The sequence below is a fragment of the Ursus americanus genome, chromosome 10 (assembly GCF_024610735.1).
Source record: "Ursus americanus isolate L20-20 chromosome 10, mUrsAme1.1.p, whole genome shotgun sequence".
NCBI lineage: Eukaryota > Metazoa > Chordata > Mammalia > Carnivora > Ursidae > Ursus > Ursus americanus.
The window spans coordinates 29,027,181-29,171,359 of NC_142136.1; the positions used below are offsets into that span (position 1 = coordinate 29,027,181).

At 38.5% G+C, this 144,179-nt stretch overlaps 1 protein-coding gene across 1 annotated transcript; it reads right to left on the reverse strand.

Moving 5' to 3' along the window:
* Nucleotides 1-538: 538 nt before the first annotated feature.
* SCEL (sciellin) lies at nt 539-104,102 on the reverse strand. The gene is made up of 32 exons (XM_087865060.1): nt 103,888-104,102; nt 88,776-88,837; nt 87,853-87,970; nt 84,997-85,056; nt 81,333-81,401; nt 75,942-76,010; nt 75,088-75,126; nt 73,809-73,889; nt 71,690-71,755; nt 54,096-54,176; nt 51,770-51,835; nt 49,762-49,821; nt 46,008-46,052; nt 44,767-44,826; nt 44,407-44,466; nt 39,719-39,778; nt 39,287-39,346; nt 38,084-38,143; nt 33,973-34,032; nt 33,271-33,330; nt 32,316-32,375; nt 29,962-30,024; nt 26,035-26,094; nt 25,832-25,891; nt 25,637-25,693; nt 17,677-17,739; nt 11,755-11,847; nt 10,981-11,052; nt 8,984-9,058; nt 5,486-5,594; nt 2,927-3,029; nt 539-1,524 (listed from the first exon to the last, which is right to left on the reverse strand). Exons 2-32 carry the CDS (start codon nt 88,816-88,818, stop codon nt 1,508-1,510), a joined length of 2,049 nt encoding a protein of 682 aa, XP_087721186.1. The 5' UTR covers nt 88,819-88,837; nt 103,888-104,102; the 3' UTR covers nt 539-1,507.
* Nucleotides 104,103-144,179: the final 40,077 nt, after the last annotated feature.

Genomic DNA, 144,179 nt, shown 5'->3' on the forward strand with positions numbered 1-144,179 from the left:
CCTAGTTGATGTCAGTTTTTCACAACTACCTTACACTTCCCTAAAATTCTTCCCTCTCTTCAATGTTCTGTATGCTTTCTTTTGAGAAAGTAGTTGCTATGTGCATACAAAATAGTTTGTAAGTTCAATTTCTCACAATACTAGTTCCTCACATAAGATTATTGAATTTTCAATTCCTCAAGAAAAAGCTCTTAAAAATAAAAGCTGTAGAGCACCTGGGTGACTCAGTCAGTTAAGCCACCCACTCTTGATTTCAGCTCAGGTCATGATCTCAGGGTCTTGAGATGGAGCTCTGTGTCGGGCTCTGCCCTGGCCGCGGAGCCTGACGGGGATTCTCTCTCTCTCTCCCTCTGTCCCTCTCCCACTGTGCTTCTCTAAAAAAAAAAAAATAATAATAATAATAATGAAATAAAAGCTATAACTCAAGTAGTTCAAGAATTAAGTTAACCAGCATGGCATAGAATATAATAAATTGTGATCTCCGTAATTGACGACATCAATGTCAGTGACTGTTATTTATAGACACTCCACAAAAAGATTCTGTGTAACTGGCAGTTCATTTTATTTTTATTTCTAAGCTCTCTGTAACTGTAAAGTGCTATGTTATGTGAATAGATGCCACAAGCAAAAGAACATGTCTTTGTAATCTACAACCATTATTTCTCAGAGATTACTCATATACCTGGATTTGGAAATGCATGCAAAGAAAATTTAACAATTTATAATATGTCAACTATACACATCATGTGATTTTACCCATTACCCATAAATCCATGTTTCTGCTTTTAAAACATTCTATAAAAATTATATCTGTGGCAAATTGAAGAATATCATTAAATTGTTTAGATGTACTATTTAGTTCAATATGCTTAACAAACACATATTCGAATAGACTTTTGAAGAGAAAACAACACGTGCTTTAGAATCAGATAATTTGGGGAGCAGAAAGGGACCTTAGAAATCATTTTGTCTAGAAGGGTCAAGTGATTCTCCGAGGTTCATACAACTTTATATGAAACAGCTTTCTACCAAACCTCATAAAAAATTTTCTATCAATATTTCTTTTGAGCATAAAAGAAACATATTTTGCTTTTTTGGCAGTTTGTCAGGATGTCAATAATGTCTGTAAATACAAAGCCTCAGGGAAACAAAGATGAGAAAAAGGAAACTTATCTATAATGGCAGCCACGATGTGCAGCCCACATACGGGGCAGGGATGGATCTAGTAAGGGTTGACACAGCTCACTGCCATCAGAAGCATCATTCCTTTGACATTGGTAACTGGAACCACTTGAATTTTTCATGGCTAAATCTAGCCAGATACCAGATGGTTTCCTTTATGTATATGACCTTATTGAAGGCAATTAGATTATTTATGCACTAGCAGAATTGTTAGTTGTATACAAGAGTTGATCTTCAGTATAAAAGCTTTTCTAGATGACATATTCTTAAAATAAAATTTTAACTTCCTAATGAATGCTTTTCTCTTGATTTCCATGTGCCAGAATTATTGGATCCACTTTGCTGAAATTTTTAAAGAAAATAACAGTTAGAAATATAACTTCAGTACAAACATAAGCCTGTGATTAACAATTTTTAAATAACTATTCATTGACGGGGTAGTGTTGGGTTAAGCATTTTATTTTTTCTTTCCACTGCATTCATCACTATGGCTTTTGGTCAGACACTGTAAGCACAAAGTTACCAATGCCTGGTACTTATATTTATGAGATGCCTGAGAATCATGTCTTTACTATAAAAAATGCAATGCATAGGGAGTGCACCTAGACAGGGAGGAGGACACAAAGACTTCTGAGTCTTTTGGTAATCATATCTCCTAAGCCATGTCCTGGATTTCTAGAAGACTGAAAGTTTTAGAGGGCCACCATGCACACCATGGCCTTTGATATAATACTGGATCATAATAAGACTGCTAAATTAAGAAGAAAAAGGAATATGGGAACTGGCTGGGGAAAGCAGAAAATAGAAAGCAAAGTATGAATATAATTAGGTTTGTTCTTGTAATTGATACTGCAGCCTGATGGAACGTGGGTTTCTGAGTATTTCTCAGAGACTTTTCCTGATGCAGCCTCCCAGTGCCTCATTAATGTCACACATTTGTCGTTAAATTCCATATTTTGGATCCCATGTAAGAATCTCACATGCTTCTCTTTTATTCACCACGCCAGTAAGACCTCAGGGAACGTGCCCTCACGTAGTGCTGTTGACCCGCTATCCAGTATCATCTCGGTTATTCTAGCTAGGTACCATCAAATTAAAAATAAAATGCTGATACTGGCTATTAAAAACTAATCAAGTTTCATAGGATTTTATTTTGCTAACTTAGTGTACATTCTGCATAGCGTTTAGATCAACTTTTAAAGTTTTCACACTGTTTAAAGAAAATGAGTTAAAAGTGTAAATCCTTAGTGTTTTCTTCTCATATCATTTATGCCAATTAAGAGCTCATAAAAATGCTTAGATGCTATATTTAATATAGAATTATATAGAACTAGCTCTAAACTTTCCATTTAAAAATAACATTGAAAATCATTTAGTGTAATAGCCAAATTAGGTACAAAAGTATATTTCAATGCAAATATAAAAGGTCATTCACAGAAATGGACTTCAAACAATTATCTGAGCAAAGATCTTTATTTTTGTTTAGAAAAAATAAAAAAACTTTCCAAAATAAGTGACTTCTTTAAACTTAGTTGTATTATGCCTGGTCTGATAATCAGGAAGACAATAATATATGTTGACTGATTTTATACCTTAAAATACTATGATAGTTTAACTACCTTCAGCTGAACTCTTAACTAAATGTAATTATTAAAATATTTTTTACTTTATTGAAATCCTTCATTTCAATAATATTAAGTGCTCCTTAATATTAGTAAAAGCTCTTAAAGAGCTTAACACTTACCCATGACTTTAGAGTAGCAAGGTTCACAGTGTATTGTCTGTCTATAAATCCAAATACTGTCACCCGCTTGTAAGTTTTCCAAAGGCTGTTTGCATATTTCACACTAAAGAAAAAAACAATATATGAAGTGTATACACATTATATATGAAGTCTAGATTCTCAGTGTAACAGGATAGAAAAGCCCCTTCAATTCATTCAGTACCATCCTACATAACAACACTCAGTTGAAAGAGAACCCACAGGGAAAATGAGAATGTACTTGTCCAGGATCCTAATGTTGAACTTTTCAAATAAATTCTCACAACATCTCTCTACTCTAAAAATGTGCATTTCAGGGCAGATATAGCACTGAAGCTTCTACTTAACTCACAATAGAGTAGATAACAAATTTTCAAAAATTGGTTATGCCTATGACAAGACCACCACTCTATATCTCAAACAAAAACACAAAGCATATTTGTTTACTGAGGGAGAGTTATGCTGTCCAATTACAGTCTCATTGGACAAAACAGACCTCTGATATTACATATGTTTTAGGGAACAGTTTGTTTTGTGTTGTGTTGGTTATGGAGGCAGAAAAGTGTTGACCTGTGTTCTTTGGAAACAAGTTCACTGCCGAATGGCTGACTTTCAAGCATGAGGCCGTCACTGATTGGATGGTTTTCAGAAGTGAGTTCACTGAAGCAAATTATCATTGATCAATTCAATATATTCAAACAAGTCCAGGTGGTTCTCTATTATCATGGCTATAAGAGTAATACATCTTTTCCGAGGAGTGTGGGGGCATTTTTATTCTCAGTCGTATTTTATAATTAAATTGAAAATGGAAATAAATCATCCAAAATATAATAAAGGGAAATTATTGTTATTTACCAAAAGAAATAATCGGGAGAATTCTCTGATTTTAAAAAGTTTTCTGCATAACAACTTTAAATAAAGAGCTGTGGACTTTTATTTTATTGAGCAAATTTTCATAACTAAAAGGAAATTTCATTTTCTCATAATTAAGTAATTGTGCAATTTTCACATTTAATTTTATATGGAATTCTATATATTATGGCCTATATTGGATTTTTTTTCCCAAAATGAGGCATCATATATCTAATTGCTATGTGTCACTGTCTGAAGCTAATTGAAGGAGTAGCAATCAGTTGTCCAAGTGTCACATGTACTTGACTGCATTAGGTAATTTATATCAACCACAGAACATCAGCACAGAAAGGCCCCTTGGATTTAGGCAAATGATTCTTAAATTGGTTGCCCTTAGATCTATCCAAGGAGCTTTTAAAAAATACAAATGCCCAGGGATCATCTTTGAGATTTTTTATTTAATTGGGGCTGGTCCCCAAGCATCCTATTTTTCTCCTAATTGCCCCCAGATGATTATAGTGTATAGCCCGAGTTGAGAACCACTAGTCTGGTTGAGAACCACTACCTCATTTCACAGAGAAGGAAACTGAAGCCAAGCTAATTAGGTGCTGGTCCAAAATGAGCCACAGTTAGTGGAAGTCAGAACCCGTACTCAGGCCTTCAGATTCCCAATTCAGTGCTCAGCCAGTTATACCAACAACTGTCATGTTGACCTACCCAATATTAATGTGAGAAGCAAAAGAAATGGCGTATAACCACAAACTGAAACATTCTACTACGTAAGCTTTACTTTTCTCATATTAAGCCACAGTTAGTTATAACGAATCATGTTCTCAAAAGCAGACTGAGTTTCAACTATTCTTAAGCTTATCAGTCCTAATTTCATGGCTCATGTAAAAAGCTGCTAGTTCTCTTCTCAACAATTTCTTTTTCTTTTTGGATTTCATGATCTTTTTTAAAAAAATATTTTTTTATTATATTATGTTAGTCACCATACAGTACATCCCTAGTTTTTGATGTAAAGTTCCATGATTCATTACTTGCGTACAACACCCAGTGCACCATGCAATACGTGCCCTCCTTAATACCCATCACCAGCCTATCCCATTTCCCCGCCCCCCTCCCCTCTGAAGCCCTCAGTTTGTTTCCCAGAGACCATAGTCTCTCATGGTTCATTCCCCCTTCTGTTTACCCCTCCCTTTCTTCTTCCCTTCCTTCTCCTACCGATCTTCCTACTTCTCATGTTCCATAAATGAGTGAAACCATATGATAATTGTCTTTCTCTGCTTGACTTATTTCACTTAGCATCATCTCCTCCAGTCCCGTCCATGTTGCTGCAAATGTTGAGAAATCATGATCTTTTTTTTATGCAATGCATGATTCATTAAAATGTTGCAAAAACTTTTATAAAGAGAACAAGTGTTTATATTTTTACAGATTTAAATCTCTAGGGTAAGAGTAATAAATGTGTCAGTAATCAACTCTAAGCCTAAAGCCAAGATAGTAATTATAAACCTTTGAGGTTCAGGCCTCAGAACTCTGAGAAATATTTAAGTAGTACATTATTAATGTGGATTAGAGTGTTTCTGAAGGCCTTAACTTCATCTCATGTATTTCATTAAATAATTATTTTTATTCCGGTCATTATGCAGTTTTATATTTCGTTAACTGCAATAAACATATCCTTACCTTGAAGCAAGTAGAATGGCAGCAAATTTGTAATTCATCTAAAATCATTTTTGTTTCTGTGCCCAAAGGTTTCCGGCAATAAGTACACATATCTCTTTCAATGACAGACCTATAGGGATGTAAGCAATTACAAATAAATTTGTCATCATGCAAGAGACGATGTACTCCCCATAAAGTCATGTGGAAATGATATGTTAATTATGTTGATACTTTAGGAAATTGTATGAAAATCAGGGAACATTTGGGACTTACTTATTCTATTGATAGAATTGATTCTTCTAGTTACCTCAAAATGATATCAAAGAATTAACATGAAGGAAATTCTCAAATTATTAATTCATTAGCAATCAAGAGTGCATCTGGGCAGGGCAAAGATGTTCACAGTTCCTAACTGAACTAGGTCATGAGTACCCCTTGAAGCTAGAAGAGGGTTTTGAATTATTAATTTGCATATGTCATAGAAAAATTATACTGTAGATTAATATAAAATTTTAGCTCTCAAAACATTCAATAGGACAAAAATACAAATCCACTCAAAAGTGTTTTGGTAAATTCACAAATGATGGGTCCGTGGTACTCCAGACTCTAGGGTCTAAAGTCCCCAAAATGCTCCCCTATAACAAATCTCTTGGTGTCATCTTAAGACTCAGAATACAGGGCTAGCTTTCATGACAAAATTTATGTTCTCCAACAAGATACAACCCCTCCACAAATTTGATGAGAAAAAGAGAGTTTTGTTATTTATTTTGGAAAAATAATGTTCAATAACTAATGAACCACAGATATGATCAGCAAGTCCAAAAGACCTCGGGTCAGCGCCTTATGAAAGGCCAACAGCTCAGTGATTCTTTTCCTTTGGGAAGGTACTAGGACTGCCTTAAATAGCACCTTGCAAAGTTCACTAGCTTCAGGGTGTTAGCAGGCAGGCTACATACACAATGGGGTGGTAAAATAAAAATAGCCAATATTTATATAGTGCTAATATGCTTTATACAGTCCGTGTGCTTTCAATGCACCTGGCTCGTGTAAACTCATTTATTTTTCACAACATGTTTGAGAAGCAAGTACTATTATTTTTACATCAATTTGCAGGAAAAGAAACTGAGGCACGGAAGGGCAAGAAATTTGCTGTGGTCATGCAGCCAGCTGAGTGGCAGCAGCAGGATCTGAATGAAGGCAGTGTGGCCCCAGAGTCCCTGTGCCACCTAGGCCTGCCCATGAAGACTACCAGGCTCCCCATGGGAAAGTGAACTAGTCATGCCCGGGAGCCTTGCTCCTAGGATCAAGCCCAGGACTAGAAGCAGAGAGGAGGGAAAATGGATGGAAGGAGGAGGTAGGAGAAGAGATTCAAGTAGATGAAACTTGTCTGGTTTTATACTTTCAGTCATTCTAGGAACCTCTTCCTAGTCCTTATATATATCAATACATATTTTCCTCTTTCAATTAACTCTAAAGGTACTTCCTTGTATATTCTGGGCAAATACTTGTCTATGGCTAATTCATATACATACATACATGTGTGCACACACACTTAAATTCCCCATGTAAGACTGTAAGCACTTCAAGAGTAGAACACAGGCACTCTCTATTCTCCTTCCAAAGGCACTGAAGGAGAAGCTGGGAATACAGAGTGAGACCGTCTCTTTCTTTCCATGAGGGTGGCCAAGCGTATGATTCGATGATCACAGCATATTACAGATACATGGAGGGAATTAGGAGAGCATGGCCAACAAAGCAACTATTCCCCGGGGTGGAGTCGGGGAGGCCTTGTTGGAAAAAGTGCCGCATGAGTTAAAGCTTGAAGACAGAGGGGCTTTCAAGGTGAGCTCGGGGAGGCGCAGAGGGGCAGGGGAGAGGAATTCCACGCAGAGTGAACAGGGTGTACCCAAGAGGGTATCTGGAGTGATTAAACACCCATCAATATTCAGCAGGAGCAAGTTCTAAAGGCCCATAAATAATTGTGCAAAGGAATTAGTCTTTATCCTGTAAAGTGGGAAGCCACTTTAAATGGGATTGAAATGCTTAGATAAGAACTCTGGGGATTTAGCTAATTTCACACAACAACCAACAAAAAAGTTGCTTAACTGGTCTTACAGAGAATTGACTTTTGCTCTGATGACTAAGAAACATTTCAAGGACCACTTGAGTAACAGAACTGAAATTCTTCATATTAAGAGCAATACTTTTGTGAAGAATGTTATCCTTCCTTAAGCTAACAACAACGTAAGCCCAGGGACAGTTCTGATGTTGGTGTCGTCCTTATTAAGATCATACTGTTAATCAAAGACCTTTTCCAAAGCATTATGGAAAAAAAAAAGCTCTGCTTTTTTTATTTGTTTTTAGTTATCTAGACAGTATTTGTAATTCTACTGCTTGCATAGATTATTGTATTCCTTGAGGAAATGTGACTTAAAGGGAAGATACTCGGAAGATCGTTGGTACTAGATCTTAGAAAAGGGACAGAAAGAGGATATAATTTTGATGCTTGGCCCATCCGTGTTTTTCTTAGCAAACGAGCATTAGTTTATTTTTTCTGAAAACATTTACTGAGTACCTGTTAGGTGCCAAACACTGCATTACAGGCTGAGGCTGTGCATAAAAATAAGACATGCCCTCACCCTCAATAAATCTTATGTCCAGCCTCGGCTACAAGGAAACGCCATCCGTAAAATGTTGTACATTTGCATTACAGCTGCTTTCCAGTGGTTGGGTTGAAATGATAATTATTTTCATTTAGTCCACTAGAAATCTGCAGGCTATATTCTCATGAGCATCCCCTATGTGCCCCACTGAACATTAAATGGTAAGAAGGGGATCACCAACAGCAAAAGCCTGGCGTCCGTGTACCGGAACTAACTTGATATGCATTGTAACCCCTGTCTTGAGAAGTGAGTGTGGGCCCAGAGCGGGTCCTAGCAGCATATCCACACAGCTGTTTGTAAGGTGAGCTGGCTCTGGAAAACCACAGGGAGGGAGGGTTGAAGGCACAGTCAAGTGATGCAGTGAAGCCTGGACACTAAACATGTGGCATTCACATGGACTCTGGGGCATCAGCAATAGCGGAGGGGCTGGCCTGGGAGGCAGCTGGAAGGCACGGAAAGCTCTATTGGAATCAAGTACATCAAGTACATCAAAATCAAAGAGCAGCAACAGCCAGGAAGCCAAAGAATTAATTCCTGGATGCAGAGGTCGTTGTACGTTGCTCTATTCGTACACACGTATGACAATCACCGTCAGGAGTGCCATCTCTAAGTGCAATGGACAACAAGAATCACATATTTCAATATTATATATATAATAAAAATATATCGAATGTGAATATAAAATATATATGTGGAAATATATATACACATACACACATAGATACGTATACACTAAAATACATAAAATATATATAAAAGTGTATATACACACATATATGTATATATAAGTGTACATACGTACATTTAACTATGTGTGTATGTATACTTTTAGGTGTGAAAATATAGAAAAACTCACCTATCTGAAGTCGAATAAACAGTTTGTATGTATTTTCCAGAGATATTCTCCCGATATCCATCCTTCAGTGATTTACTAGAAACAAACATGTAAGGACATGTGAGAATTGGGCTATTTCCCTAGTCTTACTGCTCACACCTACATGCAGATGACAAAGTACACACACCTCCTCATGTAGCCTTATTCTTCTTCTCTGTGGTGTTACAAACATCATATACTAACATCTTTTTTTTTTTAATATAAGGAAGTGCTAATATACAAATCACCTGCAAGGTGACGTAAGCTGACATATCTACTGAAATAAATAGAGAACAGGGTAGGGAAAAAGGAACAAGTGTGAACGGGAAAAGAAGTTATCCTTTTTCATGAAGTTTATACTTGCCCCTCCCTCATTCATTTACTGAAAGAAAGCCACATGTAATCTAACAGAGAACAGGAAATACACAAAGCATGAGCCAGTGTAAGCACATGCAAACATCACCATTCAGGTAGAGAAGCAGACTCTTGAACTTCTAGAGAAAGCTGTAGAAAAGTTTATTTTTACTTGAAAACATCCGAGAAAAAATAGTCCAGCATGAAAGCAAAAAAAAAAAAAAAAAAAACCAAAAAAAAACCCAAAAACAAACAAAAAAAAACAAAAGAAAGAAAAAAAAAAGAAAGAAAAAGTAATTTTAAGTCCTCTTTGTTCCATTTCTCAGACTGCCCCAGTTTGTAAATGTCAGTCTTTCTAGGAGACAAATGAAATCTGCAAGCGCTAACCAGCTGGCAGCTCTTAATTGCTTCCCAAGTACTTATGCTACCTGGGAGTATATTAAGGCTGGAAGCAATACATTCCCATTATTTCATACAGTGCATGGTAATTCCACAACCTTCACCTGGGATTTTTAAATAGGAAATCTCTCTCTCCCTCCAAATTGCCCATAGGCAGACTGTGTTCAGAAATAGACTCTATTTGGAATACGTAACCCACAACGCTAAGTAAGAGTTCACATACATTTGTGCAGGATACGTATATTATTACTCCCATTTATTGATGAGGAAACTGAGATGTAAAGAAATTAAGTAGCTTTTGCCAAGACCACATGGTGAGTAAATGACACAGATTCAAACCCAAATCTGACGCCAGGACCTCCACACTATACCGCAACGTCAGTGCACAGTTTAGGGAGAATTAGATTCAGCAGAAAAATCAAACTTGAAGCAGCGTTTTATAAGGTAAATTATGTGTGCTTTTGGAAAAGCTTTTTTTGGAAAATTGTCCCATTTCTGACATATAATGAGGTTCCTTGAGTCCTTTCAGGGACCCCTTTCTAGAGATGCTCTCCCTTCTCTGGAATGGGCTCTGGTTAACACATATGTCACGTAGAACTCATTTGTATTCCCCATCAGTATATAACCCCACAGTTAGGCCAATTCTTCTTCTTGTACTCCCTGAAATGGAGTAGGTTGTGAATTAATGACCTTGGTTGACATTTTCCTCAACATCCATCACTCCAAGCAGCAGATTTTTGGGGATATCCATTCTCTGTAATTTAGGCCAGAGTGTATCTACTTAAAGTAATACCCCTTATTTCAGAATAGAGGCAAACAACAATAGATAGAACAAGAGTAGTATATAGCACTATTTAATTTAAGTGGGACCTGAAATTAGCATAGGAATATTCAAGTAATTTTGTGTAATTTTGCATTGTGTATTTTTGTTATAAACATATAGTTATATACGATTATATGAGAACTAACAAATGGTTATCCTATTATGCATACACTTTTTATATTCAAGTATTTGGTTCATCCAATGACTATTTATGATTATTTGCCAACTACTTAATACTGGAAACATTATAAAGAATTACATACCTACAACTTCATATACTCTTATGTGGTCTTCTATTTGAAAAAATCAAGCTTACTCCAAAATAATAGCATCTCTTCTTACACACAGATTATTTCAAAATTAGAATAATTGTAGCAAAATATGTTAAATAAATTTCCAGTACCTGTTCTCCACGTACGTCCTTGTATACACAAAGGTATCCTTTGGTCCTGCATGCCTGGTTTCAGCATTGAAGCTGCAATACAAACCATTTACTTGATGTTTAAAGTTTATTTACAAGGGTAATGAAAACAACAAAGCTATTATCCAATTTAATGCAAAAAAATAGTGCTTATATATTCCTTTTCAATTATAACTTTTGAAATGTAATTGTTAAAGGGGTATTAATCCACTTCTGCAAAATTTCTTTATATCTTCAGATTTTGTTCTTAGCTTCTACTGTCTTAGCCTACTTCCAGAATGCTGCTATGAAAATTGGTTCCTCAGAAAATCTGCCGTAGAGCATGAACATTATTTGGAATATCTGTGTAATACATTTTAGTGTTTGTTTCCCTGGTGTCTCATTCGTATTTCCAGGCCATAACTTTCCCCACAAACCTCCGAAAGTTGACCTTAATGAACTAACATGATCACATCTAATTTAATGACACCTTTAAATCTACCTAAAGAATATCAACACCAATGTCACAAACAGGCTCTTAAAAAAAAATGTAAAATTTTCAGGGAAAAATCACATTTACACTTTCCTATCCAGATATCAAAACTTCCCAGTGACTAAGTTGCTAACTTAATGCCTTTGTGTGAAGCTGTTTACGTATAGCCACTGATAAAATTAGAAATTCATGCATTTCAAAGGAGGGGTCGGGTTATATATAAGATGATTTTTAAAAACAGAAGGAGAACAGTCCTGTCATTTGTTTATAATTGGCTACAGTACCTGAGATTCTTCCCGGCTTCATATGAATGGGCAGGAGTTCCGGCGAGCTGCTTGTTTAAAGCATCAGTGGACCCACTGACTTGGCCATCTAACCTGGGAAAGCAAACACAATTTGGCATTTCTAAGGCCACTTAAAAGTTTTTGTCTTATTAAAACTCTGTTCAGTTAACATTCTTTATATACAGTGAACCTCTTTACGTTTGTCTGGTTTCTGTGCAGATACACAGATAGTACACATGTACTGTTTTACTCTCCACAGCCAACACTGTCTTACCTTTAAGAATAATCTACAGGCATGTGTCATATTATCCAACACTAGGATAGAATTCCTTTTCACCAAGGGCAAAAACCATTTGAAATTGGTTCCAAAAACATTGTCACACCAGCAGTGCCACTGTAGAAAACGGCTCATTTATTTTTTTTTTTAATGATTTTTTATTATATTATGTTAGTCACCATACAGTACATTCCCGGTTTCTGATGTAAGGCTCAATGATTCATTAGTTGCGTATAACACCCAGTGCACCATTCAATACGTGCCCTCCTTACTACCCATCACCGGTCTATCCCATTCCCCCACCCCCCTCCCCTCTGAAGCCCTCAGTTTGTTTCTCATAGTCCATACGGCTCATTTATAATCTATCTGGAGTTTATCACTTTGATGAAATTTATCCAGGGGTTGCTTTTGGGAATTACAGTTCCCATCTTGTTTTTAATGGAAAGCAATATTTTGAAGATTACAGAACCCTGACCTAGATTTCTGCTAACTAAAAAATACCACTATGCTTAACTAAGTGTAGGCATATTTTCTTTTTCCTCCAGAGGAAAATTTTAATGCAGGAATAGTAAAAATTTTAGCCACTTTTCTCCCTCCAGGTCAGTAAACTCTGATATAGAAGAGATGTGAAAACCAAGAGGACAGCTTAGATCTTAATCAAGCCTTATCATTTTTAAACACACTGTTCCTTCCATTCCCAGATAGCTCTTAAAGAAGAGGAAAACATTTGTTCACATATTATCTCACGCATACAGAAACTCATCTTCTAGTTTCAAGACAGATGTTTCACAAAACATACAGCTACATTAAAATGATACTAAGTAATGAGAAAGAATTAACATTAGAAGATTTTCTAATGTGATTATTAGAATATGTCATTCCAGGAATTATAAACCTAGTTAGCAGTTGTTTGGAAATATTTAAATCATATCATATACAATACAAGATCCAATTTTAACAGATCCATAGCTTCAAAGAACAAAGGTTGTCAGTGAGTTTGAAATGTGTTTGCACCATCCTCAGCAGCATAAAATCAAATATCACCAGTTAGCAAAATCAGCAAATAGGAAAGGGAAATAATTTGCGAACTGTTCTGTTATGGACTGAATTGTCTCCCCCCTAAGTTCATATGTTGAAACCCTAACCCTCAATGTGATTTAGGGGCAGAGCCTATAAGAAGGTAAAAAAGGTTAAGTGAGGTCATGGGGGGGACCATAGGACTGTGTCCTTTTAAGAAGAGGAAGTGACATAAGAACTCTGTGTGTGTTTGTGCAAATACAGAGGAGAGGCCATGCAAGGCCACAGTGAGAACGTGGCCATCTGCAAGCCATGGAGAAAGGCCTCAGGAGAAGCCAAACCTGCCAACACCTTGATCTTGGGTTTCTAGCCTCCAGAGTTGTGAGAAAATAAATTTCTGTTGTTTAAGCCACTCGGCCGGTGATATTTTGCTATGGCGGCCCAGGCAGAGTGATAATTCGAGTAGCATTTCCCAGTTGTGTTTATAATGAGACTAATGACTATGCTTTCATGAAGATTTAATTTTTATAATTGTGAACAGAAACCAAATTCTAGTAAACAAATTTGAAATGTGGAATGACAAACTCTTTCATGGATTTTGCTCCAACAGTAGGTTTGGAAGATGATAGATTAAAAAAAAAATGGACCTTTTATTTTGGAGTAATTTTAGATGTATGGAAAAACTGCAAAGACAGTGTGGACAATCTGTGTCTACCCTTCACCCAGCTTCTCCTAATACTATTATCATACATAACCATGGTACGTTTGTCAAAACTGAAGAATCAACATCGATACAATACTATTAACTAAACTACAGACTTTGTTTGTATTTCGTCCGTTTTTCCACCAATGTCCTTTTTCAGTTCCAGAATCAGAACCAGGACAGATCTTCCACAAAACCATCATGTCTCTTTAGTCTCCTAGGGTCTGTGATCATTGCCAAGTTTTTTTGTTTGTTTGTTTTTTTGTTTTGCTCTTCGTGATAGATGTTACATAGGAAATTCTATCTTGATGCCAATAAGTGGTAATGCTATTTTTTTTTATTATTTAGAATGATAGAAATAGTTAGAAAATACTTTGTCAACCAATGAAATCACCTGTAGTGCTTTTTATAAAGCTACTGGGTCCCACATCCAGCTATTCTGATTTAATTAGCTTGAATTACAGCCTGGGCACTGGGATTCTTTTAAGCCTCTTCAGTGGGTCTCATGTGCAAGTTAAGGTTGAGAACCACCACCTTACAGGTTGGGCAGCCTAACATCTTACCCAAAAGAGCACTGGTTCTCAGGTACGATCCCTGGGCCAGCAGGTGGATGTGACATACACTAAAGTTTGGGAACTGGTGCAATCAAGGAACATTTGCTCAAGTATTTGTCTCAGATGCCTTGAATAATCCTCATAAAGGAGAACTCATGACTCAACAATGTTCGTTGTTCAACAGTATTATGGTTAAGAAGCTATTCTTCATTAAAACAAATTGTTGAATTATAACTTCCAATTAATAGTCATAGTTTTGTCTTAATTAAATAACAAAATATAAACTATAAAATATAAACTCAAACACTGTGGAAGAGCTTACAGAATTCCTAATGGAATTCCTCTTGAGAAAATATTTCCTGCATTGGAAATTCACCTTGAAAATTTACCTATCTAGAACCCTCATACTTGCCAGAGAGAGTATAAAATTGTACAGCTGATCTGAAAAACAGTCTGGCAGTTCCCTAGATGGTTAAACATAGAGTTACTACACAATCCAGCAATTTCACTCCTAGGTATAAACCCAAGAGAAATGGGCCAAAAACAAAAACAAAAAAGAAGAGAAATGAAAACACATCCCAAACAAAAAGTTATATAGATGGCATTGTTCACAACAGTTAAATACAATCCAAAAGTCAAAAACAATTTAAATGCCCATCAACTGACGAATGAACAAAATGCTGTTTAGCCATATAATGGAATAAATACTACTTGGGAATAAAAAGAAATAAAATGCTGATACATGCTATGATATGGATGAACCTTGAAAACATTATACAAAGTGAAAGAAACCAGTCAGAAAGGACCACATATCGTATGATTCCATTTATATGAAATGTTCAGTATAAGCAATTCATAGAGACAGAAAATAGATTAGCAGTCGCCTAGGACGAGGGGCTGGGGAGAAAATGATGTCTGACTGCTAATGGTATGGGGTTTCTTTTTGAGGTGATAAATATTTTCTAAAATGGATTGTGGTGATGGTTGCCCAACTGCATGAATATACTGAGTAGAAACATACATTCACTTGGACATCCAATCACTATACAAAGTGAGTGCATTCCTAAAGTGAATCAAGTCTCAGTTTAGCAGATTGGCCCCGGACGCTTATTCAGATTTCCATCGTCTTACTAACTTCACCTTAGCAGCCTGACATTAAACATCTTAAAACAATTTCAATGGATAGACATCGAAACCCTTGCAAACTTTATAAATCTTTTTGCGTAAAGAATAAAATCTTATTAAGAGCTTGCCATTTTGTATATGTGGTATATTTACTTCTATAAAATGTTAAGTTCTTAAGCTCTTGTAAAATTTTCAAATTTTAGATATTTTTTAAAAAGTACTCTACTGTAAAAAAAATGAGAGAACTTGCTACCAGAACACTTGGGTTCATCCCACCTCTCTAAATTACTAACCTTCCACACTTAGTCAAGTCTCTTATTGTCTGCGAATTTTCTCAATTTTCTTTCTGTTCAAGATTAACCCATTCACCAGTTTGACAGTCCTTTTTGCAGCCAGAATCCATGGGCACAAAAGTTGGGCCCAGCGATTTCTTTCCACTCTTTTCCAGGTGAAAATTTTTATATAGTTGTTCTGTCAGTGCCAGGGTGGTGGTGACATTTTCCATTTAATTTTTAATAGCAGAACCACGAGAAATCATACATATACAGGATTATGGTAGAACTGAAGGGGAATAAACACCACCTGAAAGCAGAACTCAGGGATCAACAGTCTTGTAGTGGTGGTACTTAAGGCCTCACCGAATGTGCTGATTCCCTTCTCCCTGGGGAAAGAGTGGGTGTATTTGTGAATGTTTATGTCATCGTTGGATTATGCCAGGCAGGAGACACAGATGAAATTGCAGGAAGGGGAAGGAGACTGTGTGCACCTTATTGTCAACCATGGTGCTTTCCATCTACACGCTGTCTTCAATGCAGATGGCCAAGCCCACACTGCCTTGCTTTAGAAGGCCAGACAGACCTTGGAAAGCTAGAGTAAGCTCCAGGTATGAGGAGGCAGCAAAGAATCTTGGTTATCAAACAGATACAGAGAAGAGAATAAGGAAGCCAACAGGCAGAAGGAAGAGTGGGAGAAAAATAGGGAGGATCCAAAATTCAGGGAGTAGCTGAGCTACAGTAATGACAAAAAACTAGGGTTAATGTTCAGGGATTCCTGATGGAATGTTCTCTGGCCAAGAGGGAACAACCTTCCAGTTCAGGCTTCTGTGAAGCCTGGCCATGCTACAATTCCTGCTCTTAAATTTCCATAAAATTTCATTTCTTCATTAATCCTTCCAATAAAACCCATTTTGTGGAAAAGCCACACTGAAATTGGAGCATCTCTCAAATCATATTAAATGAGAAGTTCCTTAATCATACATAATCATTTACTTGTAATTTTTTTTTACCTTGATCACTTAGAGATAATACTTGAATTATCTGGAAGACTGGTTAACTATTCCCAAAATAGTGGAGGTTTTTCTAAGATAAACAGATCCTATTGAAAATTTACCTTCCCTCGTTTTATCAAAGGCTTTTGTGTGATCACAGGAAGAGAAGGCAGAAGATGATTTAGGGAATTAAGGGAACAGAAAGAAACTACCCATTAGATGCAAGTCTTCTGTAGACTTTATGGGGAAAAAGTGACCTGGATCTCTTCCTGCTTTTCCACTCTCCACACACAATATTGACAATATCATTTCACTGCATAAAAAGAATTTTAATAGAAAAGACAACTGCACCTTATGAAGGTAAAAAATAGGAACCTACTGGTTTTGGGTCTCCCATATTGGGGGGGGGGGCAGATTGCAAAACATGGAAAAAAAATTTAATTCTTTCTTAGACAGTCTGTAACAACAATGAAGTATAGCTTCTATAAGCTATACTCTCCTTGTAAAAAAAGAACTAAAGTACAACTGTTTTAATGCCGTTTTACTCTGTGGTGTAAAGAAATTTCAAAACTAGGTCCTGTCTTGTAGCTGTGATGAATTTGTGCATTCTTTTAGCACTAGGTATCCAAGGAAGAGAGTCCCAGAGTGCTTTCTGCACCACTGAAAAACTACCAAGCAACAATAAGTAAAAATAAATCTTCACAGCCCAAGTGCAGAGCTTTGAATTTCCATGATGCCTTTTACATGAAGCAGTTGAATAGAAGGCCCTTTGTCAGAAATTCCAACAGAATTTGAACTTTGTTAACGTTTTTCCATATGAACTATTAAGTACCCTGTATACTGATTTTTATATTTCAGTAGTATTTATATCTAAATACCATAATACAATTCAACTCCTCAGCAAATCTTCTAAGGTTATATAATTTACATAGGCATATATGGGATTGATAACAAAAATGTAAAGTATAATAAGTCTTACCTTCCATTTTTATTTTTAGGCACATTAGAATTTACTTCAATTACATTTTTCGGGTCTTGGTCTCTATAGGAGAAAAAAATATAATTAATATGTATAATATAAATATGTATAAATATAATATATATACATATATATTATATGGGACACTGGAAATCGGACAGGGAGCTATTTGATCTATGCAACTCAAATCTAAGAGAATGGATTATGTGTGAGAGAGAAATAACTAAATTTTCAGAAGTTCTAAGAAATCTGGCCTGAAAATAAACAACCGATTTATAGTCCCATTCAGTTAACATTTAATGATTACTAACTTTGTGTCACAGAGTACTATGTGTTTTCGCATGGATGATTTTATTCAGATCTCACAAAATCTTGCAGGACAGCATCTGGGGCTCAGGAAGGCTAAGTGAATTTTCCAAGGTCAATTAACTAATTTGTAAAAGAGTCAAGATTTGAGGCCAAGCCACCTGCCCATCTGAAATCAATTCTTGGATATTTAATTAGAGACTTCATTCCAGCTTTGTAGATCACCGAAACAGGAAACCCAAAATTTGAATAAACAATTCATAATGCGGAGGATAAATGGGACAATTAGATTCTTGAATCTTGAGCTGCATTAATGATTTGATACACTTCGATGATACACAATGTCCTCTGGTATGTTATTCATACATTAGTTATTTATATATTTGGTCGTAACACTGGTGGTTCTTGATTTTTTTTTTCCCCATGAGTTTGGAAAAACCTTTGTCATAAACCTGATTGATTGGGAGCCTTGTTTAGGAGTCAAAACAATGAAGTCATCTCTTCCCTTATTTCCTTGGGCTAATCAACCTTCCTAATCTTCCTTTTGTAAACTAGACTAATCATATCTAATTTCATAACGTTGTGGTGAGAATGAATGAGCTAATGTAAATAAAATTCATGGCACAATGCCCCCAGTAATGTGTGAGCTGAATAAGCATGAGTAAATGATAATTACTAGGAGTTCAGTGACATAGCAGTAGGCACTGTTAATTCCAATATTTTGATGGACAACCTTTTCATTTTTATTTCTGCTCTAATTTTTTTCACCTTTAGAATTAGCTCTAGTTTTCATAAATCGCCCTTCTCGTGATTGTGAATAGTAGATTTAAGTAAGGTTATTATACATGGAATCCGAGTATGGACTCTTACTCAAGAAATTGATATTGATAAAGATGAAAAATACTATAAAATGTTACTGTAGTGTAACAAGATTTAATACTCTTTTTATATAACATCCAAACCATTAATACTTGATAAATCTGCAAATTAGGCAGCTTTTCATAGTCACACTTAAACTTCACATTTAAAATACTAGCTGCATAATTTTGAAAATGTAGAAATTAGTTAGATTATTTTTTAATGTGAGTTATAGTCGGGAAAATATTCTAATTAATACATGTAAAAAGCACAAGATTTCAGAAGTAGCTCCGAAGTGTCATAATCATCTGATTCTGCAGTCTGAATTATGTAAAATTCAGAACTGACTCCCTCAACGTAACTGTTAGAACTATGTAAGGAAACCTCCCAGATCACATTGTTCAAATTTAGAAATGGAGACAGAAGGGTTTTGCTGAACCCATAATGGTCCTTCGCTAATTATTAGGGCTCCCTTCTTGGCCTCGGGGGCCGCTGTACTATTTTAAAGACCTGGCATTATGTGGTCCTCCTTTTATCATTTTAAAATAATACTTTACTAAATACTTGGGGATAATGAAATGAAATGAAGAGATGTATCATGATGTTACATAATCCAGTTTCCTATGAGTGCCAGCTGAGATGGTTGGCAGTAGTAAAGAGTGAGAGATCACCAGAACTGTGAATCTTGGGGGAATTAGAATTTTGTCCTAGCAAGTGATTCTCCTTCCACTGCTAACCTAGGATGAATTGAGTGCCATTTTTTAAGGACACTGGTAGTTTTCACTACAACTTGAGAGTAGAGTCTCATTACCATGGCCTTACATGGCCTTGTACATAGAAGCTGCTCCAAACGAATTTGGGAAATTAAGTTTAGATTCTCTTTTTCTACTTCTCCAGGAGAAATCTTTAACAACCTTACCTAGCTCTGGGGAAAGATATTAAAGAGGCCTCCAAGGGGAAGACATTAGACCCTGAACCTTTAAGGCAGTCAGCTCTCCCCATATCTAGGCTCACAGTGTGCACCATGACCTTGTAGAAAAAGATAGTAAAGTTAGTGATGGATATTCCATCTCTATTGGTGTCAGTCATCCAGAACTTGCCTTACTTCACCCCTGAATTACATATATTTCTTTTTTTATGCAGCTCTCAACTCTGGTTTTTTTCCTGTTTTGGGACATTGTTATGGGTCAAATTGTGTTCCCCCACCAAATTCATATGTTGAAGTCCTAATGCTAGTATGGTCAGAATGTGACTTTATTTAGAGATAGGGTCTTCACACAGGTCATCAACTTCAAATGAGGTCATTGGGGTGGACCCTACTCCAATTCGACTGGTATTTTATAAGAAGAGGAAATTTGGATGAACATACACACAGATGAAAGACTGTGAGGATACAGATGAAAGCAACCCTCTACAAGCCAAGGAGAGAAACCTCGGAATAGATTCTTCTTTCTCAATCTTCAGAAGAACCTAACCCTCCAGACATCTTATTCTTAGACTTCTAGCCTCTGGCACTGTGAGAAAATAAATTTCTATTTTAAGCCATTCATTCTGTGGTACTTGTTATGACAGCCCTAGAAAACTAATAGAGATCTGCTTCTGCCCTCACAACAAATCACATTTACTTTGTTAGTCTGATCCTGGACATCCTCACTTCTGCTGGTACTTTCCGTTTGATCCTGGCTGCTGTAGATACTGGATCTTTGCATATCCTCCCACCCTTGTCTCAGGACCCAAGCCTTTCTGGATCCCAGTTATCGTGAGGGAGAGCAGGAATGAGTTTGGACCTGAGGAAGAATAAGAAGCCAGAATCTAACAAATCCAATAACCACAAGTAGGTAACTCAAAATTGGAACGTATGCATGCCTTCAAAGAAGCACACCCCCAAAGCGATGTGACTATGAATCATCAACTAAGCCATAGAAACTAAGTGGTTTCTTAGAATTTTTGGTGTTTTTATTAAACAGCATCACATATCAAGTTTGATAGAGTGGATTATAAGATTTTATGATGAATAATCTATGCTAATATTTAAAGCAAAATGAAAAGTTCCAGATTATGAAAAGCACAAAATGCATATCTGCTTTGGTTGTTCGCCCTGATTGATGTCATCAGCTAGATCTGAAGATCCCAAAAAGGAAGTTCAGATTGCCCATAAACTTCCCAAGTTGAAGGATATAAAAATAAATGTTCACACTTTAATTAAGAATACATCTATTGCATCATGTCTTTTACACTGTGGCGGAAAATGAAACACTGTGAGCCAAAGTGTGACAAGTAGATTTTTATAGAAGCCCAGCTCCATGCAGAAGGGTGGAGCAAAGGCTTGATTCCGAATCCTCCCACGGCAATTGCACTGGAAGGAAGACCTTATAACTGTGCACATTTATGAGCAGTTGGAATTAGCTCCAAGGAAAATTCTCTACAGACACAGTGAGAAATGCTAAAAAGAAATTTTAACCTTTGCAACTAAAAGTGTTTTTTTAAATGTAGATTTCAAAATTGGGGGGAGGGGAATGAGTCATCTGTTATGTAGAATCATAGCACAACTTTTGAATACAAGCCATTTATCCTTGCTATAGTAATGTAATTTATTTTCCACTGTCCCACTAAGGAATATAAAACTCTCTTACAGAGCAGATTAAGAAAAAAATAGGTATTACTATGTCTGCTATTATACAACTTTTCTCAAGATAAGCTCTGCTTATCTTACTTTACTATGTCTGCTATTATACAACTTTTCTCAAGATAAGCTCTGCTTATCTTACTTTACTATGTCTGCTATTATACAACTCACTCACCACTGCTCTTCCTCTCTCACGAGGGCGTGGGAGGTATTTATTAAAAGCTGCAATATGTTTCTCTCTCTACAGCTTACTTAAATTGCTTTTGTAGAGTATCAAACACATTTGCAAAATTAAGAGCGTCCATATAAAAAATTTACTATGGCACTTCTTTTGTGCCAAGAACTAAATCTCAGGCATTAAGCTTTAGTTCAAAAGGAATATTTGGCTCTCTGAAAGGAGTATAGACTACAGTGAGATAACTGGGATAATTCTTCAGCGCTGTTGACATGGCAAAATGGGCCCAGCTTTATATATCTTTATAGCTCTTTTCAATTAGAGAGTCTTAAATATTTTATATTAAAGAAATTAACAGGTCCATAGAGAAATTGGACAATGTAGTTATTTTAAATATAAGATGTGACCAAGAATTTTAGTGGCTCTAATTCACCATGGTTGATTGAGATTATGTCATGAGCAAGAGATAGTCATTGGCTTAAGCAAGCATACCAGTCATAAGATATCAGACTCCTTCAGTCTGGTTTCACTCCTGGGGGGCTCAGAATGTTAGAGCTGAAAAGCAATAAACTTTACGTAGCTGGATGATCAAAGGTCCTTGATGAGTTTGAGATTTTAGCCTTTGATTCACAAAGTATTTGCTAAGCAAGCACCTAATATAGGCCAGGCATTATGTTCTGCATTGTAAATAAAGAAGTGAACAAGACAGATCCAAGCCTTACCCTCAAACATCTTGTAGTTGGGGAGAGATGATTAAATAATAATTCCCTCTAGCAGACAAATGCTATGGGACAGGAAAGTCAGAGAGCTTGAGAATGTCTAGAAGAAGTACCTGATGCAGACATGGTGGGTCCAGGGGGCCTTGCAGAGCTAAGTAAGAGATACCTATTTTTAGACCTAAGAGATAAGTAGAAGTTATTGATGCAATACAGATGAAAGATGGGTGGGGTTTGCTTGTGAAGGGAGCATCAGGGGAGGCAGGGGTGGGAAAGCCTATGGAGGCAAGATAAGGTAGGCTCACGTTAAGGACTATGGTCATTGTCCAATGGCAATGGGAAGCCACCAGAAGACTTAAACAGAACGATGTGGTCAGATTTGTGTTTTAGGAAGATCACTCTATAGTGTGGCCAATGGATGGAAGAGCAGAAGGTCAGAGTGGCAGCAGAGGGATCAATTAGGAGACCGAATTATAATCCTGTTACAGTAATATCAGGGAAGATGAAGTGTCTTAGTTCCTGAGATAGAAGCATCCAAAGTGACCAACTGATTATGTGGGGAATGAAGCACTGGAAAGAGTCAAGGTTACCCCTACCCTCAGCTTTCTTTCTTGAGCAGAAATATGAGAAATCTGCATCAGGAAGATAGGAAGAACCTCTTCTCTTGTTGGAATACTAAAACTTAGAGGTATATGTCTTAGCTAAAAGGAAGCCCTTAAAATTATGGAAGTATAATAACACAAATAGTTCAGAATTTTTTTCTACTTCAGATGAAGGATGCCTTTTCTAACTGTAAAGGCCTAAGTGGCACTAACTGCTTTTCAATCTTTATTTGGGAGCAGCTGTTTATAGGCTGCAGATAATTGAATGTTTTCCTTTTATGTTGGTTCGTGAAAATGCAAAGCTGTCACTGCTAAAATCCATGCAGGTTCTCCCTGAATAAACGAAAATTCTGTGCACATCTGCATTTGTTCAGGTGGTTGTGTTCCTAGAAGGAGCTCGGGGACACCTGCTTACATTCTGATCGATGACCAAAGTTTATTCTGCCTCTAACTGTGAATGAAGTATACAGCTGCTGGAAATATCAGCAAAGTCACATAAAAAGGATTCTGATTCACTGCTGTTCTACTATTAAATAATCGGTGCCCCTGTCACATTGAATTGGCTGTAAAAGTGCCTGTGGCTGTTATTCCTCTGGGAGAACCTTTAAAAAGCCCCCTCTTTCCCCCCCCCCCCATTAAAATCAAGTGGGCAGGGGAGATACATTATAGTTACAGGTGGCTGAGCCAATTGAATGAAGTCACTTTTTTCAAATCAGCAGCTTTTCTGTTTGTCTGTTCTGCTCTAATTCTTGAACAACCTGGCTGATTATCATTAAAGCTGGTGTCACTCCTAAAGAACAGTCAGACATTGCTTAGGTTAGATTCGTGGATCAAGCTGCCTTCTGAAAGCAACATGATGGCCAATATTTTTACATTTCCTTTTTTTAGGAATCTCATCCAGATAAGGAAAATGTCTTCTTTCTATAGAAATTGTTTTAGAAGTTGCTGAAATACAAACTATCTTTTTATGAAATTAGTGTCTTCTAATAAACAAAAGGCAAAAAAAAAAACAAAAACGCTTACGAGAAAGTTGCCATCATCTATCAACAGAGCACATTTGCCAGAGGGAGGGAGGGAAGGAAAGTGAGAAAAAGGGGAAAGTGTGTGTGTGTGTGTGTGTGTGTGTGTGTGTGTGTGTGTGTGTGTGTGTGTATGTGTGTGTGTGTGAGATAGAGAGAGAGACAGCGACAGAGACAGAAGTACATTTTGTGGAATCAGCCACAGAGGGAAGAGCTGGCTACGTAACCACTGTCAGTGATCCCGTGTGTGGTCAGTAAACCTAACCACTTCCAACACGGTGGGGAACCTTCTACTACTGCTACAATGGAAAGAAAAATCTGTCCCCACCAAAACCACTATGAAGAAATGGTTTTACTTCACAAAGATATTTCCATACAATTCTCAGTGGCAGCGTTGACAGCAAAAGTCTGCTGTTATTTCAACTATCAGGAAACCTCTAGGAGACAACTACTTTCTTTCCTCCCTGTCACTTTAGTGGTAATTTTCTAGAATAAATGTTTCTAATTGTAATCCTTTGGCTGCAGGGTGGGAGGGGGACTTAGAAGGGAAGAGACTGTGGGGAGTATGAAGGGTAGAAAGAAAAGGGGAGTGTGAACTGTTTTAGCCACAGATTTTGTCTTTTTCTTCTGGATAGTGAGTGACATCAGAAGGGCTTGAGTTTGATCTGGGATGTGTTTTCTTTCTTAATAAGGTCATTAATGTCTTTGAGCTATAGTTTCCTCTTCTATAAAACAGGGTGCCTGAATATATTACTCATGGGGTAGTTGTAAGGATGAAATGTATAGAGATTGCCAGTCACACAAGAGGTGCTGGATAAATGCTACTCTTGGCAGGGATGGCTCTTCAAGAGCCTTTGCATCCCCCTGCTCCAAAGACCCCAACAACACAGTGATAAAAACATACAAACAGAAACAGCAAAATCATGCACTAATATAGACAATATCTAGGAGATATAAGAGCTGGGCCAATGAGTGTACTACACGGTCTTCTTTCTTCCAGCAGGTCCACAACACTTTCCCATATGTTAACTTGCTTTCTTGATCTTAGACTATTGAGACTATGGTTCTCAGCTCTATGTTTATCATGATAAACAATCTGAATTCTAATAAATGCACTCTGGTGCATTATCTATTATTATCTTGTTGTTTATTAATAAAGCCCTTTAGGTGAAAGGTATCACATAAAGATAGAAAATCACAAGATATTTGCAGAACTCAAAATGCAAGTTCACGGATAAAATCTGCTGTAATATTTTGTGAGCCCCCACCAGCTGTGGATCTGTGATTTTTGAGGACCCTAAATATCCTTTCTGATTCTCTATAGTCGTCTATATAAGCCACCAGTTTGGTTCAATTTCTCAAAATACTTTTTCTTCCTATTTGACTGCACTCAGTTTTCATTTCAGCCCTAACACTCTATTTGCTACAGACAACGAACATTGAATTACTGCAAATAAAAAGTACAGAACAGAGTCAATAGTGCAGTTGATTCCTGAAGAGGGCAACATGTTTCCTTGCTGACAGGAGACACATGAGTTATGATTGTGCCTTCATTTGAACAGTAAAGAAAAAGAAAAGGCTTCTTTGAGAGAGAAGGAAACAAAATTCCTAACTAGAACCTTGAGACCACTTCCAGATAGCTAGGCAAAGTCATTTACCGTTCAGGGTTGCTGAGAGCTGAAGATTTCACTTTAATGAGATTGTCCAAGCCTTCACTGTTTGAAAGAGAAAAAAAAAAGTTCAGAGTAGGGATAAGGTTTTTGGTTGGGCGAGGTCGATAAAGCAACATTATAAATCCACTGCAGCCAGGGGCAACAGATGAAAACACAAAATGACTGCTTTTATCTGATTACCTCTGACTGCTTCTGGTCACTGCAGGGCTCACTTTGATGAAGTTATCCAGATCCTGGTTTCTTTAAATAGAAAAATAAAAGGAGAGCAGGTTATGGATAAAGTTCTTTTGGCAGGAGCATTCAGGTTACAAATCAGCTTGAAATAATGATAAAACAAAACGTTCTTCCTAACCAAAGCACAGAAATGAATACAGTTCTATTACCTCCGGTTGTTGGTGAGAGTTTCAGGATTCACTCTGATGAGCTTATCAAGATCTTGATTTCTTTAAGTGGAAAAAAACAAATTAAAGCAGCTTGTGTTAGAGATAATGCGGGTCAAGTTGGTTGAAATTAGAAGAAAGGATAAGCTATCTTATCCCTTAGTATGATATATACTAGTTTGGCATAGAACAGCCTTGAAATAAGTTTTCTAGCTAATGTAGGAGGGACAAATGATGCTGGATTAGAAGAGAAGCTGCTCTGACTTAACACACGTCATAGCCAGAGCACAACCACGAGGGCACACTGGCAGGCGTTCACAGCAAACATCTGGTGATTAACAACTTTGCAGTGTTTTAACATTAGAAAGATACACGCTGATTTTAATGTCCTTTTCCTTGTTATTTTTAAGATCATATTCACCAACTGAAGATTCTTTTTTAATAAGCTCTAAAATTGGGATTATACTTCCTAAGGCTTGGCATGGAGAATTCCAGCAATCCATTAAATTGGTGACTTTTCCTTCCTTTACAATAACTAAAAAGCTGAACTGAATGCAGCTGTTCATGGTCAAATGACTTACAGACTCTGAGGACTGCCCAGTTCCTACTGGAAGCCCCACCAGTTTCTTTTCTCAATCATGAACAGTATTTCTTCCCACATAGTTAGCTCCCATTCACTGCCTCCGTGTAATACCTTGTTTTAAGGGCTAGCAAGTGATGATTTTTTGAAGTGTTCTTTTAAACCCCTTTTTAATATTTATTCAGAGAAGTAAAATAGCCCGTCATGGCAAGAAATTGCAGGACTGAGAACACCTGCTTTTCAGTTCCATCTTGGACAACAACCTGCCTGTCTCCCCTTCTTGCCCCCCGCCCCCAGCAGTCCTTTTTCCTTATAGAAAAATAAGAGACATTTTACCTGTCATAAAGATTGAAACAAGGTTAAGAACTGAGCGGGAGCCATTTAGAGCTTCATCACCAAAACGTTCCAAGAAAAGTTCTGCATTTCCCTCCCCCAACCCTAATATTTCCATCGAATGTGCTTCCCAGCTCCTGGCTTCACTCTGTCTCTTCTTTCCATCGTCATTCGCAGATCTTCATGGTAGACAGAAAGCCGCTAACTGAATTTTCACTGTTTTGAATTATCTCCAATAATAGTATTTGCAATTAAAGATAATCAATTGGAGTCTACAAATACTATTAAAGGAATGATTAACATATGACAGCTATCCAAAATATAATTTCCTTGCATGAACTGATATAAAGTTCAACCGTGCCTAAGAGACAATAATCTCTAACGTGATGTTATTATACACCTTAAACTAATGTAACACTATGTTAGCTACACTGGAATTAAAATAAAGTAAAATAAAGTGAGGTTAATTTCATATATTAGAAGAAAAAGTACAAAGAATAAAACTTTGTAGAGGAGATAATATATTCAAAGGCCACAGTCTTTTAACATATAAATTAATCACAATATTTCTTAGTGTAACTACATGTAATATTCGTGTACCAGCATAATTAGAGTGAGCTGTACACACAACCATGAGAACTTTCATTTTCACTGTTCTGATGAGCACAGAAAATCTGATTTATCCAACAGCCTAGAACAGTGATATTCAAATTACTGTTTCATAAAGCCCATTAAGAAATACATTTTGTATCATAGCCCAATGCTCTCTTTTCAGATAGACATACACAAGCAAACACAAATTTCATTAAATAATACCTTTACTACAGAAGAACTTTCATATTTTCCACTGTAATTAATTTTATTTAATTGGGAAAAATGCTGATTGCCTCTCACTACATTAATTACAAGACCCTTTAATGGGTTTTGACCCACAGTTTGGGAAATCCTAGCTTAGAAAATATGGAAATGTATGCTATGTTCTACCACTACTCCTAAAAAGACAGCACGGTGTTTTTAACCAAACAAAGATCTCGGTGTCAGTTCTGAATTGCCTTGATTGATAGCATCATGCAGTTTATCTCAATGAATTGAAAATAGCAAAATTATAGACTTTTTTTTTTTAGGCCCTGGATCCCTGCACACACAGGAATCTTACATCTAAAGTTTCTCCAGGAAAAATGTAACATTCTTCCTACTCAAGTGACTGCTTTCATTTGTTTGGCCTTAAGGGTGTAGTAAAGAGATATATTTGAATATATTTAGCTGTTATTACCTCCATGTAGTTGAAGAGGTGTAAAGTGTTACAGTCATTTGCACATTTGTGCCATTGTCACATATGAAGCCATATTTCAAAGGACCCTGCAGAGCAGTAAAGGACACTTCCTGGCTGTCGCATGGCAAGAACAACAATCCTAGCTTTATAAGCCTCCACTATTTCTGGAGGTGCTGAATTAACTTTGATTTATTATAAGATCAAAGTTTGTGTGCTGTGATTTCAAGACCAGGAGTTGGTCTGGGAATTAGTAGAACTCACAGGAAACTATGAAATTTTTGCCCCTGGCCTCAATATTTTCATCTGTAAAGTGAGGAGACTGGACCATTTCTAAGAATCTACCTATCCCTAACAACTTGTACTCCTAGGAAGCTATGAATATGAACTTGACTGCCTGTCATATTTATTAAATTAACTATTCAATGTCTCTTTTTCTTTTTAAAGGCAATGTCCTGACAATGCATTCTATATTCAGCAAGCAGAACATGAGGGTTCCGAAATGTAATATATTAAATTGACAACCTATTATTCTCTTGGAGTAACATCTCTGTGCCCCCAGTACATAATTAGCTTTAATCTATGATAATTGCCTGCTGTTAATAAGATTGAGTATGTCTACTGAATTCTCTTTCTGGCATCCCTGGCCTATAATTATACCTAATGTGCAACTAATGATACCTAGTTGTAAGCTTCAAACCCAGTAGGTGCTCAGTAATTATTCACTGCCTAGCCGATCACAGAACTACTACCAGCCTTCCACCACTTTTCTCTGTGATCCTGGTCAGATCACTTAACCTTTGTGAGTCTGTTTCCTCTTTTGGAAATGGAATAGGTTTGACTGGGACAATGGTTTTCAAAATTGTTCAAACTAATGGGGCTGGGAGTTCTCTGAGGATCCCTCCTTCATCTCTAAATTTTTGCACTTTTATATGTACCAACTAAACTCAATAAGGGAAATCATGAGACCACTGTAAATATATATATATATATATATATATATATATATATATATATATATATATATATATATAAAATTATATATTTAAGAGATTATATATAAGGTTATATATATGAGATTATATATATATATGTATATATATATAAAAGAGATTATATATAATAAAGGAGTAGTATGTAACAGTATAAAAATCCTCATATAACCAGAGACAAGTGTGAGTTTTATCATCTTGCAGATACTACCTAAAGAAATAATAACTTTTAGGTCTATATCTTTGCTGGGAGCATCAAACCATCTAAGAAACAATATACCTCATAAAATTTCCACTGATTACCGGAAAACACTCTTTAAAAATGAAGTACATGTTATTGCTGATGATGAATCTAATAAGGTGTTCTAGGTCTTTTTAAAAAATTAACTATTAGGAATACATTTTCATCAGTTCCAGAGACAAAGATATTAACATCAATACTACAAAGAAAAAATAAAACAAATATAGCACATGTTCCCACCCCAATCACTCCTTTCAGTTGCTTTACTTGAGGCCAAAAGAAGTGAATTCACCACCATATTATTTTCTCCAGTGACCGCTCTTTCTTGCCAGTAACAAATAGAAAGTTATTTCCAGAAACATAAAAATTGTGAAGGCTTTTCAAGATCTATATTCAGTTTGCCCACAGAATGACTGTAAATCAGATATATTCAGATTGTAAATCATTTATATTCAAATTGTGCTTAAAGAGGAAAAAAACAAAACAGAAAAAACACATAACGCCTTTCTCTTACCTAGCCATGTTTTTGACAGCTTTGGGGCTTACATTAATAAGTTCATCAAGACCTTCTTTCCTGCTAAAACAAAATAAAAGTTCAAATTTCACTGAAAATCTGCAAATTTTATGACTGACATTTTTTCTTTTGACACATGTGGATCATACAACAGGATCCTAGATCAAAAGTAATGTTTACCAAGTTTCTACTTTACAAAGTTTTTAAAAATCTTCAAAACAACCTACTGAGGTAGATATTACCATCCTCTCCTTAGAAATAAGAAACTGAGCTTCATGGAAGTTAAGGCTCTCTTTGGGGGCAAGTAGGAAGAAGTGACAGAGGATGAACCAGGTTTGGAACCATAGCAACAGGACCCCAACTCTCATGCTCCTTCTCACTACCATCCTCCCTCTATGTTCACGGTAATTCCTTGTATCTGCACCATGTTTTTCACCATCATCACAGTAATCCTGAGAGAGGTACCTTGGAGTTACTCTGTCACGCTTTTCTTGACCTTTGGCCCCAGATATAATGAGTCTTAACCCCTCCAGAAGACAGAAATATGTTCAACATCACACGAAAATATTCTGGTCAAGTATAAGAATGCTATGTCACCAAATTTCTCAAATCATTTAAAAACTAACCCGTGTTTGTGAAGGAGTAGGAAGTCAATATTCTTTGGTTTATTCAATTTTATGAACTAACGATTTATTAATGATAAATTTACAGTAATGACCTGGTTATGCTGTGATTGTGTCAAAATGGATTTCTCAAGTAGTAATTATACAGAATTTGCTTCATTATTGTAATGAAATAAATTGAAACAATGAAAAAAGAAGAGTCTATCCAGCATCATTACACATCAACAAATCAATTTGTTCTCATTTTTTTCATGTCCCCTTTTAGAAAGCCCTTAGCCAAATGATTAATCTTATTTTTTGGCAAAAATTGGAGACTTGCTCTGGAGTCTTCAATAATCTTGAAAAGTCTACCTTGTGTTTGCTGAGGGAATGTGTTTGGATCCTTAAACAATGATGCAAGTTGCAATAGCTGGTAAAATAAATTAAAATCAATAATAATCTGTACATTTGTTCAACTTCAATATTACATTAAGAAATTATTGTTAACTTAAAACTTAATCAGGGATGCCTGGGTGGCTCAGTCAGTTAAGTGTCTGCCTTCAGCTTAGGTCGTGATCCCAAGGTCCTGGGATCGAGTCCTGCATCAGGCTCCTTGCTCAGCAGACAGCCTGCTTCTCCCTCTGCCTGCTGCACCTCCCCTCCCCTGCCCCCACTTGTACTTGGTGCTCTCTCGCTCTCTCTCTGTCACACAAATAAATAAAACCTTTAAAAAAAAACTTCACCATTACTTGAATTCTTTTTGGCCCTATGTAAAAGCAGGTGGCTATGAATTCATATCTTACACAATTAAGTATATATGAGAATTTAATTTAGTTTTATTCTTGTTTCTTTCAAGACCTCAAATTTAAATTGCTCTTAGGCTTTTTGTTTTCCGTATCATATTTTGTAGTAAAATTAGCATTTGGGATGTTTTGGGAACAAGAGAAAAACATAAAATTGTTTATCATTTCCATGTATACCTTGCTTCCCTCCCCTCCAAAAAATAACAAAATGAATAGCAAACAAACAAGACAACAAAACCTGGGACTTTTAAAAAACAGAGTTCTTTCCCGATTCCAAGGTATGCGGGTAATATATATAATGTGAACGTGTAACATTGAGGCTACTCTAAGATATTAATTAAATCACTTCAGAATTGCACTTCATGCAAGGCTAAATCAGAACAAGGAAGACTTTTGGGTTTCATGAATTGCTTTTATTCTAAACACCCAAATAGACAATCATAGTTCTAAAGAGACATTTCTATTATCACAATGGGCTCTCATACCAGCACTAACCCTAAAGGCCTAAGCAAGTTGCCTAATTTGGTATACATTATTATTGGACATTATGTTATATATCCTGATGATAAAAAGGCCAGAAAGTTTTGTATCACTTAAGGAATCTTTAGAATTAACTTGTAAACTAATTTTATCATGTCCATATCCTTTCAGGTAAACTATTGCATTCTATTATGTTGAACTATTATGCTGAAATAGAATTATGTTGAAATCCCAAGCATGGAACACAAATCCCAGATTGATAAGAGATATTATAAGAAATTCTTTTTCCTCCATTAAAGCCCATAGACCGGGAGCCCTGAGCAAGGACATCAACACTAGGTTTATGACACACAAAAGCTGTTGGATTTTGGGTCCTGTCACTGGTTGTCTCAATTCTAGAACAATGAATTACATTTTTTTAAGTTAAATAGAAAAAACCAGACAGATCGAAGAGTTCCATGAACCTCACCTTTGGTTAGTTCCGTTTGTTTCAGGAGACACTTTGATGAGACTGTCAAGACTTTGGCCCCTTTAAAGTGTGGAAGAAACGATCAGATCAGTGGTTGATTTATATCATGTGATTGCAAATATTAAAACCAAGAAACATTTTTTGTTATAAAAATATTTTGTTATAAAATATTTATGAATACAGAGACCACCTCAAAGGATTGAAGTTTTCCAGTGCTATGAATATATATTTTTGGACCTAACTACTGCTGCATAAAAAAAATAAACAATAACCAACTGTTTTAGAAAATTCATGATGTGCCAGACACTGTTCAAGCGATTTTCATGATTTATATAAGTGAATCCTCACATCAATCATTCAATATAGGAAGTATTATGATCCATTTTCTCAAAGGGAAAAACTGAGACACAGAAAGATTAAGTGAAAGCAAAGTAATCTAACTCAAGAGCTCTTGCTCTTTCCATGATACCAACCATTGTACTGGCACTTAGTAATTGCATTAGCATTGAAGTGACTAGACAGCTCTTGGCCCAATTTCCTTACTGTGAGGACAAGGAAACTGAAGCCCAAATAGGGGAAGTGGCCAATTGCATTTTGCACAGTTAGTGAGGGCAGAGCCAAGGCCTAGACCCACATCTATGGTCTTCCATCTAGTTCTCTTTCCCCACTCCTATGCCATCCTCTGCTTGAGAAGAATAAACAAATCAATGAACATAAGTGTCTTGTCCATTCTTGGAAATCAACTGTACATCTTATTAATCAAAGTTTATCTCCATTTTATTAAGAATTAGTTGACCCAAATCTTCAACATTTTAGATATGAGGTCGTGGAGGTCACAAGACTTTTCTTGAACTATTATTGAGTTCAGTGCCAGTCTGCTAAAATGTTAATTTAATTATGTTTTTAAGCATTGGTATGTGTAAAACAAAAAACCCAGAAGCATATTAAATCTTACCCTTGCATAGTTTTTCCTGTTCTTGGAACCACTTTGATGAGGTTATCAAGATCTTTGGAACTTAAAAACAAAAAACCAAAAATGGTAAGTAAAAATGGAATTAAATCAACTAAGTATTTAAAAGATATATGTGCTCAAGATGAATTTTACTATTAAGTTTTGAGAAAAATCAATACTAATCTTTGTCCTTAATTTTAAAAGTACAAATTTTGACCTCCATACAAATCATCAATATATGGCTCAGATTCCTATTTACCCTCAAAATAAAACCAGAACATTAGGTCAATACTGAGCTTTTAAAAAATCAATCGGCAACTATGTAATGATATGCCAAAAACTTTCACCTGCCCCCCACAAGTATTCCATCTAACATGGTAGCTGTTACTAAACTATATTTTGTTAATAATTTCCCTGTATAGTGCCTTCTTGCTTTAAAGGGATTTTGTAGCCGTTATTTCACTCGATCCTTACAACAACCAAGTGACAAAGGTAGACCAGGCAGTGATAAACGATCCTCATTTTATAACTAAAGGAGCCTCAGCTCAGAGTGTTCAAGGGACTTGCTCGAAGACACCCAGCTGGGGAGTAATGGATTTCAGGCGTTGTGATTCCAACCCAAAGATTTTTCCCACATCGCTTCTCTGATGAGTGCCACAAATTGATGCAGGTGGGGAAGGAAGAAAGATAAGACATAATCTTCACCCTGCGTTACTTCTGTTTACTTCAGGAGTCACTTTGATGAGATTGTCAAGGCTCTGGCCCCTTTAAAACAGTGAAGAAAAATGATGAGGTTAATGATAGATTAACACCAAATGAATAACGCTATTTATTAAAACTCAGAAACAGGCTAAACACTGAGATCATGCCAAAGAATGGAAGATTGTTAAAAGTGACTATGCAGAAGTACGTAGGGATTTATACATCTCCGAGACTCAGTGAGACAATATTTTAATCTTGGAGCCTTTAGGCCAGTTGCAAACACTGTCCTGGGACTCTTTCTCTATTATGATTCATTTAATGCTATGCTCTTAACCTTTGCCAGGTGCACTGAACATTTTGTCACAGTCTATATACACATCTCAAGGAACATTCCAGAAAGCACATCCTCTTAATATCAAGCTCCAGGCTGTGGGAATTTAAAATCAGCTTTGGAGAATCCATATTTTATAAAATTAACATTCATTAGCAGGTTTTCTATTCACAACACTGGATTAAGATTAATATACCAATCTGTTGAGGTCCATGTTATACAACCTGGTATCTGTGTCTGGTACTTATAACTATGTGTTCAAACTACAGATTTTGACTAGTTCTGTTGGCAACAAATAAAAAGAAGATTAAAATCTATAGAGTTCTGAAATGTAAGCTATATTTACTATAATATTTACTACAATAAAAAATGTATTTACTATAACAAAAAACTCCATGTAGTCACTCAAAACATGTCAGTATTTTGTTGTTACCCTTTAATATTTCTGTTTCTGATCTTAATGGAATTTTGCTTTTCTTATTGTTTCTATGTGTTTTCCGCATACCCAGCACAAGCCAATGCCCCTCTGATTGACAGAGGATGCCACATGGGTAAAGGACACCCACAGAAGGTACACCCTGCTTCTCCATGCCCTGTGGCCCTACTAAGATTGTATTACAAAGTCTCTGAGGTTGCATCTATACAACATCAAAGATACAGATATTTGGAAGCAACCAGATGTTGACCCAAGTTTTTACTTGTATCCAGATGTCTGAGAATGTATATACCCAGGCTAAAAGCAGCAATTAAAAAAAAAGGGGGGGGGACCTTTACCATGCAAATTGAAACAATTAACCCAACAGAAGCAACTACTCTATCCCGGAATATCCCTCATTGATTTTTTTTTTTTTTTACCTCTTGTTGATTTTTGCCTAAATGAAATATGTGAGATTTGAATGCCAGAGTCTGAGAAAAAAAATTCCCAGAATTCTATTTCCAGATTGGAGTACTTAGAAAGGATAAATAAATAACAACAGTAAGCATTGTAACCTCTCCCTTGTAATACTTGATTCTGGAGTTCTCTTTGCTTATATTGCCAAGAACTTGATCTCTTTAAACATATTAAATAAAGCACACATAAGTGAAATGTTATTTAAATCTCATAGTAAATAAAATCAATAAAGCAGAGTGTGCTAATTAATGTATTTAAAATAATATTTTGCGCTAAACTGTGAATTAATGCCTCATATACATCCTCAGTATTCTTTCATTCTTTCAATCTACAAATAGTTATGGAAACCTATGAATAATACAGACATAGGCTTTGCCCTCATAAGTCTTCCATTCTAACTTGGGAAGAGGCAGGCAACATACAATCAAACATATGAACGAATGTTGCAATTCCAGATAACAATATATGCTCTGAGGAAAAGAAGGAGTGCCTGGGGTTGGAGGAGGGGTTGGTCACAATTATAGTCAATAGTCAGAAATGACAAGATGGGGGTAAAGCAGTCCCAAAGTGGGAATAGCATATGCAGAACTTGTAAGGCAGGAATGAGCCAGGAATAGAAAAAAAGATTAATTTGGCTGGACTGTATTGAACAAGTAAGAGACCATTGCTGAGGGTTAGAATTGTATTCTACCTGAAATGGAAAAACATTGTAATTTTTTAATAAGAGAGGGAACATGATCTAGTCTTACTTTTAAAAGATCTACAGAACTTAATTACGTGTAGCGAAAGAAAAAGACAATTATTGTCCCTAAAAGCTCTCAGGAAGCACACACACACACACGCACACACACACACACACACACACACACACACTATGCATACTCCCAAACATGACATGGATGTACACACGTAAACATCCATGTACATATGAACTCATATACATACCAAAGCATACAGATATATTTATGCTTATGTCATGCAAGCACATGTGCACTTTTATGCAACCACACACAGGACATTTGCGAAAACATGCACACACTCATAAAACATTTATTTGCATGTATACACATGTGCACACATAGACATGCACACACACACCAACATATGAAAAACAATAGGTGATGATTTAAACTACTCTTTCAAATAAAAATTAGAAAGGAAAACGGATTTTTCTTGGCAAATCAAAGTAAATGAAATATTTGAACAGTACCTATATCATAAAAGAATATAATTCACCTGAATATTATTGCTAACAATTACTTGTATCTACTGTGTGCCAGGCATGATAGTGTTATGATCCCTATTTTGTGGATGAGTCAACTGAACCATGAGGACACAGCTAGCAAGTGACCAAGCCAAAATTTGAACGCAGAATTTGGGCTTCCTGCACTGGTTACTTTCCTGGACCACCCAAGAAGCCAAGGAAATCCATGCTTTCTTCTCAGTCTATTAGATACAAATACAAGTCTCAAACTCCCTGGGTCACTGGGCCTCTGACCATGTCATGCTGCTGAGAACAGAACAGCCTGACAGTGTGCGCACCAGCTTTTCAGCTAGCTGAGTCCTTGCTCTGCTGACTGGGCCTGCAGGCATCAGTGACACATTTTAGAATCAACTAATAATATCATGTACTGAGTTAACTGAATGGAAAGAAGTTCAGAGGAAACCACATGGAATTATTTGGTGCACTGTTTTCAGCAACATACCAACAAGCTCAATTTCAAATATATTCCATCTGCTTTTTAAAAAGTAAAAAGCAGAAGGACGTAAGCTTTCCAGATTTACTTGACAGCTCATGGGTAGTAGAAGTCTTTTAATGAAGTACACTTTGTTAAGCTCTTCATCCTTAAATATACACTACACTATGGAGACACATACGCACTACACACAAATACACCAGACATGCACGCCTCATTCCCACATGAACACATCCACATCCATCCATCCACACACACGACTTACGTACATCCACATCCATGCACTTACATATATTTGCACTGTGTGAATACACACATACACTTAAATATATACACACATTTTGACGGTTAATTTCGTATGTTAACTTGACTGGGCCACAGAATGCCTACTTTTGGCCAAGCATTATTCTGGGTATGTCTGTGAGGGTGTTTTGGGGTGAGATTAACATTTAAACCTATAGACTGAGTAAGGCAGACGGTCCTCCTGAACATAGTGGGCTACAACCGGTCAGCTGAGGATTGGAGTAGAGCAAAAAGGCTAAGTTAGAAGGGAGTCTGCCTGCCTGACTGCTTGACCTAAGACATCTTCTCCTGGTGTTGGACATTAAACCATCAGCTCTCCTGATCCTTAGGCATTTGGATTTGGATAGGAACTTCATCGCTGGCTCTCCTAGGTATCCAGCTTGCAAACTACAAATCTTGGGACTTTTCCGCTTCTGTAAGAGCATGAGCCAATTCCTTATAATTAATCTCCTTCTCTCTCTATATATATACATATCCTATTGTTTCAGTTTCTCTGGAAAACCCTGATCGGTACACATACATACTCTTATACCCAAACCTTTATACATACACACTATTTATATATACACAAATACATAAATACAAACACACACTATTTACACACACACACACACACACACACACACACACACAGAAATCATTTAACTCAGTAGAGAAACTCAAATTCCCATTTAATTTCTCAAAATCTACCTGATAGTAAACTTTACCCAAAAAATAAAAATGCAAAAGATCACTTCTGAGTATGACTTGTATAAAACTGCTTAATATGATATGTTTGGGGGAAAAGAGAACTTAGTTTGAATTTCAATTTACCTTCCCGAATACAAACACTCAGGATTCTAGTGTGCTTATAAATGCCAAATGGAAGGGGGGAAGCTTTAAATGTCTTACCTCTTGATATTTTTATTTGTTTCAGGATTCACTTTAATAAATCCATCGAGGTCTTGTTTTCTTTGAATAAAGAAATGAGTTTTAACGAATGTTATTAAGTAAAACACTAATCAAGTGAACAATGGAGAAGGAATGTGAGTCAGATAAAGTTCTGTACTGGATCCAGAGAGAATATAAATTTCTAGTCAACAAATCAGATATAATTGCCTATTCTGTTTTTAAATAATAAGAACAATGTTAATAATAATAATAATAATATTTTAAAATAAGAATATATGTCTTCATATAAAGTCAACCATTTCCCCAATCCAAGCTTTTTAAAAATATAATTAGGTTATGACAAATTACAAAGAGCAAGAAAAAAATACCTTACATGGTAGGAAAATTTACTCATTTCTTGGGGAGACACATGTCACCCTCATTAAAATGCACTGAGTAGTATCAAAAGGGCATAATCTGAACCCCCAAAAAGGGAATACTGTAGAGGCTGGCAGAAGTATCGTGACTTCATGCTGCTGCCACATTGACAGAGCCCTGAAGTGGAGAAAAAGTGGTGGAATTCCTTACTCCCAGTGGATATATCCTCCCTTGGGCTGCCTTCTGAGACCAACATCATTATAGAAGCTGATTTATAAGAGTTTTCACCAAGCCTCACTTTTGGCTATCTTTGTTCTTTTAGAGATCCACCTTGGAAATGTCAAGACCATGAATTCTTGGGATGCCTGGATGGCTTAGTTGGTTAAGCAGCTGCCTTCGGCTCAGGTCATGGTCTCAGGGTCCTTGGATAGAGCCCCACATCGGGCTCCCCACTCAGCAGGGAGTCTGCTTCTCCCTCTCCTTCTGTCCCTCCCCACCGGTCATGCTCTTTCTCGCTCACACACTGTCTCTCAAATAACTAAAATCTTAAAAAAAAAAAAAAAAAAGGCCATGCATTCTTTAGATACAAAGAAACTCATTTCAGTAACTCATGCATAAAACAAATCCAAGCCCAAAATCTGGGATAAAACTGGGATAGCAACTTACTATCAAACACAAGGACAGTTCTTAAAAAAATAAGTGATTTTATTAGGAACAAGAAGGGAAGGTCATGTGGCCCACTGTTATTGTCTAACTCTATGCTAATAAAATATGGTTATGAAGTTAAAATGCCAAATCATTTTATCTTATTGTTACTTATAAAATTCAGACACTAATAATTCTTACCCAGTGGCATTTTCACTTCCTTTGGGCTTTGCTTTGATAAGATTATCAAGGTCTTCTCCTCTTTAAAGAAAAGTTTAGATCAGTTTCAAAGTATTCCCATAGTATTACACATAAATAGACATTCCATATTATTGATGATTAATTAAAAGCTTTTGGAGAAAATTATTATACAGGAACTATATTAATTTTATTATAAAAATTGCTTATCAATAACATAGTTAAATTAATCTCTGGGATTTTATATTAGCCAAATGTAAATTTAGTTAGAATCCGTCATGGAGCCTCAGAAGTGAAAATCAGAGTGGTAGGGATCAGACACAGAAGACGGAAGGCAAACTCAAAGATGTGACCCCCTCAATGTCACTGCGAAGATCAGACAGTGAAATTTGGGAGAAAAAAACCAAGATTCAGAAACATCAAAACAATTCTCACCCTCTCCTAGTCTTATCCGTCCTGGCATTCACCTCGATAGTCGTTTCGAGATCGTGGCTTCTTTGGGAATAAAAAACAAAAACAAAAACATGAAAACCTTGTGTTACTTAGGTTACATTCAGTTTTCTCTGAAATCTGTATAAACAAGAATATCCCTGAAAGGATATCAGATGTTTCCAGGCCAAATGGCCAGAAAAACTGGGATGTAATTATCCTCAACTGAGCGCTGTTAATTTCCCCAGCAGTACTTGGTTTAAATCAGTTTAGAAGAACTTCCCAGCATACCTCTCACTTTGCGATTTTGTCCTTTATATTTCTTAATTTAAATATAAAACTTGGCTCATGTTTTAACTGTTTAAGAAAATACAGAATAAGAGATTATGTAGCAGATTTCCTGCACTTACTTCAATGTAACTCAAACATGTGGTCCTATGGAAACAGCATTCATCATATTCCTTTGCTTACTCTCTGATAGGCCTATAAAGTGCAACAGCTCATCTGTGACCGAGGAAAGCATAACACTCCCATTTCTAACGAGGTGTGAAAACTAACTTGAAAAAAGAGAGCCCCAGCAAGGTAGGGCCTTTACTTACCCTTTCTCATTTTTTTTTTTTAATTTATTTATTTGACGGAGATAGAGACAGCTAGCGAGAGAGGGAACACAAGCAGGGGGAGTGGGAGAGGAAGAAGCAGGCTCATAGCAGAGGAGCCTGATGTGGGGCTCGATCCCATAACGCCGGGATCATGCCCTGAGCCGAAGGCAGACGCCCAACCGCTGTGCCACCCAGGTGCCCCACCCTTTCTCATTTTTGTCAGTCCTTTGATTAATAAGACTTCCAAGGCCTTGGTTTCTTCATAATATTGGAGCAGGGAGGACAGCAAAGAAACAAAAAGAGAGGAGAGAGAGTAATTCAATCTTTTATGGCAACAGCCAATTTCTCACTACAAGAGTAAGATGTTATCAGTACCTAAAGCCTCAGAAGTCTTCAGAAATGTTTAATACAAGTGACTCTTCTCTTGCAAAATGCTGAAGAGATATGCCAACTATTCTAATAGTAAGGTCCCAGTCATTACTCAGCTGTGATTAAATCATTTAATGGAACAATTTTTTTTAATTTTTATTTATTCGACAGAGAGAGAGAGAGCCAGAGAGAGAGGGAACACAAGCAGGGGGAGCGGGAGAGGAAGAAGCAGGCTCCCAGCAGAGCAGGGAGCCTGATGCGGGGCTCGATCCCAGGGCTCCCGGACCATGCCCGGAGCCGAAGGCAGACACTCAACAACTAAGCCACCCAGGCGCCCCTAATGGAATAATTTTTAATAAAATAATAAACATTCCTGCTATTTAGAACTGTGTTGCAGTGTTGACGGTTTATAAAATGTTATTACCTTCAGGTTACTTTTATTACTATGCATCATAGCACTAGAGCCCAGTATCAGTATAAGGAGATCTGGGTTCAAATCCTAGTTCTGACTTTAATGTGGGTTGTGACCATGTTCTTTCACTTCTCTGAACCAAGTTTCCTCACTATAAGTGAATTAGACTATGCCATCTTAAGGTCATTTTTTACTCTGATATTTTATCCTTCATATTCTCAAAAGACCTAATGATCAAAGAGCCTGACCTATGGATTGCAGCCAAGTTATTGTAAACTATTTTTTTTATTTTTAAAGTAAATTTAATTGTTTTATTTTGATATTTATTTATTTATTTATTTTAGATAGAGAGCATGCATTCATGCAAGTGGGGGGGCAGAGAGAAAGGGAGAGAATCTCAAGCAGACTCCCTGCTGAGCGTGGAGCCCAATGTTGGGGCTCCATCTCATCTCATGACCCTGAGATCATGACCTGAGCCAAAACTAAGAGTCCCACACTCAACCAACTGAGCCACCCAGGTGCCCCAGTAAATTTAATGTTTTTAATTGAAATAGAGCTGAGGGGTGCCTGGGTGGCTCAGTTGGTTAAGTGTCTACCTTTGGCTCAGGTCATGATTCCAGGGTGGGGATCGAGCCCCACATCAGGCTCCCTGCTGAGCAGGGAGCCTTTTTCTCCCCCTCCCTCTGCCTGCCGCTCCCCTTGCTTGTGCTTTCTCTCTCCTCTCTGTCAGATAAATAAATAAAATCTTTGAAATAGAGTTGACACATAATGTTCACATTAGTTGCAGGTGTACAACATAGTGATTCGACAACTTTATATGTGATACAATGTTCACTACAAGTGTAGCTACCATCTGTCACCATATAATGCTATTTTAATTTTAGTACCATTGACTATATTCCATACACTGTACCTTTTATCCTCGTGACTTACTCATTCCATAACTAGAAGCCTGTTTCTCCATTTCCCTTCACCCATGTTCGTCCCTACACCACCCTCCCCTCTGGCAACCATCAGTTGGTTCTCTGTATTTATGTGCCTATTTCTGCTTTTTCTTTGTTTGTTTGTTTAGGTTTCATGTATAAGTGAAATCATATGGTATTTGTCTTTCTCTGTCTGACTTATTTCACTTAGCATAACTCCCTCTAGGTCCCTCCATGTTGTCATAAATGGCAAGATCTCATTCTTTTTTATGGCTAAGTAATATTCCTCTGTGTGTGTGTGTATGTGTGTGTGTGTGTGTAGATAAAAATACACATCCCATTTTCTTTATCATTAAACCATTTTAAAAGTAAAAGTTCCCTTCAGGTCTCAGTTTGTGCTTTCCTTGTCCTTTCAGGGATGGTTGGTGGGAAGCTGACTTTAATACATTTGTTGATATACTGCCTTCTTTAAACATGAAAATCATTCATATCAGGGGTGGAAATCAGATGGTCAACATTTTAAATATAAACCCTTCGGAGATTTAGACATGTCATTTTTAGCAAAAAGTTCAAGGTTCTGAAGTACACTTGGAAAAGCAGAAATCACTCTAGAGGACTCCAGTGCTTTATATAAATTGACACAAACAATAAGCCTTTTCCATGCAAATAGTTTAAAGCTATTAGGGAACATCAAAGTTAATCCCTCTAAATCCCCCAATTGTCCAGGTGTTGCCCTTTGTCATTTTCATCTGTCTCTGATTTCACTGTGATAGACTATTGATATTTATTTTCTTTTAATATAAGAAAGAAGGAAGAGAGGGAGGGCTGGAAGAAGAGCAAGGGACTACAAACTGACGCTACCCCATCAGTGAGTTCAGGCATTCCCAAATCAGAGAGCCAGTTGCTATCAAATTATCCCACATTACAAATCACATCTCTTTTCTCCTCCTTACTAGCCCAGAAATGATTTACTTGAGATGCTCATCCTAATTTTTCTATTTTCTACCACTTTGGTGGACCCTTCCCAATTTCATTTTTTAAATATCTGAAATCTCATCTTTTCCTATAAGGCTCACATAACCACTCACAGAGAATTGACTGCTTTCCCACTTCATCTGTTCTCCAGGTGGAGAAAAATTTTTACCTATAAAAATACTTGCACATTGACATTATAATAATATTTTGTTAATAAGGACTCAGTATCTGTGAAATTATTATTGCCAATTATTTTCACATTATGATCACATAGACTTTAAGTGTTCTACATCAGAGACAGTTGAGAATGCATCTGCCAAGATTGACTTGGAAGCTAGAATACCATTCTGGGCACAGACTGGCACAGATAAATGGCTTTAAAAGATAATCAAGACAATAGAAATAATTACCATGTTAGGAAGGCAAATCTAATGACTAACCAAATACAAGGTAAACAGCCAATCTGGGGGAAAAACAGTAGTGATCTCCTAAATTCTTATCCTTTGTCATTCTTGACCATTCTGGGATTTTCTTTTCTTTTCTTTTTAGATTTTATTTATTTATCTGTCAGAGAGAGAGAGAGTGAGCACAAGCAGGGGGAGTGGCAGGCAGAGAAGCAGGCTCCCTGGTGCACAAGGAGCCCGACGCAGGGCTTGATCCCAGGATCCTGAGATCATGATCTGAGCTGAAGGCAGACGCTTAATCAACTGAGCTACCCAGGCATCCCTTTTGTGGGATTTTCTTTAATAAAACTGTCAAGAATTCTATTTCTTTCCATATAAAAAATAATATCAGTCACGTAAGTCAATTTTCTAGGACTTCAGTATCAGTCTAGAACTAGAAATCAACCTCTTCAATGCTATCAGTTTAGTTACTAATCATTCACTAATCATTTTTTATGATATAAAATAAGTAAAGGCATGACACTTGACCTGAGATATTTACAAATATATGTGAGATATACATATGAAGTGACTCAATCAAGATTCTAACTGAGAAGTGCCTCGGAGCATTATAAAGACTTCAGTGGGGAGAAACTATGCTCCCAGTGTCAAAATGCCTTAGAGTAAAAATATTTAGTTCATAAACCAGCCTATTGTCCACTACTTGCAACAGCCAGCTAGAGTTCCTCCATTTTTAAATATGAAAGGGAACTTGGAGATCATCTAAGTCATGCTCTTCATTTTATGGGATGAGGAAATGGTGGTCTGCAGAGGTTAAGTGACTTGCCCATCCAGACTGGTGTGGGTGGTAGAGCCAGCACCAAGATATCCACCCATCTCCTGCCCACCCCACCCCCATCCAAGGCCTGTTCTACCAGCCTGCCTGCCCCTTGTCCTGAGCAGGAAGTCACATCCAGGAAATGGCATATAGTCTAGGACTCAATCAAAGAGGTCTGTAAGAGTTAAATCTTACCCTTTGCCATCTTTGTCTGTTTGAGTATTCATAAAAATGAGATTTTCAAGGCTTTTGGCTCTGTAAACACAAAGAAATTCAAATAAAAGCCTACATATTGAAATAAAATTGTGTGGTATCTCAAGAGGTCAGATACAATAAACATTTTTCATGAATTGCTCATTTACTCTTATTGAATAGAAGAGCAGAAATCCTTCTGGGCAATTATGTCTGAGCTAAATGTACAATTCTGAGAGCACTACTCCATCTGCTAGGACATTTCCATGCCAGAGGATACAACTCCCTTCCAGCGAACATCTGAGAGAATAAAGCAAGCAATCTGGGAGATCATATTTTCAGGTTAGGGACAGATGCACTTACCTTTTCTCTGTTTGCTCTGCCTTAGGATTTGTTCTGAAGAGACCATCAAGACCTTGATTTCTTTAAATGCATTGAACAAAAAAAACCTCATCAGTGGTAATAACACATACTTAACTCTATAGAAATACAGTTTATATTTCTATAGATAGACAGGAAATAGAACCTGGGTGGGAAAGATGAGCCATAATTCTTGAAATTGCTTTATTTCAAATAGGTATTTTCATAGACTCAAAATTTAAATTGCAGTGGACCTCAGAGAAAATAAAATAGAAAATACAAACTAGGGATCCACACAGAGCCAACAGGTTCACAATACGTTGTTTGGATTTCACAGAGTGTTTTGTTTTTAATGTGAGCCAATGTTGACAAAGATGGCTATGAGACATCGCAACCTGGATTTTCAAGATATCCTGAAAATGTTCTGCAACACTGGGCTCAAATCCTCACGTGGCAACTGTCAGCAGCTGAGAAACAGCCGGACACTGTGCACAGGGCACTCCCCCATGTTTCATACAGTCGGGCCCCTCCTGCTATGACACCTCCCTGCCCTCAGCAGGCCATGAAGTCTGTGATCCTTGACCTAACACCCTCTGTCTTTATAGATGAAGAAACTGAACAGCAGCACATTTAAATGAGTTGTTGGTAGTCGATCATATGTTCACTGTTGTCAGAACAGGGTATGAACACCACACTTCTGGTCGCTCAAAGCAAGGAGCTCATTCGACATCCGCCTTGTTTCTCTGTCTCTCTGGTCCCTACCCATTTATATGTTAGTAGGCAAAGTAAAAGAGAGATAGCAAAAACTGCACACATGGACCTCAATTATTATAATTTTTGAAGTGTGCAATTATAAATGATTCAAAATTAAGGAGGTAAGGTTAACTAAGATAGTAAGTGGCTTTTGTAAAGTGTAAAACTGAAAGCATTCAGTGACCAAAATAAACTCTGTCCACATACTAATATATTAATATTTCAGGAAGAGAACTGTGATTATTTATATAACTGCCTTACTAAATAGAGTATGAACATCAAAGACACTTTAATATTAGTATCTTTAGATTGTAATAACCATTTATAGTAATGATGAAATGATGATTCCTGCCAGCTTTTTATTCAAGATTTGTAGGTTATTTTTAACTCACCCAGTATGCGGGTTCTCATGCTCAAATATTAAAAAGACATAAGAAGTCACAATATGCAACTCAATAATAAAGCAAAAAATGGATGTTTTCAACTCTTACCTATTCAAGTTTTTGTTCATCTTGATGAGATTATCCAGTTCTTCACTTTTGGAAGAAAAAACAAACAAAAAAATCTCACATCAGTAAAAGCCTGCCCCGAGTCAAAAGGCAGGTCCTCCTTAAACCACTGTTTCTGAGTTTCCTGGAATACAACACATGCCACCAAAATCATGTTTATCCTTCAAGGCTCTCTTCAAATGCCTCCTTCTCTGACACATAGTTCCCAGTCCTCCAACGGAATAGAGTCCTCTACATTTTTGGAAACCTTGGTGCATTTTGGTTTTTTCCATCTCCTTTATGGCACTAGTATTTTGTAACGTAACAACTGCACACTTGTCTCACGTTAATGTCCCTGTGCCTACATCTCTCTCTCTCTCTCTCACACACACACACCACTTAAAATTGAGAACTGTGTTTTACATTGGATCCTCTTCAGTCTCTGATACCATATACTTTAAACAGGAAATATTTAAGACAGGTTTTTAATTGAATCAACAAATATAGGTACATTGACTAATTATAGATTCTATCTTTATATAACGTACCTGCACAAGTAGCTACAGGAAAACACCTGTTCACCGGGAAGTCTGGCTGCTTTCTTAAACTGTGATCCTACGTCATTCCAAGTCTGCTAAATTTGTTATCTTGTGTCTGTATTTGAGAACTGCAACTTTCTGGATGCTTCCCCAGGAGCAACCTGTTTAAGCTAAACCCCTGGGATCCAGAATATCGCTAAGCGTCACCCAAGCACAAGTCTCTCCCCCAAGAAGGCAACCTCAGTGGGCTTCTGGTTCCTGTTTGCTCCTCACAGCATATTCTCTCTTCAATATTTCTGTCAATTCTTCACCCCCATTTCTCTTGCGTTCCTTGTCCAGTTTTTAGATTACAAATCATGGTTTTCCCTTCTTCCTGCTCTAGAATCAACACATTTCCCACACTTTCTCAATGTTCCTCTTTCTTCTGCATCGTCCCTGGTACTGACCAGGAGGCCAGGAGGCCAAGTCACTCAGCTGTTACACATTCAGGGTCTCAGGTCAGGGATACATGGATCCCAACTGAGGCTTCACCACTTAGTAGCTGGTGATTCTGGGTGAGTTACCTAACCTCTTGCCACCTCAATTTTTCCACCGGTCCAGCAAGAATACTAATTGCTCCCACCTGGGAAAAGAACTCATAAACTAATGAGTATAAAGTGTGTCGTGTGATGTCTGGCAAGTCATAAACTCTCAATTAATTTTGGCCATTATAGGAGACAGTTCCCAGTCTACTAAAATTTTCATTTAATAAAGGCTTGCTATGTTTATTTTGTAAACTGCTTTTAGGGACATCAAGACTTTGGCTCAGGCTAGAGAGGTAGAGTTGCTGTGTCATTTATGTGCTTTGAAGATGCCTGGCACAATGCACTACCAGAATAGCTTAGAGACCCTAAAACATGCTAAATTAACAGTCATCACATAGATGAATCCTTTCAAGTAATGTTACATATTCAGCGGTTGGATCGAAGGCTGAGAATATAAATACTGAAATATGAATGCTCCTGACCCTGACAAAAAATTGATTAACATACCAGCTAGTCCCTCGACACAATGCCCCATTGTTGTTTCTTGCCTGAAATTCCACCTTCCAGCTCTGAGGGTATGAATCTGTCTGTGTCTCCAAGGAAAAGAGCAAGCCTAACAATCCTGCAAAACTGTAGTCGCAGACCTTTCTGACTAGTGTGAGTCACAGTGATGTGATTATCAGGATTTGGGGTTGCTCATGTTTATCACACACAAATTGGCAAAAATCATGAGCAGACACTCCGTGGTAAATTAAATAAAATGGAGACAATATTCTGAATAAAGAAGTTGGACTTTTAAAATGACCTTACATTGAGGAAAGCTTTGGATATTAAATTTCACCATTGCCTGTGCAATAAATTAAATGCTCTTAATCAGAATGGAGTGACAGTTCACTTCACAAAGGAGTATCACCAAGAGCAGCTAGGTGAATAGAGCTATTTCTAGTCCCCACAGATGGCCCACAGTAATGGTAGTTGGATATGTTGATCCGACAGACCTCTCCCCTGGACTCTGCCAGAGCAGTAACTTTTCCCTGTGAAGAATATATCTTGTGGAATTTGTGCATCGTGCCTACAGACGGGACAGGACAGTTCTCATCATTTTTGCTGGATTTGTGCCAAACCATAATTTCCCTTCGGCATTGCTCACCCGTCTCTCCTTCAAACACTCCCATCACTCACCAAAAACTGTTCACTCCTTCTTAAAAACAAAATACCACCTCAAAAAAAGTGAATAGATAAAATTAGAGATCAAGACACTTAGTCAAGAGAAAAGGAAATGAGACCTTCAGGAAACTTTCTGGAGTCCCCGTCTGGATACAGAGCTCTCATTAGTTTCTCTTGCACAGAAGAGCTACCTGTCGCTTCTGTTTCTTCTCTTCAGTTCTTTTGACTAAGACTGCAATCCCTAATCACACATAGCCTTGCTGAATTCCACTGAGCGGGGAGAATTTTTGTAGAAATGGGATTTAAACTGTGGAATGTTTATACTCCAGTTTTTCCACTGTTCATCATTCTTTACCATAATTTATTATATAAGCACCTACTTTGCACAAAGCATCATGTCCGACTCTACAAATGATTTATGGTCAATTGGACAAAATATTTGCTCTAAGAGATTAAAGAGATGATAGAGAAGATGAGGTATTTACATAGATACCATGAAATAACAACAAATATGATTAGTTGTTATAACACATAAATAGTGGGGTTCTAACAGCTTAGAGAAACAGAAGTCACATTTCACTGAATCAATCTGGGAAGACTTCACAGAGGAGGTGATATCTGATCTAAATCTTGAAAATAGGTAAGACTTGACTGGATTGATACAGTGGCCTTGAGGCTGGGAAAGGCAGCCACATGGGTGGAATGGCATAAACAAAGGCAAAGTCTGTCTGGAAAGTGTAGGAAGAAAGTGGTTTAATTTGGTATTGCATATAGGGTAAATGTAAGGGTGAAGTCAGAAGTAACTCTGGAATGTTAGGTTAGAGCCAAGTTAACACAGGTCAACTGTAATTGAACAGGTAACGGGGAGGCCATGAAGCAGTTGTTCAAGCAGAATTTAGGAAGAAAGCTCTGGCCATTATGGGTAGTAATGGTTTAGGGGAAGCAAGATTGAGGGGATGCAATTAAATCTGGATAGCTTCTCTAATAACCTATGATGCAGTTGATGGGGGTTTGAACTGGGGTGAGGCCATGTGGGCAAGAGGAGAATTTTAGACATTTTATGCATATATGCCTGATACTACATTGAGGGGAAAGATATGAAAGAATCAAGAATGATTCCAGAAAGGTGAGGTTGGCTGAAGGATAAAACAAAGTAGTTAGGAATTAGCGCATTTGGGAAAGAAAGTAAATATGGCCTAGGACATTCTAAGTGAGGGTTCTGGGAAGACAGATAAGTTGAGATCTGAGCCAGCAACATAAACAAGGTCAAAACCACAGACAGCTGAGGTGATGGAGATGAGTATAATCACCAAAGACAAAGCGAGGAAGAAAAGTATTGGTAAATGTCAGTCTCACCCATTTTTCAGGAACATTTACCTAGAGATACTGATTCTTTCTTCTTTTAAATTATATATAGTAAACAGCATTGGGATTTTATTCATATTTGGAACTTTTAAAGGTACTGATTAAGCTTTTTTGAAACATAAAGAAAAGGAAAACGCAAGCTCAAAAGCTCTGAGCTCTTACCCCTTGTTAGTTTTCTGAAGTGAAGTGGCTACTTTGACAATGTTCTCGAGATCCTGACTCCTTCAAAGGATGAAAAATAAACACCAGTCAATGACAGTAGAGCTATCTTTCAAGTAGCTAGAAATTCTTATGTTTTCAGTAAAGAAAACAATAGTCCATGTGTTCAGGAATTACTGAGTTTAACTGCATAATGAAATAGTTCTGTTGTATCAGCTCACGGGGAGTGTTGGTGGGGGTGTGCGCACGTGCGTGCGTATGCGTGCACACACACACCCACACGCACACATCAGTCATTTCACTGGGCATTGGCTCTGCCATCTAGTGCTCATTGAAATAACTACAGTTTCTCCCAAACACATTGGCTTCTTCCAAGTTCTATACTTAAGAAAGGACACGGAAAAGAAAGCAGAGTTAACTACACAAGTAAACACAGAAGTGTGCTGAGAGGTTTTTCTACCAGAGCCAAAGAGCATTAGGCAACATGTCCAGATGATTAATTCGTCCCTCACATGTGGTGAAAGTATCTGTCTTCTTAGGCTTCCAAAGGGAAAGAAAGTACGTTTTAAACTATAGGGTAGGCAGAAGCACCTGACACAGAGGGTTTGAATCCACACTAATCCCCCTAGATCATGAAAAGGAATAATTGGGAAAATCCTTACTGGTGTCCCTGTACTTAAGACCTGTGTTTCACAAACAATGTCTCATAGAAGGTTAATAGGGTTCCATGAAGAAAGAACTTTGCAGTCAAGTAAATTTGGGAAATACAACCAATGTTTGGAGATTCAGAATGTATATAAACACACTGAAGGTTCTGAGGAGCCCTGTGGTAGAGAACTCTATGTTATTGTGTCTCCTAAATGGATCGGCCATTAAACCCTTCTTTCACAGAACATCCATTGACATCTTGTGGCACATGGGACACAGCTTGGGAAATGCTGAGATACAGTTGCACCTAAGTTACTAAGTACAAGGGAAACATGATTCTCCCCAAAGGTAAGGTATCCGTGTGATGTATGTTTCAAACTGGGACTCTTCTTTCTTTCTTTTTTTTAAGATTTTATTTATTTATTCAACAGAGATAGAGACAGCCAGCAAGAGAGGGAACACAAGCAGGAGGAGTGGGAGAGGAAGAAGCAGACTCATAGCAGAGGAGCCTGATGTGGGGCTCGATCCCATAACACCAGGATCACGCCCTGAGCCGAAGGCAGATGCTTAACCGCTGTGCCACCCAGGCACCCCTAAACTGGGACTTTTCTGAGAGTCAAGGGAGATAGCAAAAAAACTCTAAATGTATGTAAGTTTTGAACTTTGAAAAATCAGTTGGTCATAACGGATAAGATGGTAAATTTAATGATGTTTTTTACCATAATAATTAAAAACTGGTTTATCATATTGATAAACCTGTAGAATAGCATCATCTAAAATTAACTTCAAAAACAGTGTTTTTTCTAGAAAAAAAAATAAAACCAGTATATAACCAAAATACATACTAAACCAGATGGGATGTGCAAGACAACAGCATAAATTAGGGCTGTTATGGGGAAACCTTACCCAAAGATCAATACTTTTTGTGAGCCTTTTCCTGATGATGTGGGTGGAGCTGGATATGGCCTTAGTATATAGCTAATTCTAGCAAAGGTTTTGTAGAACACGTTCAATAAAATGACTATTTCCACCTATCCATTTAAACATCAACACAACTGTATCATAGACCTTGAGACAAGTACTGGGAATAAGGAGGTATTTTCCTTTCTTAAGGGGTTTATTTTATTCTGTTTTCACGTTCAGACAATTTTGGTTGTTTTCTTAATGTAAAGCTTAGAATAGAAATTAAAGGAATAACATTCTGTAAGTAAATATAAAAATATTAATTACCCACCATATTGAAGCCAGCTGGAGAACTGATTTTGTCTATTTTATCATTAATTGTCTTGTATTTTTAAGTATTCTAATAAGGCAAACATTATCATTTCTACAATTACATAGATATAGATAGAGATCATTGTACCTTATATTTCTTTCAGCAGATCTGTTGGTTTCTGTATACACACCTGGTTTAGGTGGACATATCTGCCTATATTTTCGAAGTTAAAGATAATGTTTGTTAGGTAAGAAAACACTTCTCTGTTAAATATAAATTTTCAAGGAAACATTCGTGTTCAAAAAGATCAAAGTGTGTTGGATCAATAGCACTACTTGAGATAATAAACTTTACTTGAGCTCTTTTGGTTGGCTAGAGCTCAACCATTTCTTATTTGAAAATATGGAATCCAATGTAATGATTTTGCAATTTAGCCCATCTCTTTTCATATATTTTTAACCACTAGATATATCTAGAAATATCTGTCCTAAATGTGTTTATGTTCATTTTATTTTAGTCTCCAATCATCAATAAAGCATTTTCATACTTATCTCTTAAGACTCTTTTTTGTTATTAGGCATCAAATGAATGATTTTTTTTTTCTTAAAGACTTATCCCATTTGAACACAATCCAGAAATATATTTGCTCAGCTAAGATGGGAAATATTTTAAATTTCCAATACACCCACCACATTGAGAATGACCACCCTAAGTTAATAGAACAAGCTTATGGTATTAGGTTCTGTCACAATTTATGATATGAGGTTTTTCTCTGTTATTTTCCTAAGTATCTGATTGACCTACTTATATAGTCTTGCTTGTTCTCAAAAAACTATATTCAACTATTTTTTGTCCTCCTGAGGACATGTGTTAATTACATAGGAAACACTTCCCTTTCATATTCTTTCATTAAAATCATCTTGCTGTGATTAAAGTAATCAGGGTTTAAAACATGCAAGTTGTCCTAATTTTATTTTTAAGATCACTAGTAGAAGAAAGAAATTAAAGTAGTAAAAATGTATTAGACCAATTCCCATGAAATTTAGCTTTTTTCTTTTTCTGAGTCTACAAGCTCACTGCTCTAGAGTCACTGATTTTAGACTAGAATTTAGATAATACTAGAGCCAATTTATTTAAGACCCCTAAAAATTCCTATTCAAATTAAGATTTAATTGCTTAATACTATAAAGGGGAAAATAATGTAAGATGAAAAGCTTAAATTATTTTAAGAGTATAATTATAACCATTGCACAAATAAAAAGTTATAAATTTGTTCTATATTTTTCATTAATTCAATGAAGGAGTATTTTCTTGGCTCATTAAAAAGAAAAAAAAATATCTTCTCATCCTAAGGACAAAATTTCAAAGATCCTGCAAAGTTTCACTGAATAGAAATTCAGACCTCAGTTTTTAACTCAATAGTCTGAACACCTAATGCTACACAGCCCTGCTGCCCAGTCAGCATTTTCCAGCTGAAGTTACCCTCTTCCTGAAGAATAGTTCTAGAATTTTCTTTCACGTTGTCAACAAAAATAACCATCAAAATGCAAAAATACAAAAGAATCAAAGATAGGCAATCAAGTGGATCTAACATATTCAGTCTTCAATGAGATATCAATTTTTAAATCTCACAATAATAATGGAAATGTGCAATGTACGTCTTGAAAAAACAGCTCGAGATTATTAAACAGTTTAACAGAAACACACGGGAAATTTTTCAGATCTTTGAATTTGTTTCTAAGTATTAATTATAGTGTCAGGGATTCAAAATGAAAAAGCAAGTCTGTCTTTTTTTCTTGATTCAGAGACAAGTTAATTAGAACATTTTTTTAATTGTAATAGTTTTAAAATAAATTGCAAATTCCTTAGCTAAAACAAGACTAAAGAGCTACCCAAAAGTATTTCTAACGTAAGGAGGGTTTGAGTTGTAACACAAAGTTTTAAGAACATCTCTCATCAGAAAATGTAGCTTTTAATGGGATACTTAACAGGAGTAAATATAAACCAAATGTGTATGTGTGTGTATATATATATATATACACACACACACACACACACACACACATATATAGTTTCTATCTAGATAATACATGTCAAGTACTATATATGCATACATATATATTTATGTATTTATATACACAGGGACAGAAGGAAAGAGATTCCTCATATAATGCTTCCTCATACATAAATTAGAAGAAACCAGAGGACGAACTCTTCCTGGACATGAATACTGTTCGGCTTCTGTCCTGAAGGTGTATTTCCATAAGACAGGACATGGCCATAAGTATTCAAAGGCCAACATAAATATGCATTTGTTTTGGCAATTAGAATTAGAAAAGCTTTACAAGTGCTTCTTCTGTTAATGTGTGCACAAAACATACCCATGCTTTGCACAAAGCAGGTCACAATTCATGTGCTTTCATTTCTTTAACTTCCCTATTCGTGCAAGAGATTCTGGAATTCCAGGTCTCACCTATTCTCCCGTCTCAGCTGGTTAGGAGACGAAACAGAAGAACTGGGCTTTGGAGGTATTGGAGGGTGAACAGTTGGTTCCCTTTAAAACAGAAAACAGCAGTTCATTTCACCATGGAAACATGGCAAATTTTAGCGTCTAATAACCGAATGTAGTTATGGCCTATATGGAAAGAACTCGTGCGTCTTACACCCCCCACCCCCAGCACAAGGTAGCTGAAAGGCCAGAATCTATACAGCACTAAACTTTAGAGGAGTCAAATATTTAAATTACGGGTGTTTTCAAAGTTCATTTAATCAGATTTTTGGAAATCCTATCCTCTTTCATTACAGTTTGAAATATCATGTGTCCTTTTAAAAGCTTAATATTTTGCTAGACTATCTAGCTCAAGCTGTGGCATTTTGGGTCAGCAGCGCGTGAGTATAGTAAATGGTTCTTGGGCATTAACATATGATCTTCTTTAAGAATTATGTCAACCATCAGGCTGCTATGGAAACAGCAAGAAAGGTTTTCAGTTTTACAGACCTCAAGATAACATTGATTTGAAGCTCTTAACTAAATCTGACTTAAATATTGGCAGCACAGGCCAGTTTGCTGCTAGCAAAGCAAGCATATACTGTCAGCCTAAACTTTCCAACCAAGAGCCAAGGCAGCCTCTGAGCCAGTGTGATTTGATAACCTAGGAACTGCAGACAGGCCATTATGTCCCTAATTTGGATGGAGTCAACACCTTACCCAGACATGTCACCCGTCCACCCCCACCACTACCACCCCAGTATCTCCCTATTAAATTCCATACATAGTAAAAGTACACTTGTGACCTAGACTCCAGGTACCCCTCTCGCTTCTGCAGCATGCTAGGTGAGCATGTAGGCTCTGGAATCCAGCTGTCTGAGTTGCCAGCTGTGTGATACTGGGTTAACTTGATTCCATCTCTTCATCTGTAATGACCTTTCTCATAGGATTGCTGGGGTGTTGTCAGGACTGAATTAGACCATGCTTTTATTTAGCATTTATTTGTAGCTTTCTATGTACAAGGTACTCTACAAAGTGGATAATCTGGCTCTATAAGCCCTCCCCCTGTTTTGCTAGGAACCCTCGGGCAGCACCAGGATGTCAGCTGAGGTTTGTGGTCATGGAATTAAAGCTGGCTGCCATCGTTTTCTCTTGCCACATTCAGCTGCTTAGGGAGCAGAAATAGATGACACAGAGAGTTGGATTTAACTCAGTTTATAATTCAGTCAAGTGAGTGCAACAAAGAGAATGATGGCAAAGGAGGGGAAGGGAGATGTGAGGAAGTGATTATAAGGAGGGACTGTGGGATCTGAGATGGACATGGAGGGAACAGAGGATATGAGGGGAGAGGAAATGTGAAAAGTCAGTGGATTGGTGGTTGGTGGGGGCAAGGCTGAGAAACTTCTGGAATCAGAGGACTGGAGAGTGGGCTGAATGAGGTAGACAGAAAGTGGAAGCAGAATGGGAAGATTCTGAAATTTTGAAATTTGTATGGTTACTTACAAGGGCCAGATCTATGGGTGGTTGAGGTAGGGCAAAGGACAAGATCATTGGAGACGAGATCAAGAAAGTGAGAAGTCAGGGTGGGGAAGGATCCTCCACATGGATTTGGAAATCACCAAGCATTATGGCAGGAGACATATGTGGGATGGACAATAAGCCTGGGGCCAGATCTTCAAAGGGTGTGGGTGAGTAATTCCGAGACCTGCAGATGACTGCAATGAGGAAGAGAAGCTCACGATGCCATGATTTCAAGGAAGATGGGAAGTTTTAGGAAAGAGAAAGCTAAAATTGATAAGTAGTAGCGAGGAGGAGCAAACAGGACCTTTCCTCTTCCTCTGGATCCTGTAGAAGCAGAGTCCTCTGGGACAGCCCAACAGAAGTGAGTGCCATTGAGTCAAAGACAAGACTGCAGAGCAGCCAGTTGTGATGATAATACAAGACACCTCCAGGGAGGTACTGGGGAAGGTTAGGCTACTGTTAGGTTGGGTCAGGCTCAGTGGCAGACAGAGCTCTGTGGGACTAGTCCGGGTGACAAGCAATGATCGGACCGGGCTTCTCCTGGGGGATCCATTGGCCATAGGGATGGAGGACATGATGCAATTAGTTCTAAATCTTTCTCAGCAGAGGGTGGTAGTAATTGTCTGGGTGATGGGCAATGGAGAGGTAGAGCAGGGAGCATGGCGAGTCTCCTGGCTCTTGTATGGATGGTGGCACTGAAGCCAAGAGAAGGGCCTGCAGACCGTTCAAGCTCTGCCCGGCTCACAGTACGTGCTCACTCTATGTCTAGTGGGATGGTTGTTGTTACCCCGCATGAACCCAGACTTAGCTGTGCCAAAATGCTTGCACTCCTAACCACCCCACCACCACGTTCTCTGTGCTCTCTGGCCTACCTGCTTCTCCCTTGCCTCTGGATACTTCCTGCTTGCCTTTCAGACTTGGCTTGGGCCTTCCTGTCTCTGGTGGTACCCAACGCTGTGCTGGGTATATCCCTATGTCTCCCCATAGCACACCCTCTTTACCACACTGTTCTAGATTACACATAATTTTCTGTCCCCATACTGGGCCAAAAGCTCCTGAAAGGATAGTTATATCCCAAGTACTAGGACTGTGTATGATCTTGACGCCCAGTAAGATGTGTTGAAAGAGGGAGTGATTCGCTGGATTTCTATTTGGTGAGGAAGGAAATGAGTACTGAAGAGTGGCTTGAAACTTCTAAAATCTATTCAAGGAATGCCTGGGTGGCTCAGTTGGTTAAGCGTCGGCCTTCGGCTCAGGTCATGATCCCAGGGTCCTAGGATGGAATCACACATTGGGCTCCTTGCTCAGCAGGGAGTCTGCTTCTCCCTCCCCCTGCTCATGCCCTCTTTCTTTTTCTCTGACAAATACATATTTAAAATCTTTATAAATAAATAAATAAATAAATAAATAAATAAATAAATAAATAAATAATATCTGTTCAGATTTAGCTGTCCCATTGGAGAACTTCACTGTTAATTCCCTGAATATCTAGTAGGTGCCAGGAGCTCAGATGAATTCTGCTATTACATGATATGCCTGGAAAACAATTTACATAAACGTAGTCTCCTCATTCTGGTTTAGTGTTAGATTCTACAATTAGATATTATTTTATTTGAACTACCATCATCTTCTCTTCTCAAAAAATACCCCTGTTTTGCAGATAATGGGATAGCACAAGTGATAAAGTGTCTTTCGTGTTTCTGGGTGGATTAGTTGATTATATGCTTTTCTTCCAGGGGTAGAGGAAAGGGGAAAGAGGGTAGCCAGTCCTGGCTAATAAGTCTGCACAGGACACTGGATATTTGAGAACAGGCAGAAGAGAGGTAACAAGATGGAAAGGAGGATTACAAAAAGGAGAAATAGGATGGTGCCAAACTTGCTTATGCCAGAATCACACTAATAAAAAGCTACATTTCTTCCATGTTACAAGGCTAAGTCTTCAGAGAGGTGGCTAAATATTGACTAGGGGTATGTGGGAAACAAATATGGATAGAGGAGTAAATCTGGGTACATGGTGTGGCTATGGTTTGGGATTAACCCAGAAAGAAAAGGTGGGTGTTTATTTCTGAGGGTGCTGCATTTAGACCTCTGCTGAGCTGGGGCTAGGCAATGCCACATTGACTTCAATTCACCTCAAAGGAGCTTTCATTTGCATCTCTGTAATGACAGCCACAGATGACAGAACCCAAGGCTGTAGGGGCAATGAGAGAAGTCATTCATGCCATGCCAGGAGCTTGATGGGATGCCAAGCAGGGGGATTAAAATGCAAGAGTGAGGCAGGAAGCTGTGGCCCGGAATGTTTTGAAGAGAAGGAAACAAGAGACATGGATGTGGAATGATCTGTTTGAATACCACTTTGAGATGCAATGTTTAAGCTTGGATAAGTTGACCCCTGGCTCTACCCTCTGTCTTTCCCTCAAGTCCCCAAGACCTTTGCAGGATTGACGCCACCACATTAGTGACTATGACTGTAAAGAATAACTTTCAGGAATAAAAAGGCAGCTTTCACAAGAATGAGAAAACTTGCAGATAATAGCCCAAAGGCCAGAGCTAATAGAAATAACCCTCTGAGAAACAAACTGAGGGCTTCAGGGGGGAGGGGGGTAGGGGAATGGGATAGGCTGGTGATGGGTAGTAAGGAGGGCACGTATTGCATGGTGCACTGGGTGTTATACACAACTAATGAATCATCGAACTTTACATCAAAAACTAGGGATGTACTGTATGGTGACTAACATAATATAATAAAAAAAACATTAAAAAAATGCTGACATTTGCCACCCCCATTAGTTTATCCTATCACTTATCCTAACAATAATGATATTCCTCTTTTATTGAAAAATAAAATATTATGTCATTCATGTGTAAAAAAAAAAAAAAGAAAGAAAGAACCCCATGAAGTGGTTTATGTTACTTCATTTTCACATGCTGCTACAAAGATCACTTCTTTCCGTTATGGCTTTTTTTTTTTTTTAAGATTTTCTTTATTTATTTGACAGAGGGCACACAAGCAGGGGGAGCAGCAGGCAGACGGAGAGGGAGAAATAGGCTCCCCACTGAGCAGGGAGCCCAACACGGGGTGGTGCTCGATCCCAGCACCTTGGAATCTGACCCGAGCTGAAGGCTTAACAACTGAGCCACCCAGGGGCCCCCTCTTATGGCATTTTTGCACAACATGCCTGGCTCTATGAGTTCTGTTTGACTGCCTTTGTGAAGAGCATTTCATTACCACAGCACACGCCCAGGTTGAAACAAGAATAATTGACTCTAACATTTAACTCTGAGTTTGGTTTTCCCTTTCCATCATGCTTAGCCTTTGTTTCCCACACACAGAATTTTTAACAACAAAGACAAAGGAGATGGAACTTACACGTTTTGAGTTTCAGCACCATGCTAACTTCGCCAAGCTCTTACAAATATTATTTTGGTCCATCCACGCATTTATCCCATGGAGTATATTTTTTTCAATGAGTCAAAAAGGTTGAGTAATTTTCCCTGCATCATGGTGCTAGTAAGTAGCTCAGCCAAGGTTTCAACTTAGTTTTTCTGATGTTGAATCTCATGTGCTTCAAACCAATACTCTTCCTGGTATTCCCAGTGAAAATCTAATAATGGTAGGTGGTCCTGCATTGCTTCCTCGTCCAAGGATGGCATCATTAGCTCAATGAGAACTTATACCACAAATGCCCCAAGTATAATACTACAACACATAGCAACGCAGAGCAAAAACGGGCATTCAAAGACTAGAAAAGGCATGGTCCTTACTCCCAAAGAGCTTATTGAATGCAAGGCATATGTTCAAAAGAATGATTCCTGTAATGAAGTCTCACTTCTTGGTGGTCAGGGGTCATTTCAATAAACCATAACACAGCAATAGAGAATGCACTGGACTCAAATTCCAGAGACCTAGGTTCTAGACTAGCTTTGCCACTAACGCAGTTTGACCCCAGAAAGAGGGCTGATTCTCTGAACCTCTGCTTCTTTATCTATAAAAAGAGAAATCCGTCCAGATCCATGGCTGGCAAACTATTACATGACTGTGGGAAGGCAGCATTATTGCAAAGCATCTTCAATTCCACAGAGCCCAAGCACTTGCTGCAGACTAAGCACCTTGCACATTTATATACTGCACTTTCCAAATGTGTGTAGATGCAACTGTGGTTAATACAATTTCAATTAGCTTAATTCATGTCAGCTTTATAAGAAAATATGTCTATATTTTCTGGTCAATAGACACAAAGTGACACAAAATTTTAAGTATTGCTGAATTCATAGCAGCTTTTGGTCCTTAGATATTGTCTCAAAGACATAATAAAAACAGTTCAATTATTATCAGGTGAAGTTGTAAAAATTTTTAGTATTAAAAAGGAGTCTACCCAAAATGGATCATAGACCTATATATAAAATATACAAGTATAAAACTTTTAGGAGAAGAATCTTTCTAACCATGGGTTAGGGAGAGGGTTCTCAGGTATGACACCAACAGGACAATTCACTAAAAAAATAATAACTTGATAAGTTGGACTTCATTAAATTAAAAAGTTTTGCTCTGTAAAATACATTGTTAAGAGAATGAAAATATAAGCCACACTGGGAAAAAATATTTGCAAATCACATATCTGACAAAGGACTTGTAAGCAGTATATAATTTTTTAAAACTCAAAAGTCAACAGTAAGTAAACAAACCACCAAGTGAAAAAAATAGGCCAGTGATTTGAACAGATACTTCACCAGAAAAGATGTACAGATGACAAGTAAGCATACGAGAATATGTTTGACGTCATTAGTCTCCAGGGAAATGCAAATTAAAACCAGGATGAGCTACACAACACACCTATTAGAATGGCTAAAATAATGCTTTTAAAAGCTGACAATACTAAGTAATGTTAAAGAAGTGGGACAACTTGAACTCTCATGCATTGCTGGTGGGGTGCAAAATAGCATAGCCCCCTTACAAACTGGCAGCTTCTTGTAAAGTTACACATATGCCAGCCATATGACCTAGCAATTCCACATGTAGGCATTTATTCAAGAGAAATGATCACACCAAGAAACATGTATGCACAACACCTGGATGTGAATGTGTAAAGCCCACAAAAACAACCCAAATTTCCTTCACCAGGTGAATGGATAAGTAAACTGTGTAGCTCCATATAACAGAATACTATTTAGCAATGAAAAGGAATAAGCTATTGATGCACACAAGAGTGTGGATGAATCCCACATGCATTACGCTAAGTGCAGGAAGCCAGTTTCAAAAGGCTATATATACTGTGTGACTCCATGTACCTAATATGCTGTATATGCCTGACACAGGAAGAAGAAAGATCAGAAGACAAAGAAGTGTCACCAAGTGTGCAGACACTCCTAAGTAAAATGTGGGTCCTTGCACCCCCCACCCACTTTTCCCACTGCCCTCTCCCTAGGCACTTAGAAGCCCAGTTCCTACGGCATAGTATGCTCCTGTCACCCACACTACACAATACCCGGGATGCTCTGTCTTCTTGCTCCAAAGTCATCCCCTATTCATGAAATTCAAGCCACCATACCTCAGCGCATCCCAGTTCTGCCCAGTTCCATCAGGTTAGAAAAATGATTTAGGTAATTGACACTAAGATTTGGGTGACCAGAGACAGCCCCTTTAACCTCTCAGAATTTTCATGCTTTTAGCTGAGGTGCGATTTATAATCTCTAGTTGATAGACCTTCGAACAATACTGCTAAAGGGAGAAATACATTTAAAAAAAACAAAACACCTCCAACTGTTTGCTTTTTATGGTTGGGGCAGAGGGACTTGGCAGGGCGCTTGCCGCTAGGTGTCCTGATTCTCACAGCTTCTTCCTTGCCCCTGCTTCTGAACCTGAAGACCCCCACTTCATCACACTTTGAGGGGTTCCCCCAGCAGCAGGAGAGGCAACAGGGGCTCCAAGGGAGCAAGGCTGGTGGAATCTGGATTGGGGGGAAGCAGGGATGCCTTTGGTGGTTGTTGTTTGACTGTATGAGTTACTTAAAACCAGCTTTGTGAAATAGAAACTGTCTATGTTGACCTCATAGGATTGAAAAAACAACGAACTCGATGCTAAAGGTTAAGCCCTTCTTTGACACATTTTGAATTATCTCTCTCCTCATTCTATTCAAACAACGTTATTCAAAAATAACATTATTCGAAACCTTATTTCAGGTTAACATTTTAATTATTTTGAATGTCTAGAATGGGTATTTCTTTCTTCTCTCTCTCTCTTTTTTTTTTTAGAGAGAGAACACACGTGAGCACATGCATGAGTGGGAGGGGAAGGGGGGGCAAAGGGAGAGAGAGAATCCTAAGTAAGCTTCACATCCAGCCTGGAGCCAAGGTGGGGCTCCGTCTCATGACCCTGAGATCATGACCTGAACCAAGATCAAGAGTCAGACCCTTAACTGACAGTGATCTAGGCGCCCCTACAGTGGGTATTTCTAGGCATTCAGATAAAATTTTAAAATCACTGTACTTTGACATTTTACTAAGAGCCTTAGAATCTTAAGTTTTATAAAACAGATTCTAGTTAATACAAAGATTTTGGTTGAGATAAAAATAAAATATATTGATTTAATTTACCATGACAACAAACTTTGCAGAGTGTTTGGTACCAATAGAGTTAAAAATGTAGCAGTATAATTAGAAAGGTTACATTTTACCATTTATAGTTACAGACAGAAAAATATAACCAGTGCAAAGTTGCCATGGCAACTCACATCTCAATCAGGATTTTCTTTCCTCCTTCAACTCTACCAATCAGCTAAGTGAAAGTGAAAACCACTGAAGAGGAAGAGGTTGAAACAAATATGGATGAGAAATTATAAAAGTATGTAGCAAGCATTTATTGGCAATTTCCTACAGAAATTTCTTAGGTATGTTTCCACTATTTTAATTTTTTCAGAAGTCATATATTTTCTTCTCTGTCTTCAGAAATGATTCCAGAAAAAAAGAAAAACCACACATTGGTGTTTTAGTAGTGGTGGTGGTGGCAGTGGCTTCATTGCTGGTCTTGAATCACCATAATGGGTAACATCATAAATATTCATATTACCTGTTAAGCAACTACCTTAATTTAGCTTCAGTGAGTTCCTTAAATGAACTCCACATGCCATTTAACCACTGAATTTCTAAGTCACCTAAACACATAGTTAGAAGCACTTGAATGTATCATAAACAATACATTTAATGGTTGGTTCTGAAATCAGAAGCAAGTTCAACATCAACTTCCTAGAAATGCTGTGTTCACACTACATTGTGATGTGCCTGAATATTTCTCATGAATGGCACCTATTATCCATGCCCTGGCTCAAACTTGGCAAATGTCATCACTCTTTTGAAGGACTCAAAAATGAGGAAAAGTTCAAGAACTTGCAAACTGAAGACATACACTAGTGATTGCTGACGAATGGTTTTGCATCAAGCTTTCTGATACATCTTAAAGCAGTGGGAAAAAGCAGACTTCACTGGCTCTTACCTAACAATTACCCAAGTGATGACATTTGCATTTCTTTTATATATTTCACAATCTCTAGCACATACTCAGAGCTCAAATCATATAACAGCAAAGCACTAACTCTTAAAAAAGAAACATGATATTCTGAAAAAGTACCTAAACTTATCACAAGTTATAAATAGATATCTACAAATGGATATCTAGACATTTTTCCATATGACATTGAATTTGCAATTACTAGATTTCCTGCTATCACTAAGCAGAACTGATAGAGAATGAATGCAGAGAATGCCTCTTGGACAGAAGTCCCATAGTTCCACACACATAAACAGATACATGGGTATGCATGCATGTGTGCATGCGTGTGCATGAGTGTACACTCACACCATGCTCTCTGGCATTAGAATCTTTGCTCCTTCCCTCCTTTCTTTTTGGAATGGCTCCATCCCCACCTTGTCCTGTACCTGGCTTACTCTTGTTTATCCTACTGTATCTCAAACACATCCTCTATTGGCTCCCTCCCCGTGCCTCCACATACTTTGTGGTTATCGCAACCTTTGTGATTATCATACCCTCAAGGACTTGCTCTCAATTTTGGCCAGTCTTCATGTTTAGCACTCCTGGCTCAAACTGACTCCTTGATACACTTTGACTTCCTTGAAATTGGGACTAGGTCTTACATATCTCTGTATTCTTGGCTTCTAGCAAAGTGCTTTCCTAGCACATAGTCAGAGCTCAGTAATTGTTTTGGAAAGATAGAGAGACAGACACAGTCAGGGGAGAGAGAGAGAGAGGGAGCTATTTAAACAGTCATCATAGCTTAAGTACATAGAATAAAGTCAAACTACAAAAAGACAAATATGATAATGGCTTGAGGGAATTCCATATCTTGTACTTACTAAGACATATTACAATTCATTTATCAATATGTACTTATTAACAAATTACTATGGATAAAGTTGTATGTGTGATTCAAAGAATTATAAGATGATGCCATCTAGTTAATGAGAATACCATGAAAATAAGTAATGTTCTAAGGTAATGGACAATTAATTGCCAAGTGAGAATTGTAGACAGTAAGCTTTTTGAGTTCAGATGATAAAAACAACCCCTTGGGCTGAGGAAGGTGTGTGGTGGAAGTGAGATTCATACTAGACTTCGAAGGATGGGCTGGTTTGGGATGCAGAGCGCAGCCACTTATTCTGCCTCCCCAACTCCCCCCCCCCCCGCCACTGACCTCGTATTCCACTCCAACTTTACCAGGCAACTGCACCAGTTACAGTCTCATTTTCTGGTTCCTCCTTCACCACTTGATGTGTAGACACACATCAAGGTTCAACTTTCGTTCCCTTCTCATTTAATATTTTCTCCACTTCTGAAGATACCATACTTAAATCTCTGGTATCATGCCCAAACCTGGATCTGTGGCACCAACCTCTTCCCTGAACACCTCCCCCATTTCCCACTGTTTGGTAATCACCTCCACAAATATATCTTTTCAGGAACCCAGACTCTACCCACTCAAATCAATGCACAGCCTCTTAAAACCAACTGCGTATTCCACGTTCTGCTCTTGTTTCTTCCCCATTCTGCTCTTGCTTCTTCCTACACTCATGGGTGGCATCACTAGGCTTAAAATCACCCTGGGCTTGAAAACCTAGTATTATATAATTCCTCTCTTCCCCCAAATACCACACCTCTTTTAAGACCTTTTCCCTGAATTCCCTGTTAGAAGCTCTCCCTACCACATCAGAGTTCCCAGAGAATGTTGATGCTTTTCTCATGATCCCACAGCTGATCCTGTATTGTGATTTCTTCTGCATCCATATTATCCAACTTTGGGAGCCATAAAAGACCCCACATTGCTTCTGCCTGTCCCAGTTCTCTGACCCAGGAACGGCCAGCCATGCTGCTGAATGGCATCACCTAGATATGAAGGCCCCTTCTATGAATCTCCCTTTCCTTCAGGAGTTCCTTTGCCCTCTTCCCCTTCTGGGTGGTGGCTCCTGTGCAGTTGTTTTTGGAAAGTCTTATGTTGGGAGTGACTCTCTTCCCAGGCTAACCTATCAAAGCACCTTCCAAATAAGGCTCGGAGTGTGCAACTACCCCCAAGTGGTCATATCTTTTTTTCTCAAATGGCACTCATGTCCCTCACACTCGCTACAATGACCACAGATAGAGAGGTCAATGACAGTTTTAAGTGTGGGTGGCTGGATGTTTATATTATTGTGACACAAGAAAATAGTTTTATTTTAAATGATAGCATAGAGTGCCTCCCAAAGAAAGAAAATATCATCATATTTGGTTACGGGTATGAGATTTTCTGAGAAAAGCCTGGTGCAGCAAAGACAGAACGAAACTGCCCGCATAAATAATTAATAGAAATTTGAGGGGTGGAGGGAAGAGGGGAGAGGAGAAGGAGGGGGTAGGGAGAGAGAAAAAAGAGATGGAAGAAAGAAGGAGTGAGGGGCTACTGAGCAAAATAGCAACAAGATCAAGCCTGTAGAGAAATGCTAGCCAAGAAGAAATAACCAATAACAGGTGTGGCCAAAGAACTAACAGACAGGAATTTCTAATATTATACTTGACCTTGTTTAGTCTGGGCTTCTGCAATGTATTGCTAGCACTGTAACCATCCCACATCTTTATTAAAATCTTGTGCAATTTGGACAAATCTTGTGTGGTATTTGGACAAATCAAAGGGGGAAAGCTACCATCTCCTATACCTGAGTGAGTATGAAGCAGAGAGACTAGAACAGATATGCGTAAGAAGTGATACCTTGAAGAAAAACCAGATGAGAATATGGCCACAAGAATGTAAGTGCCCCCAAAGGGGGAAGAAGACAGGATTCTAAGCAGAGAGGACGTAATATGCTAAGGGTCTACAGAGGGTGGGATATGGTGCGTTTAAAACAGATTACGTGACTAGAACAGACAGCAAAGGGGAGTTATGAGGGATGGAAGCCAGGTAAGGGCAGGCAATCAGTGCTAAGGATTTGGGTCTTTATTCTAAGAAAAATGAAAAGTTATATTTTTACTTAGGAGGTTGATATGTTCCATTTATCCTTTTATAAATATCACTTGGGCAGCTGTGTAGAGAAGAGATTAGGGGACTGGGTATCAGGGTGGATGAAGGGAGAATACCTAGGTAGCCTCTACTGTACTCCAGAAAAGATATGATGATAGAAATGGAGGGAGACATATGGATTCAAGAGGCACTTTGTAGATAAATTGATAAGACTTACTAAATGGATTGGATATTGGTGATTAACAAAAGAAAAGTATAAAAAATAACTTCAAGTTTCAAGTGTCAATGGGCTGAAGGATGGTATTATTAATTGAGATAGAGCACCAGGTTAGTGTGGAAAATTAGGAATTTTATTTGAACATATTAGGTTTGCAAAGCTTTTGAGAAATTTAAGGGAAAGTGTTGAGCCGACAGTTGGCTATTCAAAGTCACTCAGAGGAGAGGTGTGAAGTGGATATAAATGAAGTCAAGAGCACACACGTGGTCACCGAGGCCCTGGGCATGGAGAACCTGTGGAGGGGCAAAATACAGACTGAGAAGAGGGGAGGAAATCTGAGGTTTTAGGAGCATCAACAATTAATGGCTGGTATAGAATGATGAGGTGGCAAAGGAGACTGAAAAAGAATAGGTAGAGGAAGGAAACACCGGACTATGTTTAAGGTGGGGGATGGTGGGGGTACAGGGAGTTTCTCAAAAGATAAGGAGAGAGATTTCCTAAAGGCATGAATAGCCAGTGATGCCTTTTGAAAGGTCAAGTAGTCATAGGGACTGAAATGTCAACAAGAATTTATCAGCAAGGTCATTTGTGACCTTGAGGAGAGCTGTTTCTATGAACTAATTGGTGGTGGGAATCAGAAAATAAAGATGACAAGTATCATCAATTTTTCTGAAAACCGGTTGCAATGGAGAGATAAGGTGCCAGTCGAATGGATTTGTGTAATTAAGCTATTATTATTATTATTTTTTTTTTTTCTTAAGTAGGATCCATGCCCAGCAGGGAGACCAAGGCTGGGCTTGAACTCAGGACCACGAGATCAAGACCTGAGCTGAGATCAGGAGTCAGATGCTTAACCAAATGAGCCACCCAGGAGCCCCCAGGTTATTCTTTTTTTTCTTTGCTGAGAGACAGAGAATGAGTGTGCATGGGGAGGGGGCAGAGGGAGAGGGAGAGAATCCTAAGCAGACTCCACACTGGGTAAAGAGCCTATGTGAGGTTCGATCTCACAAATCTGAGATCGTGACCCCAGCCAAAATCAAGAGTCTGACACTTAACCAACTGAGCCACCCAGGCCCTCCTAGGCTTTTAATTTTTAAGAAGCTATTTTTTAAGATGAAAGGGGTTTGAACATAGAAAGGGGGGAAACCAGTGAAGCAAGGGTTTGATCACAGAGGTAGGAAGAGAGACAGATGACAGTAACAAGGAACAGCAATTATAAAAGTTAAATCTTGATTCAGTCTTAAATAAAATGAAAAGAAATTATAGGTTCTGGGGCATTTGATAAGACTATTTCAGAAGAAATAACCTTGTTGACATAGGTTACTCAAATACTATGCTTGTTGTTTCCCTTCTCAGCAAGAAAAGGAAGAGGAGGTTAGAGAATATTCCTATCCCAGTGACCAAGGAGCTGCCTTAGAAATCATGAAAAGGCGGGTGCCTGGGTGGCACAGCGGTTAAGCGTCTGCCTTCGGCTCAGGGCGTGATTCCGGCGTTATGGGATCGAGCCCCACATCAGGCTCCTCCGCTATGAGCCTGCTTCTTCCTCTCCCACTTCCCTTGCTTGTGTTCCCCCTCTCGCTGGCTGTCTCTCTCTCTGTCAAATAAATAAATAAAATCTTAAAAAAAAAAAAGAAATCACAAAAAGGTTTTATTTAAGTTTCAAACTTTACATGCTATGCCTTGTTACCATGAACCACAGCTTCTCTCTTCATTCTTGTTTTATAAAAAAAAAAAAAAAAAGGCAAGAGGCTTTCAAAGATATTTAACTCTTAACTCCAAAATTCTGTTTGATCACCCAGATCTTAACCTCTCATCATAAGACTAATGTATATTATACACAAAAGGATACCTGTTTTAAGAAATTGCTTCTTTTCTTTAGCTGTAAGATATGGCAATTTTAGAAAATTAGATTTTCTCATTTAATCTCTAGTTGAACTCACCAGCCTTATGTTAATTGTACACAGTATTACATGTAGGTATAGTTATAGATGTAGACACAGAAAGAGATATAGACGTAAACACAGTCCTATACAGTCATTGGTATAGGTATATGTATACATATAAATACAGGTAAAGCTATGATAGCATGGGTTCTTCTGCTGATAAAAGAGCTTGAGATGCTTTGTAAGGCAGCTTACATCATGCCTGTGATAGATTTTAATCCAAACATGATGCCAACACAAGTTTCCAATTCAAACACAATTAAGCTTGAATTTTCCATAGCCTGTAAGAAAGGAACAACTGAGGGATGGTGTGATCCATGGTGTCAAAGGCCATGGAGACGTCAAGGGGGAGAAGAGTTGAAGAAAAGAATTCACTCCGACAATGGGTGGGAAGTCTGGCGGTCTTTTCAAATGTGCTGCACAGACAGGGGTGTGTGAGAGGAAATGAAATCTCTGGGAAAGATCAGGTGATGAGAGAAATGAAGGTTTATAAAATGAAGAACAGGAAGGAGAGCAAAAGTGTCAGTATTAAGGGGAAATTCTCTTGCAGGAGACATGAGCATGGGAAAACAGAGAAGGGGACCAACGTATAAGTGAGGGACGGGGGAAATATGCTTAGCATTGAGCTATTAGCTAGTATTAAAAATCATAGTCCCCCATTTTTATATTTTTTGACCTATTTTCATTTTCTTTGTGTTCTTCTAGGGACAAAGATCTCTTTTTGAATCCTTTTCTTCCTTTTATCATTTAATAATTGCTTCTATTTTTCAGCTTTCACTGAAAAGGCTCTTTTTCAGCCCTAGGAATGCACTGGCATTAAAGGTGAGAAACAGAAGCTGTACTCTGAGCTCTTCCAAAGAAAAGCACTTTAGAAATCAAAGGCATTGCTATATTGTTATTATTCCCTCCTTTCCCTGAAAGCTTGGCATGACATTAGCTCTGATCCTCAAAGAGGAATCTTTTAGTTTAGCCATTATATTAATAATCTGTGCCTCTAAAAAAGGAAAGGGTATCTAAACCGATCAACCTAGTCCAATAATCTTCTCTTTCCTTTAGTTCTGGTGCTATGGACCTGATCCAGGAACCAGAAATAGGAGCATTGAGACTCATTTTATCATCCATGTAAATTACATCCAGCAATGCATAAATTGTAAGGGCATTTAGCCAAGCAATACCAGTTCTGTGCAAACAGAGATGCACAAGCTCAATGGACATTGAAAGCGTGAGATATTAACTCATGAATAATCCTGCTGTATTCTTACACAGTTATATAACCAGTTGCTTATTGTAATGATAATTTACATTAATATTGGAATAATAAATAGAAGATGAACATAAGATTTTAGAAATAAGTAATAAATATTCCTAAGTACCAGTTATTATTTATCAAGACAAAATTGGATGGATCTTAAAATACTCAGGAAACAATAGTAACTAGCAAAACTCCTAGTCAATATTTTCCCCACTTAGGTAGCTCCATGAAGGGTGTCACTCATAGAGACATATCCAAACACTTTCTGAGGGGAAACAAGGTTTTAAATTAGAAACATAATCTATACTTGGCAGTTCATATCATTGGAAGTCACTTATAGATGAAGAGGTTTAAAAATAAAGTTTTTTTTTAAAGTTTTTAAAAGATTTTATTTTTTTATTTGACAGAGAGAGGCAGCGAGAGAGGGAACACAAGCAGGGGGAGTGGGAGAGGGAGAAGCAGGCTTCCCACTGAGCAGGGAGCCCAATGCTGGGGCTCAATCCCAGAACGCTGGGATCATGACCTGAGCCGAAGGCAGACGCTTGACAACGGAGCCACCCAGGCACCCCAAAAAGAAAGTATTTTAACAGAAGGTTGATGTAATTCCAAGCTGAGATTGTTCAACATGTTTAATAATTATACATATACAAATAATATATATATATATATATATATATATAGAGAGAGAGAGAGAGAGAGAGAGAGAGAGAGATGCAACATGTGTGAAAAAAGCAACCTGAGGTCTTTCTGTCTATTGATCAACTGAATTTATTTACATCCTTTTAGAGCCAACCTAAATTGTAATAAAGGACATTTATTTCCAAATATTTCTATTATTTGGAAATAAAAGAGACATTAAAAGCCTACACAACAGATGACAATTTTAGGAAATAAAACAATCTTATGCTAAACAAGCACATGGTTTAATAACTCTCTTTTCCAATTGTTGAATTAGGAAAATAAGTCCCATTGGAACATGGAAATGTTTGGTGAAGATATTCTGGGGGTTGAAGACATAAAAACAATTTTAGATTCACTAAAGCAAAACCAAATCAGAGACTATTTTTCTTTGTGCGTTAGAGATGGCATAAATTATAGGAGTTCTGCACATGTGTCTGCTTCTTTCAAGGTCAGAATGTAGGCTCCATGTTTTGTTCACTGATATCCCAAGATCCTTGAACAATATCTGGCATACAATGATCATATATGAAACCAAATGGTTGCTGTTAACATTCCTAGCATGGATTTTATAGAACAAGGCGACCTCTACATGCTCTGTAATTTTAGTTATAATTATTGAGCTCAACAACAGCAAAAAAATAAAAGTAGAAAATACCCATTTATTCTTTAAAGTTTACAAAGAACTTGCAACTCATATCCCTATCCAGTTGTCTGGGTTCATCACTGCCTGGAAGCGGTGGTGTACCAGGAGCTCACAGTGGAGCCCCATCTGGTGCTTCATTCCGTTCCCTCCTCTGCCACTTGAAGGTTGAACTGTATGCCCCCAAAATTCATATGTTGAAGCCCTAACTCACAGGGCCTCAGATGTGACCTTACTTGGAAAGAGGGTTTTTGCAGATGTAATTAGATGTGTTAGGATGAGGTCATACTGGAGTAGGATGGGCCGCATATCCAATATGACTGGTGTCCTCTTAAGAAGGGCAAATGTGGACATAGACATGCACTCAGGGAGAACATCATGTTAAGATGAAGGGAGAGATCTAGATGATGCTTATGCAGACTCGGGAATACCAAGGGGTGACTGGAAACCACCAAAACCCAGGAGAGAGTGTGGAACAGATTCTCCCTCCCAGCCCTCAGAGGGAACCAACCCTACCATACCTTGATCTTGGACTTCAAGCCTTTGGAACTGTGAGACACATTTTTCTTAAGCCACCCAGTTTGTGGGACTTTGTTACAGCAGCCCTTAGCAAACTAATACAGCTACTTTCTCCTCACACCTTGTCAGATTTCCTACCAGAGGCACTGGTAGCCTGATCTCACTCCTACTGAGCACTGACTTGTTCAGCTGTCAGAATTCACAAGATCTCCTCCAATTTATTCCAAAGCTCCCACAATTATACTTGTCAATATATGATGCATTCTTCCGTTAAGTTACACAGCAATTACATCTGACACATTTCCCTTACCTTCTGCCTGCTCCCGTGCTTGGGGTGGCGCTGTAACCTGGAGGAGGTGGCGGAAACCAGGACTGTCTGTTAAGAAACAACATCAGTTACAAACGTGGCACTTGAAAGACCTGATCCCACTCACATGTCTACCAGGAAGAGCTGAAAATAATTTGACAGTTAAAAGGCATTGAGATGACTTTTCCACAAGCCTTGGAAATAAAATGAAAACTATTTCATTAACTCAACAGGAAGTAACTATACTACAATCTAGCCTCTGCTCCCCAAGTGAGCTCCTTTCCCCATTTTCTTGACACTAAAATGTGGACATTTCTTTAAAAAGAAATATGAAGAGAATCTGGAAAATATTTGTTTAATCTAGCTAGTGGGGTCATGGGTGTTTATCACCCACATACCACTTTTTCTATTTTCTGCATATCTGAAATATTTTATAAGAAAAACCAATCTTATGTTCTACTCTATATTTAGAGTTTTTAGAAAGCTATGTGATTAAAAAAAAAAAAACTCTGGAAGTAAGAGTATCGAAAACGTAAGTGAACACCCCAGTAACGCTAACCTCAATTATGTATTCATATATATGTATGCATATGCATATATACAAACATATCTATATCCAATTAGAAAGATGTCTTCACATTTACCAGCACTTCATTTTAATTGATAAAGATAGCTTAGGGCTCTGTCAGAAAGACTTAGATATGGACGAAAAATGAAGAGGTTTAGAGGAGAGTGACATGTCAGAGGAAAGCCCAGAGAAGGAAAGGCTAGGATAAGGAGGACAGGAGAGCTGGCTTTAAATTCTTGAAGCACGTCTATTTTCTGAGGCAACACAGGACTGAACAAAGAAGAGATGGGCATAAATCAAAGCAGATTTCAACTCAATATAAGTAGTCAATGCTACTCACAAGAGCTAATCCAACGTATATCACAAAAGCAGAGTCTTATTGCTCACTTCAATGATCCTGAATTATGCCTAACCTGTCAGAGGAAAGATTCTTGCAGTGGGTAGGAGATGTGAAATTTGGGTCCAAGACAAAGGTGATCAGATTTTCTGAGACTCCGCAGACACAACCAGAATTCCAACTGCAGGAGCGTTTTGGCAATCAGCCAGTCTATCTACAAACATTGAGCACCTACCCAAACTAGGCACAGTCTTAGGTGCAGGCAAAGAAAATAAAAACATTTTAAAAGCACCGAGGTTCGTGAATACTAACTTTCCATTCAATCATGATTCACGAGCACTGTGTTCTCTCCTACAAGCAAAAATTGCTTCGACCATCACATTCTGTCTCATGAAGAATATTCTGCCATCACAGGTCTAGCTACTCCTCCGTGACTACTAGATAAATAGGAGTCAGCATAGGCAGAGGTGGGAGGCCACCCAGGGGATGTCGAAGGAATCAGTAATCACACAAACACAGACTAATGTCTCGAGATGGGGCCTTTGACTCTGTACTTGGAAGTAGGGTCAACCCAATCTACAGAACAGAGGAGGCTGCAACGATGCAGACAGATTTCAGGAGCACGGCAACATTTGGCCACCCTACAGTCATAATTATTTCAGGGTAAGGCATTCCCTGTAATAGGACTCTACGAAAGGTGTTACCTGAAATAGCTTACCCTTTGCTGAGCTCTGTCATCGAAAACATTACCTAGATATCCAAGACCCCAAGGGACCTGGAGAAAAGACTACATATTTGGGTTTTATTTATTTATTTATTTATTTATTTATTTATTTATTTATTGCAGAAGCAGAGGAAGAGACAATCCACAAGCAGACTCTACACTGAGCAAGCGCAGAGCCCCGCCTGGGGCTGGATCTCACCACCCCGAGATCATGACCTGAGCCGAAATCAAGAGTCAGACACTTAACCAATTGAGCCACCCAGGCGCCCCTAGACTGCACATTTGAAATGGAAATGAGGAGGAAAAGGAACAAAGTTTGAGGGCAGCAGAATCCAGTGGCTCTGGATCCCTGGAAAGGGAGGAGGGAACAAGGGTGAGAGACCAACTTCCGAATGCCGCAGGGGGTCTTGTTGGATGATTTGGTTCCAAAATTAATAAAGGACAGTCCTCTAGAGAATGTCAGCAAGAAGCAGAGGCAACAAGCCCATCGTACCTCTTTCTCTTTACAGGAGTTGTAGCGGAGCTGGGAGCTGGGGTGCTGGCGGCGCTGGCACTGAACGAATCTCCAGGTCGCCTGTCGAATCATAGCCACAAATCACATTCTTGAAACTTTTTTATGCTGTCCCACCTTTGAAAGTTCTTATCTACTCATATTCCCACCTGTTCTGTACCCACCACAAAATGTTTCAATGGACAAAAGAAGAACAGAAAAGAAGTTCTTCCTTAGTTTGCCCATTTTATAAATTGTCTGGCCTTCATCTAAGTAACTAGATCTGAAGGAACTGAATGAAATAATTCATTATATGGCACTGTGTGTCTGAAATCCAGACCAGTGAATTCTGATGTGCTCTGGATTCGTATTATATATATAATCCTGTATATATTGTGACTAACAGAATTACATTGAATTTTTTTTTGCATTAAAAGCATTAGATTATTTAAGAAAACATTTCAAAATCACACCATTTAAAATCTCTATTTAGCATTTATTAATATACATGGATCTTCAAAAAAAAAAATGGAGGTGACCCAGGCCTGTTTCAACTACTGGAGAGGTGTGGTCCAAGGTGAAAATTACTTTATTTGTAAATACAAATTTAAAAACCAATTCTGTTTTCAAAAATCCACCTAGTTTGGCTATTTATAACCACCAGTAGTACATTTCAGAGAAAATGTACTTCTTCTAAATGGATTGCTAGCAAACCTATGATTTCATGACTCAGTTGAACTGTAATGTGATGGGTGTTTTGAAAAACAAGTGAAATGTAGGGCAAGAAAGTTAGTAGCCATAAGAACAGGGGAAAATAAAGGTTTTGGGGGGGAAAATTAAAAATCAAATGGGGGATGGGCATTAAGGAGAGCACTTGTTATGATGAGCCTGGGTGTTGTATGTAAGTGATGAATCACTAAATTCTACTCCTGAATCCAATATGACACGGTATCCTAACTAACTGGAAATTAAATAAAAATTTGGAGAAAGAAAAAAGGAAAAAATAAAAAGAAAGAAAGGAAAGAAGAAAAGAATGACTTAAGTTTAGGTGTTTAGTTAGAGCAGAGGTTGGTAGACTTTTTCTGTTAAAATCCAGATGGTAAATATTTAAAACTTTGTGGACCATTTTCTTATTTCTACTAAACTCTGTCTAAGCGACAGGAGTGCGGCTTTATTATAATGAAACTTTGGCCTGAGGGGCATATACTCTGGTTTTTCTTGATTACATACAAAGAAGTACACTTTATTCTTAAAATGTAACTTCGGTCAGAAAAATACATACGTCTTTGTTGCTTCTGGCGATCTAAACGTGGACATGTTTCTGGTAAAAAGGAAAAAAGGCAAAAGTTTCAGTAGCAACAAAGAATGAATATTTGCACCAATATGCAACTGTCCATGAATTTAGAGTTGTTATTCAAAGTTAGACATTACTTGAGAGAAAGAGAAAGAAAGCATCAATATTTGAAAACACTTGATAAGGTGATTTCATGATCTTTTTGTCTTGTACTAGATTCTAAAGGAAATCATTTTATTCCAGAAAACTCAGTTATGGTTTAAGTTCAATGCTTTCATCTGTTGACTTCAGTAATTTTCTTTAGCAATAAGAATGTAAAATTGGTATTTACATGTATTCATACTCTTGCCACCAGGATAACTTAAAACAAAAACATGAATGTGGTAAGAATGATGGCGTGAAGCCATGAATACTCTCAATTTTTAAGCAAGGTAATAGGGATGCCTGGGTGGCTTAGTTGGTTAAGCATCTGCCTTTGGCTCAGGTCATGATCCCAGAGTCCTGGGATCGAGTCCCACATTGGGCTACTTGCTCAGCAGGGAGCCTGCATCTCCCTCTATCTGCTGCTCCCCCTGCTTGTGCTCTCACTCACTCTCTCTCTCTCTGACAAATAAATAAATAAAATCTTAAAAAAAAAAATTAAGCAAGGCAACAAAGGTTTTCTATTTCTCTAACCATGAGGAGGAATAAAGATATTTACTCCAGAAGTTTTGTGTTAAAAAAAATAGAGGATAAGAATTTACAGAAAGATATCAAGGAGAACAGAAGAATTGTAAGTAAATAAGTTATGCTTAGAAAAATATTGTACTTGGGTCTTTCCCAAAGTCAAAAGATACTGGTACCTATTGGTTAGTCGGTTATCCAAGGTATTGGCCTTATATGTTTTAGTGGCATCATTTCTGTCTGAGATCCTTAATAAAGAAACAAGACACAAGTTTGGATGAACATTTAGATCATTAAAGTCCTTTCAGACCTCTTTCATGAAAGAATAACTCCACAATATAACCTTCCGCTGGTAAAGAGATTTGTTTTCAGCTGTTACATTTTAGGATATTTTGCAATTTAAAAAAGCTACTTAAGATAAAATCCATTTATGAGGCTATTTTGATACAGTTTGGAATTTTTAAGGTTGATGCTCCTCTACTAGCCTCTCTGATTCATGGAACATTAATGCACTATTTTATATTCATTATCATTTAATAATACAGTTGACCCTTCAACCACATGGATTGAAGTGCACAGGTTCACTTACATGAAGATTTTTTCAATAAATACAGTACAGTATTGTAAATGTATTTTCTCTTCTTTATGATTTTCTTAATAACATTTTCTTTTTCCTAGCTTCCTTTATTTTAAGAATTCAGTTATGTATAACATACAAAATATGTGTTAATCAACTGTTTATGGTATTGGTAAGGCTTCCAGTCTATAGTGGGTATTTAAGTTTTCAGGAGTCAAAAGTTCTTTGTGGATTTTCGATTGCACAGGGGTCAGCACCCCTAAACCCTGTGTTGTCAACTGTACATCCAGCTAATGACAGTACTTCCCAAGTCTGTAAACGGCAGCAATGAAAGACAAGTATTTTTTAGATATTTTGTGGCACAGACAATACTATATGTTTACCAAACTAATTTTCTTTTCCTTCTGAGCCACAGGAAGACCACATTTCCCATTCTTTATTGTAGTTAAGTCAGGACCATGTGATTGAGTTCTAGACTAAAGAATGTGGGCAGAAATGTTGTCTGCTACTTCCAGACCCGTCATAAAACCTCTTATGTGATCCTCCGTGCTCTTTCTTCCTCTTCCCACTATGGTTTTATTGTGCATGGGTTGAAGATGGCAGCATCAAAACATGAACTTAGGTCCCTGAGTCACTTCATGGAGCTGACACATCCCCTACTCTTCCAGCCTATCACACTGGACCCTGAAGAGAGTGAACAGTAATCTTCTATTGTGTTAAACCATCATAGATTTGGGGGCAAGAGAGGGAACTTGTTAAAAGAATGGTGACATTCACCCTGGTGAATTACTTTACTTTGACTAACACATTTAGTTAATAGCCTCTACTGGCCATCAGAGGTTTTAATCCCTCAAATCTCAGGTCTCCTCAAGGAGGTCACAACTGGAAAAGGTATATTTGTCCCTTGTGTCAGAAAAGACAAATTAGGAATCCCGTGGTCTCCATGTCAATGGTGGGCTCTCGTGACTGCAGACCCTCCTTCCCTTCCTTCCCTCACCTCAGATAGGAAGGCTCTTTCTAAGACATGGGGCTATCCTCTGGAGCATTCTGCAGGCTTGCACAACACTAGGATGTAGCTAAATTAGGCTCAGGAAAACAAAAGGTCACCAAAACTTTTCTGTTGATCCGACACTATGGGTCTACTATAACTTTCTCTAAACTTTCAATTTTACCATCAGCTTTAGTACATGGCTTTATATAAACTATTCCTGGAAGGATTGGCACTAACTTTTCCTCACTCTAAAAAAAATTAATATGGGGGAAAATGTGACTTAACTGTCATAAGTTTAAAACGATTTCAATTCCTAATGTCATCTTGATATGTGTAACTAAAATATTGGGTAAATAACTCTGATACATTAAAATGCTATGAGTCGGGGCGCCTGGGTGGCGCAGTCGTTAAAGCGTCTGCCTTCGGCTCAGGGCGTGATCCTGGCGATCCGGGATCGAGTCCCACATCAGGCTCTTCCGCTGTGAGCCTGCTTCTTCCTCTCCCACTCCCCCTGCTGTGTTCCCTCTCTCGCTGGCTGTCTCTCTGTCACATAAATAAATAAAATCTTTAAAAAATAAAATAAAATAAAATAAAATGCTATGAGTCAACTCCAAACAAGTTTTTGTTTATAGTACATAATGCCACGAACTGATAACTCCTGAATGCAAAAAGGAAGGAAGATTGAAATCTTCCAAAGCTCCATATGCTCAACAAACCATTCAAAATCCAGGCATTAACTTGTACAGGCTCCTAGAATCCATGTACAAAAAACTCTTGTCTAAGGTGATCATCGGGCCAAGGACTGTAACTATATCCCCTGTGCTAACTGCTACTGAGCCTCTGAGTTTATATTTAAAAGGCTCTGTAGTAAACCACTGTGGGTACCTTAAGTAAGAGGTCAGGTGACCCTAAATCTTGAATCTTAAATGTTCCTTGGAAACTCTACTCAGACTTTATAGCTGTCTATGAGAGCCTAATATGAGATGAAAATAATCTTGGGAAATTGCTACTCTGGTTCACTGAGAACAACAATCTATCTAAAGCAAACAGAACCTTAATATCAAATATTCTCAAGGTTTACATAAAGGCAAGTTCTGATGTTAAAATTAAATGAAGTTAATAAAAATTCTACAGTGTAAGCTTATGTGGGCAATACTGCATATAATAATAAAAGTAGCTACCTACTCTTTGCTGCTTATTGTATACCTTTTCCTCTACTCTTTAAAATATCCGTACAAGGGAGGCATAATTATTTTCATTTTATAGATGAAAAATGGAATCTCAGAGAAGATGAATGGAGTCTTAAGAAGACTTTCTCTTGGCCACCCAGCTAAAGAAGTAGGGTATCTCCAAAGTCTTTCCAGTAGGGCCCAATGTCATACATCTGATTCTGTAGTGTGACTGTTTCAACATTCCTGTATTAGGTCAACACGTCTTCCCACACTTACTATTCTTCACCTGCACTATCTCTTCTATGTCACTAGGGGGATCAGTCTATGAGTAATAATGGAGAAAACTCTGACCCACCATTTCAATACATGTCAATTTCTTATTACTTAGAGAGATTAACTTTGTATTTCTCTTGAAAATTAAGTTTCTGCCAACTGTGATACGAAATAGGTTGTTTTGATAAGTGTCAATCTTGGAGATCAAATATAGTCATTTAGAGGTATAATCAAAAAAACCAAAGGAAAAGTTACACTTCCAAAAGAGAACACTAGAGGTCACCACAACCTAGGTTTCCAAATTAGTCATTAAACCACATTGAGGATTTGGGCCCTATTGCGCGCTACAGCATTAGTATTGACTTATGTTTCTTTAGAACACTTCATACTTTTACCTACATGTATATTTTTTTAAAAGAGAACTCCAAATATAAAGTCAGTACTTTTCTCATATTCATTTAAAAATAAATGCATTATTATGGGGCATCTGGCTGGCTCAGCTGGTAGAGCATGGGACTGGCTCTTCATCTCGGGGTTGTGGGTTCAAGTCCCATGTTGGGTGTGGAGATTACTTAAAAATTAAACCTTTGAAAAATAAAAATTAAAAATTAAACAAATGCATTATTGAAATACATATACACGTGCGTCCTGGATATCATCTTCCTCCTAAAATTATTTCCCGTCTCACATTTGGAGTGGCCAGCATTATGAAAAGTCTGACTCCTGATAGAACTTGCCTTTTTTTCCTGACTCCTCAGTTCTCTCCCTCACATCTATTTCCACACTTAGAGAGATGTGGCATACTGCTGGGACTCAGGACTGCCTGGGGAATGAGCCGACCTAACACGCCACTGAACCTCTGTGTAAATAAAGGAGGTCATCTCTGGCCTCATTTTCTGGGACATGAAATGAAGGATTTGGGCTAGACTGGTGGCTCTGAATTTTGGCTGCACACTAGATTCACATCATAAGCTTTAAAAATGTCTGAGTCCCACCTCAGACTAAGTAAATCAGAATTTTGAGGGTGAGAGGTGGTGGGACCAAGTTATCAGTAAAGTTTAAAAGCTGTCTTAGTGATTCTAATTTGCAGCGGAGGCTGAGAATGACTCATCTAGGCCTGTGAGGTCTGATCTAGCTTATTGCTAATGTTCCAAGGCTCTGTCTTGACTGGTCCAATATAGACCTTCAGATACACAGCCTACAAAGGATTAGGTCTCCTACATATTTACCTTTCTCAAGGCATAATTATCTCACTTTCAGATCCATTCCTAGAAATAGGGTTTCCGTCTTCAATTAATGGTGCAACAGGATAGCCCACAAGGCCAAAATGAATGGGCAGTTATATTGACTCCTCTCTCCACTCAGTGCTGTGGAGATGAGATATTGAATGTATACTTCTACAAACTCATTTTTTTCAAGATTATTAATTATAAGAGAGAAATTAAATCCTTAGGAATACCGGTGCGGATTAGCCTCTATTAAGGGAGACTGGTTTGAAAACCTAGGAATAGTACAGAAGTGTGTACATTTCCTACATGAATTAACACTGGCAAATACTGAATATAGAATATATTAGATACCATACATATCAGCATATCTACTTAAAATGCAGCAAGTGGCATTTTTGTCTACAATAGCAGCATATCTGTGGCTACAGGGAGTGACCTCAACTGTCAACGGCCTCAGATGTTCATTGTCTAAACTCCAACTAAAAATGTTAACTTTGCACTTTATATATGCTTACTAAGTATCTCTATCAAATATGAGATAAAAATGTAATTTATAGCATTTACACTTTAATCTAAATAGGCATTTCTCAGGGTGCCTGGGTAGCTCAGTCAGTTAAGTGTCTGACTCTTGATTTCAGCTCAGCTCTTGATTTCAGGGTTGTGAGTTTAAGCCCTGCATTTGGCTCCACAGTGGGTATGCAGCCTACTTAAAAAAAAAAAAAGACATTTTCCTAATTTTCCCCGTAAAGATGAGCCCTTTTCCTCCATGTAGGAAGGAACAAACAATAGGCACAACACAACGGACTCATTCTATAGGCCATATGGTGGTGACTCTAGTGCCCACAAGAGTAGTTTCACTTACTAAAGTAAAGAGCTTTTATACTATAGTAGATCAAAACTATTTTATTATTAAAACTTAGAGTCTCTATAAAGACAGAAACAGCCATTTTTCCACCAGTGGGATGGAAAACCCAAAAGTTAAAACAAGAACTGACTACTCATATTCACAAAAATAACTAGATTCTCCATTTTAAACTGAACAGATTCCATGTAGTGTCCACCCTACTTAGATTCAAACCAGCTTCTTCAGAATTGTTCTTAACAATCTACTATTAGCAGGGTTTTTAGGAAAATAGCATGTTGAGTCAAGATTTTGTGAATTTTGAAGATGATAATTCAATCTGAATAGCCTTTCTGTCCCTGGGGATAAAATATCATGGTTCAAAACTGACTTTAGCTAACATTTAAATACCTCATGCTTGATTTTTTTTAAAAAGGGATTTCATATATATTTTGCATTCTGCTTACATGGTTCAAAAACACCTTACCTGTCTAAAGTGTCATCAGATCTGTACCGACTAATTGTAGCTTTTGGTTCATCTCTCTCATTTACTTTCCTGTAGCAAAAAATAATTACAGAAAGATCAAATAAATTACCAAAAAAAGTTTATAAAATCTATCATGCCTTTGCTAAAATTTTGGCCTGTTTAGGTAGGAGATGTACATGTTACCAAGGAAAGACAGATTCAGAGTATCTAAATCTTCCAAGGTTTTGACTTGGATAGAATAAATTATGGCAAACCCAAATCCTCCTGCTAATAAAGGAATTCTTCTCTAGGGCCAACTATTTCTAACTACAATGTAACATATTCAAATTGGGGATAAGGATAGGCAAAACAACACGACATGCAAAGTGGTTAATAACTAATATGTGCTCTTATCAATACTGTTGACTTTTACATGATAGGAACTCAATCCCTTAAAATCAGCTATGTTTTGTTTGCAGAATTTTAGTAGCACCGTAAGCCAGCTCAACAGGCTGAATACAAATAGCTTTATCTAAAGTTCAGCACCGTGGACAGGGTTGAAAAAAGAACTTGCTGACCAGGGGAGAGGGAAGAAAGGAAAAGAAGGAAACAGGAAAAGCTAGAAAGAAATGAAGAGAAGAGAGTGTGAGAAGAGAGAAAGGAGAGATAGAGGGAGGAGAGGAGAACAAAGGGGAGATAAGAGGAAGTAAGCGGGCGCCTGGGTGGCACAGCGGTTAAGCGTCTGCCTTCGGCTCAGGGCGTGATCCCGGAGTTCTGGGATCGAGCCCCATGTCAGGCTCTTCCTCTATGAGCCTGCTTCTTCCTCTCCCACTCCCCCTGCTTGTGTTCCCTCTCTCGCTGGCTGTCTCTCTGTCGAATAAATAAATAAAATCTTTAAAAAAAAAAAAGAGGAAGTAAGGAGAAGTGAGACAGAAGGCAAAGAAAGTTGAGGAAGACAGGTAAGCAGAACAAAGGGAAGAGGGAAGAAGACAAGAAAAGAAGGGAAGAGAGGATAGGAGGTTCAATAGTAGGAATCAAGATCATCAAAGCAAATGGGAATATCCTGATCAGGCTGATCAATCAGCAAAAACAGGCTGTTTAATGCCTTTATATAACCCTGTGATTCAGGAAAAGCAAACTCTTTGATGAATTATACCATGATTTACTGTGTTTGCATTTCAAAGCATCATTTGAAGCTGACAGATCAAAGATATTGAATCCAAAAAAGTACTACAACAGTATATGCACTTAAAATTTAATTTTATAGTGTACTTTTATTAAGCAAATATTCGAAGGTAAACAACATGCAATCCACTGTGCTGATGATTGTGAGGAACTCAAGAATAAAAAACTATGGGCTCTACTCACACAGAGCTAGAGAGACAAATTAGATATATACACCCAACGGCAGATAGTGGCCAGGGTCATAAAAGAGGTTCAGGGAAAGGACAAGGAAGTTCTAAGGCAAGAAAGTTTATTTCTAGGTAAAAAGAATCAAAGAGGGCTTCATGGATAAGGTGCAGTCTGAGCTGGGCCTTAGAGGATAAACAGCTGTGAACATTTTCAAATGGAAGCAGAGGGAACAGTGTCTGTTAATACGAGAGAAAAGGAAAGAAAATTGCCTAATGTGATTCCCTAAGTTTCAAAGGAATCTCAGAATGAACTCATGGTCTAGCCCACCATTGTGTTGAATGCATGAATGCAAACAGGCACTGCAGGCCCATCTGACTCCCTTCGGTAAAACAGCCCCTTCTCAGCATCACTTTATGTCTCACTAGCTGGCTTTATTCTTTCTAGCACTTACGGCAACACCACATATTATATTGTGTTTATTTATTTTCACTCTCTCCCCCCTCCACCTTCAACTAGGATGCAGGGTCTGTGGAAGCAGGGACTTTGTTTTGTCCCCAGTCCTCAGGCCGGTGTCTGGGTCACAGTAGGCATCTCTGCAAGTATTTGTGCTGCCAGGCTTATTTGACAGGTTTAAACGATCCGGCAGAAGTTCACAGCGGAAGTTCTTAGTTCATGCCTACTATGAAGCCATTAGCTAGGTGAGAGACTATATTGTTTATCTTCCCTTCCCTTTAGTCTTTTCAGCGTCTGCTCACATGGAGCTTTTTAAACACATTGCCACTTGTGCTGGAAGCACTTCTCTCCTGCTTCATGCCCACCAGCCGCCCCTCCCGACTCAGAAACCCCTCCTCATCCTTCAAACAGCAATGCCAACACCAAAGACCACTTTCTGGGTTAACTCAGGCAGAGTTAGGCTTTCTTGTCTCTACTCCCATGGCACTGTCGCCCACATCTACAATAGCACCTCCATGGTAAATTTTAGTCATGTAGTCTATGGATCCATATTTTCCCAGAATGTAAGGGCTCCCTAAGGTCAAGGGTGATATCTTTTGCATCTTCGTATTCCCAGGACCTAGCGCTATGGCAGCACGTAACAGATGCTCCAAAATGGTGTTAAATGTCCATCAAAGTGGGTACAGCCTCTGTGAAAGGGCAAAAAAGGGCCAAGTGGGCATCCATTTGAACAAGTGCAAGGAGAAAAATCATCTGCATTACCCTTCAAGGAACACGTATTTTGAGACGCTAGTTATGGGTCATGGGGAACACATCTTGGGCTCACACACTTTTGTTACTGAAGATAAAAGTTCAATGTACTGTGTTAGCCAGTATATATGGAGGGGAGTAAGCCAGTAAAATGGAGGGAGCAATTTCCACTGGTGGCTGGACTGAAATGATCAGACTCTCTTTGGTGAGATGAGAGCCATCTGAGAACAAGGCTGTAATCTTCAAAATCATGAAGACCAAGGAGAGGGCAAAGGTAGTCACAGAACAATCAGTCAGATGAACTAAGGCTGGGAACTAGAAAACCAAACAGATAATTTGTGTAGAGGGTTCTAAGCTCAGTACCCTTAGAACAGGTCAAAATTATGAACAGGTTTAAAAGGTTTTAGAAAAATTCATAAATAAAAGTTTCTAAAATATTCAAGTGTCTACTTTTTAAAGTCCATGCCATGAAAGACAATCACTTTCCTTTACTAAATACATCTTGGTGACAGACAGACAGAGGCTACTGGACCAAATGAAACTTGTGTCTGATAAATACTCAGGTTCTTCTGATGGGTGTAGTTGTTTGTGTGTGAGCATAAATGTGTTTTAACAAGAGTATTACCTACTTATTTGATCAGTCTTAGATTATTTACATTATTGTGATTATGAGTTTTCTCTGAATTTTTCTAATTTGCTGTCAGTCTTTTTGCCTCTAAGTATCATTTAATGGTTTTCCACAAACCTAGAAGTTTCTAAAAAGAAGTGTACTGTCCATAAAGCAAGTAAACTCTGGGGCTGTTATTTCTGTATTTTAGCGTTCCTTTTACTAAGGTTCTGTGATATCTTTTCTGGTCACATTTCTGCGGCAGCCCTTTCTTTTTCCTACCCAGAGGGCCACCTCTGTGGGTTGGTTATTCTATATCCCCAAGCTGTGGTTCTGGAAGCATGAGTTGGAGAAGCACAAACTTTGCTATGTGGAAGCTCCTAATGATATCACAGAGTCTTCCAGAATGCCAGGGAAAGCCTGAGGCTAGCCGCAAATATTCAGCCTGTCTTAAACAAGTCTTCTCTCAAAACTATTGTCTTTGTGTTTCTGCTAATGATGTAACTTGTCTGAAACACCCACCTGTCCAAGGCATCATGGGAGTTATGTCGGTTGAGCACCACCCTACCATAATTTTCATCTCTGTAAAGAAAAAACACAAGTAAGTCACATGGAAAGTTACCACAGTATTTGGTAAGCACTAAATAAGGGAGACAGAAAAGAGCCCACCAGTTAGGGCAAGGTTAATTCATTTTATTTCAGGCACAAGAAGACAACCATACATTTATTTTTACCAGTCTTCCCTTAAAAGTGGTGAGACTTTTAAGGTAAAAGTGAACAAGGTGAAAAGGAATAAGTTTGTTAGTACAAATGATCATTATTCTCATATATCCCATGAGATTTCCATTTGATTCAACAATGGAATGAGTGTTACTTTTTTTCTATCAGAGTGTGGGAACATGTATGTGGACATCTACTTTGTGTATGTTATGAGTCCTTATCTGCAGGAAGGCAAAAGCTTTCACAAACATGTCTTAAATTTAATTAAGTCCTTTATACATAGACATTTTCATCTGATGGACTTCATAGTTTTCCTTGACAAAAAAGCAGGAAAATAAGTACCAATATCTATGGTTAAGAAGGTGGATCATTCATAGGAGATTTGGCCCATTTTTGAATCATGAGAACTGTTTAGTCCTTAAAAATAATCCTATGAATTAGGCAAAGAAGACCCTGTCATACCCAATTCACAGAAGAAAAAACTGATCAGAGGTTTTGTGGTTTTCTTAAGAACAAAAAATCAGTGACAGGCATGGATCTAGGACACAGAACTCTTTATTTCAAATCTTCGGTTTTCCTCCCAGTTAACCCTTCATACATAACTGTTCCTACATACATAGACCTTATACATAAAACCCCAAACCATGTCTTTCTTACTTTTTACAGCAGACCTGAAAGTACAGGCAATTTTAGGAAATGTCGAAACATGTATTAGAGCTTTTGGCCTTGAACCAAGTACCTGAAACTTTTTTATGTCAACCCAACCAAACCTGAAATACCACATTGCTCCTGGTTCTGCTCCCCTAATGTTACTCAACGCTCTGGAACTATTTATAATAAAGCTATACAAGAAACTAGTAGATAATTAAAAAGAAAGAGAAACAGTGAAACTGAAACAATTCCAGCAAATTTAACCCTCAAAAATCCCAAGAGAAGTTTTCCATCTCTCTTGGTATACGTTCCCTAAACTTGTGAGAGTGTAGCAGACACCGGACGCATTCTGACCTGAGGAAGAATCATAACACACAGCCCAGACCTGGGCCAGTAGGAGTGGGGGAAGCATCGGAGCCCATTTTCCCTTCATTCGGCAGCTGCGATGCCATCCAAGCTGGCTTCCCTGGGCCTTTATAAAGGAGGCATGCCTGGCATAAAACCATCATTCCTACCAATTATAATTTGTCTTAGACATCTCTATCCTCACCCATCTGTGCAAATATTTGCAACACAGAATTTATGATTCACATTTGACATCACTTTACCTCTATGGAAAAATAAAAGTGCCATATTAGGCTCTAACAGAGTAGTAAATGTGTGTTACTAAGGAAATGATTGTTGTCCAAGAACGTTATCTCAAAAAGTCAATGTGAGTCTTTAAATACCCCTATATTCCCTTAAAATAGTAAGATCTAATAATAGAAATTAATAGACATCTTCGTTTAACAGTTACAAGTATGTTCCTCAAATATCTATATATGGGCAGTTTAGTAGAAAGTTTAGAGTAAGTATCCTATAATGCAGAGCTTTTCATTTTTAGCACTATGACGCTATGGGCTTAATAATTCTGTGTTGTGGGGAGTACCCTGTGCATTGTAGAATGTTTACCAGCATCCATGGCCTCAACCCACTAGATGTCAGGAGTACTCCCTAATTTTGATAACTGAAAATTTCTCCAGATCTTACCAAACATCCCCTGGGGATAAGACCGCCCCTGAATGAGAACCACTGGTATAACAGAAAGACAATGGGTCATGTTAAAATCTCAACTCTATCACCAATAATTAATAGCTATGTGGATTGGACAAGTAACTTAACTTTTCTGAATCTCAGATCCCTCTTCTATAAAATAGTGAATGTAATACCTGCCTTGTGTGATTTCGGAGATTTAAAGGTGTTTTATATGTAAAGTGTGTACCTGTACATAAAAGGGAATCAAAAAACATACACATATGTATATATATATAATTTACACTAAATATATCTGGGCTGGACAAATGTTTATTGTAAATCTATGTTGACAATGAGGCAATACACCTACAATTGTAGTTTTCAGATCTATAACATAGAGCTAGCAGAAGCAATGCTCAAAACAGACAAAACGTTCTTGATGGTAAATATTTTCCCTTGCAAAGTAATACCACATTTAGCACCACCTGATACCTAGAGATATATGACCACTGAGATTAAAATGAGTTGAGAATGTATTGATTTCACTTGCATATATAGAGATTTTAGGTAAATTATTATTAAATTTGTAAATTAGGAATCATACTACTATTTGTTTCAACTGATATGATGAATGTGCATGAGGAGTCTCCCTACCACGGATTAAATATTACCTTTTGGGAAACTGGAAAGTCATGTTCTTTTCAGTTTATCAAATAGACACAAATGTCCATTCTAGTTGTAACAGTGGAAGTCTGCTTTTTCTCCCAGATGACTCACATGCTCTTCGCTATGTGGATAATAAAAATGGTAGCAATATTCTTGAAAATCTGAAAGCCAATGTATGCCTACTAAATCTTACCAAATATTAGGCCATGCAACAAAGTGTTTTAAGGAAAGCACCTGCTTTCCAGATGACCACTAGCTTCCCAGCTAGAGAACGGCTCTCTCTACTCATCCACCCACCCACCCTTCACCCTATCCACACCCTCTTACTTTTCTTCTTCGGGACGTTTCTTTATCCAGCTGTTGTCCTGTAAGAAAGTCCTTCTTTTGTTCACCTCATGAAAACCCTGTTGCCTCAATGTGATCCCCTGAGTGGTACTCTTCATATCTATCAACAGAAAAAACAAAACAAAACTGGGAGATGCAATTGCATGGGGTCAAGTGTGAATTTGTAAACCTGGGTGTCTTGAGAGGCGCATCTGATTGGCCAGCATCCATTTTCTAGGCTGACAAGGTCAGCATTGTTTCGAAATAGGATGTGCTGGTAAGAGAGAACAAATCCCACACCCAGCATCAGAGATAACATATAAAACGGCTCAGGTGCCAAGTGAAACTCCAACACAGCTCATGAGTCCTATGTGGCTCCCGGGAATACAGAACCACAGGCGTCACATAAACCAAACCACGGTTTGGTGGGTTGACCATTTTATTCAAAATGAAATATGCTTCAGAAATATACACAGGGCAAAAAAAAAAGTACACACAAGACTTGTTTTACAAGTACCTAGTCAAGAAGTCCTGGTGCTTTTGATTACAAGTAACTGAATTCTTTAATCTCGGGGGAGTCAGAAGCATAGAATATGTCCCACACACAAAAGAACGTTTTATTAATTAAAAAAAATTTGCATTGCATTTACATGAGTAAAAGCTCTCACACTCTTACTTTTTCCTTAAGCCTAACTTTGGCAATGCTAATTTAGACTGTTGCTTCTAAGCTTTCCATATCTATATAAAAGAATTAAGAGCTATGAGTTGTTTTTCTCAGATTTTTAAGTTTTCTTTTTTTTAATTAATTTATTTTTTGATGTAAAGTTCAATGATTCATTAGTTGTGTATAACACCCAGTGCACCATGCAATACGTGCCCCCCTTATTTTTAAGTTTTCTGAGTAAGGAAAATATTATCTACATTACCATTTCCAGTGGGAGACACTTTTCGCGAGGTAAAATTGGACATGCTGTCTTCCAGTAAGGATCTAAAAGAAAAATAAGGGGGGAAAAACACAACAATGATTCTAAGAATCTACAAGTGACCCTTTCATTGGTAATGACCCTTTTCCAATGACATTAAGATAGTCCCAAGATCTGATATCACGAATACATGACATCAAGTGCCCCCTAAGAACCTGAGAGATCGTCTATTCCAATGTATTTATTATACAGATGTAGAAATTGAGGCCAAGGCAGTTAATGTCCCCTATGTTATATAACAAGCAATTGGCTCAATGAGGCCACCAATTAACTCATTTATTCAATCAATAAATAGGCATTGGGTGCTTATAGTGTGCTTGGCGCTAAGCCAGGGGCCGGAGACAAAAAGATGAGTAAGAGAAATGTCTGGTCAGGTCAATAGGGAGATAGAGACATAGAATTCACAGCACAATATGCAGAGTGCCTCCGGGAAAGCAAAGTGAACTCAGGGCTGCATTATGACTTTGTGAGTCCTAGGCACTTTTGCTTTCATAGGCTTCGTCCTTCACAAACACACACAGACACACACATACACAGGCGCGCGCACACACACACACGCGCGCGTGCTCACACATGCCTACACAGTTAAAAATTGTATTTTATGATTGTTAGTATAAAGATGAAAAGTAATCCAGGCTGGCTTAATTAGCATACATTCATTATTATTATAATATTCATATTTTTTTCTTCTGTTGTTAAAAGGAATTAAAATTAGAACCTTTTTGTAGGCCCCTAAAGGTACCATAGGCTCCAGGCATTGCTCTTTCTGTTTAATGGTTAAGTTGGCCCTGGGTTTCCTTGAATGTGGGATTTTCTATTTTAAAACTGGAAAAGTCCTGAACAAATGGGGATGGCTGGTCCCCTAGGTGGGGTATTATGTTTTTTGCAGAATCCAGCCAACCACACAATGGGTGAAATGATGGACGGACATTAGATCTCAAGCCGGGGGCAAGTCATAGGCCAAGCTTTTTCACGTCAAAGTTCTGTAATTGAGGGGCCCCTAGGTGGTTCAGTAGGTTAAGCATCTGCCTTTGGCTGAAGGGCTCAAGTCATGATCCTGGGGTCGGCCTCCCTGCTCATTGGGGAATCTGCTTCTCCCTCTTCCTCTGCCCCTCCCCCATGCTTGTGCGCATGTACTCTCTCTCAAAAAAATAAATAAAATCCTTAAAAACAAAAGTTCTGTAATTGAACCACATAATCTCTCTGTAAAATGGGCTAATGAAACCTGCCATCATAGGTTTGTGATGATTAAATGAATAATGTACACAAACATCAATCATTAAACTATAGATGCTATTCCAACTTAAGACCATACTATCAGGCAGCTGTTCATAGGTATAACTCAGAGGTTCTAAAGGCCCCTGTCTCTCACCCTCTGATGCAAATGTATACCTTACAATAACTTGCCATAGGACCTGAAGTGGTAAAGACACATTCCTTTGGATCATGTCATCTTTTTTCTTGGGACCTTCTTTTAGAATGTACATACCCCTGGGGCGCCTGGGTGGCACAGCGGTTAAGCGTCTGCCTTCAGCTCAGGGCGTGATCCCGGCGTTATGGGATCGAGCCCCACATCAGGCTCCTCAGCTATGAGCCTGCTTCTTCCTCTCCCACTCCTCCTGCTTGTGTTCCCTCTCTCGCTGGCTGTCTCGGTCTCTGTCGAATAAATAAATAAATAAATCTTTAAAAAAAAAAAAAAGAATGCACATACCCCTACCCTAGAGTAGGTGAGAGTGGAATGTGCTGATGCCCAGACCAGGTCCCCTCTACCCAGCTCATGCTTGGCTCTATGGGCTCATGATTGCTGGTGGGGCTACCTGGTTACACATCCTCCCCACACACTACAACTTACCGCCAATGGCTGAATGACCCAGGGTGAAAGGTGAATCTCTTGCCACAACATAGAGCCAATTCTGCAGGTGATTTATGCTTCAGAGCTCACTATGGGATCAGGCCAAAGCCAGACTGACAGAGAGCATATCCTTGCTCAACCCTTCCCCCTGCCTCTACTTCCTGCTTCCCTTTCTCCTTTCTCCTGAGTGCTTACCCTCAGTAAGTCACAGGCACCCAAATTCCTCTCAGGCACTGCTTCTAGGAACCCAACCTAAGACTAACCACCAATGTAATCAATCATGGCATTATCTTCACAGAGATCAATAGCTGTTCACATCACTAATAGCTGAGAGTCTGAAGGTCTTGGTGAAGTTAGAAAGATCTCCATTTAAAAGATGCTATTTACTGACTCTTAGCTTGAGTGTGTTGTAGTTCGGCTCCCTCATCTATCAAATGAGGCGAAATAGCTGTTTTGAAGATCAAATTAGATGACATTTGTAAAATGTTTAATATTATTGCCCAACACACTGAAAGTACTCAATATTTTTTTTAAGATTTTATTTATTTGAGACAGGGCATGAGCAGGAAGGTGGGCAGAGGGAGAGGGAGAAGCAGACACCCTGCTGAGCAGGGAGGGCCCCCCACCATGTGGGGCTCAATCCCAGGACCCCGGGATCATGACCTGAGCCAAAGGCAGACACTTAACCAACTGAGCACCCAGGCTCCTTGAAAATGCTCAATTTTTAACCTCATGCCTCTATCATCTTGGAAAGCAGAGAACAAAGACATAAGGCAGGTGTGGCTGGGTGTGGGGAGGGGATGGAACAGCCTTAAATTTGGGACACTGGGCATGCAGGGAATGTGGGCAGCCTCTGGCTGGCTGTGTTCGAAGTTCACTAAAATTTGGCAGAAAGAGGTGGAAAAGAGGCATGTGAAGATAAACTTCAATCTCAACTATTTGTTCATTTCCCCTCAGTTTGGCCCAGCTTATCTGGGCTCTTGGCTAACCTTCTGTTTCTCAATGGACTCCAATAAATTCTCTTCCTGAGCTGCAAAAGACCTGGAGAGTTCACAGCTGATTGAACTGAGATTCTGCAGTGGGGTAAACAATGAATGTGTATTTGATGATACATTTGCAAAGACTGCAAATTACATGTAAGACACAGGGCAAGGTAAATGGAGAAAAAGCATTTTTAAAATTGTCTATTTGTCTATCTCTCCCAAAAGACTGAGTGTCCCGGGGGCAAAACCTAAGTCTTTCCCTTCTATATTTCCCCTGCCTAGAGCAGAGTAGATGCTCCTTAAGTGCTTGTTATGAGCTGAATATGTCTCCGCCGAAGTTCAAATGTCAAAGCCCAATATCCAGTACCTCAAGATATGACTGTATTTGGAGACAGAGCCTTTAAAGAAATGATTAAGTTAGAATGAGGCCATTAGGTGGGTCCTCTTCCAACCTGTCTGGTGACCTTATAAGAGGAGGAATTTTGGACACACAAAGAGACACCAGGGTTGTATGTGCACAGAGAAAAGGCCATGTGAGAAAGTGGCCATCTGCAAGCCACGGAGAGAGGCCAGAGGAGAAAGCAAACCTGACAGCACCTTGATCTTGGACTTCCAGCCTCTAGAACTATGAAACAATACACTTCTGTTGTTTAAGTCAACCAGTCTGCGGTATTATGTTATGGTACCCCTAGCAAATAAATAGAGTACTTACAGAAAAAGTGATTTAAATATTCCTAAAATAGTTAGGTTATTTAAAGGGCTCTGTCACACTGTCTCCGACCTGTGCCCTTTGTGTCTTCAACTGTCCTACTGCATGGGGCTGCTACTAATGGCAATACCACCTGCTCTGAGTAAGTGCCCCCCAGGCATTAGATTTTCTTTGCTATTCTACCCATATCCAACCTCAATTCTCCTCCCAAGCAAGGCTCCTGCTGCTCCTTAAATTATGCTGGGTAAGGAGAAGAGTTCAGACAAGAATAATACTTTAGATGATTTTATAGTAATTTATAGTTTATCCCTTTTTGTTTCCACAACAACATTTAACAGTGATATAATTCCACAATAACAATGAATAGACCTAGAGGGTATTATGCTAAGTGAAATAAGTCAGAGAGACAAAGACAAATATCATATGAGTTCACTTATATGTAGAATCTAAAAAAAAAAACAAAACAGAAACAGACTCATAAATACAGAGGACAAACTGGGGTGGGGGGGAGTGGTGGATGGACAAAATAGGTGAAGAGGATTAAGAAGTACAAACTTCCAGCTATAAAATAAATAATAAGTCACTAAGGTGAAAAGTACAGCATAGAGAATATAGTCCATAATATTGTAATAACATTGTATGATGACAGACAGACGGTGACTGCATTTGAGTGGTGAGCACTAATACAAAGAATTGTCAAAATCACTACGTTCTATACCTGTAACTAATATAACATTGTATGACAACTATACTTTGCTTTAAAAAAATTAGAGTGATACAATCCCTACCTTGCAGAGACAGAAGCAAAGACTCAGCTCGAGTAGCTAATGAGTGGCAAAGCAAAGACTCAACCTGAGTCTTTCTAGCTGGAGGCTCATCACTTTTTCCTCTATGCCAGGACTCCCACATCGTTAGCACTTCCTGCAAAGTTGTACAGAGAAAAGCAGGTATCTCTTTACCTTATATTTAGAGAATGGCTCTAATCAGATCCAACATTCTGCTAGTGGGTCTGACATTTTCATGCCTTCCGTGGCTAGGCATTATCCAGAAGTCCTAGTGGAATGGAGTCAAATGAGAAAAGACACCCATGAAGCTCATGGCCCTTACCCTCATTCTCCCCGACAATGACTAGCCTCAGCTGTCCTGTAAACACCTCACTGGCTCCACCCCAGAGTCTCTATAATACTTTCTAGGAAAGTTTCCAACAAACCCACTTGTTTTCTCTAGGACACCCAGTTCTATCTTGTTGCCTCTTCCATGAAAGTCCCCAGGAAGAATTTAGCCTTTTGTGCTTCACCCTCCCTCTTCTCTCAAACTAGGATGCATGCAGAAGGTAGGACAAGCCATCTTGGGACCATGGACTAACCATGAAGACTAAAGTCACATAGTAAGAAGAGCAGAGCAGGAAGTTGAAGGAGCCTGGTGCCTTGCCAGTATCACAAAGCTGCCACAATAGCCCTGGATTATCTAACTCTTGACTTCCCTTGCAAGAAAAAAATAAACTTCCTAGTTTGTTCAGAAGATTGTTTTCCCATATTTTTATTACACAAGCTTAATGCTCTTCCTACCTGTTACGAGGCCATTGTGGAGCAAATAGAAGGTGTAAGTTGTAAAAAGCCCATGGTGGTCTACAAAATATAAGATACCAGTAACTCTTGGGGCGCCTGGTGGATCAATCAGTTAAGTGTCTGCCTTCAACTCAGGTCAGGATTTCAGGGTCCTGGGATTAAGCCCCGCATCCGGCTCCCTGCTCAGGGGAGTCTGCTTCTCCCTGTCCCTCCGCCCACCCCCCGTTTGTGCTCTCTCTCAAATAAATAAATAAAATCTTTAAAAAAAGATATCAGTGACTCTTTTGTTAGTAAAACACTATTTCTTGCAATATGTCTATATGTTCAATGTTCCTAGCAAGAAGGATCACTTGTTGAGCCCCTGCTATTGCTTCAGACTGTGCCACATGCTCTATGAATGTTATTTTATTTAATCCTTCCAAATGAGTACTATTATCTCTAATTATAGGAACCCAAAACTCAGAGAGGTTAAATAACCTGCCCAAGGTCACACAGTAAGTGGCAGAACCAGGAACTGTAATTAGGTCCCTATGACTGCAGTGCCAAGGCTCTTTTGAGTACATGATACCACATGCCACTCCAAGTACCATATGATATAACCAACACCAGACACTCAAGGAAAGGCCCTGGAGTTCTGAAAAATGGAAGATAATGGAAGAGGAGCTGGGAGGAGCAGCAGTAATGAACGGCTGCTCCAACATCTCTGGACAGCTCAGCCTCCAGCCTCACTCCTGTTGCATCTACACTGAAGCCATGAGTGGCCAGGCACTATCCCTGACCAGACTCCTTCCCTGCATCTCTCTCCCTGCTAGAGAACCTGATAATGTTTTATATTCTTTCTTAGCCCCATGCTGTCCATTGACACAAAGTAAATGAGAAAGGAACATGTAATATATTCTATTTTCAGGTGATAATAGTTTAATAAGTATGCAAGAGTTTTGTTCTTATGGAAGTGACTAATATTGTGAGAAAATAAATTTTTCTCATTAAATCTACATGTGTCACTCTTTTTAAAAAAATATTTTATCTATCTATCTATTTATTTGAGAGAGAGTGCATGAGAGCAGGGGCAGGAGGTGGGGGAGGAGGAGAGGGAGAGAGACAAGCAGACTCCATGCTGAGTGCAACTTGATGCATGACCCCAAGATCACAAACCAAACAGAAACCAATAGTTGGTCCCTCAACTGACTGAGCCACCCAGGCGCCCTGCATATGTTCCTCTTACATCTACCACACAATCTCCTTCAGCCCCACCTTCTCCTTTTCCTCCTTCGGACCCAGTGGCCATGTGACTCTAATCATCTCCCCATGTCAGCCCATTTGGTGGCCCAGAACCATTCTTAGAAGCTCCAGCCTAAAACCTCTAAGGTGCAAGCCCCTGTCTCATCCACCTTTCACGCCTCGGAAAGTTTACTGCAATGGAACTCTTTCTGTCTTGCCCAGAATATAAAGCAACATTTTTTATATATGGATATTTCTTGTACTGTTGCTAAAATGGATCAACAACATATGTCTTTGTGAATAACCCTTATTACTAATTAATATTAATTAAATATCCTTTTGTCGAGTGAACCAGAGATAAAAAAATTATTAAATTGATAGTGTCAAAAATATATGCAGCCGAGTTTTAATCTTATGGCATTTTTTTTAAAAATTACTTATTTCAGGTACTGAGATTACCCTGAGTTTCAAACCTACTCAGACATCTTCGTGTCTGTATGTGCCTATAAAGTGTCTAATAATGACACCTTAGTAGCCTCGGTTCAGCCAATTAGACTTATTTCTAAGTGCTGCCCTTCAGTTTCATTCCAATTAAGTTTTTAACTTCTCAGGAGAAAGACTCTAATGTCAGCTTCTCAAAAAGCTGTAACCAGTGCATATGCCTAACAATGGCAGATAACCAGCAACTGTATTTTAAATGTGGAATTTTTATGGGAAAAGATGTGTGAAAGTCTATACTGAACACTACAAAAGACTTCCCTTTAAAGCATCAAATGCATAAGCTGAAAATTCTGATGTGACATCATGACATCAAATCAATAAAGATAGAGGAAAAAAACTTTTCAACTTCTGGCCCATCTTTTGTTTCCTCTTTGTGGCCAAACACCAGAAAAAGCTGGTTTTTACCCCATGCCTACAGCCTACACACAAAGACATCTGTCTTTAGGTTTTAGATGAAATCACTCTTCTTAAGCTCTGAATCACAAAAGCAATCAAGTTTCTTAGTTCTCTTTTGGTGTATCTGAAACTATCAAACATCTCCTATTATTAAATTTGTCCTCTTTTAACTTTTTCTTCATCTCCTTATGGTCTTTCTCAATTTCCTTCAGTGTTTCCTATTTGTAGTAATAGCACTTCCCCAAGAGCCCTTAGGTCTGTTAGGTTAAACCCAATCTCAGTTCCAGCTCCTTCTGTCCCAACTCTAAAAATTTCCTGGACCACCTCCTAACTAAGCTACAGTCTTTTCCTTCACCATTTGGGTCTTCTTGACAAAAAGACTATGGATCTTACTCTTCCCTTCCCAAAAGGACAAAATGACTCTTAGCTTCCCTAACAAGGTCCTTACCACTCTCTGCTACCTTTCTCTTCAGAAAGATCGAGTGAGCAAAGAAACTGGAATGGGGTGTTGCATAGAGGAAAAATAACAGGAAAAGTGAGACAGAAAAGAGGAAAATAGGCTGACAAAATAGATGATGAGAGGAGAAAGGAGTAAAAAAAAACAAGAAAAAATCAATTCTGACTTTTGGTATTTGGGTCATACGATAGTGTTAGCTGTACGGAGCTCCAATTTTATATGTATTATCTCATTTAAGACACACACGCACAAGGCTTTACGGTTGATTCTATTATTATCCTCATTCTACACCTAAGTGAAACTCTGTGATGAATGATTTCAATGAAGTCAGAGTCTTTTTGCAGAAGGTAGGGTAGGAGCTGGAAATGGGGGCAGTGGGTGATATTAGTTGTTTCTGGACGAGGTTTTAGGATGAATAGTTTGCCCGAGGCTACATAGCTGGTGCACAGTTGGGATTCAACCTAGCAACAAAGTTCCTGTCCCCAGAAGCCCAGGAAACAAAAAGGGGCTGGCAAGTGGAAAGTGACAGGCTAAAAGAAAGGGTGAGAAGAATGACATTTCCTCCACTGTGGATCCCTGATGGACCTCAACTGAGAGCGAGATTGGAGTGGGCTTTCTTGGATCATTTTACCCAAGTATCATGAGATCAGCACTGAGTCATAATTGGTTATTTTAATTGCTCCAAAATCTTCCAATTTACCAAGCTTCTAATATACCTGAGTAAACTGATATCTTTATGAAAAAGAACAAATGAGAATACTTGCCTAGGGGACATCATTATAGTGACGGAAAGTATTAAAAAGCTAATGTAGAATAAGGAAATAAATACAGCAAAAAATGGCTAAAAACTAGCATATTTACACTCCCAGGTGACATTCACCTTTGTGTATGAAAGTCTGGAGGGTTTCATGGCCCAATGACAGTGCCATACCCACTAGTCCCTGTTTCCCAGAAATCACTGGTAACTGGGAAAACCCCCTAGAAACTGGAAAAGGATAAATGCCATCAAACTATTTTCTGTAGAAGAGTAAGAGGAGCCTAGTAATTACAAACCAATAAACAGAAGTCTTAGCTTCTGGAAGATAAGTAAAAACAAACCACCAAATGACCAATTACCACCTGAAGGAACATGAAATATTATGTAAGAAGAAAACAAACAGGTCTTCATGAAGTGCAAACATTAACAAGTCCATTTAAATTAATGGATTGTGTTTAGCCTTCACATGCAGTGTAGAAGCAAATCCAATAATTACCAGGCTGGTAAGGACTCATTTAGCCTGCTGCGATGGTTAGAAATTTGCGATTTCTTTAGTCACGCGATCTCACAGTCTGAGCTTAGCAATGAGAAGCTTGTTCACTGGCAGTGAAACAGTTCTGCACATAACGTGAGTGAAATCTTTCAGCCAGCCAGATGTCTACGTGCCACCGGTTTTCTGGTACCCACCATAACATTTTCTGTTTGTTCTATTTTTAGTGTGAGCCCCTCACCAGCTATCTTTTCTGCGGAATGACAGCATTGAGTAGCATGCAGAGTCCTACTCTCTGGGACAATGATCTATTTCACTTATAAAAGACACTGATCAAATACTCACTAATAAAAATCAAACTAAAGTTATCTATCACCTGAGCCCTTCATGGGCTATTTTCAGTTCTGGCTGAAAACATTTGTTAAAGAGTGAAAACCCAAATTTTTAACCATGGACAATGAGCCAAAACCCCATTAGTTACCATAAGTACTTTACCATATTTCATATTCACAACGGCTCTGTCATGAGGTCATTCTTTATTCCAATCTTACACTGTACCATCTTTTTCATTATATCAGTAATACATGCTCAAAAGAAAATGCGAAAAGTCAAAGAAAGCACAAAGAAGAAGAAAAATGAGACACCTTTCATCTGTATCATTATTTTCTTTCAGGATTTTCTTTGCCTATTAGATCCTACTGATCAACATTTTTCAATGTCATTAAAAACAATTAAATGATCATTTCTTCTGCAACTAAAATATATTTCATCTTATGTGCTTATTAATATAATTCTTCTGTTGTTTCCAACAAAACCATATAAAAATCTTTGACCACATCTCTGATTATTTTCTTTGGATGGATCCCTAGAAGTGAAATTACTTGCCAAGGGGTGTAACTTCTAAAATGTTTTTGATCCCTGTTGTCAAATCTCCTTCCTTAAACCCTGTATCATCTTATAATGTACCAGCAGCATATAAATGTCCATACATTCACCAGTATTTAGAATTGTCACTTATAGTAATTTAATAAATGAAAGTGGAATCACTTTACCTCAATTGCATATTTTCATAATTGTATCCATTATTTTATTTATTTTGTGAATTTTCCATTGATTTATATTGTGTTTCTTACTGCTTTCTTATTTTCTTCATATATCAGTAATATTAATTTTTACTTTTCCAATTTTCACTTGCCTTCTAATTTTGATTGCTTTTATCAGCAGCTTTCACTTCTCTAATTGTCTTTCCCCTTATAAATTTTTTCATTCTTGAAAAATTCCTGTAGACCACGCATGAAATTTCTTTCTGACTTCAAAATCCAAGCAATCACCAAGACCTACAACTCTGCTCCTACATATCTTTTACTTCTTTCCATATTCAAGCTACCAATTCAAGTTGCCATAATCTGCCTACTATTTTAATAGCTTCCTAAATAAATTCCTGGTCTCTAGACTTAATCTCTTCTAATCCGTTCTCTGCCAAAGAGTCACCATCTTGCTTAAAACTCCTCAATGGTGCTCCATTTCCGTCAGGCTAAAAGCCAAGTTGTTGACAAGGCTTACGAGTCCACACCCTCCTGCCTCATCTCTCCCCACTCCCCATTCCTCACTCAAGCTCTAGTTTCAGCCACACTAAATCACTCTAATTCCCTGAAGGTTTCATCCATTTTATCACCTTTAGGCTGTTGCTTACTCTACGCACTAGGACCCAAACGGTCTTTGTTCTGAATCTTTCCACACCCCTTACTCTCTTTTCAGGAAAGACTTCTATTCATTCTTCAGGTCACATAACCTCCCAGAAGCTTTCAGTGACACCATTACAACCTGGCCCCACACCTCCCCAGGATGAGTTAAGGGCCCTAGTAAGTGTTCAAATAGCAAAGAGTATCTCTCCATAAAAACATTTACCAAACAGACTGCCTGTTTGTGTGGCTGACTATTCTACTATCCCCAGGGTGTGCACACGTACACACACACACAGAGTAAATTCTGAGAACTGTAAACAAGACTATCTTCTCTTACAGCTGTGTTTCCAGAAACTTATTAAAGTACCTGGCACATAATCAGTTCTAGAGGGATATTTATTAGACAAATGAGATTAATTAAATGTTTACATATGCTTTCTTATAATTTTTTTAAAAAATATTTTATTGTTACATGGAAACTCTAATACATATAGATTTACTTTGGTAATGGTGGAATGAATACCTTTCCTATTAATATGTAATTCTTCCTTTGTCACATATAAAATTCCTACGTATTCTAGAATGCTTCGTGGCTATCTGCTTTGTTCCAGAAACCTGTCTTTAGTTTCTTGCACTGGAAACAAACTTTTTTTTTTTTTAAGATTTTATTTATTTGAGAGAGAGCGTGAGCGAGAGAGCAGAAGCATGGGGAGCAACAGAGGGAGAGGGAGCAGCAGGCTCCCCACTGAGCAAGGAGCCTGATGCAGGGCTCCATCCTAGGACCCAGGGCTCGACCCTAGGACCCTCGGGCCCTAGGACCCGACTGAGCCACCCACGTGCCCTGAAACAAACTTTTAATTACTATCTTTTTATAATACATTTTAATACCAGTGCAAGCACCCCTCATTTATTTCCCTTGTAGAAATTCTATCAACTATTCTCACCCACTTATTTCTTTCAGATAAACTTTAAAATTACTTCCTCTAATTCCAAAATAAATATTTTATTGGAACTTTTGATCAGAATTGCATGAATCCTATCAAATGATTTCAGAATAGCTGACATTTATGATATTCAATCTGTCCATCTAGGGACAATACTCAAAAAGGCTTTTACTCAAGAAATTTTTTGTGTCTTACAGTAAATTTTTGTGGTTTTTTTAAATTGGGTCCCACATTTTTCTCGTGGAGATTTTTTTCTTGATGTTTTACATTTCTTGTGCTACTGTGAAAGAAATAGCAATAAATATAAATGTCATTAAGAATTCTAAATTTTCTTTTTATCTACTGGTGCTGTGAGATATGCATGATCATACAAGTTAGCCTTGGTTCAAAGTAGGATCATGATTCAATCCAAGTCTATCTGGACTCCAGCAGCCTCCCACAGTTTTTTCTATATGAATTCCTTTCAAACTTTTACCTAATGACAAAAGTGAGAACACTGGGAAGGAATGGGGAAAAGGGCAGGGTTGTAGGAGGGCATTTTTCTGCAAAACCTTTTAACTAAAATTAGCTCTCAATACCGTGTGGCATGTGTGCATTTTCTCAAATACCACCAGTCTCCCGGGATGTGTGTGTTCCAGTTTGAAAAGTATGGTCTACAGTTCACTACTTCCCCCAGGAGGTTCCATAAAAGGAGACTTAATCACATTTTAGGCCAGGGAAAATCAGGTCTAGAAATGCAGAATAAATTATTTAGATGCTTAGAGTTCTCAAGTATACAATTACGATGAGGATTCAGCACTGTTGGTTCTCATGTCTAGAAGTAAGCTAGTTGTCATTTAATGGAGAGCCATAAAAGGCACTCTTCCAATTAATAATCACAATAAAAGGTTGACCTGTATCCTTAATAAGTTTAGCAACTGACATAAAAAGCAATCTAATAAATACAGCTGTCATTTGGGAAAGCATCCGTTTGAAGAAGGGCCTCTCCCAAATTCTACAATCACATGGATTTTTACAACGGTAAACTAGAAACACTTAAACATATTTGATAAGACTTGCGATTAAAAAGGAAACTCGGAGAAACTAATGACAGTACACAGAAATTAATACATAAAACCCTTATTTCAAAGTTCTCAGCAAGAGAGAAGGAAATCAGATCAACCAGTGGGAAGCAGATCATATCAGAAGACAAGCTGTGTGGGACAACAAAGATTTCCCTTGGACTGCTGGCCAAGGATTTTATCACTTCCTTCTTGAAGAATGCTTCAAGTTAATGCCTGAATCACAGGGACACTCTCAGTTAAATCATGTTTACTTAGGTTGACTGCTTAGTGAATTACATGCAGTTCATTCCACAGTATGAGATTAGTCATTCAAAACATATACTCTTTGCTTCGTTTACAGAAAAATGACTTTTTTAGGCATATCAGTCAAAATTCCAGTGGTTAGAGAAGACACTGCAGCGACAGAATGGTAGCTGAGGTGAGGATGGGGAGCCACACAACCTCCAAACTCACACCACATTGCCGTCCTGCAGAGCGGCCGGCCACTCCTTGGATTAAAACCCTGGGAATACAATGAATAACAGGACTGACCCCACAAACCACAGACAAAAATGTATCTCATTATGTCACAGTCATACCACACACACAAGTATTACTGGATAAGGAAGTTCTTATCTCCATATCATTTTAGCTCTTTTATAAAGCCAGAGGGAAGCTCATTTATGGCTCCTACATATTCTATGTGAAAGAAATTTGAAAAATCATTGAAAAATTCAGTAAGACGATAGTCAGACTTCTCGTTCTGGTTCTGTTAACCATGTCTTGGCAAGTTGCTCAACACTGATATGTTTTGTTGTCCTCATCTAAAAAACTCACGGGTTAGGGGCGCCTAGGTGGCGCAGTTGTTAAGCATCTGCCTTCGGCTCAGGGCGTGATCCCAGCGTTCTGGGATCAAGCCCCACATCAGGCTTCTCCGCTGGGAGCCTGCTTCTTCCTCTCCCACTCCCCCTGCTGTGTTCCCTCTCTCGCTGGCTGTCTCTCTCTGTCAAATAAATAAATAAAATCTTAAAAAAAAAAAAAACTCACGGGTTAGACTAGATAAGGCTATGCTCCATTGCAATCAGAAATTTATGTCAATTGGATCAAAGATTTATGTGAAGCTAAAATTTTCATAAAAACCCTGGCCTGTTTATCTGCATTCTGTCTAACCTGACATTTAAAATCAACAAATGTTTTGCTAAAATTTTTACTGATAACATATCTCAGTTTTCTCAAACTGATTGTTCCAATAAACACTGGAGTACAAAAATACCAGAAAGACCGTATCTGCTTTGTAAACTGTGAAAGTGAAAGCCAGTTTTAAATTTGCTCCCCTTTCATGAAAAGTAAACTTATAATCCACAAAGGCTGTATTTTAGCTTTCTGGTTACTATAAATGTTTGAAAGCCAGGTTATAAAACTCCTCAGTAAACTTTTGGGAATTGAGCTCGAAATCTCTCTGAGACGCACATGACCTGGTCAGCAATGGGAAGCAATGAGAAGGCTAGAACTTAAGGCAGAGCCAGGTGTGCTGTGAGAGACACCCTTGTGGAGGGCACACAGCTGCTACCTGCAAACTGCGTGTGGCCCCAAGTTTGAGTCCCACAGCTCTGTATCATGAAAGGAAATGGTGGAGAAAAAAACACAAGTCAGACACATCAGCTTTGCTATCAATTATAAAGGAAACCTGATTAGAATAACTTTTCTATTCCTATCAAAGAATCAGTTTCTAAAACCAATTTTTCAGGACTAGGCTATGAATAGAGGTTGAAAATTGCCCCTCATCTACATTAATCAATTCTAAGGTTAGAACTCAGGATATAGCATAGACAAATTGGCCAAACGTACACGAATCCCTGGAGGACGCTACCCTCCCCCCCCAGTTCACCCCACCCCGCTTTATTCCTTGGTACACTCGTGCAAGAAATGTGATTTTTCTCATTTGGGGAAGATGGGGTAGTGGGGTATGGGCTTGGCATCTCCCCCTCGCAGCTCAGTGCTTGCCATGTTTTTAGAAGTCGAAACAAACAAATCTATAAAATAATGGAGTACACCGTAAAAGCATCATCTGTGAAAACAGGGAGGTCCTTTAAAAATGTTTTTATAGCCACTTGCGAAATAGAATTGCCTTGAAGAATTTACTATCCTTATGGGTGATCAGATTCACCAGCTGACAGCTCCCACAAGGAAACTCAAAGAGCCTCTCGTTTCTCTGCTGCCTGTGATTGTGTTAAGCTGCAGGGAAGTTAAAAGGCAATGCCATCTCAAATCACAAGGAGCAGCAGAGCTGTTGACAAGCAGAACAGCCCCTTGGAAGCTGTCGAAATTTCGCTGGAGAAAAGACAAAGTTAATACAGTAAGTTCTCGTTGTGATCATTTGCAAAGAACACAGGGAAAGTTATACAAGTAAAGCAGATATATTTATGTTTGCAAATATCATTCAACTCACCTCTCTTGAGCCAAAAACCAGGACTTTTTGTCTAAACTGCCTGCAGCAATTCCCCAGGTGGATCCCGCAGAAACCAATGTGTATCTGGACTTAAATGAGTGTCGTTTCCACCGCTCCTTGAGTGTGTTAATGAACAGTTCTGAGGCTTCTCCCTCGGTGGCTGAGTCACCCAGGGAGGAGGTGGGTGGTGTGAAAGAGGGTGTCACCTTGTATAAATACCAATTCAATTAAAACAGGCTCACTCATGGACCTACTGTCTCTGTCTGGTGCATTCTTGTTCTAAGTTATGGCCTTGTTATGCCAAAAAGAATGTGCTCCTGTTATCGCCCTTTTAATTGATATCAACAATACACACAACTATATCACTGACAAGGAGGCGTAGTACCCAACCCATTTTGGATTCTCTTAAAAAACAAAACCAAACCTTAAGGTAGGAAGAGTTTTTTTCTATCTACCCGCGGTGGCTGGAAGGCTGGGGCACTGAGGCACAGCACAGGAAGTACATTGATTGTGGGAACCATATCCTTTAGGAGAGAAAAGTCCTTTGATACTCAGATCAGAAAATAAGAAAGGGTGCAAATTCTACACATGGGATATTTTATAAAACCATCAGAAGAAACATGCATTATGAAATATAAGAATTCCGATCCTTTTACTATTTCAATGTAGATAACAACGTGAAAGAGATGCTTGGAACGTCTTTCACATCTGAGGGCGGAAGTAGACTCCAGTGTCAACACCTGCTCTGGGGAGGAAGCAACAACACAGAAACGCCATGCTCGGTGGGGGTCCCCCTTACAGGCTCTGAAATGCACCTCCTATAGTAGCCAGGGAGGCTTTATGAGAAGCTCAGCAAACCTGGAAGATTGCTGAGTGAAGCCAAGTCATTAGAACTTCCTGGGTCATCTTCATTCATCTGTCATACCAACAATTAACCAAATCCTCCCAGTTTCAAGACAGCTCCTGAACACTATAGTCCAGCTGAGCTGTAGTCACAGAAATGACCATAACAACAAGTAGAAAAATGTTAAGACTGGAAGGTACAGGCAATTGTAGTATGCAGTCATTATGCACTGGGACATCACTTCCTTAACGTGCCCTTTTTCTGGGCTGAAGAATTTGAAAATCTAAAATGGAAAATGTTCTTTAAAAGTAACATACATGGGTGCCTGGGTGGCGTAGTCAGTTAAGCATCTGCCTTCGGTTCAGGTCATGATCCCAGGGTCCTGGGATTAAGCCCTGAATCGGGCTCCCTGCTCAACAGGGAGTCTGCTTCTCCCTCTCTCTGCTACTCCCCCTGCCTGTGCTCTCTCTCTCTGTCAAATAAATAAATAAAATCTTTAAAACATTTTAAATTTAAAAAAATAAAAGTAACATATATATACATGTCTCTTCGGTCCTTCTATGGAATTTTATAAATGCAAAATATTTTAGAAATTTGTCCTAAATTTCTGTGATGCCGGTAATTGTTGGTTGGATTGAGGCTGGATATTAATACTAGAGAGGAGAAAGTTGAAAAACCATGTCTGGCTCAATTCAAAAAATAAATTAGGAGTTATATTCAGCGTTATAAAGAAGTTATATTCAGTAAAATATATTAGAAGTTATATTCAGCATGATTCAGCATTCATTTAGCCAAATGAGGGCTAAAGCAGTTTCAGAGCCAACTTGTAGGGACAGGTAGTAACTTACATTATAGAATGTTTAAATGTATGTTTTTGTCCTCATAAACTATAGAACTAGAATAATAAGTTTTTAAATTTTAATGAAGTAAAATATACTGCCCAAGATACATCTTAGGCTTTTGAGCTTCCAAGCAATTATTTCTGCATGTAATTGATGGTTCCTCTTATATAGCAGGAATCCACACCACTAAGCCACACCAGTGTCCTTTCATTTAGAACCAAATCTTTGACTCAAGAAGAAGGGGCTAATTCTAAACACTCAGGCAAAATTTATACCTCCTCCTGGCTGAGCAGCCATTCAGTGAAAAGACTGCTGACAATTAAGAATCTCCAAGTCTGAAGAGGTCAGTCAAGAATGTGTTTGGGTGGGGAGGTGGCCAAATAGGTTTGGTCTTGGTTTCACTCAGGCCTTGAGCATGCTTGGGATACTTGGTCCACCTGCCTCTTTCACTGCGAGTGTCTGAGTTCTCAAGGTCTCTTCAGAACATGAGCTCCTAGACTCGGAGGGCAAATGTTCTATTGCAGGTGCTCAATGCCGATTGCTTGGTGGTGGCTGCCTAGAGGGATATGATGAGGTTTGTAAAGCGTCTTTGGACTTACACAGGAGAGTGCCATAATTTTAATTAACAGTATCTGCCATGCGTCTCAGACAGGGGATTTTTTGCTGAATGTATCTCTTAAAATAGAAGAGTGGTTCTTCTTTTTCTTTTTCCCTTTTTTTTTTTTTAAATCAGTGCTTTTTCGGGGCACCTGAGTGGCTCAGTCGTTAAGCGTCTGTCTTCAGCTTGGGGCGTAATCCTGGCGTTTCGGGATTGAGCCCCGCATTAGGTTCCTCCACTTGGAGCCTGCTTCTTCCTCTCCCACTCCCCCTGCTTGTGTTCCCTCTCTCACTGGCTGTCTCTCTCTCTGTCAAATAAATAAAATCTTTAATAAATAAATAAATAAATAAATAAATAAATAAATAAATAAATAAATAATAAAGCAGTGCTTTTTCTATGTATTATATCCAATGAAACAATCAGCCAAAATGAGCCCTTACTATTACATAATAATGAGAATAGCAAATACATAGTACTGTTTATGTGTCAGGCATTGTTCTAAGTACTTTTCATACATTAATTTAATAATTGTTATTAAATGATTGTCGCCTTCTGCTATGGTCTGAATGTTTGTGTCCCCCTGAAATTCATATGTGGGTATCCTAAGCCCCAAAGAGGGTAGGTAATGTTGGAGCCTTTGGGAGGTTCAGTTTATGAGGGTGGAGCCCTCATGAATGGGATTGGTGTTCTTATAAAAGAGACCTCTCAGAACTTTCTAGTTTCTTCCTTCACATGAGGACACAGTGAGGCTATGAACCAGGAAGAGAAGCCTCACCTAACCATGCTGGTACCTTGATCTCAGACCCCCCAGTCTCCAGAACAGTGAAAATTAAATTTCTGTTGTTTATAAGCTGCCCAGTCTGTGGTATTTTGTTACAGCAGCCTGAGCAGACTAAGATACCTCCTTACCCCAGACAGATTCCAAAAGTGATGTGGAAAATGCAAAAAAAAAAAAAAAAAAAAAAAAAAAGCAAATAAGGGGGTGCCGGGGCGGCTTGGTTGGTTAAGCGTCTGCCTTCAGCTCAGGTTGTGATCTCAGGGTCCTGGGATCGATCAAGCCCCACATCAGGCTCCCTGCTCAGTGGAGAGTCTGTTTCTCCCTCTCTCTCTGACCCTCCTCCTCGCTTGTTCTCTCTCTCTCTGTCCCTCTCTATGTCAATCTCTCTCTCTGTCTCAAATAAATTTTTTTAAAAAAGCAAATGGGACAAATCAGCATCTAGTTCTCTAATCATTACATAGGGACTCCGGGGTGGAAAAATAGAGGGTTCCTCTTTTTTCCTCCCAGATGGAAAAAATGTTATGCGCATGTTAAAACAAAGATGTATCATTAGGATGATAATTACAGAGCCAATTTCTCTTTGGCTGGGAGTAGACAGATGTCAGAATTAATGAATTACTGCCAGCGCTGCAAGAGCTGGTGTGTTGTTTAATACACTCTGCCAGGGCCAGCGTAATGCAGACCAGTGGGGAGCTCAGCAGAGGCTGCACGGGAGCCGGAGGGCCCTTTTCTGTGCAGACCCACTATTCACCACGGGCAAATCACTTAACCCTGAGCCCATGTCCTTCTTGGTGCAGTGGGACTGATGAGACTTCTTTACCAACTGCATAAAGGTAACCATGAAGATGTCAGGGTTTTTTTTAAACCAGGATTCCAAACCTTTGGTCTATAGAAAACATCAGGAAGAACCAGAAGGACTCAGCTCTGAGTCTTTTCTGACTCTTCGTGCTACAAACAGGAATTCCCCTGCCCAAAGAAAACAGCAGAGATTAGGCATGGTTGATGGTGAATCTAATGACGGTGATGAAAATAACAATAACAATAGCAACACCAACAGTTTCAATATGTGCCAATCACTGCTAAGTGCTTTACATGTATTATTTCATTTGATCTTCACAAAAACCCTACACAATAGGAACTGCTGTTGTATCCATGATAGAGATAAGAAAACAAAAGCCTAAGATAAACACAGCTAGGAATCAGATGTGTCTAGAATTCCAATCCAGGCAGACTGACTGCAGAGCCACTGTCTCTCCAAAATGCCAGGAAGGCACAGGGGCACTACTTGATCCATGAGACTGTGGCTAGACCACTGGATGAGCTAAAGTATAGCAGACCTGAGCCCTGACTAATAGGTGACAGAAAAGTACAATGGCTTTTAGCAGGAAACGTATGTCTATATGCCCTTAAATCATCACAGCCCACGTGTGCTGGATTGCAGTATTAGACCAGAGAATGGCCTTGAGTGGCTTCAGAATCCAGGGTCCCTGAATGATAGTGTCAATCTAACACATCGGTTTTCTTTTTTTTTTAATTTAAAGAATATTTACTTATTTAAGACTATTTTTAGAGCAGTTTTAGGTTCATAGCAAAACTGAGAGTCATGTACAGAGAAATCCCATACACCCCTCCCCCTGCACATGCACAGCCTCCTCTCTTATAAACGACCCCCAGCAGACCCGTACATTTGTTAAATGGATCAATCTACACTGACACATCGTTGTCACTCAAAGTCCGTAATTTACATTAGGACATCACTCTTGGGATGAATGTATAAGGACATGTATCTACCATTAGAGTATCATACAGAATAGTTTCACTGCCCTAAAAATCCTCTGTGCTCTGTCTAGCCATCCTTCCCTCCCCACAACTCCTGGCAATGACTGAACTTATTACTGTCTCCAGTTTTGCCTTCCCAAAATGTCATCTTGTTAGACTCATACAGTACGTAGCCCTTTCAGACTGGCTCCTTTCACTTAGTAATATGCATTTAAGGTCCTTCCATGTCTTTTCATCGCTTGATAGCTCATTGCTTGTTAGCTCTTCCACTGTCTATACGATAGTTTATTTATCCATTCTCCTAATGAAAAACATCTTCTTTGTTTCCAGCTTTTGGCAGTTATGAACAAAGTTGTTATAACCATCCACAGGCAGTTTTCTTTTTAAAAAATATTTACACAATATATTTTGAACCAGCCATATATTTACATTTTTCAAAAATTGAAAGTATAGAAAGGAATACGATGAAAAGTCTTCCATTCCCCCCAAACTTTGATCTTCAAAAAAGGGCAGTTATTTAGTTTCTTCTGGGTCCTTCCATAGATATTTATAGATATATAAGCAAATGTAAGACACAGATGTTTCTTCCATTTTTTACACAAATGTTTGCATATAATACTATTCTGAATATTTTTTTTTTGCTTAAAAATTATATCCTGAAAATCTATCCATGATATGTTTTTTGTAGCTGCTTGGCCTTCCATCCTATGCATATGCCATAATCTATTTCGTTAACAGACATTTCCATCATTTCTAAGCTTCTGCTAACAGACAATGTTGCAGTGGGTAACATTGTACATAAATATTTGGCACGTGTATATATCTGTAGGATAAATGCTTATAGATGTAACTGCTGGTTCCAAGAGTTTATACATTTTAATGTTGGTAAATAAATATTAGCAAATTGTCCTCTGTAATGGATTTACCAATTTATCCCTCCTATTCTCATTTGTCTTCTTCAATCATTTGCTCATTTAACAAATATTAAGTACTACTTAATAGCACTTAATTAAGTAAGTGCTTCTAGTACTGTTTCAGTCCAAAGGACAGGAAAATTAATGAGATCCAGTGCTTGCTCTCCAGGAATTCACCATGTTTGGAGAGATGGACATTGAATTAAATAGCTACAATACATCAGGATAAAGTAATACACAGCAATTTTATGGGCATAGTTACATGGTATAGAGACCCCCAGGAATAGAGGCCTGGGGGTTAATGCTGATACTGAATTTTGAAGTTTGTATGAAGGGAAGAAGAGCCATCCATGCACTTTGCCTTCCTAGATTTGCTTCTTAAGGTCTTCCAGACTCCTGCTTATGAATATAGCTCAGGATTTGGCAGTCTGAGGCAGTGTGTGGCATGACTAGTCCAATTAGTGAGGGAAATAGGAGCAGAAATCTAGTTGGGTAAGTAGGACTTGCAGCCAGGTTCTCCTCAACAGTGCCAAAGTCAAGAAAGCCTGCTTCAAAGTTTTGCTACTTTCCTGCTCGTCCCTGCACCCGCCTAAAGCAGCATTTCTGCAGCAGCAATAACAGTTCCTCGAGGTGGTATATGTCTGTCCACATTTTCCCAGTCACATCATCTCCCGTAGACAAATGTGAGCTACACCACAAACCCAGTGCGAGCCTCCTCTTGTAGGCTGAAACAACCAATTCTGCAGGGATTAGAAGGAAGAATTACTCTTCCTTCCACTGAAAAATTTAGAATGGCAAATCAGCTTTTTTTTTTTTTTTTGCCGATCAACTTTTATAACTAAAGTCTTTACTTTTAGATTATTTCATAATTTCACAATCATCATGTCTGATTTTTTTCATTTCACGGTCAGTGCCTCCACTTTATACCAGTCTCTCCATTGTCAACTATCTCATGGTACTACATCACAAGCCCCTAGAGATCAGAAAGCAGGGCTTAAACGTGTCTGTATTCTAAACGTGTAGCACAGTTCCTGACTCATAATAGCACTCACTAATTGTTGACTGAATGAAGGAATAATGATCATAAACAATAAGTGGGCATACCCAAGGGATATTCATCATTTGCCAAAAATCTGGTTTATCTGTCTTATAAGTCTGATTTTCTTATCAGATTTTTCTATCCCTGACTGAACTATAGATTATAATAGGCTAAACTAAAGACTTATAGCATCAGTTCTTCAACTCACTGGTAATACTCATTGTTCTCTTAAAGCAGGAAAAGATTTCTCTGCATTTTATAGAGATTGCTCAAACAATAATTACCATAACTGAACTTATTGCCCGAGGTTGGAACCACCATGACTATTGTCGCCTGTCTTGCTCTCTCCACATCCACATCCAGTAAAATGGTCACTGACCCATCACTGTCAAGTCTACCTCCTGCTTCACTCTAACCTTTCCCTTCTACTTGAATCCCACCACCCAGGCTTCGGTGGGAACCCCATTGTCTTGAGGGAACATCATTTCAATCATTTACTAACTGACCTCTTTGCTGTTCAGGCCTGTCTCCTACTGAGTCACTCAGGCTCTTTCAGGTTGTAAAGACCAGAGATGAGCTCCAGAAATCTAAGTCAACGGGAACACACTAAGAGTGGCCATTAAACAGGGAAGAGCCACAGTACCCCCAAATAATGATGCTCAGAAATCTACAGTTTAATACAGGAAAAAGATTCGACGTAGCAACCTCACTGAAGTAAAGATAGACATCGCAGGTAAAGGCTGTTTCATAGTGAAGGGTCTGAGAAGCAAGCCTCTTGCAAGCTTCAGTTGTTCTCCCTCTGAAAGGGTCTTTGCAGGATCTGCTTTCTCTCCCAGATACAGAACCACTGACTTGTGAATGGATTACCCAAATGGAGTCTCAGCTGGAATTTCTTATACCTTGCTAGTCATCCAGGCATATTCCTGCTATGTGACCAGGACATTTGGGGTCTCACCAGGTACAAATCATCAGTTTTACAGTTAACAAGAAAACAATGCTGACCAGCTGGTACAAACCATCCTGAAACTTTTAGGGCACATGGTTATAAAATAATGCTATTAATTAATACGTTTCAGATAAGTGCTGCACATGCTTATTTCTTATTGTAGTAGAGTGACTCAGGCAAACCCAGGCTTGCTGGAATTAACCCTCACAGCACAGAAGGTTTAGTACAAAGATTCAGGAGGCTGAAAGGAAGACGACATTGTCAGCAGCCTTCTTAGAAATTATACAACATTTCCTGCTGGTTACTTTGCAAAAACAACACTGATTACTTTGGCCCCCAAGAGCAAATCTGTAAACCTCTCCATGACTCTCTTCCCCTCACTCTGATTCTCTTCTTGCTTCTTCTTTCTACTACGGTTACCAGTTTATCATAGTCTCTGCATGTAACCGTTTAAATCCTCTGAGAGAGAACTGCTTTGAGTTGGGGGGAGTTGCCTGGGTTCCTATGGACAGAGCCCTTGCACCAGTCCATCTCCTGGGCTTCTAGGGAACCACAGAGGACAGTTTTGGTCAGACACCTACCCCATCTCAATCATCTGTCACCAACCCCAGCACTGCATGGTTCAAAGCACAGCTCCTCACCACTGCTCGGAAGTGGGCTAAATGCATAGCACACACCAAGTTACTATTTTATCCCCAGTAAGGACACATCACTCATTAATATTATTTTTCCAAAACAGAGGCAATCATATCATTCTCCAGCCTCAAACATGTCATAAGTTCCCATGTCCCATAAAATTCAAACACCTTACATTCATATAGGACTGTGTCCAACATAGCAGCCACTAGCCATCTTTGGCTATTTAAGTTTAAATTAATCAAAATTAAATAAATTTAGAAATTGAGCTCTTCAGTTGGACTGTCTACCTTGCACATACCATATTGGACAGGGCAGATAAGATAAACAGGGAGTCAGTCCTCCTTATTGAAGCCACTTCCAGCTATTCTAGGCTCACCCCCACTACCACTCACCCCCGTGCATCCTAAGCTCTAACCACATCAAAATCCTTGCTGTTGCCCAAACTTCTACGCAGTTTAGGCCTTTAATATTTGTTCTTATGGCATACCTGTGACCTGAAATACCCTTGCCTCTTGTGCACCTGGCAATGTCTTATTCACCTTTAAAGGCCTGACAAACACACAGTCTGCTCTGTGAAGATATTCCTACCATTTCACTTCCCAAACACAGGCAGGTACCCCCCTTTCTCTCTGCACCAAGAGAACTCTGTATGTGTCTCAATTGTAGTACTTACCTATGTTATTTGGTAATCTAGTTGTACTCAGCATACCACATACAATCTAGCCTTTAATAGTGGAGACAATATGGCTAGTACTTAAGACTGGTGCCCCATGGCCTCTGTCAGTGACGAATTGTGTAACCTTGAAATACTCTTGACTCAGTTTCCTCGCCTGTGAAATGAGGATAATAAAATAATACTTTCCACACAGGGTCATAGTGAAGATCAATTGTGTTCCCCTTAACAAGCACTTAGAATGGGGCCTGGAACTTAGGGTGCTACCTAAAAATAAGCTATTAGTAAAATATTAATGCATTTTGTTTATTTACATATAACATATATCTGAGAAGAATAAGAATGTAAGTGCAATTAACAATCCCACTAATCTAGACACATTTATTGTTTCCAATGGTCAAACTCTTTAATGAGCAAGTATAATTCTTTGTCTACAACTAAACATAGGTTTGGGAAGGTGTATGACAATCCTCTCAAGAGTCAGTCCCTGGGGGGCGCCTGGGTGGCTCAGTTGTTAAGCATCTGCTTTCAGCCCAGGGCCTGATCCCAGGGTCCTGGGATCGAGCCCCACATCAGGCTCCCTACTCCACTGGGATCCTGCTTCTTCCTCTCCCACTCCCCCTGCTGTATTCCCTCTCTCGCTGTCTCTCTCTGTGTCAAATAAATAAATAAAATCTTAAAAAAAAAAAAGTCAGTCCCTAGGACTTATTGATAAATTATTGATGGATTTATAAAAGGCTTATCATCCAGGAAACTTTGGTCTTTTGAACCAGAAAGGATTATTTATAAACGATAGAATGAGAAGTGCCTGTGTGTGTTCAGTGTTCACCATAGCATTCCACAATTCCTTCTCTTCGATGGTGGCCTGTTACTGTGCACACTCTCTTCCTTATGATTGGCTGGACACTTCTCTCTTCTCAGTCCCAATCTCTCTTTTCTTCCTCAGTGTTCCCATATCCATCCACCATGGTAGAGTTTCACTGCTCTTTTAAAATCTATTTTCTCTCTCCTCTAATAATTCACTATTAGCTTCCTATTGCTGGTGTAATGGATTACCACAAATCTAGTGGCTTAAAACAATACAACGTATTATCTTACTGTTCTGGAGACCAGCAGCCTACATCAGTTTCATTGGGCTAAAGCCAGTGCTTGGCAAGGTTGCCTCCTTTTGGAGGGTCAAAGAAAAAAATGCATTTCTGCCTTTTTCAGATTCTAGGTGCTGCCTGCTTCCCTTGGTTCCTGATTTCTTCCTTGCCTCATTCCAACCTCTTGCTCCGTCACTATGTTCCCCCCTTCTGACTCTGATCTTCCTCGGTCTCTGTCTCAGAAGGGCACTTGTGATGCCCACCCAGATAATCCAGGATAATCTCCTCATCTCAAAACCCTTAATTTGATCATCTCTGCCAAGTCCCTTTCACCATGCAAGGTGACATATTCCCAGGTTCTGGGGATTAGGATGTGCACATGTTTGGGGAAACATTATTCGGTCTACTGCACCTATCATATTTTTATAATTTCTCAGCATTCTCTCTAGTTTCATCCATTTTTACAATTTAAAAAACTAAACATTTCATTAAGTAAAGTTCAAAATGCATGGAGTTCTTTGATTTAGTAAATAAATTTAAAAAACTATACTCTTAAAAATAGTTGATATCCTTAGGATTGCATCTAAAGTTTTATACTTAAAAATCTTGTGAACATATGTTAGAAACACATGCAATTTTTTAAACATTCTCTCCATTCTACTCATGAGTTATATAAACAATATTAACTTAACAGGCATGTTTTCAGATGGTCACTGGATGGCTGAGTATGGGTTGCAGTGATCATGTGAAAGCTATTCCCAGCTGAATTTTGGGGGAAATATACCTAAGTTGTATATATTATCTATGCTATGCAAACACATGTATATACCTCCATATATATATACCACTATATGCTCATATTTATACATACATAATGCATATTTTTATTTTATTTTATTTTGTGTGTGTGTCACTGGAAAGTTATTTTTATTTAGTAAGTTAGTTACTTATTTTTAATTTCAAGTTTTAATTGAAATTCCAGTTAGTTAACATGTAGTATAATGCATATTTTAAAAATTTTATTTATTTGAGAGAGAGAGAGAGAGAGAGAGAGAGAGAGCACAAGCGGGGGGAGGGGCGGCAGAGGGAGTGGGAGAAGCAGTCTTCCCTCTGAGCAGAAAGTGTGACGTGAGGTTCGATCCCAGGACCCCAGGATCATGATATGAGCCGAAGGCAGATGCTTAACCCACTGAACCACCCAGGAGCACCTGCATATATTATATTTATACACATATCTCATATATTAGATTTATACATATAGCACATATATATTAGATTAAAACATCTACACACACACACACACACACACACACACACACGCGTCAATAGCTCTACCTGTGTTTGTCTTCCCTATCAGAATGTAAGCATCTCCAGGGCTTGAACCCAAGCTTACTTTCCCTCAAACCTGTAATGTCTACACTAGGCCAGACTTAGCCAGTTCTCAGGGGTTGTTTCTTAATTGATTATGTTTGCATTACCACATGACACATGGGAAAATGGAATAGAAGCCACCTGACAAGAAAACAAAAATGAAACCATCAGACCTTCCTTCTGTGTCTTCCTTCTCAGTATCTCAGCCCTCAAAAGATTAGACAAAAGAACTGGGTTCAAATAGTCCCCCTCCTTCATGCTTACTTTCCTGTTGCTATTTTCCTTTACCTCCTACACATTCTGAGTGAATCTCTCAAGCTACTTGGTTTTCCCAAATTGTGCCCTTGCTCCCTCTCCACACGCAATATCTGAGAAGCCCCCACTTCCCACACCTTCAGCCCCTCCCACTCACCTTCTCCACCCAGGACTTTATTCCTTCCACCCACTTGTGTTCCTCCTCACAACTCATCTTTGGATTGTCTCCCATGTCCTTTACTTTGATATAATCAAAGGATAAATTCTCAGAAGAGAGGCCAAGAATTCTAGAAAATTTTTAATTTCCAAACATTATTGTAAACTAATGGATAATGCTTTACTGAGACAAAATTTGTAAAAATCTTAATGACGTCCTTAGGAAAGAGGGATCTGCAAATATTTTGGAATTGATATGCCTTATTATTTGTTTTGATTTTTACAATAGTTCCTCTCCTCATCAAGTCACTTAAAATTATTTAAAAATACTTGGCTTCAATAATTTGGAAGTGGGGTGTGTGTGAGAGAGAGAGGCAGAGAGAGAGAGAAAAAGGAAAGCCTTGAGGTCATTAAGAATACTATAAGGTAATGTGCTTTTTATGTCATGCATCTCATGCTTTTTAAATTTTTGATGTTTTTCATTTTTCTTTCTTTATCTGTTGTTGGTTTGCTTTTTATTTTCCATTTTCTCTTTAATATTCAGTTATTTCAGAAAGAAAAAATTACATATGTTTATACATTCAAATGTCTTCTATGAAAATAAATCTTGATTTTTGCCAGTTCTACTATTAATACCTAAAAAAGAAGAGTAAAGAAGGTGAGAAAATTTAAAACTAACTAACTAACAATCAAATTCCCAAGGCAGGCTAAAAAGTAACCCAACAACTCGATTAAATTCATATTTATATGTTAAAGGCACGATACTGACCCATAATTCCAAAGTTAATGTTTAAAATACGACAGTTACACAAGTGCATCTTACAGAATATTTCTTCCCAATCAGGGAAAATTTCCAAGAAACCATCGAGATCAATTTTCACAAAATTTTCACTAGCGAATAAAATATGACACCCCTTGGCTCTGAGTACAGATAGAGACAAAGGTTGTTCTGAAAGCATCAAGCCGAACACAAATGGTATAACAGCTTTCACTATTAACATAATTGATGCAACTCAGAATCAACTCTCCTTTTTGTTCTTTGTTCTATGGCCAGAGGTCAGCAATCTTTTTCTTAAAGGGCCAGATAATAAATACTTTATTTTAGGCTTTGTGGGTCATATCCCAGAACTCAAGTCTGCTGTTGTAGCAGAAAGCCACTGGAGACCATCTGGTCAAGGAATGAGCATGGGCAGGATGGTCTGAAGGAGCAGGAGCTGGCAGTACTGGGCCAACCTCTGGTCTATGCTAATTGAATCCTACCAGAAAAACAAAACAAAACAAAAAAACCAAAACCATGCCTCCTTCTTCTCCTTCTCCCCATGGGGGCGAATGCTAAATGAGAAAAAGATCATAAACATCTATTGCAAACCTCATTTTCCGGACAAGAATACTGGGGTTCTGAATAGTTGGGTGACTTGCCAAACCTCCAACAACTCCATTTGTGTGGAAGTGAGATTAAAGCCCATTCAAAATTACGGAACATTCCTTGACCACTTACTCTCTCAGGTAAGTTTCAAAGCACTTAAGCCTTCTCTGACGTTATCCTCACAACATCTTTCTAAAGTACGATTATCATCTTCATTTCACGGATGAAGAAACTGAGATTCAGAGAGGTTAAGCAATATGCCTAGGGTTTCACAGCAGGGAAACGGTCCAGAGAAGAGCCAGGGCTTTTCACCCTGCGCTGCTTGCCGCCACTCCTGCTGCTGCTGCTGCTACATGCCCAGCATTCCACTTTCCACTGCGTACTAGTCCATGTCCTCTGGGAAGCCAACACTAGACTCCCCACCGTCACATCAGATCCAAGATGCCATGGTTAGGATTTTCTCCCCCTCAGAAGCACTCCTGTAACCTGACTTGCCTATCCAGTCTAATTGTAATTCTGCAACACAGAAACAGGGAGTGGATCCTGACTTCGCACACCCGTGGCCAACCCCATGGAGAAAGGCTGGGAAATGTGAAGTGTTTGATCTTTGCTTGCACCCAAGGAGACTTGATGAGGAAGTCCACTTCATGCTCCCTCCCTCTCTTAGACTTCTGGAGCAGCTCCAGTGTCCACAGCCTCTGGGAGGCAGAGAAGGCCCCCAGAAAAACTGGATTGGAGTTCACTTTCATTTCACAGCTGAAGTGTGTGACTCTTTTAGAAAGTTGGACCTTCCCAGCACCTAACACTTCCCCACATTAGCATCCGCCCACTACCCTGCTTTGTTTCTCCATAAGCCCTGTAAAACAAGGAGGTGTAGAAAACGTAGGAAGGGGTGAAGACACGTTCAGTGCCCGCTTCTTTTCTGAATAAATGTATTTCCTTACGAAGGTTTGGTGTGTCATACCTAAAGCCTCCACTGTTAGAAGAAAAAGCCATTGCAGGCTAAATGGCAAGCTATGAGCAGAAAAGAAAGATTTCTAAGTTGATGTGTTCATGTTACAGAATCAAATATTATTCTTCACGTAGCTGAAGCATGGATGTAAGCCACTGCTACTTGTCATTTACTTAAGAACTTATGTGGTCTACACACTTATTTTTATCTCAGACTCTAGAAAAAAGCATGTATCAACTGCACTATCCTCAGATTACTGACACCTATAAGCACATATTCCCTCTCTGGCTCTCCTTTCCCAACCAAGCCCCATTTTGCCTCTGTAAAAAGAGATAAGTTCAAATGAAAAAATTAAAAGGGAGCAAACTCCATCTTGCAGCAAGAATAATTCCTAGTGGGTTTCTAATGAAGCTGCTTGAAAAGGTCTATGGTCCTTTACCCTTTCACCCAGATCTTTATTTCTCCAATAGTAAGAAAAAAATCTGGAGTCAAATTGGGTAAAGCGGTCCATAGTAAGACGAGACTGGGATAGCAAAGCAATGGGTCACATCATAAAGCAGCAGCATTAAACACCCTCCTCTCTCTTCCACTCATTCGGCAGAGTCCACACCAGAGAAACAGAGTGGGGCTTCTTTCAAGGCTTCCTGAGTCTCCTGCAAAGATTAGAAGGAATGAAAGCCAACCTAACTCACATAACTGTGATTTGCCCAGACAGCACAGGCAAATCAAGAAATGTTAAAAATTATGTCATCGAAGTCATTTACTGAAGGTAAATAATGAAATAACAACAACAAAAAAATGACCATCGAGAAGACCTTCCTGAGGCACTTCAGATGCCTCTGGACAAATGCCGAACCACAGAAAACATTCTAACGTTGCACCTGAAGTCCCCACTGGCCTGTGAGTGGCTGGGTAGCTTTCTGGGTCTCCCCGGGAAGGTATGCAGCCCGCCCTGTGGGCTCACCCGCCCTTCAAGCCCTATCTGACGAGGCCGAGCAAATACACTCTCAAAAGCAAAGACATTCTTTAGGGATTGTGCAAGGACTTTGGCAGCGGCACCTTCCTCTTGAGGTGTGGCACGAAGAGCAAGTTCCTCAGCCAGGGGCGTAAGATTATTTACAGCTGCTTTAGAGGAAATCAATATTACATTGTCTATATCTACAAATTCACATTTATGTTAAAATGCCTGTAGACTTCTTCTGCTACTGATCTCTTTAACATATTAAAACAGAAATCATGACAGAACAAAACTTAGCCTGGCTAATATTACTTGTAATGAAGCAAGGAAAGAGTGGAACTCATACAGGACATTTTGCATAAATACTATTTCTACTTCTCTCTTTTCTTCCCTCCCTCCATGAGCCCTGGTGAAACAGCTCCTGACATTCTTGCTGCATTCTAACAACCCAGGAAGGAGGAGGACTCTAGTACCCCTTACATCCCAGGAGGATCAGACCCAGACCAGCCCCTCCAGAGGGTTCTTTTTCAATCCTAAAGGGCACTCTGTGTGTAGAGAGATATTAATGTCTTTTAACCATAACCTTGTTTCCACAGGCCACATCAATCATGGGAAAAGTCAAAGGCTTGAGAAGAATTTGGTTCCTGCCCTTACAGTTTTATCTCAAGGGCTCCTACCAGACCCAAACTGACGTCACTATCTTTCTATTTTTGATGTGTGGTTCTGGCTTACTTTGGACAGAATACAATATCAGGTGACAAAGGTGCTGTTACTCTGTTAGCCTGCAAGGGTTTGTAAAACTACTTCTCCCCTGGAGGGGAGGAGTCTCACGCTGAGTGAGAGAATCAGGGAGACTACAGCAGTGAGCTGAGCTGTCACCCTGGGTAAGGGCTGAGTCTCTTGTTCTCAGTGGGAGTCAACTGTCATGGCCTTGTGAATCACTTGTGAACTAGGCATGACCTTCATGAATGCCAGCATTGAGTGGGTGGGGCACTGAAGGATATTTGTTGTTGTTATTTTGGTTTTTGCACTAAGGAAGACTCTCTGACTTGTCCGTGGATAAGGTTAGATGAAATAATAGGCCAGTTCCTGGAGTCCAGAAAGACAAAAACTGAAAGACAAGAGGATGCGGGAAAAAGACGTCATACAAAATGTCTGTGGGATGTTATCAAGACCCTTTGGGACCAGACCAGAGTTACCTCAGGGACAGAAAGCTGCACTGTCTGTGATCATTTCTGTTTGTGAGTGCTGAAGCAAAAATTATTCATGAATGGCAGTTTATAGACTGCCCCTCTCCCCCACCGCTCTTAGAGCATTTGAGAACTTCCCACTCAACATTACTCTCTAATGCCTGTATTTCCCAGGTCCACCTTCAGGAGGAAACTCTTCAGAGCCAAAGAATACCTGCAAGCCATAGGTCCTGCCCAAGACAGAGGAGAAGGAAGTTGATGTGTCTTAAACATTTGTTGCCTGGTAAAGAAGAAAGAGGTCAAAAAGCAAGATGGAAGGGAGAAGGGTTGTGAATTGGAGAGATAATAACTGGGGTTAAGAGAGTGAAACAGGAACGCCTGGTTGGTTCAGTTGTTTAGGGGTCTGCCTTTGGCTCAGGTCATGATCCCAGGGTCCTGGGATTGAGTCCTCCATCGGGGTCCCTGCTTAGTGGGGAGTCTGCTTCTCCCTCTGTCCCTCTGCCTGCCACTCCCCCTGCTTGTGTGCGCGCTCTCTCTCTCTGACAAATAGATAAATAAATAAAATCTTTAAAAAGGAGAGAGAGAGAGTGAGACACTCTGTAGAGTCACTGGGCATGAGGGAAGTACTATCTCAAAAAATCAATTGCCTCTCCTTACTAGCATAAAAGCACTTTGAGCTCATACCACTATCTAGTATTTGACTTCTTTTTTGCACTTTTATGTATTTTGTGTTGTGCCATTATGCATGGATAACCCAGCACTATCCACCTTCCAAGATGTCTTATTCACAAAAGCTAGAAGACTAGGAACTACATTTCTCAGAATCCCTGCCAACAGGGTTTTGTGTTACATTCTGCCTACAAGAGAGACTCACACAAGCTTTGGACAGTGGGAGAGAAGCAGAACCTATAATATTGTTCCTTGCCACTGGCAGGCATGTCATGTGCTTTGGCAAACAGTAGATTTAAGATGCTTCCAGAAGCTTCTGGTATTCCTCCTGTGAATTATTTCATTTCAGTGGTGAACATGTAGCTGAATCATGGTCAGCCATTTCCTGCAATTCCTGCAAATCCTGATTTCCTGAAAGCCATCAGCAGCTTTGTTTAACCTTTATCCTCGAGGCCTTTCTGTTTCCGTAGCAGAAATTTGACTGACACATATTCTTTATAAAGCATAATATACATAGTAGAAATTTAAAAAGAATAACATAAATATTAATTTAATTTTTTTAGTTGATAAGTAGAATTTTTCTTAAACTATTAGTTTGTACTTAATTCTTTTCAATTAATTAGCATGTAATTCAAATGTCTGGTTCTAAAATCATTTTATTTCAATATTTAGCTTTAATAGCTAGAAGAACTAAAAAAAACTCACAAAAATATGTAGATAAAAGTAGAAGACGCACTTCATTAGTTATGCTTACTAAATTACAATATGCAAGAAAATTATGATATGCAGAAAATTATGAAACTTTCTAGAAGGACACTAAATAATACCTAAATAAAAAGGAAACAGATCTTGTGTTCTTGGATAGGAAGGTTTAATGTTAGAAGGACCGTAATTTTTCCCAAAATAATCTACAGACTGAATGAGGTTCTAACCAAAATATCAATAGAACTCTTCATGGAAATTGATGCATTGATTCTAAAACTTACATTGACAAGAGAGAATACCCACGAATTTTCTGAAGAAGGCAGTGGTAGGGTGCAGGACTTATCTTACCAAATATAAAAACTTGTTATAAAGCTGTGGTAATTAATATAGGGTATATAGGGATAGATACATTGATTAATTGATTGGACAAATACCGCAGAGGGAAATTCACACAAATATTTAACCTTGATAGATAACAGAGTTTTATGTATTAAGGCTCCCAATCCATGGTACTTTGTTATGATAGCCCTAGTTAACTAATATGGTCTCTAAGCCAGAATTTCTAATAGTCACTCCGCCTCCGTATTTTCAAGTTTATGAGAGAGTAGAGCAAAGCCTGGAACACACTAACACCTTCTGCAGAATGACTTCTGTGTGGCTGTCCTGGCATCAGTACGGAAAAAGGAAACTGATAAACACTATTAGATTCCAAACTCTCTCAACAAATTTTCTTCTGACCTCATGATTATAAAATCAGATTTCACATGATTGCCACAAATGTATGCACTAACCCTGCATTTTGCTTCTTTTTGGTGATTATCACATACAATCATTTATTATACTGACAACAGCCAACACACATTATTATTAATAGCTAAATAATATTCCTTTATGTCCACAAAATTTATCAAATGGCTGGCATAAAAAGGTTATGGTGCTGTTACTCAAAATGGGTACCAGGGAAATTACATGAATCACAAGACTGGGAGAGACACTGGAATCCATTTGAAAACCACACTTCCCATCAAAGCTAGCCGGCTCCAGGCGGCTACTCTCTCTTCCATTCAAAGCCAAGAGAAACTAACAGAGCAGAACATCAAGGCAGCTAAGCATCGAGGACACACAGTCCCAGGGCACAGCTGCACTCAGAACGAGAGAAGCCATTTTCCAAATAACTGGCACCAAATTTTTGCTGAGGATCTTAGAGCAAATGAACTTTGATTTAATGTAGGTGATCAAAGGTCATTATCCTGAAGATGCAGAGAAAGAGAATCCTTTGCCCTGACTACTACGGGCCCAGATACAAAGCATGACCGATCTGTCAGTGCTCCCTGAGCAGTGTCTCCCATGGCTGCAGAAAGATAGTAAGACTGTGTGTCTTCCCAGAAGTCAGGCCCAGGAGCATGACTGCTCCTTCAAGTTAAAGAACCAGGAAGCTCAAGAAAGAGTAGGTACCACAATGAAAGAACAGTTTAGGAGTTTGCTAATCTGAACTCAGATTCAGGGGCTTGGCCACTGAGAAGAGTCCAGAAAGTCTTCACAGCATTGTAATTGTTGCGGGGTGGTGGGCTGCACAATGCAAAAGGAAACTAGGTAATTCCAATAGGATTTGCCTTAGGAGATCTATGAGAGTTAATTTTAATGATGGCTTAAAGATCATTGAAAGCCAAATAAAATATAATTATTTTCAACCTTTAAAATTTTCCAAATTTATTATAAATCCTAAGAAGCAGGAAAAAAAATGATCAAAACTAGCAATAACAAAAAGCTTTTGTCAATATTTAGGTCAGCTTCTTAAATGATTAATTAATCAATGACTGTGCTGGGTGTGTTCTGAAAGCTTAAAATAACATATAACCTGTTTCTCTAGTTAAGTTTTTTCTAGATTTGAAATTTGCTCTTTTCTAAATTAATAGACTATTTATTAGAGAGGTTTTAGGTTTGCAGAAAAATTGGGTGAAAGTATAGAGATCCTAAATACCCCCTTGACTTTCCCACCTTTCTAGTTTCCTCAATTATTAACCTCTTGCATTAGTATGGTCTAATGGTCTATTCCCGGGATAGGTGCCATTAACAACACATGACAATGATACATGGGTGTCCTTTGAAAGCCCCAGACAGTGTATACACATTTTGCTCTGTAATGAGTCAACACTGATAGATTATTATTAACGTTAGTATTAAAGTCCACAGAATTTCCTGTGCTTCACCTATTCTTTCTTCAAATCCCTGGCAACCACTAATCTTTTTACTATCTCTATAAATTTGCCTCTTCCAAGTGACATATAGTTGGAATCATAATATATAGGTTTTTTTCAAACAGGCTTCTTTCATTTAGCAGTATGAATTTAAGGTGCAACTTGCTATTTTTCTGTAGGGAGTGATGAAAAATAGAAAAGGATAAAGCAAACAGAAGCAATTTTAAAAGAAATACTCTTAGTGCTTTACCATTATTTAGTGCGCACAGGGCACACACACACACACACACACACACACACACACACACACACACACATCCCAGTCATTTAGGGTTTACAATTGACAATATGAATGTGCCAAGTACAGGAACCACAGAACTTTAAAGACTATTTCCACATTCAATGTATAATCTTGGGTCAATAGTAGATGGAAGTCTCACATTGGTGACATTAAAATTTGTTCTCCCATTCAAATACTATTTATGAGGTGGAAAGTGGGGATAGAGAATTTGCAAACAAGTTCTGAAGTCTTTTTTTAGTAGATGTACTGTTGTAGTGGAATGAGGGGAGTGATTCTGAAACAACTGAGATATTTTATAGGATTAATTAAGCAATGAGTAAATGTGTTTATGCTATTGAAAGGCAGAGTTCTCACTAAGGAAGAAGGGACATAGAAATACAGAATGGTAAATGGCAAAAAAGAACCTCAGGATTGGATTGGAATTGGAAGTATTGATGTGGACTCTTAATTTCTAAAATATATCGGAATGTGTATATGCATGTGTTTGTGCACATGGATATGCATATGCATCTGTATGTTTGTATGTCTATATGTATACATATATATACATACTTCCTAACTTTGCATACCGAAAGGGCCAAGAAGCAAAGACCATATCAAAGTAACCATAAGCATACTTATTCCCAAAATTTGGCCTTTAATACTATTCCAACTAAAGGAAAAGAAACAATGCAGTACTTTATGGAGATATGTGGAGCCAAACACTTGAAAATTAATATAAATTTATCTGCACAAAGGCTTGCAATATCAATTAGACTGAGGGTTCAAAGATATAATGTGCTATTCACTAATCACCCACAAGCGAGATTCTCTATAGTACAAGATGAATCAGGAATATATTGTTAGGTCAGAAAGTGGAGAAGTGTTTTAGGGAAAAAAAAAGCAATGGGAGCTTAAAACAAGAACAAGGAACCAACTTGAAAAGGGCCTCTATTGTCAAGTCAAACTGGGGATAATATGAACACCAAAATATTAAGTACAGTAATGACTTGCAAACCACTGAAAAATATGAGCTAATGAGTATGCTATTGATAAAAATAAATAAATAAATAAATAAATAAATAAATAAATAAATAAATAAGTAAGAGAGGAAGGAGGGCTCATGCTTCTAAGGCGGAATGCCAAATGACAGCTAGTTAATGTGGAGGGGGTGCTGGAGTTGAATCATTTGCAGCATTAGAGTAAAGACTAGATCAGGCAAGAATCATCAATGAATGCTAACTAAATCCAGGGAGAAATTTTGCTGAAAATCAGAAACTTGAACTGGACTTACAGTGCCTTATCACAAACTGCCAATTAGTTTCAAGTGAAAAAAAAAAGGTTAATTATACAGGGGAGAAGCGAGGTATCACCTTCACTGGATGATTAATATTAATGTCACCAGTGAGGAGCAGATGGCCATTGTGTGCCTCCAGATGGGATACCTTGAGAAAGACACACATCACCTATGTAGTATGTGGGTGAGAATGTGTAACCTGACTCTAATCATGAGGAAACATCAAACCAATGAGGAATATTCTATTAAAAAGAGGGGAACATTATAGTCTTCAAAAATATTATTGGCACAAAACATAAGGAACAGTTGTAGAAATGTTCCAGATTAAGGATGCAAGATAATTTGTATTAATATGTTCCACGTTAAAGACACATCTGACCCTGGATTGGATTCTAAATTGAAGGGGGAAATGCTGTAAAGAACGTTATTGGGGTAATTGAATAAGGACAATAAGATAAAACTTAGATAAAAACTATTGCACTAATGTTAAATTTATTAAAGTTGATGAGTGAACTATGCTTATAAAAGAGACAATTCTGAGGAAATATACAGTGACATACTTAGAAAAGTGGTACTGGGTTAAAGGGTCACGGTGTATACAATTTAATATTGATAATACAATGCAAAAGGCGTAAAGAGAGGGAGGTAGCAAATATAAGCAAATGAGGTAAAATGTTAACCACACATAAATCTGAGTAAAGGGTATAGAGGTGCTCTTTGTATTATTTTCTTGCAACTTTTTTGTAAGTTTGAAATTATTTTCAAACCCCACAACAACAACATTAAGGAAAACACTATCTAATGAAATAAGTAGTGACAATGAATTTTCTTCTACTGGAATCCCTCATCTGCTATGCATCCTTTAAAATAATGTGCCACGGCATTTCTTTCTCTATGTTACCTTCCCCAAAATCTTTGTCTCAAAACAAAACAAAGCACAACAAAACACTACATGCTCTGTGTCAGCTAGAATCGCATTCAGATTCTAGTAACACAGTGAAAATAGCAGTAGCTTAAACAAAACAGAAATCCATTTCCACCCCAAAACTGAAGGAGAGGCAGTCCAGGGTTCATTCTGCTGTGTCATCAGTGATCAGACTCTCTCTTCCTTTCTTGTCATCCTTTTCTTTTTTTAAGAGAGAGGAAGAATTGGGGGCTGGGGGACCAGAGGGGGAGGGAGAAAGAGAGAATCCCAAGAAGACTCCATGTTGCACAGAGCCCAGTGGGGGTTCAATTTCACAAACCCCTGAGATCATGACCTGATCTGAAATCAAGAGTCAGACACTTAACTGACTGAGCCATCCAGGCACCCCACTTGTCATCCCTTATATATGGCTTCCATCATTAAGGTCACAGCATCCTCCAGTATTGACCCTGGAGCTCCAGCCATCACATCCACAATCCAGCCTGCAAGCCCCAGCCATTTTTCCCCAGGCTAAGGAGACTTCTCAGAAGTCCAATCCCGAACTTCCACTTGCATTATACTAGCCAAAATTTAGTCCCAAGTCTACATCTCCTGCAAGGGAGGATAGAAAATGGAGTCTTTAGCTGGGCATCTTGCCACCTGGTGTAAAATTGGAGTGCTTTTATAAGAAAGGGGGAAAATTTGTATTGGGTAGGCAATTATCAGTCTCTAAATATCATCCTGTTGTGAAATCTGCCATTATTTTGTACATATTCTATTATTACCTGTATCAGACCATATGTTGTTTGTATTTATATCACTATTTTAAACTATTGCACACAATTTTTGGATGTGAAATATCTATGTTGGCTTTTAAATGCCCCAGTGCCTGGGTCAGAGCCAGTCCCACAGTCATTGCTCATGTACGGTTCATGAAATTAAATGAGTTGATAGGCAGCCATCTGAGATATTCAAGATACATATATTTGATACTCCACAGGATTACCCTGCTATTGTGGAGAGAACTTCACGACCCAGTTCTTAAAGTTTTCTGTGGTTTTAAGACTCAAGTGCTGACAAAATTCACTGGTGATTACTGGCCATAGAATACAGAAGATTGTAATCAACTGAAGGTTTTAACAGTAAAATGCAATCCTTTTTCCTTAGTTTTGATGACTTGTGCCTTTATAGGCTCCAAATGCTGGGTGGTCCTTCATTTATTAAATATTTTAAAACATAAATGTTATAAAACATTTATTATTAGATATATTTCTGATCTCATTTAACCAATCAATAAGGAAGAAGGTTTAGAAACAATTTTGTTAGTGTGCTCAAATGAGCAACAGAATAGGAAACAGGAAGCAAGAAATGTTGGATTGCCAAGTGATGTTTCATCTTCTCAAGTATATAAGATGCTGCAGAACCCAATTGATCTTAGAAAAGAGCAAAAGAGGAGGCTTTTTATAAAAATAGTAACTTGAAAAGAATTATCATGCATAGAAAAAAAAAGCCTTTATCACTCATGTAGTCACCAAATATATTGGAGCTTTCACTATGTGTCAGACAATTAGCTAGACATGAAACACAGAATGGCATAAAAGAAAGAAAAAATTCTTAATTTTATGGAGTCTTTAGCCTCAGAGTTCTCCCAGCTAGTAAGTGGTGGAATATGTTTTCAACCTCAAGGTTGTATATTTCCAAAATCCACACCCTTGGCCACTCTATTTTCACATTAAGAATTAACTCTTCTCGGGGACACCTGGGTGGCTCAATCAGTTAAGTGTCTGCCTTTGCCTCAGGTCACGATCCCAGAGTCCTGGGATCAAGCCTCAAGTCAGACTCCTTGCTCAGTGGGGAGTTTGCTTCTCCGTCTCTCTCTGCACCCCCACCTCCGCTCATGCTCTCTTGCCCTTTCTCTATCTCTCTCTCGAATAAATTAAAAAAAACAAAACAAAAAAGAATTAACTCTTCTCAAAAACCTCTATCTTAAATTTTGGGTCTACAGTCAAGTGATAGCTGAAGATCCTAATATGTTGCCTTTATTACTTATTTCCATTAAAAAGTGGAGCTACTGATAGTGGATAAGAGAACTAAAACAATTTTTTTAAGTGGAGTAAAATGTTCATTGATATTTTATTTTTATAGTCTCACTTCACTGAGTTCTATATAAATGAGTTGCCAAAATTTTGCATTGTTCAGATTGATTTACAGTTGTCTCAGCATAACAACCAACATTCCAAACTGCAAAGCAATAGTTTGGGTAATATTTTTCTTGTTGATGCCATAAATGCAAATTACTGGAGTTTTTCCCTAAATTGACCAGACAATTTGAAACTGTGAGCAGCCTCAGCACACCTGCCAGGGATATCAGATAAAATATTACCCTAAATAAAAGGTGGGGCTCCAGAATGAGTAAAACAAAAGCCATGCCAAATAAGATAAACACACACCCTCCTTTGAAGATTACTGCCAAGTGTCTTTACAATCATGCCAAAGAAAACTTCTCATCTGGGTTTACTTCATCACCACCTTCCCTTTTCTAACTCAAAATACCCAGGATGCTGCTTGCAGCTCAACAGTTCTATCTTCAGCTTGAAAAACATATTAGGGAATTGACTGGAATCTAAGTGTTGCTTTTATGGTGTCACCTGATCATCGTCTGATGGAGAATAGGCAAGGAGTGTGAAGTTGAGGTGTCTGACCATATATTTGAGATCATAAAAGGTCAGGGTTGGACAAGTTCACGGGGCATCCATGTGCTTCCTCGCTGGCCTGTCCAGTACCTACTTTTTTGAGAAGAGGACAAAGGCATTTCTGACTGGTTGTCACACCTAGATTCTCTGATTAATAGACCTGTCATTGTGGGAAGTTGTCCAGCCTGAATTGTGAGATCATCAAACCCTAGAAAAGCCTTAAAAATATCATTTGGCCATACATACTCTGCCTCCTGCCAAAAGGAATTTTAAGTGGCTCTGAATCACACTTCCAGAGCACCAGCCCAGAATGACCACAAAACATTTTCTTCCTCATTTAGAGCATCAACATGAATTCTCTCCCAAAGTAATAACTCTTACTATGGTAGCAAGCTTGGATTATTTTTCTCTTTTTTAAGACCAGGGGACACAGACACTTATTGCCTCAGATGCTCAAGAATGACCACAAATATGACCAAGATGATGTCTCTGGTTCAAATGAGCATTTTGACACCTGAAATCCAAATATTAATTCAATTCTCCCTTTTTAAAAAATTACTGTGTTATAGCATAATAAAGTTAAAATTTGATTGTATTAAGCCTATAAGCTAATTTGATTGTATTAACCTACTGGCTAAAAAGGGTTCCAACTTAAGCCTAAAACCTGCACATCATCACATTTGTAGAATTATTAAATTTAGGAAAATACCAGGTCCAGGCAGAAGACATAGAAACAAACATAAACATGTGCTTGGTTCCTTGAAATCTGAGTATTATCCAAAAAAGAGGTGTTCAGGGGTGCTGGTGGGTTCAGAAGGGAGGGGGGAATCAGAGCTCTGGGCCGCACATGGTTCTAAAAGGGGCAACAGTACCCAGGTTCTGAAAGAGACCATAAGAATGAACTTTCCATTTTTTTTAATGACCAAATTCCTTCGAGTTGGCCATGTCTCCATATAAAATACCCAGGCATATATCACTTTGGGGCATTAGAGGGAAACAAAGGAAGAAAGTAAGAAAAATGATAAAGACTATTCTTTTTGTTTCATTAATGTAATCTTCTATTACTTTACAGGAGGCAAGGCTTTCAAATGGTAGCTGGTTTCAAAATATACCAGTTTGGATTTTTTTTCACAATACTTCAGTCCCACTTCTCAGGAACAAACCTATAGCTGGCAACTCAGAGAATCATCATCTCCCATGGAGGCAGAAAACAATGGTGAAGCAATGAGTCAGGTTCAAGAAGGGCTTGGGTTACACTAGCCTATTATTCAAGGCCTATTTAAATTCTTTTTAGGAAATTACTTTCCCAATTACATGTAGGAGCACATTTTTCACTGTCATTATGAACAGGAAGCAACAACTCCTTTCTGACTTCAGCTTCCTTTTTAAGGACACCAGTAGGAAGGCCTGGGTTTCAGAAATTAAAGAAAATGAAGTATTGTAATCAAGTGCACACACTTCATCACCATCTTTCCATGAAGAAAATTCGTCGGGGATTTTTGTTGTTGGTAACAAGTGTCATGAAAACCTTCTGGGAGTTACTAGTCTTTAACCTCTTATCTGCTGTCCATTTCTACCTTCAAATGGAGCAAAATTTCAGGTGAAGGAAACCTCATTTTCCAAGTGCTACCCCGTGATTATTTTTAATCATATTTTACATATGGATTAGCTTGAGATGATAATGTTTAAACTTGAACTTCTAACTGGCCTCATACAACCATACTTCAAACTTAGGGATTATTCTTACTGAGGGGAAAAAAAAAAAAAAACAACCATTGTGTCCTAGAACATTTACTCAAAATATTTGGTGAGGTAACACCTGATTTTAAAATATATACATGCAATGTGTGTATGCGTGTGTTATAGTTTATTAAGAGCCAGCCATTGTTAGACTAGCAAAGGGACAAATGACAATTTGACTTATTTGAATTATCTTTGTAAAGTCAAAATATATGTATTTTGAGTGCTGGTGTATATCTGATCTTTATTTGCAAGGATGGATGAGTATAAATTTAGTCTGTAGTCTCTTCTCGGTCCTTAAAATCTGGGGGTTTATAAGTTAAGTGCTGTTTGGTGCCTCTAAGTTTTTCATATACTAATGAGTCTGAAAAAGTATCATTATACCTGTTTTTCACTTATTCCTAAGTTCTAAAACTTAACAGCTCTCATAAATCCTATAGGTTATCAGAATTAAAATAGTGATAATAATGAAGATGATGATGATAATGGCAGCATTTTTTGACTTTCATCTTTAGGTTTTGTATTTACAATACTCAAACAATAGTTCTAGAAATGCAGTACGCCGGGCCCTAAAAAAAAAAACAAAAAACTGTCTGAAATGAAAAGGGAAAGTAAATGCTGTAATAAGATATTGTAAACACATTTACAGTTTGTACAGTTATTACTAGAATGTAAGCCCCACGAGAGAAGCAGCTTTCTTTGCTCAGTATTATGTCCCCATCACTGGGTAGTGCTGAGCACAGGGAGGGTGTTCATTCTTACCTGGATGCATGTAAGTAAGGCTTGGGCAATGGGGGTGAAAAATTTGTCCTCACCTTGAGACAGAAATCATCACTAATAACTAAATAAAATCAACAGGAGAGTTAAAATGGCAAAAATTCTAAATATTCTGACTCATTTACTGGCTAGTCTGACCTAACCAATCAGAGTTCTCAAGAAAATGGACTGATCATACAGAGCCTCCTATCTGACCCTACAAGCTGTGGGAGCCACTAAAAAATTAAGTGGGTAAAGAGCCATTACTCTCATGCCCATTTTATAGATGAGAAAACTGATTTACTCTAGTTCTTGTAGAAGTAACTGGCAGAGATGAAACAATCTCTGTCTCTCTGAACTCAAAGCTTATGGGCTTTACTACTTTTCCAGCTCAAGAATATTTACGCCAAGGTGAGGAACAAAATATGGGGTATAGTAATTTAAATAGTGATCGCCCATGTTACTTTCTCATGCCAAGACCAAAAGTCATGACTAATGGATAGAAGAAAAGACAGAATTAGGGAACATGCAATTTTTAACAAATTGAAACAGAGTAAGATCCATCCCTCCAGTATAATGATTTCTAAATCGTAAATGAAATACGTGATGTCAAATATTCTTCACCTCAATGCTTCTCTGGGCATCTGATAGAGGAGATTCTGATTCAGCTGATTCGAGGTGGGACCGGAGAATCTGAATTTCTAACAGGTTCCTGGATGATGCCGATCTACTGACCCACACACAGCTCTGTAAGTAGGAAAGCTTTTTACCTGATATTTGTTTGAAATACGAGGTGAGAACTGCATCTCTCTGCTTTATCAAATGAAGCAAGAGCTTTTCAGGTTCCACCAGCTTGAAACAAGTACGGTAATAGCCAGTTGTACCAGAAATCATAGCAATCACAACAGGCTTAAGTGAGATTTTAGAGATTAAAATTGGGGTTTAGGTGGAGTAATAATTACGCAAAGATGCTAGAACACCTCCCTTTTGGTTTCCTTATTAAACCTGTTGTATTCCCTGAACTTCACATCATTCATAAAACTAGAATATAAACACTGCAGTAATGGAGTTTAGTACAGCATAATGGTTGAACATGCTAAGAATCATATTTTTTCCAAGAGATCAGATTTGTGGTTCCCAGAAGCAGAGAGTGGGGAGAACAGATTGGAGGAAGGTGGTCAAAGTGTACAAACTTCTAGTTATAAGAGAAATAAGTACTAGGGATGTAATGTACCACATGATGACTATAGTTAACTTTGCTGTATGATGTATATAAAAGTTAAGAAAGAAAATCCTGAAAGTTCTCATCACAAGGAAAATTTTTTTCTTTTTTGTATCTATATAAGATGATAGATATTAACTAAATTTACTGTGGTAATCATTTCATGGTGTATTTAAGTCAAATCATTATGCTCTATACCTTAAACTTACACAGTGCTGTATGTCACTTATATCTCAATAAAACTGGAGAAGAAAAATAATTATGAGTTTTCCATGGCATTTAGAGTACTGTGGAGGATCATACTATGTTTTTTTTAAAAAAATCTGATGTGTGGTTCCCCACCTACTTATTTTAAAGATAGCAAAGAACTTATAGTTACATTAATATCTTTCTTGCTTTTCATGATGGTATTTATACAATGTATAGATAGTATACTAAGTATTTAAATGAATTATTTCCTTTCTCTTCACAATATTCTTATAAGTGCTGTTATTATACCCATTTTAAAGATGCAAAAACTGAAGTTTAAGGAGATGATGCAGTTTTCCCAAGATTACATAGCTGAGAAGAGGGAGTTGGGGTTTCCTGAGATCTGCCAGAATCCAGAGCCAAAGCTCTTATCCACTATCCTGATGCTTCCTTTTCTGAAAGAAAGAAGTAAATTTTCTTTTGAGTATTTGCAAAAAGCAAGTTTGAAGATCCTTTGTAAGAGTCATTTTCAAGCCAAGAAGGCATTTTCGGCTTACTGTGGGAAGTCCTGCTACTTGTTTTAGACTGGATTACCAATAATCTCAAGTGTTCCTGATTTTGATTTACATCATGATGAATTCTGACAGTGTGCATGTTTGTTCTTCAGGGGTTCTTTGGTTTGTTCTTGTGAGGAATCCTTTTACACCGTGCATTTATCAGCTCCAAGTTTAATGTGTAACTGCTGCTGCCATAAGCAATATCCTCCCACTGCCAACTATGCCATTCTGGACTGTGTCTCTACAATGGTATGTGTATAAGTACATAGGGTTTGGTTTTGCTTTTGTTTGTTTGTTTTTTCATCATGCAAATCCAGACTTCTCATCTGGATCATCAGGCATATGAGGTCATAGGCTTCTGGAAAGGGCTGGAGAAAGAAGCAGAAACCCAGAGAATAAAGACACCTCAGTAAAATAAGCATTCCAGAAAGCCCCAGGCAGTGCCCAGAAGCCCAGAGTGGCATAAGGTTCAGCAGTGGGTAGCAAATGGGTGTCTCAACACCAGGGACAAAGTAACAGGAGATTCCAGTGAATATGAAGTTGGATGTGGTTGACTTCAGAGGCAGATGCTGCAGGACCTCAGAGGAAGGGTTAGGCACTTGTCCTTCAGAGGAAGGAAAAGAACTTGGGTCCTGGAGGACCTATTAATGAAGTTCAAAGCAAGGGCTTATTGGTTTTTGTTTTTTTTTTTTTTAAATCAAAGTTTAGAATCAAGTGAAGTGTCTGAGAGGGAAATCATGGCATGTGAGCCTTCAAGACATAGATGTAAAATTTCTGCAATGTCTTCCAGCTCAGAATGGAATTACTCTTCCAGTCAAGCATGCACCTGACCCTGTGGGGAATCTGCTATGGGAATTTAACAAATATGGGTTTAGGAAGCTAAGCAGATCACTAAAATTATACCTTCTTTTTTCCGAACTTCTAATTCACTAGTTGAAATAAATGAGCTCCTTTGTGACAACTAAGTACTATATTTTAAGAAACTGAGCAAATGGAGATGGTTTTGAAATACCTAGATAAACATTTAAGTGCATTTTGCAGTGTATCTCATTTTACAGGTTGATTAATAGTTAACCTGGACCCAGGATGGCAAAGGCTGCTTTTGTCACAAAAGAGCTCATCTCCCTGGGGCGCCTGGGTGGCACAGCGGTTAAGCGTCTGCCTTCGGCTCAGGGCGTGATCCTGGCGTTGTGGGATCGAGCCCCACATCAGGCTCTTCCACTATGAGCCTGCTTCTTCCTCTCCCACTCCCCCTGCTTGTGTTCCCTCTCTCGCTGGCTGTCTCTATCTCTGTTGAATAAATAAATAAAATCTTAAAAAAAAAAAAAAAAAAGAGCTCATCTCCCTTCTTCCTGGGTACATGACTGTAGAGAATAAAGAGTACAGTTCTCAGTTTCCTTTACAGCTAGGCATAGCCCTATAACTAAGTTCTGGCCAATGGAATGTGAGTAGAGTGTTGGGTGAAGCACCATGAAGGGTCCTGAAATGGCAGGAACATGCCCTTCTCCCTTTCTTCATTACCAATGTCTGGATGGAGATATGCTGGCTTGACTTGAGAAATGGAGGTCATGGGACGGAGGAAAACCAAGATAGAAGCTTGGATCCTTGAGCACTTCAAGAAGCAGAGCTGCCTGCAATTAGAACCATGGAATGCCTACACCCAGGCATTAATGGCAGCGAAATGAATATGGTTGATTCAAGTGTTGTCACTGAGTTTTACTGAAAGTTGCAAATGCAATTCTAAATAATTCACAGAGTCATGATCTTTGCAAAAGTCACATCAAGTCTAAGTGGTCACAGTGTCTATCAATGTCCAAAGTAGTACAATGAGGATTATCAGTTCTCAGATCATTTAACACTCCACTTAATGCAACATACAATAGAGCAGTGATATTAACATTCCTAAAATAAACATGTTTACTTCCATCATTATTTCTTGAGAAATGTTCACAGCCACCAATTTTCATACGTAAATATAAGATTTACCTTGAACAACCGTTATACTCCCAAAAAGCTTTGTTAAAATAAATGGAACTGGAGGGGAAAAAACAGCTAACTAGAGAAACAGAAAACTCTCCCACTGATGAACAAAAGGGTTAGTGGGCTATAAGATGAGAGAAAAGGTTTATACTAATCTTTCTCTGGCAGTCATAGGAGTAAAGGTGTTTTTATCAGTAGCTGGATGGGTGATTCTCTGTAAAGCTGCGAAAAAAAGGAAAATTAATATTTGACGCCCACTGCCCTTCTGGGTGGGCTCCTCACATTATTTTCTAGTACTCCCAACTGTTTTTGTTTGTTTTGTTTTTTAAAAATTTATTTATTTATTTATTTATTTGAGAGAGAGAGCGTGCATAGAGGGGAAGGGCAGAGGAAGAGGAAGAGAATCTCAAGCGGACTCCACACTAAGCACACAGCCTGATGCCGGGCTCAGTCTCACGACCCTAAGATCATGGTCTGAGCTGAAACCAAGAGTTAGAGGCTTAACTGACTGAGCCACCCAGGTGCTCCACTATCAACCGTTTTTAGCCCTAACATTCTTTATGATGTCCCTTGGCCACCCCCTATATACACACCTCCACACCACACACACACACACCCCTCTCATTAAGGCACGATTCTATTTTCCAGACTTTTCCTCTCATCTCATTAACATAATAGGAGTTGATACTTATACAATCTTAAATATAGTTCATTCAACCCTATGAAGTACGTACCTGTGAGGTACCCTTATTATCCCATTTTAAAGATGAGAGTGTGAGTCATTAACCTAGTAAATTGTGGAGTTAGAATCCAAACACAGGCAGTGTGGCTCGAAGTGAGTCTGTTCTACAAACACATTCTATTCCCTCAGGAATATTTGTGAAATAAATATGGTTGGCATTATTTATCAGATAACCACATCTTTCATAAAACACAGCTCCTCACCCTAGCTAAAATGTGTCTTCTCAGGGCACCTGGTTGGCTCAGTCTGTTAAGTGTCCAACTCTTCATTTCAGCTCAGGTCATGGCCTCAGGTTCCTGAGATCGAGCCCCGTGTCAGCCTCTACGCTCAGCCAGGAGTCTGCTTCTTTCCTTCTCCCTCTCCCCCTGCCACTCCCCTGGCTTGTGCATGTACGTGCTCTCTCTAAAATAAATTTAAAAATCTTTTTCATAAATAAGTAAATAAATAAAGAAGAAGCAGCAGCAATCTATTGGAAGAGTACTTTGGGAAGGGGACCTTCTGTATCCCTCAAATCACACCGTAGACATTCAACCCTCTGGTACAAGCTGGTTGTCTATCAGAATCCTATGTGTAATCATGCTTGAGCTACTAACAATATGAACATTAGAAAGTAAGTTAATTTTGCAATTTTTAAAATTAGGTTAGTAAGAGTGAGCCCTGATATACCTGAGTACAATGTATTCAAATTTTCCAAATGGTTCTCTTTTCTCTTTTATGAGGCTCAAGTCCTTCATCTAAGGAAACTGCTGGAATTTTATTATTTCCAGCTTAGTATTGAGCTGCTGTTCTTCAATATCACTTATGCTTCATTGTTATCTTCACTCTACCATTGATTTTTTTTTTTCTCTATGCTGCTAGCCTTTTGAATCTGGCAAATAGACATTAAAAAGACTTTTTACCTATTGTGACCATGCTGTACTCTTTATTTCTGAGATCTGATGCTGAGTTTTTCAGTAAGGCACAATCCAGGGAAGCTATTCCCTATAAAGTAGTATATTTATAACAGTAACTGATATTTTACATTCTGTGAAATGGATTTTTCCATTTGATGTTCAGAGAGATACCATGCGTTGCACAGGATTAACAGTGGGTAAGAAGGGCAGAAACAGGAACTCATCCAGATCATTTGACTCCAAACTTTGTGCTCCTTCCATAACTCTGTCATGTCTTTACCGGATTTAAAGGGTCCATCTTGGTTATAGTAAAAAGCCTATGAATTATATCTTTGAGGTTATAAAATCAATGATAGTTATGATACAATTTATAAAAACTCACTAAAAATCCAATCAACATTTGCAAAAACATATTCACTTACATCTTTGTCCAGTACATGTTTTATGGTGTCTGTTGCCTACCCTTTCTTCCATTGGAAACTGGGAAATTGACTGACCACACCTGGTGAGAGACAGCAGCCATACCATGTAACAAGGGATTCCACCCTCCACCCCTTATATAGGATTGGACCAAAGCAAGGCACTGGCCTAAAAGGCAGCCAGTTCACTGGCCTGCCAGGAGCCAATACCAACATGGCCCAGTTTAAAAAGATGAACTAAGCCAAAGAGATTCCTTTCTTGAGAGTGCCGGACTGAGTTACTAGAGCTCTGGTGGAAACTATCATGACAACCATGGTAGTACACAGTCAACTGAAGTTATGAGGAAATGAAAATAAAATGTATAAATAACAAGAGTCACCATTTATATGGTACTTACTATGTGTTTCACTTTCTTAATGTATTTACCCTACAAAGTAATTACTGTTATTAATAACTCCCACCACCATTCTTTTACTGATGAAAATATTGGGGCATAGAGGAATTAAGAAACTTGTCACAAGCTGTAAGTGAGAGAGCAAGTTTGAAATCCAGGCCATGTGGCTTTGCTGCCAAATTTGATTTCCCATAAGGGCAGCTTAGTGTACAGAGACAGAGAAGACAATAAACAACAACACACATGGTAAGAGAAACAGAAAATCGCGCACAAGAGAGTCCACAACAGACAGAGAGACACAAGAGGCATCCAGTTCCCAGCTATCTGCTTTAGCTCCTCTTCTCAGATTCTCCTGAAATCCCTGATTATGTCCTTACACAGCACAGCTTAGTGCATCTGTTCCTTGTAAATGATAGATCCCTAAGTAAAATAATATGACTCTTTTTGGTACTTTGTAAATACAGTACTCAAAGGCACTACAAGTGATATCGCTGTGTACTTCTTGTTTGAGGTAAAGATCAGCTCTCTTAAAGATTTATGATCTGATGTGGAAGAGAAGGCTGAAATACATACATGCAAAAGAAATATGTATAATTCAAGAGTACAATGAGAGTATGATGCAGCATTAGAGTTATAAACTGAATAAACTCCAAACAGCTGGTAATAAATCACTAAAGCTTTCCTGAAGATATAAGGCACAAGCAGGGATATGTTTGTTGAACACACTGCAGGGCTGGATAATAAAATCTGTGTGTATATGTGTTGTGGGGCTTTTTGAATGTAGACAAAAGAAAAAGATAAAAAGTAGAAAATTTAAATGGAGGCAGGTGTTGAACAATTATACAAAAGTCCAGGCCAAGGTAATTAATTTCTCTGGTCTTATAACAATCTAGTATATTTTTGGCTGATGCCTTAGTTAAAGTTAAAACAAACACATTTTATGATCATAAAACCATCACTGAATTATCGTTTTATGACGTTTAATCCAATCATCCAGCATCCGGAAATCTAATGCCTCCTTGCTAGGTGTCTTCCTGCCATGCTCTCCCTTTCTTGCAGTCCTACGTGTTGGTACATACCAGGCACTCAATAAAGACATAGAGACTAAATAAGTTAATGCTAGTGTTCTCTCTCCATTAGAAATGAGATCATACCTATAAAATTAAAAGTCCCATACAAGTTTTTTTAGATGAATTGTCTATACTCCTGTCTAATGAAACCAAAAATTTCTTTGCTCATGTCTCCCTGCTTTCTGCACCCCCACCAGACTATCCATGTTGTGTCATGAGGTTTTTGTGATTGCAAACAGATCGATGAAAATACACATTTTCAGTTATTTTAAGCAGATTGATTTTGCCCTAAAATAGCCTGCTGGCAACGCTGTGTCTGCACAAATAACATCCCAGTTCTGTCTACCCTGGAAATGCCACCTGGGCTGAATTCAACAAACCATGTTGCTAAAAAACACAAACTAAAAGAACTAACAACACAAAAAGAAAAGAACAGAACAGAAGAGAAGAGAAGAGAAAAGGGAAAGCAATTCGTAAATACATTCTCTGAGACCAGCTGCCACATAAAATACAGCTGAAAACCTTCTTTGGGCCTTTTTCAGGGACTTTTTCAGAAAAACTGCAGAATAAAGCTTCTAGTTTGCTTTTTGTCAGAACATACACACTCTCCTGATGGTTGCTAATCTTTTCCAAGTTTGAAAGAAAACACTAAGTCTGAAGGGTTGCATGGATAAATGAATATTTATAAAATTTACAAAATTTATAAAATTACAGATGAGCATTCATATATACAATGTTTACATAGCATTAAGTGAACTTATAACTTATAACTCAGAAAGTTAATACATTTCCTTTTCACTTTTCTGAACTTTCCAGATTTTCTGCAATAAATATGTGTATTTTATGACAGAAGAAAAAACTTGCCAGAATACGAATTTTACAAAATGAATGTAGATAAATCAGGTCAACCAAGCCATAGTTTGAAGAATGGTGAACTGCCCTCATTTTTCTTCATGTTGTTAACAAAGAACTACATTCAATAGGAGGAGATCTTCCCTTTGTACTTTAATGCTTGGCAGCCAATCCAAAGTTGCTCAGCTCAAGGACAAAAGCTAATTCACTTTATATAATCAAACTGGGTGGGTTCTGAAAACAAATGTGCTGAAAGATAAACCTTTGCATAAATCATTCTTCTCTTGTTATACTAAGCTTCCATGAAACCATCCTGAACAAACAGATTTTAATTCCAGTTTAGACATCAACATCCAGGCAGGCTATTCCACTGATTAATGATGATAAAACTGAGTGGAAAGGGAAGCCATTTATGAAACAAACAATAGAACAATCAATCAAGCCTGGCGGATAAGATTCAAACACTGTCTAGTACTTGACTCTCTGGCACCACTCTGTGGAGCCCAGCTGAGCTGCTAAACACCTTAAAAGTAACACCAAAATGATCAGTGCTAAACAGTGTCAGTTAGAATGAGGACTCAAAGTTATAACGTGGTATCTACTGATCACCGCCAATGAGCTGGACTCTGTACATTGCACACTTAGCTTAAATTCTAATATCAAAATGCAAACACTTCTTTCTCCAACACACATCTGCCTCCTGCAACTGCCACACAGGCAAATTAATGGAGATCAGATAGGGAGTCAACACCCCTGCACCTTCTAAGTGACTTTTTGATTCCTTCTACCATGTGAAATTGGGTTTTTGTTTATAATTTTACCCATTTGGTGTTATGTATTATTTCATTATTCCTTCAAACTATGCTTACACTGGTCACCGCAAGAAGTCCAGGAACCCCATGTCAGCCCCCATGCCTTCGTAATCCCAAATGGCTCTGTGAGAAATGAAGCAATCCCTCCATGTCACTCTATCCCTAATCTAGCTTTCTGCGGCACTAATCACTATCTGATATACCATATGCTTCACTTATTAGTCTTCTTCCTCTAAGATTTTTACCCCACTAAGGCAGAAATTTCTATTTGCTTTGTTTACTAACAAATTACCAGTGCATAGGCTCTGACATGTGGCAGGCAATCTATATACATTGTTTGAATAGGGGCGCCTCCATGGCGCAGTCTGGTTAAGTGACCGACTCTTGGTTTCAGCTCAGGTAATGATCTCATGGGTCGTGAGATCAAGCCCCATGTCAGGCTCCACACTCAGCGGGGAATCTGCTTGAGAGTCTCTCCCTCTGCCCCTCTCCACACTTGTGTGCATGCTCTCCCTCTCTCTCTCAAATAAAAAAATAAATCTTTAAAAAATTGTTTGAAAGGTGAATGAATGTATGATATTTTAAAAACCACTAGGAAGCCGAGGGGTTTCCACTAGGCAAGTCTTATCATAATAACCCTTATTCCACGTGGTAGAAAGTCAACAAAAGGATTTTGTGGTTGCTGAGAGTTTTCATTCCAATCATAAAACCAGGAAATGAGTAAAGTAACAGAGATGAGCTTCGGTTCCTTTGTGGTAGATTGAATTCAAAATCCCTCTTATTACCTGACCCCCATAGACCCTCACTCTGACTGGTCACAATGGGGTTCTTGATCCCCTGGGACTAGTGTGAGTTCAGAGCACCTGTTGTGCTATACTTGAAAGATCCAAGCATTTCCCTCTCCCAGTGCAGAGCCATTCCCATAGCTGATGGTCCCTTGGCTAAAGGCTAGAAGAAATGCACACTTGTAATATCATCACAGAATTCTTTTTCAAGAGTACCTAGGCTTCCTTTTCATGTCCAAAATTTAAGTTTAGATATTGGATAAAGGACCAAGACTTTTTTTTTTTAAGTCATGGTTCAAATTGGGCCTTTGGTTGACATTCCTAGAATTTGGGGATTTCGGTCGTTGTTGGTGTTGTTTTAGAAATCAAATGTTTTCTTGCTGGGCTGTACATATGTTTTATTTCTAGAGTACTCATGATTGATCATCAAATAGCAAAGATCTCTGGGGGTCAGACCATTGTGAATTGCCCACTGACTCATCTCTTCTTCCCCACCACCCACCCAAACCCCAACTGTCTCCAATGTTAACATCCTGATATGTGACTTCTGCCACCCTGGGATTCTAATTCCCCACTGAAATCAGAGTTCACTTTGACTGTATCTCCTCTCACTGAATTCTAGGTCCACAAAAAAGAGACTCCACAGACATTTCCTAAAATTCTGGAATTCTCCTCACCAATGAATTTCTTAATGCATGACTCAGGGAGGCCTTGGCGCCACAGCCAGGAGTTAAGGGAACTGACTGAACAAAAAAAAAATTCCCTCTCATTTCCCTACATCTCTAAATCTTTTAATTTCTTCCTCTATATTATACAAGAAATGTCTAGGCCACTGTTGAATCCAAGTTCATCAGCAAACTACAAAAAGTAACTAAAATCCAACCCCAGTTGAATATAGAATTACATATAAGGCATGTACACATATTGACATATTCTTCTTGATCTAAATCACATTCTTTCATCCTTGGTCAACAATCCTCAAAATTCATTCCCCTGTGTATCATCCATCCAGAGTTTTGCAAATATAAGTTAATAAAATCTTGCAATTCCATTGGGTTGACTTTTTAATAGGCCCTGGGGCATGCTTATGCTGGGAGTGGGGTATGGGGCACAGTGCAGTGGCCTTTGATGATTTGAACATTGAGCAACGCAATTCTTCTCACACATCTCCACCCCATGTTAAAACCTCTCCTTAGCACCCTGTTAGTTAAAATAGAAATTTCCATGTAAGAGACTGGAGAAAGGTATAAACTGATGTAAGCAACCTGGAGCATTAATCTTTGAGTGTAGGTTCCAATCATCTCAGCTCTGTGGCTGAAAGAGATTACACATTTCTATCTTAGGAAGTAACTAGTTTTCAGTTGGTGCCTTGAGCTGAGAACTAAAGACATAGAGTGTCATTTTCTTCTATTTAACTGTCCACTGCTATACCCCCCAGTCCTTGGATTCCTCACACCCCTCAACTGCCTTCTTGAAGCAATTACCTTGCCTCACAAACCAGCCTTCAATGGGACTGTCACTCAAGGGGATAACAGGTGATAATTTGATTAGCTGGTTTTTTTTTCACTAATTTCAGTGGCTTCACAGGTCCATTTCTTAATATCAGCTTGATTTCCACTTTCTCTTACCGCCTCCAAGGACAGGTAACAAACTATGTTCCCCCTGATTTTTCTGAAGGTCTATGGGCTGCAGTCTCTCCTGGAACAACTTTCAATAACAGGGCTTTTGGATGCAAATAAAAGAACCCAACCCCAGCTAATTAAAGGAGAAATGGAAATTATTTAAAAGATACTAGATAGCTCACATACTTTCTGCAAGGGCTAAAGAAGCGAACTTAGGGATTTTACAGCCAGAAACAATCTTTGAAAGCAAACCACAAGACTTGTCAAATAAAGACAGCCTGAAGCTCCTGCCAGGTACAGACACCACAGCACATTTGAGCAGCCTCAATGATCAGAAACTGCTGCCTAGGAAGCTGCTCCCACTGTTCCCCTCGGGAACCAAATATGGCTGTGTATGCTGTCCCCAACCCCATATGTTGTCCAAATATATTCTGGACGGTCCTTGCTTCTTGGCATCACTAGTTACTGATTCACAGTCTGGAGAGCAGATGGATCTGATTAACAGAGCCTATATCCATGCCCCAACTGCAAGGATTCTAGAAAGGTGAGTGTTAGAAGATAAGGGAGGGACATTAAAGTATCCCACAAACTGATAAGGCGCTTTGAGACTGGAAAACCAACTAGGTGACTCCATACAATTCACAGAGTTTTATGCAGGGTAAGTTACTGATCAGGGATAGGGCAGGCAACAATCCAGCTGCTGCACAGCAGTTCTCAGGGAAGTCCAGACCTTAGTCTATAAATTTTATGGAGCAAGGGGATGGGGTTGAGGAGAGTGGGCTGTAGTAAGATCAAAGGGTTTGCATGCAGCTAATTGACAGCTAACCTTTAATTAGATCTTGTGGCACCACCTGTGCATCAGGAAAGGGAAAGACTATGTTATCTCTAACAGATTCATGGGAGGCCAAAGCAAGCCTCTCCCCATCCCAGCCTGGGCAGGCATTTCTAAGGTGTGTATATTAATCTCCAAGTGAAGAACATGCAGCCCCAAGACAGGTCATCAAGTGAACATGAGCAAAGTGGACAGCCACAAATGGGGTCAGTATTGTCAGCACTCCGACAGTGAGTTCTGGCAAAGCATCAAAAGGGAGAACATTTCCCAAACATAGAATATGGGTTCTGATGCT

Coding starts and splice junctions, on each gene's coding strand:
- SCEL (XM_087865060.1), bottom strand. CDS start 88,818: ATGTCCAATTTTACCTCGCGAAAAGTGTCTCCCACTGGAAATG. Junction 54,177..71,689: donor AGCACGGGAGCAGGCAGAAG/GTAAGGGAAATG, acceptor TCTGTTTTAAAG/GGAACCAACTGTTCACCCTC. Junction 17,740..25,636: donor GCTCTCAGCAACCCTGAACG/GTAAATGACTTT, acceptor TTTCTCCTATAG/AGACCAAGACCCGAAAAATG.